Source organism: Callospermophilus lateralis, chromosome 16 (assembly GCF_048772815.1).
Source record: "Callospermophilus lateralis isolate mCalLat2 chromosome 16, mCalLat2.hap1, whole genome shotgun sequence".
NCBI lineage: Eukaryota > Metazoa > Chordata > Mammalia > Rodentia > Sciuridae > Callospermophilus > Callospermophilus lateralis.
Window position 1 is genome coordinate 32858162 of NC_135320.1, and position 144179 is coordinate 33002340.

General features: G+C 37.1%; 1 pseudogene; it reads right to left on the reverse strand.

The window, feature by feature from the left end:
- Positions 1-2671: 2671 nt before the first annotated feature.
- On the reverse strand, positions 2672-5180 carry LOC143382180 (DNA endonuclease RBBP8-like; annotated as a pseudogene).
- Positions 5181-144179: the final 138999 nt, after the last annotated feature.

The following is a 144179-nucleotide window of genomic DNA, read 5'->3' on the forward strand; positions in this document are numbered from 1 at the left end:
TTTTAGTAATCCAAGCTAGCTCATCCAGAATGGTGAATAGGGGAACGATATCATCATGCTGAGAATTTTCATATGCAATTTCCCCCAGCAATGTAATGTTTTATACCATCAACTAATAATAGCTAAACACAAACTACATGTGTGCCACTGAATGAAAACTGAGAGGAATAGTTTACTTAATGGGGCACCCTCCCACCTCACAGCCTCCTTCTTAGCTCAGTTTTGGCAACCAGCTATGTCTTAGAAATCTTGTGATATCCTTTCCACAGGTAGGTTTTCTATCCTGGTCTCCATAACTCAGCAGCCTCAATCTTTCCTTATTTCTTCTCTTATTAAGCTACATTCACTTAAAGCAAAAACAAAAACTCATTGTCTTATGTGCAAGAATTTTTAATAGATATCTTCCTTTTTGGCATGGTGATTACAAAGTTATATAGGTTTTGTGGGAACTACTCTTAATTTTTATGTTAACCCTGTTATTTTTAATATGAATATGCAGGATGTGGAGTCATTCAGCAATGCATATAGAATTTTTGTGGCCAAAGTTGATCTCATGCTCAGGTTTCTGTGTACAGACAGCAGAATAAAACCAAGTCATAATAATTCCTCTACTGATCCTTCACAAAGTGATCCTCCCTGCCTCCAAGCAAGAGGAGAAAAACCCAGCAAAAACAACAGCAAACAACTACCAACACCAGACTGATAAAGTGATAAATGCCATGACATCAAGTTTGGAAAAGAACAGCTTTAATGTGCTAATATCACCCCTGTGCTTTCAAAAAAGACTGTATCAGAGAAAGAAGGTAAGTAAGGAAAATCCAATGAATTCTTCCTTTTGTGTCCCTTTGTGAGAGAAGGATGAGTATGAAATTTGAGGGCTGGGTATGTGGCTCAAGTGGTAGTACACTCGCCTAGCATGCGCGAGGCACTGGGTTCAATACTCAACACCACATAAAGACTAATAAATAAATAAATAAATAAAGATATTGTGTCCACCTTAAAAAAAACTAAAAAATAAATATTTTTTAAAAAATTTGAGGAACAAGTAGAGGAAAAATTCTCAAGAGTAGGAGTACCTAGCTACTATCAGCAGCAGCTCATTGGAGAGGTGAACAGATTCTATATTCAATAATTTTAGGGGTCCATAATCCAAACTTAAAGATCCAAAGCAAGAGAATCCTACCAAGGGAATGAACTATACCCTCCACCAGGGGTAGGAATCAGGGTGGTGTTCAAATTGGTAAAGACATTTAACAAAATCAGGGAGAAAGCAAAACTTAATGCCATTTAATAAAAGTTACTTAAATTACAAACACTAGGTCGGTCACATTTCCCAGTTCACAAATGGTAGTTGGAAGTGAGAGAAAAAACACAAAACCAGTATGGGAGAGGCAATTAAGAATCATATAGTACCTCTATCAAATGTTTTGGAGGTCCTGAGTTGTGCTGTCCATATGAAAATAACCAGAAACAATAAATATGTACAAATATCTACAGCACACTTCTAATTTAAAAAAAGAAAAGAAAAATAAGTGGGCAATGAATTTTCTGATTTCCTTGTGTCACAACTGAGTTGTGCAAGGTAACTACTTTCTCTGCAACTCTCCGAACTTCTTCACAGGTGCTCCATTGCTATGAGTAATAGAAACAAATCAGAGATAATGTCCTGATACAGAAATTAAGACAGAGCCCTAGGTAAACACTCAGACCTTTAATGCTGTGGATGCCACATATATTACATCTACATCCACCAGTTATGTTATGATTTTTGCTTTCAACAGCCAAACACATTTTAAAGGCTTTCAACGAAGAACAGTCATCGCAGAATTCTGGGTTGACGGTTCTTTTCTTTCAGCACTTGAGAGATATTATTTGACTGTCTTTTGTCTTTATAGCTTCTGATGAGAAATCCAGAGTCGAACAAATAATTATTCCCCTGTAAAAGAAATATTACTTTTCTCTGGCTGCTTTCAAGACAATTGGCTTTCAGCAATTGGCTTATGATCTGATTGGGTATAGTTTTGTTTTTCATTTATCCTATTTGAGGTTTTCTGAATTTCTTCAATTTCTAAGCTTTTCTCTTTCACAAAATGTAGGAATTTTTCAGCCAATTATTTCTTCAAATGCTTTTTCTCTGCTCCACCCTCTTTCTCTTTGAGACACCAGTAACACAAACGTTAGACTATTTGTTGTCCCACAGATCCTCAGCATCTGTTTATTTTTTCCATATTTTCCCTCTTCTTTTCAGACTAGATAATTTCTGTGATTCTAGCTTCAAGTTTCATGACTCTTTCCTCTGCGATCTTCACTCTGATATTGAGCCTGTTCAGTTAATATTTTAAAATTTCACCTGCCGTGTATTTCAGTTCAAATATCTTTTTTTTTTTTTAAATTTTCAACACTGTAATAACCAAATAAAGTAAACAAAAAACTCTTAAGTTAGAGTGCAAAATGCACCTTATTGGTTTAAAGGTGCAAAAATAAGAAATATAAGCTCATTCATATTTTAAATAGTTGTATGGTCAGTAAATTCTATTTAGAAACATTTTTAATGGAAAAAAGCTTTATTAATCAATTTACAAAAGATCAAAAAAAATTAATGTTTAATATCAACTTTAAATAACTAAAAGGGGAAAAACTGTCCTCTATCTTTCTGTTTTCACTTCAAAATCTATGTCTTCTGCTTTTTGCCTTTTGGAGAAAACATTGCATGGTGAGGCTACCATCTTTTGGGGCAAGAGCAAAGATCAAGATCTTCCTTAATACAAGTCTGTGGGGGAAGGAAAACCAACTTCCCAGAAACTCTCTGGTGTGCTGGGTGGAGTGTAGTGAGATCCGTGTCTGGAGCAGAAATCTCACTTCTTTTCTCTTTCTTCTGCTTGCATATCTGCATAATAAGTTTCACATTCCTTACATGTCTGCCCAAGCAAATTTCTTCTCTCTTCTTTCTTCCGAACTACCTCAATACGATGAGAATTTTGGAAGCTGGGCTCTCTCTGATGGTCTTTAAAATATGGCTCCACAAATGCTTTCTGCTGGATTTTATCCTGTTTATCACCATGTGTGTTTGGTTTCTCTGTGGCAGCGGACAATTCCTCCTCCACATCTGCCATCTGGGAGACATTATCTGCCAAACAAGATTCGTATTCTTCATGTGTCATCGGATCAAACATATCTTCCAGGCTATCATCCATATTTTTTTCTCCATTTGGAATTTTTTCTCCTTTTTGCTCTTCTTTATTTTTTAAAGCATGGTGTCACTGACCAATGTACAGTCCATGTCCACTGTCTCTCCCAATTTTGACTGACTACCGTTCTCTATCTGTTATAGTAACATCCATTTTATACTGACAGAAGTCTGTTCCTGGATCTATACTCGACCGTGGATCTCTACTCCACTCTACATTTTCAAAGGACGCATCTTGATTGTTTTGCAGAGACTTTGTTTTAGCAATTCCACAGGGATTTAACTGAAGGACTCATGCAAGTTCATATGCTCCTTGGGGCTGACTGGGTTTTAATTTTTATTGGCTCATGAGAACCAGCATCCTTTATGTCATCAAAGAGAGTCTCTGTCTCCAAACTTTCACGTGGCCTTACAGGGATTTTGAAGACAGGTTTTTCTTCTTTTATTTGTAATGGTGTTTTGTTGGCTGGTGAGGATTGATTCAAGGATTGAAGGATGCAGTACTATAACTAGGGCTCCTCTGAGGAATCTTTGGGTAATATGCAGCTCCCACCCCAGGCCTTGTGGCCTGAGGAAGAGTCTTTTGGAATGGGCTTAAAAGCCTCATAAAGAGTCACTTGCTTAAATCTGTTTTTAAAGGTCTCATTTGCTGGGTTTTTCTTTTGACACTGAGTAGCTGGAAATCCATCAGACAGATCCAGAGGTGTATTCATCACGTTGCCCCCATTCATAGAAAACTGACTATCCATTGGAAAAGGAGAAGCATTTTCTTTATCAAAAAAAGACTTGTAGGCAACTTAACTTCATGCTCACTTTCTTCCTCAGTTTTTTTCCTTTTGGATATTCTGCCTTCCAAGGATCTCAGGGGCATCAAATATTTATTAGTAATATCATCTTTAATGTGATCAGTGTTATTCTGTTTACCTATGGATTCACTTATATTTTTATTTATAAGTACCTGCCTATTAGAAGATGACTGGCTAATGACCTTGTTCAGTGCAAAGATCTGGCCTAGGTTTCTCTGATCTAGAAATAGAAATGTTGCTGAAAGGGGTTATTTTCCAATGATTTTTTCCCCCAGTGTCTAAAAGACAAGCATATATTTTTGTATTCAAACATAAACTACTTTTCACATTAGAAGTAGCTCCAAATACAGGAGATGGACATTGAGTCTGAAAATCTTAAACTTATCTTTACTATTTCTTGTAGATGCCTCAAAAGGCTGTTTCTTGTGATCTGCTTCTGAACAGTGGTAGAGCTTAGCACCAAGATAGATGGCTCAGATGACTTTAAGATTCAGAGTCTTCTTGAGCACTAAATCCAAGTGTTTCAGCAACAACTGTCGCCAAATTAAAAGATGATTTATCAGTGGGATAACTGCTCATTCCACATGTGTACATGCAGTACTCCAATTTACTCTGTGCTTTTTCCATGTATGGAACATAGAGATTCTCCTTTTTGTAGCTGGTTAATAACAGAAAATAAAAAGACTGTCATTGGTGAATCTGGAATAACATTTTCCTCACATTCAAGGTCAGTTGCTTTGATGCTATTGATCATTCTTGATTTTCTGCTGCAGTTGTTCAGAACGTTTTTTATTTTCTTCTTGAAGAGTATTCTTTTCATTCATGAGTTCTGTAATAAGTTTAAGATTCTGTTGTCAAATATTTTTCAAATTCTTACTGCTATTTCTGCATATGTTCTTCAGTTACTGCACTGGATCACATAATCCTGTCCTCCATCTCAAGTAAGTACCATCTCAAGTCAGTACCCATCTTCTAAAATTTTAATGGTTTCATGAAGGACTTTCTGTTGCTCTCTCAGCAGCGGATTTTTAGTGAAGAATTCTTCTAGTCTTTGTGCTTAGTTACTTTCACTTGTAAACCTGTGCTTCTTTCTCATGACATTCCTTTAGTTTTGTCCAAAGTTCCTTAAAGTCATTAGATAGATCTGCAGAATTAGGGCATCCACAACTGCTCCCAGAGATGTTCATCTTAAGAGCATCACAGGTTCCACACTTCTGTTTGCTTAATGTTTTCTGACATTTTCTGTTACATTATATAGGTATGAAGTTGTCTTTAGACAGCTGAAATACAGCTTCTGGGACAGCATCAAGATTCTCAAAAGCCCCAGATCAGAAGTAGACACCCTCTGGGTTGTGAAGGGATGACAGCTCACTGGTCTCCATCACCCACTTCCTTCACCACACTGGACAACCAGTACCTCCCAGGGCCTGGAGAAGGGGGTGTGAAGGCTGAAGGGTGGCCGGCCTCAAAAATCTTCATTTCATTAAAACCTTCATATTTTCTATCTCTTTCATACTTTGTATTCATTTCAGGAGAATTTATCTTTTATCTCACATTTAAAGTCTTTGACAATTCAAATATTGGACTTTATTTTCATTGACGACTGTTGATAACTCTTAAGAATATTTTTTTTCTTTTTGTCTTTTCTTTCCTTTTTTGGTCAGTGCTGGGCGTTGGCGGGGGGTAGCTGTTAAATTCCTCTGGAGAATGTTGGATTTGTATTTTTTAGAAGTCAATCAACCAGCTTATGTTTAGGCCATAACCTAGGTCTAACCCCCTCAGCCAGCGGTTCCAATCAGGTTTTCTAAGCCTGTGCTCTGTGGTCCAGATGTGCCCTGCCCATGTGTTACTCAGTGGTTAGACTGAGACTCTGGTAGTTTTGATCCTAGTTCAGACTCTAAGGCCTTTGCTGTTTCTTTCCCAGGGTAGCTCAGGGATGAGCCTGGGTCTTAAGGTGGTTGATGCACAGACAGGGAAACTCTTACTCCAGAAATTTCTCTCTGGGACTTTTCCCCCACACTTTCTGACCTTTGAGAGTCTTTATCCTTAGCTCTCTGGCTAGAAAGCTGGGGTTTTTCTCAGGATTCACCTCCCAGGATCAAGATCATCATTGGCACTAAGCACTTGTGAGACAAAGGAGAAAGGAAAATGGCAGAAGCCCCTCCCCATGCTCTTCACACTACAGGAGTTCTTACCCTGCTGTGGACAGAGAGGTGGGTTTTCTCCTGGAGATTCCAGGTGCTTTTACTGCCAGTGTCACTTGGTGGTACAATTTTATGACTAGGACTGCCATCAGGTAAGGACCAGAAAAGAAAAGAGACAGAAAGGGAAAGAATGTTCTTCCCTGCCCTCCCCCCCCATACTCTCCAGCCCACAGGGACCCTGCTTCAGTCTCATCTGGTCAGCAGCAGGAGGCCTCCCCTGGAGATTTTGCCATCCACACCTGCCACTCAATCCAGAGCATCCCCCTAGGTCAATGTCAAGGATAAGGGAGGCTAAACTCACTGCCATACTGGCCATTCTTCCAGTGCTGACTTTCCTCTCGTCGGTCTGATCTTGGTAGCTTTCCAGAATGCTCATGCAGTTGCCTGATTGTTCTGTACAGAGTTGTTTGAATTAATGAGAGAGAGAGAGAGAGAGAGAGAGAGAGAGAGAGAGAGAGAGAGGCTCTAGTGGGCTTATTCCATCTTGGCTGGTGCCAGAAATGCCTCTTTGTCTTTGTGTCAAATGCCCAGCCTCTTGGATAGTGTTCATCTCTATTTCCTATTCCTAATTCTCTCTAGGAAAATATCTGGATGATCAGGGTCAGGGTGTGTGTGTGTGTGTGTTTGTGTGTGTGTGTGTGTGTGTGTGTGTGTGTGTGTGTGTGTGTGTTGTGTATTCTACATAATACAATGTTAGCAGTAGAGTAGGGGGTCTCAAATTCCCTCCTGTGTCATTTAAGTATCCAAAGGTACGTTGGTACCCATCGAACACAATTTCTATCGGGCTGGTCCCAGCCGGCATTTGGGAGCCATGTTTTTTATTGGTTCTTTTTAGTTATATATGTCAATAGGATTCATTTTGGCATAATTGTTATAGCATGGAATATAATTTGTTCTAATTCATTCATCAGTTCTTCTCCTTCCTTTCTCCTCCCCCTTCCTCCTGTTTCTTTTCCTCTACTCTACTGATCTTTCTGTTATTTACTTATAGTTTTTGTTTAAATTAGTGTCTTGTGGATGTACATTATGTTAAGATGCACTGGGTATTCCCATATATGTACAGAGGAAAGTGAGGTCAGATTAATTCCACTGTCTTTCCCTATCCCATACCTTCCTTCTCTTTATTCCTTTTGTCTACTCCACTAATCTTTCTTCTATTTTTTTTTATCCCCTGCCCCATTTTGTATTAGCTTCCATGTATCAGAGAAAACATTTGACCTTTGATATTTTGGGACTGGCTTATTTCACGTACCGTGATTGTCTCCAGTGCCATCCATTTACCAGCAAATGCCATAAATTCATTCTTCTTTATGGCTGAGTAATACTCTATTTCTTTATCAATTCTTCTGTTGACGGATACTTAGGTTGACTCCAGAGCTTAGATATTGTGAGTTGGGATGCGATAAACACTGATGTCACTGTGTCTCTGCTGATTTTAAATCCTTTGGATATATACTGAGGAGGGTGGTAACTGGGTCAAAAGGTGGTTCCATTCCTAGTTTGTTAAGGAATCTCCATCCTGCTTTCCAGAGTGGTTGCACAGATTGCAGTCCCACCAACAATATTTAAATGTACCCTTTTCCCCACGTCCTTGTCAACATTTATCATTATTTGTATTCTTGATAATTGCCATTCTGGCTGGAGTGAGATGGAATCTCAGTGTAGTTTTTAATTTGCATTTCTCTAATTGCTAGAGATGTTGAACATTTTTTTCCATTTATTTCTTGACCATTGTATTCCTTCTTTTGAGAAATGTCTGTTTAGTTCCTTTTCCTCCTTTTTGATTGGGTTATTTGTGGTTTTGGTGTTAAGTTTTTTGAGTTCTTTGTATAACCTGGATATTAATCCCCTATCTGTGGCAAAGATTTTCTCCCATTCTGCAGGCTCTCTCTTCATGCTCTTGATTGTTTGCTGTGAAGAACCTTTTTAGTTTGATACTATCCCACTTATTGATTCTTGATTTTGTTTCTTGCTCTTTAGAAGTCTTATTAAGGAAGTTAGTTCCTGAGCTGACATTTTGGAGTATTTGGCCTACATTTCTTGTAGCAGTTGCAGGATTTCTCATCTAGTTCCTAAGTATTTGATCCACTTGAGTTGACCTTTGTACAGGGTGAGAGATAGAGGTTAAGTTTCATTCTACTACATATGGGTTTCCAGTTTTCCCAGCTCCTTTGGTTGAAAAGGCTATTTTTTCTCCAATGTATGTTTTTGGCACCTTTGTCTACTATCAAATAATTGTATTTATGTGAGCTTTTCTCTGTGTCTTCTATTCTATTCCATGGTCTTTATGCCTATTTTGGTGCCAGTACCATACTGTTTTTGTTATTATAGCTCTGTAATATAATTTGAGGTCTGGTATTATGATGCTTCTTGCTTTGCTTTTCTCACTAAGGGTTGCTTTGGCTATTCGGGGCCTCTTATATTTTCAAATAAATTTCATGACTGCTTTTTCTACTTATATTAAGAACATCATTGGAATTTTAATAGGAATTGCATTAAATCTGTATAGAACTTTTAGTAGTATGGCCATTTTGACAATATTAATTCTGTCTATCCAAGAACATAAGTAGGCCATCTTCTAAGGTCTTCTTCAATTTCTTTCTTTAGCATTCTAAACTTTTCATTGTAGAGATACTTTACCATGTTTGATAGATTGATTGACAAGTTTTTTTTCTTTTTTGAGGATACTGTGAATGGGATAGTTTTTCTAATTTCTTTTTAACAAATTAATCATTGGAGTATAGAAATATGATTAGTTTATGAGTGTTTATCTTGTATCCTTCTAGTTTGCTGAATTCATTTATGAATTCTAGAAAGCTTCTGGAGGTTTGCTTTTTTTCCTCTTCTAAATATAGGATCATATTTTCAGCAGAGATAATTTGAACTCTTCTTTTCCTATTTGTATGCCTTTCATTTTCTTCTCTTGTGTAGGACTACATTTGAATAAGTGTGGTGAGAGTAGGCATCTTTGTCTTATTTCCTTTTTTAGAGAAAATATTTTCAGTTTTTCTCCATTCAGAATCATGTTGGCCTTGGGTTTAATATATATAGCCTTTACAATGTTGAGGTAAGTTCCTTCTATCCCTAGTTTTTCTAGTATTTTAACAATGAGTAGGTGCTATACTTTGTCAAATGCTTTTTCTGCATCTATTGAGATGATCGTGTGAGTTTTATCTTGAAGTCTATTTATGTGGTGAATGGCATTTATTGATTTGCATATGTTGAACCAAACTTGCATCCCTGGGATGAAACCCACTTGACCGTCGTGCACTCTTTTTAATGTGTTTCTGCACTCAGTTTGCCAATATTAAGAATTTTTGAATCAATGTACATCAAGGATATTGGTCTGAAGTTTTTTTTCATTGATGTGTCTTTGTCTGGTTTTGGCATCAGGGTGATACTGGCTTTGTTAAATGAGTTTCTGAGAGTCATATTTTGTCTATCCCCTGGAGCCCCTATCCTATCATTTCCAACTTGAATCAAAGTTCCTGTCTATATCATCCTATTTCTCTCTTCTATCTCCTCTGGGGCCTGTGAGAACCACAGATGTGGTCCAGTCTCATCTACTGTGTGCCTTCTGACACATCCTCAACTTGACTCCTGTGCTGTGCCAGCAGTGATCCTCAGGAGCTGTTACTCTGGACTTTCAACTTCTCCTCTCATATCCAGAGAGTCAAATCTCCTGGCCCACTGTACTCAGTCACCCTGACCCCCATCTGGCTGCTGTTACAAGCCAAGCTCCAACCTCTGCAAAAAAGTGGCTTGTAAGACCCTGGCATCCCACTGCCTCCCTTGTTCTCTGTCTCTCTGCTTCCTTCTTCTTCAATTTCTCAGGCCTTTTAGGAATCTTGTTCAAAATCAGCCATAGTTAAGAACACAGAAGCTGTGATAAAGGAACACACAGAATATTAAAATGCAAGGGAGGTGGGCAAAAGTCTTTAGAGCAATCAAAATATGGTAATCTGACAAATTATCATTCAAATATTGAAAAAAACACACATTTTCAAATATGGAAGAGCTCAGTGACTAGTTACAATAATCCAGGAATTTTAATTCTTGACAAATTGTTGGAATAAGTCAAAAGTTTAACTGCTTGAATGTTAATGAGAATGGAAATGTCATATGTCTTATGAATTATAATAAGAACAAAAATATCACAAATACAGGTAGGAAATAAGGAAGGAAAGTTTAGAGAACTTTTAGAGAAAAAAAGTCATTTTTAATGTTGTCATTATATAAGATTTATAGATAATGAATTAATTCAGTCTATCATCAAAATATACATGTGACTTTAATTTCTTTGTGTGTTACCATATTTTTTCTTAACCTTGGTAGGATTATTTGAGACTATATCTTGTAGCAAATAAACATTTAAGATTGATAAGTTTTTCAAACATTTCACTTCTATTTCTGCTAAATAAAAAGTTCCTGAAATTATGTGCACTGTGTAATGTCATTCTATACAATTATTTTGATTAATGAATTCCCACCCTTCCAGGTGTGTGTGTGTGTGTGACATTTTCCTAACAATATAACAAAGCTACATCCAGAATTATGTCCATTAATGTTAATGATGGTTTTTCCTAATTATCAATTTTGGCTATACTTATATAACCAAATATATATAACTGCCTGAATAATAATAATAATAATTATTATTATTAAAATATTATTATTATTATTATTATTATTATTATTTGGTAATGGATATAAACTGATTATCCAAAAATTCATTCAGTCCTCTCCTTGGGAATTTTGACAGACATAGGTTGAACTGGAAAATGTCTCATGAGTGCATTTTCTTAGTTTTCATCCAGAAGGAGCAACCATCTCTATTAGCATGAAGCTATCCAGTAAAGGTTAATTAAAAATTAAAGCGAACAGCCTCTTTATATAAAAAAATACAACCATATTTGCTAGCCTTCATCATTGCTGGTGGCTCCCTGTATTTTGCTGAACATTAAAAAACAGACACAACTATTCGGTGTGGACTTTTTAAAAAGAATGATGGAAGGAACTGTAGATGCTTATGCTCCCTTTTCTAAGATTCTAGCACCTACCAGTGCCCAGCACACTGTAGGAACTCAACCAATGCTTATTCCATTGAACTGAAATAATAAAGGTTTTCACATATTTCAAAGACTGACTGTAAAAGAGATTCTGCTTGCTCTGATTGATATCAGATGGCAGTACAAAGATCATGGGTGGAAGTCACTGGAACATAGACTTGACTCTATAGTAGAATAATATTTAGTCATTTAGAATTCAGATGGGCTGCTTCAGAAATGAAATGGCTTCCACTTCAACATGCTCAACAGAATCTGGGAATTATTTCAAGAGTAAACACAAAGCAGAGAAATGTCTCAGAGGCTGCCTCCAACCTCCTACTATTCCCACTCTGAGACTTTATGATTCTGTAAATTTGAAAAGGCAAGTGAATATTGGCATTGGGTGCCTTTAACCACTGAATTAGGGGCTTACCTTGCTCACTGCCTGCATTTCCCATGGACAAAGTGAAAGAGCTAGTTACGGTAATTGTATTATTTTCCCAGTTCTAAATTTTTCTCAACCTATAATCTGCTGTATGTGAGGAATTTCTACAATCAAGTTTTAATTCTTTTCAGCAAATATCCACTAACTGCCAACTGTGTGCTAGACACTGTGCAAAGTACTAAGATGGTAACTTTACTCTGTTTCTTCATGCTGTTTGACTTAGAGGAGCACAGAACTGATGGGTAGAGAGGGGGCCCGGCTGGCTTTAACACTGAATGTGAAAACCAGAAGTTAGTACCGTACAACATGCACAGTGTTTGTTACGGGAAGGTTCAGACATTCTGTTTGTGATGATTGACATCATCCAAGAGTTTCTGGCTGGCCTGACATTTATTTTTTCCTCAGGATGTCTTTCTAGCAGTATGTCAAATCTTAAAATTCACAGAAGGCTCCCCAACTGCCTGGATGTGAGAAGTGTCACCTTAATCTATACAATGATTTAAAACTGTCCCATAGACCTAAACTTCAAGGAAGAAGTGAACATGCATCTCTTTTAAAAGAAAATTGATAAATCAGGTGTGGTGGTGCACACCTGTAATCCCAATGAGGAGAGAGGCTGAGGCAGGAGCATCACAAATTCAAGACCAGACTCAGTAACCCTTGAGGCCCTAAGCAACTTAGTGAGACCCTGTCTCAAAATTTAAAAAATAAATAAATAAAAAGGACTGGGAATGTGACTCAGTAGTTGAGAACCTCTGGGTTCAATTCCTGGTGCCAAAATAAATAAATAAATAAATTTATGATAAATGACATAGTGACATATTTTAGCTTCCTACCTGAAATGTATAAAACATGATAGTCTTTAATTTTTAGAATTTAAATAGTCAGTGACTACATTTTTTGAGGTATTCGAGAAGCACTCTCTCAAAAGCATTTATTTTTCAGTGTAAATTTAATATAAAATTCCAATTAACTACCCCCAAATTAAGATCATAAGATTTTTTATTTACTCAAATTGAGTTTTAAGCATAAAGTTTGGATTTCCTATTACCAAATTTCTCCCACCACCTCATCTCTGTTGTTATTCACTCTGAGCACTGTTTATTGAATGCAGTCACAGGGTGGAAAGTCAACAAACCCAGATGATGCAGGTGTGGATGTGAGGAGAGCTGATAGACCCTACAGTTCCCAGTGAAAATAAACAGAAGCCATTGATTTAAGTGAACTTAAATGTTGTCTGTAACCCTGAGGTCATTATCCTTCCTCTTCCCCTTCCTTTATCTTCTACATATATGCATTTAAGTGACACATAAACATTCGGACTTAAAGATGAATTTGGGATAATTCCTCAAGGAATTTAGCAGACCTTGTTCATCATAAAAAAATCAAGATTAATAATGCCTCATTAAACAACATTTACAAGCAACATTTTGTTAAAACTTACCACCTCTGATGCAATGCTGACCTGGAGAAATGTTTTGCACTACTAATTTTTAAAAAGTACCATTGGGCAAGCATTGTTTCTGAATGAAATAAAACAAGCCTGCTTTCTGTGAGAGAATCACACATAATTTAATACAAATTGCTTTCAGTTGAAACCAAATGTTTACAATGATTTTCCATTGTTTCCTACTCTCCGGTGTCATAATTGTTCTGAAATTTCTTGTCATTTTTACCTGGTTGGCTATGAATCCTTGAGTTTACAATATTTGAGTCAAGTGTAGAAAAAATGCCTTACCCTGCATTTAAAGAAGTTTTCTAGATTTAGATTAGTCTGGATAGTAACCCCTTATGTAGCTACTTTTAATTTCCATTAATAAATGTACATTTCACTCATTGGTAGCCTATGGAGCAGTGCAGAAGGGTCATGCATTTTCTCTAGGACACCTGAGCACTTTTAATAGGCTTCAAGGGGTAGAGGAATTTCTAAGAGTCTGTGGTGCAAGATTTCCTATACTTGTTTGACCGAGTGACTTTTCTTTGCAGTCAGCTATTAATCAAACCAATGTCTTAAGTAGCAACATTTAGGGAAGATTGAACTACAAAGATACAGGGGGAAAAAACTAACAACATAAAAAAAAAAAAAAAACCGCTAATGTAACACAAATACTTCTAGGTTTTTCTCCTCCCCTAAGACTCATGTCCTCACAGTATCACATTCTTGAACAAATCCAACCCTCAAACATCTTTGGAAGATTTTTCTTTCTACCTTTTTTTTTTTTTTTTTTTTTTAAAGTTCTTTTAAAGAAAACTAGGAGAGGGTTGGAGAGTGTGGGACATAGCAAAGCTTTCTAAAAATCCAATGAACAAGTTCTCCTTTCCCAGGATTTCTATGCCTCATTGCATCATAGCTTGTCTCGCTCTAACCTGTCCTAAGCCCCATTCTCATGATCCCTCCAGATCTCTCTTCCTTTGAGCAGTTGCAAGCTCTAAAGCTGACTAGGATTCCACTGCATTTGCATCCTCTTCTCTTTCATGATTTAGCCAATCAAAAGGAACTATTTCAGGACGCAACCTCTTTTTTTTTGTTTGTTTGTTTTTTTTTTTTAGTTGTAGTTGGACACAATACCTTTATTTAATTTATTTATTTATTTGATGCTGAGGATTGAACCCAGCACCTTGCACATGCTAGGCAAGTGCTGTATTGCTGAGCCACAACCCCAGTCCCAGCCCCACTCTCTTTTAAAAACTTGGGACCCCAGAAATGCAAATAATAATCCAATAGGGGAACTTCTCCGGGGAGATTAACTAGGGTCTTTTATATTTTTATTATTCTACACTCGCCTAGGAAGGGTGAAATTGTTTTTCACCCACTCCCTCTACTCCTTCCCAGAAAGTAGCAGCCATATTTTCATGTCACAGGGCCAGTTATGTTTCAGGACTTGGTGGAGGTCTACTCTAGGAGGACTAGGTTAATTTGACTACTCAGAGACAGAATTTGTGTTTTTAGTCTACTTGGGGTGGGAGGGAATGGTCCAGGGCTGTGGGGTGTTCTGGAGGGAGCTGGAGTCCAGAGGAAGCTTGCCTCAGAAGTCTGAACACTGCTGATGCTGGCTAAGGCCATTGATTGTCCATCCAATGTTTCCTAAAAAATTGAAGAAGGAGCATTCAAGACACTACCTTCATTGCTAGAAAACTGTGATAATACACAAATTTTCTCAGAAGGTGACACATCACTGCCATCTGCTGAAACACTCTAAATAGATATGTGTATCTATGATGTTGACAGTCTGTGTGATGCTCCCATGGGTCATGCTGTTCCAACTTGTGCAACTTACTGTACACGATGGCCCTAATTCTGGCCTTGGAAGCTGGAGTGAGCATCTCTGAGCAGCATCTTGATCAGTACCTGGTCTTTTAGCAAAGATGAGATCTCAGAATTAGCAAAGAATTGAAATAGCCATGCTTCCGGAAGCTCTTCCTAAATGACAGAGGTGGCACTAATCCCCTCCTCTGGGTCACATCACTCCATTGTCATGATAACCTTTGAGGCTGATGCCACTGCTAATGCCACATGTTTGCCCATGTGAGGAGAAGCTGGCTTAAAACTACTAGCCAAAAGTGGTTAGGGGCTTCTTCTACTTCAACATCAGTTGAATCTTTAAACTTCTTCACCTATTTCTCAAAAATGAGGTTTAAAGTTTTCATTACGATGACAGTTCTTATAAAATGTGATTTTTTCTTTTTTTGTTTCTAATAAAGCTATATCTCTACAGAATGATTTACCAAATCCTGTCTTATTATTCTTATTCTTCTTCTTATTATTATTATTTTTGCTTTTGCCAAGATTTCTCCCCACTTTGATTTCTCATGAAGCTTGAAGTGCAATATTTTGGGGTACAAGCCAAAGAAAATATGCAAAGCTTCATTCTTTTCCTTCTTTAAATATCTCTAGAAAATAGTGAAGTTTAGTTGATTTTTTTTCCTAATTATATCCAAATTTTTCTCTTTTCCTATTTTGCATGTATAACTTCATTAGGGAAGCAGCATTGCAAATGGATATAGTTTAAATAAAAGTTTTCCTCTTATATAATTTAGTTATCCTCACATAATTAAGGACAAAAAAGCAGTGTTTTCTGTGTGAGCACGTGGCTTGAGCCCTGGGGCATTCTACCAACTTAGCTACACCTCCAGCTTTTAATATTTCTTATTTCGAGACAAAGCCTTGTTAAGTTACCTCGGCTGACCTCCTGCCTTGTGATCCTCCTGCCTTAGCCTCCTTTATATTATGATGCTGCTTATTAATAATCATTCCATTCAGTAGGACTCACTTCTGATTTCAGAGTATCAATTGCCTCCAAACACACTTAAAAGTTGATTTCCCCTCTTCTACCCAATTGCTTCCATACAGAATCTCTTATTCGAATGCCAGTTTTATGACAATAGAGCCAGCATTGTTTAGGGCCCTCAGTGGAGGATCCTATTTTATTTCTTCCCTTTTGCTACATTCAATCATAATCAAATCCTGCTACTTTTTCATCCCTATGCACTGATTTTTGTGTTTCATGCCCTTATTACAGCCCAGGGTGCACTTACTGCTCTCCAGCCCCTCACACACTGCATCTACTCTGGCTCTGTTCACCTGGCTCTGTCTACTATTCATTCAGCTGATGGCTTAGTCACCCTGAATCATCCAGGGTGGGCGTGCCATAAACAGAATTCAGCTGTGGGAGGGAAGCATTCTTTTAAAAATTAAAATTTAACAATTCACATACAGGTATAAATATTAAATATTGGCAGAGCTGAAACTGTGAGTGGCCTAAGCCACTGGCTTCTAAGTGTAATACCTACATTGTAGTGGGGGACTCCCTGGAAAATGGTGGGTTGACTCTGTCTGAACCTCTTATTGCTCACTCTTTGCCTACTCTCCTCTTCAGTCTCTGTTTCCACCTTTTCCCATCATTTTGTTCTCTTTCTACTTCTCTTTCACCTTTTCTCCTTCTCTTTTCCCTCCCCTCAAACAACTACATGGACTCACTCCCCCAGGGGTCTCAGCGTATGTTTGTGTAGGTTGTGCCACCACCAAGCTCCCAGGGGGTAAATATCTGTGAATTTTATCCGCAGGAGTTGAGCAGTGTACAACCTGATCAGCTGAGGACTGTGCATGTTAGCTGGCTTCCCATCCCAGCGCATGACGGTTTGCATGGACAGGTAGTGGATAATGTCAACAGAGGCAGACAGGGAGACTTGGGGGAAATGAGCAGATTCCTTGTTCCTGGTTCCTGCAACACTACACCCTGCCTACTTGCCAATGTTTATTGAATAGGTAGGTGCAAGTTACCATTTTAGGGGGTAGGATGCATCAGTGAACAAAACAAATATTCCAAAGATATGAGATGATTAAGAATAAACAACAACAAGAACAAAAATAAACATAGTGGGTGAGATCGTAAAAAAATGACACAGAAAAATAAGGTGTGTGGGGGGGTAGGGAGAGAGTATGTATGCTAGTTTGGTGGTGAGGGGTTGCCATTGAAGTGGACAGTCAAGAAAAGACTCACTGAGAAAGTGACATTTGAACCTGAGCTGAGGAACATTAAGGAGGTGAGAGAGGTGATGTGGGGATTTGGGAGATACGCACCCCAGACAGAGCAGACAGGTGCAAAGGCCTTGGGCAGGAGCAAGCCTGACACTGTTTGGTGATGCAGTCTATGGTTCCTACTGGTGACTGCAAATAATGTCTGATCAGCTCATTTAAAAAATATTGATCTATGAGACAGTGATATTCTGGTTGTTGTTACTGCTTTCTTTGAGCTGTTCCTGGTGTTTTGTTAAATGCTTCAGTGGTAAGTGAAAGTTTTTGATCATGTTGCCGAGGGGGTAATATTGAATCAAGTTCCTGAAAAGGTTCTGCTGCACAAATAGATCAACAGCAGCTTTACTTATATATTCAGTTATTTAAATAGCAAATGCTTATCAGGCTCTGGGTGTGGGACAGGAGAAATACTATGTCTCAGGGATTGTGATGAGCACTATGAAAGAATTCCACTTTGCTGTGGGGTCAGACAATAAAATGATGATGATGATGATGATGATGATGATGATGATGATGATGATATAGTAGATTGCTAATAGAACTAGGAAAAAATAAACAGGATATGTTTAGAACATAAAGTGTGGGAACTTCTTAAAATAAACAAAGAGAAGATGGTCCAAGAAGGTCACCCTGGGGAGTGACATTTAAGCCAAATCCTCAAAGCCAAGAAGGTGTGATAGTTAGCTTTGTATTACTATGACTAAATACCTAAGATAATCAACTTTAAAGAGTAAAGGTTTCAGAGGGATTGGAAATTCATGATTAGTTGACCCCATTGTTTTGGGCCTGTGGTGAGGCAGTGCATCACAGTGGGGAGCAAACTGCTCATTTCATGGTGGCTGGGAAGTAAAAGAGAGAGAAGGGGGTGGCATGTCAATTCCCTTTCAAGGATACGCCCCTGTGGCCTAACTTACAACTAGGATCTACCTCTTAAGAGTTCCACTACCTCCCAACAGTGCCACAGGTTGGTGACCAAGTCTTTAACATGTGGGTCTTTGGGGACACTTGTCCTAACCCTAACAGAAGACCGCAACTTAGCACAGAGGAGAAGAAGAACTGTTTCATACACAGAGTCTGAACTTAGCAGGGGATGCTATGGCAATGAATAGAAAGTCCCAGAACCCAGAGTTTGCTTATCAAGGGAGAAAGCATGAAGAGATGATGTTAGAAAAATAAGTGAGGTCTAGGGCAAATAAACTCAAAGAACATGGAAAAGGGCTTGGGTTTTACTCTCTGCTCAATAGAGAGCCACTGGATGGGAAACACAAGGTCTCAGTGATGTGTACCCCCAGCACCAGTGTGCAGGTGGACTTGGAGGAGGTTACTAGTTGAAGTAGAGTGCCTGCCTTGGAGGCTCTGTGTTTATCTGGGTTTTGGTTGTGCATGCCTGTAATCCTAGCCACTCAGGAAGCTGGGGCAGGAGGATCACTTTGAGGATAGCCTCAGCAACTTAGTAAGACCCTCAGCAATCTAGTGAGACCCTGTCTCAAAATAAAAAATAAAAAAGGTTGGAGATGTAGCTCAGTGGTAAAGTGCTCCTGGGTTCAATCCCTAGAACCAAAAAAAAAAAAAAAAAAAGTCAGGGGAGGCTTTGTGTTTGTCTGGGGAAGATGCTTGAGGCATCATGCAATGGAGAGGGGTATGTGGGTAGGTGCTCCTGAAAGATATAGTTTGAAGGAAGAGAAAGTAGGACCTGTGTTTGAATTAAACCTGACAGAAGGGAAGCAAAGGGAGGGGTCATTAATGACTTCCCAGGTTTCTAGGATAGAAGATGCATGGTGGTGACCATTGCTAAAATGGGTAAATCTGAGTCGGGTAGAAGGAGGCAGATTTGGGGGTCCCTTGTGATTTCTCTTGGTAGATGCCAGGCAGTAAGTATGAGCTTCATTTATGACTCTTGGGTAACAGTTTGTCATAGGAAAGGGGACCCAGAGAGAGCCAACTGATTGTGGGGCCTCTACTGGGAAGCCCCCCCCCTCACCGCACGCCTCTACTGTCCCACAGGTCAAGGTTGCAGGCAGAATGGACAGCACAAGAGACAGGAGCCTGGCCCAGGTTTGCTAAACTGTGGGGTGCAGAGGGGAAGGTCTGATTCCTGCTTTTGAGATACAATCATTCACTTTGATTAATGAGGATCTCACAGACAAGTGTCACTGCCCTGTTGTCCCTCCTGGGGAAGGCGGTGGAAGCCCCTTCTCGTTGACAAGAGAAACAATCATCAGGGGGTTTCCTTCAGCAGAACTCGTTTGTCCAAGTTTAAGGAATCTACAGATGACAAAGAGGATGTGACAGGCCACAATATTAAGTGATAGTGTCTTTTACTGTTCCCCTTGCTGAAAACTCTGCTAAATAACCCTGACTTATGATTAGTTAAGCAACCTGAAAAGTGAACACCAAACCTAAACAACTATGGATGGATAATTATACATAGTAAAGTAAATTATTATCTGATCAGCATCATTATTTGTGAAGAAATTGACTTTTAGGGGTTATAACTCATCATTGGTATTGTCAGTACATAAAGAAAAATGTGTTGATTAAAAAACATTTTAAAAATTAATTCATTCTGTTTTAACAATTGCAGGTCCCAAAGAACGGCAAAGGTACTTGGTTTCAACTATAAAATTATTATTAAATATGTTGACTTAGTAAGTCAACTATAATAATAAAGGAGATCAAGTGAACATCTACATCAAACATACATTGAGTGTATTAATAAATAGATGCTAAGATAATAAATTCTTCTTCTCTAGTATCTGAAGTGCTCAGGTCAAGCTAACTAATGCTCTGATAGTACTCCTCAGCAGTGTGTTAAGTAAAACCTGAAATTAAAGCTCTTGTTTTCCTATCATAGGAATACCTACAGCTACTTCAAAGTCAGGTAATAAGGAACCTATGGTTAATTATATGGCAAAAATGTTTGCTTTCATAAATAAAATCAAGATATTACTTAAAAATAATCCTCTAAGAGAAATGACACTGCATTTACCTAGAAAACAAAAGTTTAATTTTGCAATGACCTTTGGGAGAATACCTGACAGTATGACATCATGGAAACTTTGTGAACTTCTGATTGGTCCTCCCTAGTCCACTCCACTTAGGTGGCCACTAGGGTGTGCAGGGTTCCAAGTAGGCTGAGACAGACACTTCAGTCTGGTGGGGCTGGCAGGGACCAGAGGAAAGGGCCAAGGCTCAAAGGGACTTGCTGGGGAATGGGATTAGAAATGAGGTAAATCCTCAAAGAAGCCCCCGGCCTGACCTATGTATAACTTTGTGGGCTGCGTTTCTATCTTTAACATTTTAAATGTGATTTCTATTTCATTTTTAAGTAGGTAATTCATTCACATGATTCAAAAGGAAAAAAGGACTGACATTCACCTCTCAATATGTGTTCTTGCTTTCTTTCTTATCACAGCCAAAAAAACTACATTTCCCAGAAGACCTCTTGAAAAAATCTTGTTGGTCACATGCCTAAGGACCCTCAATGGTCTGGGGTGGGTTAGGTGGGACTTCTGGGAGCATTCTGAAAGGATGAGTCTCCTCCCCCCCCCACCACTTCTGGAAGTGGATCTGCTGTAGGGGCCACCTGAAGACACAGGTCATACCCTGAGAGTCATAGTGGAGGGCAGGATAGATCCAGAGTGGGTCTGTCAAACTGTCATTCAACCTTGGATTATCGACCTCTGGGTTTCCCTCTTGTTCTTTCCCTCTTGTTTAAGCCCTTATTATTTTGATTTTTCTGTTTAATGCTGCCAACCCTGATTTAACCTAATCTAGATTAATTGTGAAATTCCTCTCTTTTACCCAGATAACAAACCATATAATTCCCTTCAAGTCCTTATTATTTTGATTTTTTTTTATTAAATGCTGCTAACCATAATTTAAACTAATCCAGGCTAAGTGAAATATCTCCTTCTTACCCAGATAGCAAACCATGTAATTTCCTCCCCGAAAAGATTGTGCATATCTTTTGAAGACATTAAGGTAGTATTTTATATAAGTTTGTGTGTATGCTTGTGTGTGCTATCTTGAGAATATTTTTATCAATATGTGAAGAGCCTCCTCATTTGGGGGAGGGGGTGGTTGTAGAGATTTAGTTGGAGTGATGTACCATAAAGAGCAGATTTATTTGTAGATTACTTCCAATCTTTGGCTATTACAGATGCTGTCTTGTAAGTATATCTGTATGATAAATTCCCCAAAATCAGTGTCAGGCCAAAGAGAATGTACATTTTTAATATCTGTAGCTGCCATTCATAGCTATTATGCAGATTCATCTTTTAATGGCAACATGTATGAATACCTACTTTTGAATCCTCATGCTTCCTAAAGAAGGCTGAATTCATCTTCTTTCTTGACCTGGAATGGAAGAAATGGAGGAAATATGGAGAAAGAGAAGAATTGGTTAAGATACAAGTAAAAGGTTTATCTTTAAAACTGTTCATGTTGGGTGCATAGGGTCTATAGTCAAGGGGTAACTTGGAAGAGAGAGATTTTTAGAAAGTCAATTCAGTTTTCTTATGGAGAAGTGTTTTGTTTAAGGATGAGCATAAAAAAGCTTGGATGATTTACATGCTATAGAATGAATCATGGTTTATGTGATGAATCTCCCAGAGATTAGTCTATGGCATGATTGACAGGCTTGTGTTTACTAGATAACCTGCAGTGGTATGATTCTGTACTGATGTGGTTTGGAGTTTAGGAGTACATACTCTCCAAGTCCCTGAAAGAAAATGGATATCCTGAGGCAGGACTTCCTGCCTGCAGGGATCTCAAAGAAAGCCCGCATTGTACAAGATCTTGCTCACCTTGTTGTAAGACAGGTTAACTCTGGGCCAAATCCTGAACCTGAGGCACCCACCCACAAGCCATGGCCTGTCTGTACATCTCTCCCTGCTTTCGTTGCAAGTTCTTTCTCTGGGGCTTGGCATTCTTGTGTTGCCTGGAGAAGCCAGAAAAGACTCCACAGCACAGGTGAGGAAAAGCAGGCTCAATGATGATGACCATCTTATAAGTAAGAACACTTGAACATACTAGCCCTTGGGGCATCACCACCCTATGTGTAGCACTTATTATCAACATCCTCATTTTATGGGACACTGAGGGAACAGAGAGGTTAAGACAAGATCACACAGATAGTAAGAAGTTGAGCTAGGATTTGAATCTAAGCTGTCAGAATCCAAGTGAAAAACAAGGGTAAAGACAATAGAAAATGTAATCAAATCCAAAAAGTACTGAATGCACTCTGATGTCCAAACCTCCTTTTTGGGATACCCAGTTCATTCAGTGGTCTCTGTAGGAACGGGATGTGGTGTGCCACACATGGTCAGATGTGTGACAACTCCGCTAACTTAGATACCAATTTTAGTCCATGACTGTCAAAGTTTAGGATAACTTAGTTTGTAGGCCTTAGGCAACCATCTGTGCAAATATAGGTCCCTTCCTCCTACAGTTGGCTTGGCTAAAGAACGGGCTTGGATTTCTTTACCCCATTAGTTGATAAAGGCTCTCATGGGAGGGCTGGGGTTGTGGCTCAGTGGTAGAGTGCTCGCCTAACATGCATGAGACACTGGGTTCAATCCTCAGCACCACATAAATGTGAAATAAAGATATTGTGTCCACCTAAAACTTAAGAATAAATATTTAAAAAGACTCTCATATTGATTGAAGTTGTGAAACTAATGATATGTGAAGTTTTATTTCTTATTAAATAAAGACTTGAATTATTGGGAATGTTAGCAGACAGTGTACAATAACTTTAATCCTATCATGATGTTGTTATTGATGTTATACTGATGGTTTGGAGAAGTGACACATCAATGTGCTCACTTGAGTGGGGGCAAAATCCTTATCCCCATCGACAATCAGAGTGTCAACAGAGGAGTCGGGTAACAAATTATGAAGTCAAAAAGTCTGTGATCTTGTGTATTTATGTAATTACTTGTGAGTTTGTCCTCCACTTTTATCTATAATTATAATGCACCAGTAAAACAAAAATTAAAAAAGTGTTTGTGAGTTTGTTCCTTTGGGGCATTTTGTGCCAAATCATACCTATGTATGAGCCACTTAACAGGAACAGGGAGCTTCTGAATCCTACCAGTCTTCATCCACACCCTTACTCATTCCCTTGGAATAAACATATAATCTAAGGAAAAGGAATATACTTTCTTGGCAATCCCTCTATCCAGTTCAAACTTGTGGCTGCTACACCCTTCATACAGGGATATTCTGAGATGTCTTTGTATTTAGTTGATACATACCTGCCAGAAAGACCATGTGACAACCCAAAATCTATGGTCTTTGACATACAGGATGGCATGAGAATACTATTATATATAATATACATCTTATATTTGTCATTAACTTTCCAAGCACAAGGAAATTGTAAACATCATAAATACTGAAACTTAGGATGAGCATTTATCAATAGGAATATGCAAATTTTTCATAGGCAATTGTGCACCCACGTTTAAAAAGCTAGGCAAAGAGGGTTTCTACTATTCACATTTCTCATAGTCAGTTCCTGTCATTGTAGACATTTGTTACTAGTCTCCCAAAGGCTCCCATTTTCATTTCTAGAAATCACTGACAAGCAGTGAGGTGGTGATGCATGTGTACCACAAATCATTCCTGTGACTGAAGCTGTGCGGCTCGGAGGCTGATGCTTCCATTGTAAGATCACACGCCAGGATGAAATTCATTACCAAGATTAAGAGGACAGTGGAGAAGGCGATATCACATGCAGCCCAACAGATTGGGATTCCTGAGTAGAAACTTAGGCCTGTTTTGAGAAAATGTAATTGTGTGTCATTTAGATTATTTTAATATATGTTGTCTTTCTTCCTGCATCATTGCCTTCAAGACTTCATTGACATTGAGATACCTATTCTCAGGAGATTTTTTTTCTGATACAGTGATTAATAAATAGCCCAAATGATTCAGGCCTTGAGGATATATATATATATATATATATATATATATATATATATGATTATATAATAGTGTATATATGTAATAGTATTATATATATGTGTGTGTATATATATATATATAATCAATGAGGGATTAAGTAGGAAAAGCCTTCAAAAGCTTATAGGAAAACTGACGAGGTTGGGATTTCACAGAGGATACAGATTTCTGGAAGAATGAGAAGGGGACTAATTGAGTCCCATAAACTGTTTGATGATGCACTTAATTTAAAGACAAGAGACTTGTGACTGAAGGAAGGAGAGGAAATGGAGACAAACATAGATGCCAACAAAGGAAAATGAATTGTCGTTTCAAGATTCCCAAGAAGGGGGAATCCAACTTTGTGATAACATTAATGGCTTCTGACTGTTTAAGTACCCTCGAGTGAGTGCTTGGAGCCAGCGGTCCATTTGTTTTGAGGCTGTGATGTTTTCCTTTATCTTTAAGAGTGCAATAGAAGCTTTGATGTAATAAGGTCAAATTCAACCACTTTTGCCCAGACTCTGTGCAAAAAATACTGGGTTTGAGTTTCCAGGGAACAGAAGAAGTCATTTCGGCCAAGCTTTTACCACCCAGAAGTCCTTTTAAAAGACTTTCAGAAGCATCCCGAATTTGCACATTACCTCCTTGACCTTGCAAGCAGGGGTCAGAGCTGGAGCACGTGGTTTCAATTGTCTGATAAGATGCATCGCTTCACTTCTGGCCTGGCTAGAGGTTAAACCAGCTGGTTTCTATCTCTTCTTCTCTAATCATTAGACATTAGGCAAGCCATGAAAATGTTATCATAGCATTTTATTAAAGTCGCTACCAAGTTGCAGGGTGAATGGGGAAAAAGTAGAGGCAAAGCAAACAAAACAAGAGCACTCTAACACAAATCTAGATTTCTAAATAAATTTAAAACACTCATGATTCCTGGTTGTGAGGAAAACTGTTTTAAAAAAATCAATAACAAGCTTGTCTCTTGAAACAGTCAAGCTTTCTTTTGTCAGAAAAATGGAAATTATAAAATTCCTGCTAATTTTCTTTGGGTATCGGTTGTTAAAATGTTTACACTTAACAGTAGTGTTTATGGACTGTCCCAGAATTACATTATCCCCATTTCCTAAGCAATAATTTCTCATTTCTCTACATGATTTCCTATTTTTAAAAATTTGAGTTAATATGATTTAATGTCACTTTAAAAATTATCATATTGAGCTTATAGTTGAATTGGATGTATTTTAATAGAAACAAAAGCAAAGAAACAAACAAGATATCCCAAATTGTGACTGTGGACCTAATACATTATGTAATTTTAGTAATGACATTGACCTATAAGTCACTTTTGTAGACCTATTGAATATATCACTTTCCAATCAGTGTTCTGGGCTATATGAAAAGTAACCCTAAGCACTTGGAAAATATATTTGCTAGTATCTAAGACTCAAATGCTTAAGAACATAATGGAATCTGATGCTTTTATAAGGTAATAGCTACCGTATTAGGGCTCTTTCAATTGTATGTAATGGAAAATTCAACTCAAACTGGCTTAAGGTGGAAGTAAAATACATGGACTCATGTAATTGAAAAATACTGGGGTGAACTTAAGTACATCTGAGTCCAAGAGCTAAACAATGTCGTCAGGTGCCCCACTCCCGCTGCCACTCCATGCCCAAGAGCACACACTTCATAGTTCTCTCTCATGGACTGCATATTATCTGGAAGTCAGCTTTCTTCTAATGGCGACAGATGGCTGCCACCAACAGCTACCTCATAGCCTATCCACTCATCGACCCAGCAGAAAAATTATTTTCAACAGGGCCAACAAAAGCCCTGCTGTTAAATCCGGTTGGTTCCAATTGACCCATGTGTCTACCTTCAAACTGCTCCCTGGGGTCAGGGGTGCATGGTAATTTATTTGAATCTTGTCTAAGCCACACGCCAACCCAAGGGTATAGCTCCACACAAATCACATGGGCCAGGAATAGGGGATGGGCATTTTGAAGGGGGAAATCATGGAGCTGTCATTAGAAGGGAACAGGCAAAAATCACAGATGTCTGCTACACTATTTCACTCAACCAGACCATTTTTTTTTTTTTGGACCTTGTTTTTCCAGGAAATTGGATTTCTGCTTTAAAGTTAAGATTGATCATTGAACCAACTAGGAAAGGAAATCCTGGTCTTGCTTATTCACATGAGATGCCAATGAACTCCTGAAGAATTTATTAATAAAAACTGTACAGTGACATTAATGAGTGACATAGACCAAATTTTGTTTCCTAACACTATACTTGTGTCAGCATGTTAGCTTATTCAAATGCTTAACTGCACATTACTTTACAACCTTGCTAAAATGTGGAATGTTTCATCATTTTTTAAAAATCTCTATGTTACATTTATCACATGCAACATTTTTGCCTATTCTTTTTAGCCATGGTAGTTTGGAGGTTAAGGTAGGAATTAGTAATTCTCGATTAAATCCTTTTGCTCTCTTACTCATCATAATTATTACAATAAAGTGTATTTAAAAATATATAATATGTTTACTGTGGAATTAAAAATAAAAAAGGTATGTAGCCATGGATTTTTGGCAAGAAGTGAGATCAATATAGTTGACACTCTTGTAGTTCTTCAGGGACAACAGAGTTCCAAAAATGTTCACAGTTCATCTAACTTTAGTTAATCATTTGATATGTGTGGGATATGATATCAGTGTGGAATGTTTAACCCTTGAGCAATTAGGAAAAAAAAAAGAATAAAAGAATATAAAGGACAGAATAATTAAGCATGGCAGTTAAGAGGTCAAATCTTCAGGAGTGGCCACTCTGCTGGATTTTGTGTTGGGTGTTGGAGAAAAAAAAAAAAAGAGCTCAAAAGATTAGCCTGTGATACATAATTCAAAGGGCAACAAAAAAATAACAATAACAACAAAAATGTGTTTAATCATAAAGTGACCTTCCGGTGCAAATACACCCGGATGCTACCATGTCCTATCTGGGTAATCTCAGAAAAATTACTTGACACTTTAAAGTATAAGTTTACTGATTTTCAAAATTCAGACAGAATGCCTTCTTCGTAGGGTCAATGGAAGCATTAAATGAAATAATGAATACAAAAATAGCAAATATTTTTGAAACACTTAATCTGGGCCAGGCAGGTTTTTGAGTTCTTTACATTATGGGTTGAACATCCCTAATCTGAAAGTTTAAAATCCTGAATGCTCCAAAATCTGAAATTGAGTAATTGAAAAATACTGGGGTGAAGTTAAGTACAGCTGAATCCAAAAGCTAAACAGTGTCATCAGGTGTCCCCCTCCCGCTGCCATCCCAAGTGGAAAATTCCACACCTAACCTCATGTGATGGATCACAGTCAGAACTCTAATGCACTGGAAATGTGCATAAGATGCATATAAAACATAATCAAATATTGAGTTAAGATGTGGGTCCCCTCCTCCGACTATCTCATAATATATATGCAAATATTCCAAAATTTGGAAAAAAAATCCCCAAATCAAAATACTTTGGGTTCCAGCTATTTTGGAAAAGGTATGCTCCATCGGTACCAGCTCATAGAATTGTCCCATAACCTCATGAGGTAGGTACTATTTTTTTTTTCTCTAACTCCATTAAAACAATGTAGGAAAATCAAGACTCAGAGAAGTTAATGACCTTACTTAAGGTGACCAACTCTGATTTGAACTTGGTCTGGTAATGAAGCCTTGCTCTTTTCAGTAGACACAGAAGTGTGCCTCCAGATGACTCCTTAAGGAAAGTCTTGTTGTCTAGCTGCACTGGCTGCAGGGAGTGGAGCCCTTCTAGCTCATAACTTGGTGAATGTCTCCCTTAGGGGCTGAGGGAGCCATTAACCTGGATCATGCCTTGGGGAAGCCCAGATCTGGCGACTAAACAGTGTGCAATTATGACGCCTCACTGTTTCCACCTGACCCAGGACACTGTGACCAGGCATGTTCTACGGAGCACTCTCTACTAGACTGACCAAGGCATAGTCAGGTCTGCACTACCATCAGATTTCACCTCTGCTCGATTCTGCCTTCTTCCTCTTTTCACAAGTGAGAATGCCTCATCCAATTGCCCAGCTGCTTTACATTGCCCCACAATTCACTGATGCTCTGTTCAAGTTAAAATACTTGTCTTCTGTATTTCATTTTGGATAGTTTTTATTGCTAAGTCTTCAAGTTCATTGATCTTTTCTTCTGCAATGTCTAATCAATATATTTCCCATCTTGTAACATTATCATTTTCATGTCTAGAAGTTAGATTTGGATGTTTAAAATTTTGTTTCATGTCCTTAGTTATCTTTTGAATACATTTTTGAATACACCGAATATAGTTACAGTACCTCTTTTAATATACTGGTTTGCTAATTTTAGCTTTTGTATCTATTCTGGTTTGGTTTAGATTAATTTTACACCCCTCCCCATCATAGGTCTTATTTTACTGCTTGTTTGTAAATCTGATACTTTTATTTGATAACATCATGGGTTTTACCTTGTTGGGTGCTGGGTATTTTACATGTCTATAAATATTCTTGAGCTTTGTTCTTTGAAGTCCATGCATTATGAGGTTTTTCTGCCTACTAGAAGCAGTCACTATTCTTTGCCCCCTTTTTTTAGTTTTTATTTGTTCTTTTTAGCTGTACATAACAGTCGAATATAATTTGCTATATTTATACAAGCATAGAATATATCTTATTCTAATTTGGATCCCAGTCTTGTGGATTTACAAGATGTTGAGATTCACTGTGCTGTATGCATATATGAATATAGGAAAGTTAAGTCAGATTCATTCCACTGTCTTTCTTTTTCCAATTCTCCCTTCCTTCCCTTCATTGCCCTTTGTCCAATCCACTGAACTTCTATCCTCCGTTCTTCCACCTTCTGGGTTAGCATCCATATATTAGAAATAACATTCTATCTTTGGTTTGGGGGGATTGGCTTATTTCTCTTAGCATTGTAGTCTCCATATCCATCCATTTACTAGCGAATGTCATAAAAGTCATTCTTATTTGTGCTGAGAAATATTCCATTGTGTATATATACTATGATTTATTTATCCATTCATTTGTTGATGAGCATCTAGGTTAGTTCCATAGCTATTTGTCTATTGTGCTGCTATAAATATTGATGTGGTTGTGCACTGTTGTATGCTGATTTTAACTCCTTTGGCTATATACCAGGGAATGGGATAAGTAGGTTAAGTGGTGGTTCCAGAGCTTCCACAGCCTGTTAAATGCTTGGGAACCAAGGACTCAGACCCATTGGTAATGACTGGGGATCCCTATGAGCAAACTGCCTATCCTAAAGGCAAGACTTGCCACAGAGGTTGGTGAAGAGGTGGGTGATGTGCACAGGTTTCAGCTTTGTTTAGAATTGCTGAGAGGGCTACAGTTCACTGTTTTTAAACTCTTGAGTTTCCCAGAAAATAAAGTCAAGTTTAACTCTGCAATGCTGTTCCCAGGTGGAATAAATTTACTACATGAAGAAATGTATCTGAGTAGTATCAGCTTTGAACTATAGTTAACTCTGTGATTCTGTAGAAAAATCCTTCAGGGTCAATGAACCATCCCTGTCTGCTGCTGGATCCTTAACAGGACTTGACCTTCGAAGCAGGGAAATACCCACCCAAGGTCATACACATTTTCAGGGGGTGGCCCACAGCCAATGACAGGCAGATGTGAGGATACATTTACTGGCCCCTTGCCTCCAGGGGGAACAACTCTAAGGAATCATCTTGTCAGGGGCTCAGCTGAACTGGAGAGAGGAGGGAAGCTTTCAGGTGATAGGGTAACTAATTAAAGCAGCAAGCAGCAAGTTAGATGTTCAGCCTATAGTCATTTACTACAATGGTATATATAAGAGAATTTAAAAATACATTTCTTGCTGTCCTTTTGCTCAGGCTCTTCCCCTCCATACTTGGGTTTTGGGACCCATATAAATGTGTATTACCACTTTTTGTGATGATATTGGTTGTAAGTTCCTACATCCTGGGACTCCAAAAAGTATAAACCCATGTTCCAGGGCTGCTGTAACAATAATCACTAACTGCGGCTTCAACCAGCAATGTGTTTTCTCAGTTCTGGACATTAGACATCCTAGGTCAAGCTGTTTATAAAGTTGGTTGCACCTGGGAGCTGTGAGGGAGTATCTGTTCACTTCTGGCTTATGGTGATTTGATGAGAATATTTGGCATTTCTTGGCTTGTAGAAGCATCACCCAATTTCTGTCTTCACCTTCACCTATGAAGTTCTCCCTGTATGCATGTCAGCACCCAAATAGCTTCTTCTAATAAGGATATCAGTGATATTGGATCAGGGCCCATCCTACCCCCAAATAACTTCATCTTAACTAATTATGTCTGCAATGACCTATTTCCAAGGCAGGCCACATTTTAAGGTATAGTGGCTGGGACTTCAACATATGGACTTTGGTTGGACTCCATTTAACTAGTAATCCCCTGTATTCTTGGAAGTCCTTACTGTAAGGAAGCTGCACTCCATTTCACTGGTGCCACACTCTCCAACTCTGCCATACTGTGTCTCTTGGACCATAAAGGAACTAGCCTGCTGTCCCACATGGTCTCAAATCCCTCTGAGAACCATACCTTTAGCTTCTACGGCTACTTCTTACTTGTTCAGGATCTGGTGCCATCTGGCAGTCTTGCGGGGACAAGCCCCAGGTTTTCTTTAGTCTTTCTCTCTCCCTGGTACCTGTGCACAAAAACATCCTTTTGTGTTCTTTTTCCCCTCTCCTATTACAAATGTTGCTGCAATAAATAGCCTTGTGATTGTAGCTGTGTGAGAAACATATACCTCTCATATTTGAGGGGAACCCTTAGGAAAGCTCTTCACAAGTTTTGGAGTCAGATTTTTATATGTGGGAGGAGAGGTGCCTTTGGATACAATCATGTGCTGAGATTTATCTCAAAGCATGAGTACAGCAGAGCTATGCATTCAAGGCTGCCTCCCACCCTGCCCTGCCCCATACTCATGCCAATCAGCTTCTGGTTGGTAATGCTGCCCCAAATCATTACTATCTTGCTCAACTCAATCACAGGCTAGGTCAAGATGGAATCTCAGAGTTGCAATTACTTTTGTAGTTTTAAAAAAACCCTTTGACATAATCTGTATTATTTGATCTTGAGACAACCTTTTGGTGGATAGGCAGAGAAAAAGAGCACCATGGGGCTGAGCTTTTGGTACCTTGTACTAAGCTTCAGAGAGTTAAGAGCTTGATTCTGAAATTCTGTACCTTACAATGTCCATGCTCAATGCAGCTAAATCTCTCTGCATCTGACCTACTTATTTTAGTCAGTTTTTTCTTCACTGTGATCAAAAGACCCAACAAATACAATATGGAGGAGGAAAAGTTTATTTTGGCACATGGCTTCAGAGATCTCCATCCATAGACGGCTGACTTCATTGCTCTGGGCACAAGGTGAGTCAGGACATCGTGGCAGAAGGGCATGGAGAAGAAACTAGTACAGAATATGGCAATCGGGAAGCAGAGAGAGCTGTGCTCACCAGGGACAAAACGTAAACCCCAAAGGTGTACCTCCAGTGACCTACTTCTTCCAGCCATGCCCTATAGCTATTGCCCAGTTAATCCATGTCAGTGATTAGGTTATTGCTGCACCGATTTGGTTAAGGCTCTCAAAACCCAATCATTTCACCTTTGAACTTTCTTGCATTGTTCCACACATGAACTTTTGTGGCAAGACTCATATCTAAACTATAATACTATTGTATGAAGAATGAGTAGAGTGCATGAGTGTACTTTTCGTTGGTGAGTAATAATCTTAGAGAGTCACTGAATGACTCTAAGAATTCAAAAGAAAAGCCATGGGGCTATCTAGTATGTCTAACCCTGTTAGCCCCACTTAAACTTTTTATTTGTTGGGAAGGTTTCTGAGATTTGCTTTTATGTTATATCTTATTGTTTTTATTTATTAGTTCGTTCTCCTCGATGTACATAATATTGGAATTCACTTTGACATAATTATATAAGCATGGAATATGATTTGCTCCAATTCAGTCCCCAGTAATTCCACTTTCCCTTCCCTCCTCCCTCCTGCTGTTCCCTTTCCTCTACTCTAGTGATCCTCTATTTATTCATCATTCTTTTTCTTTACATTGGTATATTGTGGTTATACATAAAAGCGAAATTCACTGTGGCACGTTCCTATGTACATAGGGAAGTTAGATCCGATTCATTCCACGGTATTTCCCTTTTTCTCTCTCTCCTCCCTTCCTCTCAATCCCTTTCCTCTACTCCACTGATATCTCTTCTATTTTTATGGGATTTCGCTTCCCTCTCCCTCCCATCCTTCCTTCATTCCTTCCTTCATTCCTTCCCTTCCATTCTGTTCTATTCCCTCCCCTCCCCTTCCCTTTTCTTTCTCATCCTTTCTCTTTCTCTTTCTTATTTTGGTGTAGCTTCTGAATTTACTAGAGAAAGGATTCAACCCTTGACTTTCTGGGTCTGCATTATATCACTTAGCGTGATGTCCTCCAGTTTCGTCCAGTTACTGGAAAATGCCACAATTTTCATGCTTCTTTGTGGCTGAGTAAAATTCCATTGTGTATTGAAAGGCATCTAGCCAAGTTCCATAACTTGGCTATTGTGAATTGCATGTTCATGTGGCTGCGTCCCTAAAGAATGCTGATTTTACTTCTTTTGGATATATACCAAGGAGTGGGATAGCTGGGTCATATGGTAGTTCCATTCCTAGTTTTTTAAGGAATCTCCATACTGCTTTCCAGAGTGGTTGTATAAATTGGAAGTCCACCCACAATGTATGAGTATGTTTTCCCCCACATCTTCACCAATATTTATTATTATCTGTATTCTTGATAATTGCCATTCTGACTGGAGTGAGATGAAATCTCAGTGTAGTTTTTATTTGCATTTCACTAATAGCTAGCGATGTTGAACATTTTTCCATATATTTATTTGCCATTTGTACTTCTTTTGAGAAGGGTTTGTTTAGTTCTTTTGCCCACTTACTAATTGGGTTATTTGGGGGTTTTTTGGTGTTAAATTTTTTGATTCTTCATATAGTCTGATTATTAATCATCCATCTGAGAAGCAGGTGGCAAAGATCTTCTCCAATTCTGTAGGCTCTATATTCATGCTCTATTGCTGGGCAAAAGCTTTTTAATTTGATGCAATTTCACTTATTGATTCCTGTTTTTATTTCTTGAGCTTTAGGAGTCTTGTTAAGGAAGTTGATGCTTGTGCCAATATGTTGCAGTGTTGTGTATACATTTTCTTCTAGCAGTTGTAGAGTATCTGGTCTAATTCCCAGGGTTTTGTTTTTTTTTTAATCTACTTTGAATTGATTTTTGTGCAGGATAAAAGATATGGATCAAGTTTCATTCTTCTATATATGGATTATAGTTTCCCCAGCACAATTTGTTTAAAAGGCTATCTTTTCTCCAATGTAAGTTTTGGCACCTTCTTTGAGTATCAGATGACTCTCCATATGGCCTTGTCTCTGTGTCTTCTGTTCTATTACATTGGTCTTCCTGTCTGTTTTGGTGCCAGTACCATGCTGGGTCCCCTCCCCCCATTTTTAGAGAAAATTCTTTTAGTTTTTCTTAATTTAGAATGAAGTTGACCTTGAGTTTGTCCTATATAGTCTTTACAAGATTGTGGCAAGTTCCTTCTATTTCTAGTTTCTTGTCGCGACCCCTTGCCCGCAAGGAAGACGCAACTCAGGAATCTTCTTTCAGCAGTTTATTCAGGCCCCTGATATTTCTTCTAATTCCTCTCTCGTCGGATGCCCCTCCCAGCCTTAATAAAGCATCCCAAGCCCCAATGCGAAGCTGCCACGTGGAACTTTCTCACAGGGTGCTGAGAAACCATGCACCAACTCTCCCAAACAAGGAGTTGTTTGTTACAGACCACAGTGGAGCCAGCGCCATCTTGCAATGGCGACCATAATCTGCAGAAACGGCTCACCACAGTTTCTCTAGTATTTTAAATATGAATGGGCACTGAACTTTGCCAAATGCCTTTTCTGCATCTATTGAGATAATCATATAATTATTGTCCTTAACTCTATTTATGTGATGTATTACATTTATTGATTTGTCCATGTTGAACCTAACTTGCATCTCTGGGATGAAGCCCACCTGATTCATATGCTTCTGGGAAGAAAGTGAATTCAGTTTTTGATGAATTAAATATTCTATAGATGTCTTTTAAGTCCATTTTATTAAGAGTATTTTTTAAGAGTCTTTTCTTAATTTATATCTTAATGACCTATCTAATGGTAAGAGAATTATATTGAAATCACCCAATATTGTCATATTGTGGTCTATGTAATTATTTACACTGAGAAGTATTTGTTTTATATATGTAGATGCACCATTTTTAGGGCATAAATATTTACAATCATTACTTTTTGTTGGATGATTCTCTGAACAAATATGAAGTGACCCTTTTGTGTCTTTTGATTGTCTTGAAGTCTATTTTTTCTGATATGAGAGTAACTATCCCTACTTGCTTTCAGTTTTCATTTTCGTGATATATCTTTTCTCACTCTTTCACCTTTAGTCTGTGGATGTCTTTGTAGGGCGAGGTCTTATTAAAAGAAAAAAAATATGTTTGGGTCTTGTTTTTAATCCTATTTGCCAATCTAGGTCTTTTGATTGATCAGATTAGAATATTTGCATTCACTGTTATTATAGAGAGATGATTTGTATTTCCTGCCATTTAAATTTATTTCTAAGGCTTAATTCAGACTTGATTAACTTTAATTGACTATTCTTTTAAGTCAATTCATTCCCACACTGGTTTTCATATTTATCTTTTTTTTCTTCTGCATTAAATATTTCATTGAGTATGTTTTGTAATGTAGATTTAGTGGTTATGAATTCTTTCTGTTTCTGCTTATCATGGAAGGTTTTATTTCACTTCAATTCTGAAGGATAATTTTACTGGATATATCTCCGTAGGCACCAATTTTCTTTCAGGGTTTAGAATATATTATTCCAAGTTATCCTGGCTTTTAGTTTTGAAACTGATCAGTTGAAATATGAATTTCAATTTATCAGTTGAAATATAAATTTCCTCTATATGGGACATGCTGCTTTTCTCCTGTGGTTTTTAAAATTCTATCCTTATTCTGTGTTAGGCATTTTTATTATAATGTATCTTGGAGAGAATTTTTTTTGATCTCACCTATTTGGAGTTCTATGTGCCTCTTGTAATTAGATTGCCACCTTTTTCCTAAGTTTGAAAAGTTTTCTAATATTATTTCATTGAAGAAGTTGTACATTTTTTAGTTTGTATTTTGGAGCCTTTTTCTACCCCAGTGATTCTTAAATTTGGTATCTTAATGTTACCCAGATTTTTAAAAAATATTCTGGTCATGATCTCTTAACATTTTTTTTCCATTTTTGTTGACTTTATTTTTTTAAATTTTTTAATTTGTTTTAATTAGTTATACATGACAGTAAAATGAACTTCAATACATCATTTTGTTGACTTTATTTTGAAGATTATATACTTTGTCTTCACTGCCTAAAAATCTATCTTCAAAGTGGTCTAATTAATTGGTTATTGCTTTCCATTGATTTCTTAATTTGATTTATTCATTCTTTCATTTCCAAAATTTCCATATGGTTCTTTTTTAGAATCTCTCTTTATTGAAATGATATTTCACTTCCTGTATTTTATATCTAAGTTCATTTCTTACATCTTCTCTTTGCTCATTGATCATTTTAACTATAACCTTTCTAAGTTCTTTATTCTACATTTCCATCACTGTTGTGTCCATGGGGTTAGTTGTTGAAGTGTCATGAAATGTTTGGGGTCATTTGTTTCCTTTCTTTTTCATAATTCTTGTATGTCTAGCCATCTATTTAGATGGCCATTGCTTCTTCTTTTATGCAAGGGACAATTCAGTGAGCCTCTTTTTCCTAAGAGCATCAATCTGAGTAAATATCCAGGTATTGATACTTTCACTCAATGTGTGTCCTCTGCTATTCCCAGTATCTGCACAACTTTGAGAGAAGTCATTGGATCCTACTTACTACCAGCACTTGAGAGCAAAGCCATATTCTATTTGACCTTAGAAAAAGATAGAAAACTTGTTGATACTGTTCTCACAGTTCCTCAAATCTAGTTATAAACTTAAATAGTGATGTTCTAAAATAGATCGAAAAGTTGGTTATCCATGTAATAAAATTGTTGTAACATTTTATAGGGGAGGAGATAAAAATTGGATAAAAGAAGAGGAAAAAATATCAGATAGAAAAGAATAATACACACCCAGGCAAAAAGAAGAAAAAGATGGATGGGGGGGGATTTGAGACAATGGCAGGTAATGTAAGCAGGAGAAGATGAAGTAAGAGGACCAAGTGTAAACCTGAGCTAGGAAAACAAAAACATAGACTAAGGTTTTTAAACCATTAAAAGAAGTACAATCAAATGGCTTGAGGGTACAATATCATATACTAGGATAACAACTATCAAATCAAAATCAAGAGTGATATATATATATTTTTTTTCTCAAAATTTATATTAGAGATATTTATAGTATTCCATGCCAAAGTAAAGAAAATTCTTACTGAGTCTTGGTTTGGATTTCATTGGTATTTGGGACCTTTAGAAGATGTGTATCACTTTTTAACTTCAGATTCCCCCAGAGGTGCTAGGGCACAGGAGCTACAGACCTCCTATCAGCTGGTTTTAGTTTGTCAGCCCAGAGGTCTGAGGCTGACTGATTGGGAGGTGTTTCTATTGTGTAGGAACTCAGGATGCAGTGCTCTGGGCTGTAGCTCTGATTTTTGTATGTTAGTGCACACCCATTCCCCTCCACAAGGTCCTCTTCAAAATAGTATAGTCTGTAAGCATGGGACCTGTAGTTGTGGGTTCTCTGAGGGTGGTGTGCAGTGCAGAATTGTTCCCCCCCACCCAACCAACAAAGATCACCAGGGAAATTGTTCTTGCTACCAGGAAAGACATTCAGCCCATTCATCTGGGTTTTAGCTCCCTCTACCTGAGATTGTGTCATGGGCAATTTTCCTCCATGGACTGAGGAAAAATAGGCATCTCCATGCATGTCTAAACTCCTGCTGGCTGCAGCCACAAATTATGGGCACCATTGACTTCTGCCACTAAGGAGTGAGACTGCTTTACCACCTGGTTCTGCACTCTCAATTCCCACCACTGTGAATCAGGCATCTGCCCTGTCTCTACCTGGGCTCCCATGAGGCTGTGTGGAGTGCAAGGTTAGGCAAGCACTTCCCAGTTCAGGTATTCCTCACCCCATTTCCCCTGCCCTCTTGAGGGGGAGGACATGTTAGCAACTTTCTGTTAGCAAGGATCCCTCTACAAGTTTCTTCCAGCTGGATTACTGAGACCTCCCACTACAAGGGTATTCCCTCTAGTTATATCTGTTATATCTGAAGGTAAGGAGATGCTGTGTTGATTTAATTTCTTTTAGTGAGACTGGCCAGAGGTCTCTACAAAATGACTGTTATGCCCTGCACAACTTTTTCTTCATAATTTGGCTTAAACTGATTGATCTCCGTTCATTGATCTCCATTAAATTGATCTCCATTAATTTAATCTACTGTGCTTTCCAGCTGCTGTTAAGGAAGTGACCTTATGTACTTTTCCCCTTTCTCTCTCTCTCTTGCCCCTTTCTGCACCCCACCCGAGTCTGGGTTCAGTTTTAAGAAACTGTGATCTTATTTTCTGTTCCAGTAACTCCAAATCTCAGACTGTCAAATATTCCGTCTTAGAGCATTTAGACTGTCACCTGCCTCTCTGTTCACCACCTCTGTTCTGTGCTGTGGAGAGGTTGGGGATTGCTACCTAGCTTCACTCCACCATCTTCTCATCCAGAGACTAAGACTTATTTTTTTCCAGCTTTTAATCAAACCCTAACATGTTTTTTTTTTAATCATCTTCATGGTCTTTGAACTCTGTGTGTATGAAAGAGTGCAGCTATGTTTATTTCTGCAGTTAAGTTCTGATTTTCTAATGGAGTCATTCTCCTCATTTCTTTAAAATCTCTGACAAGATACAGATTAAACCATTAACAGGCTTCTGGGAGGAGGATGTGGTATAGCAAGTCTGGACAGGGTCAGTGAGAGAGACATTGTTTGCTTAATCTCTCTCTCTCTCTTATGTTTTAATGTTAGTACATTTGTGTACTTGTTAAAATAAGCCAGCAAACACAAGTGTGATCTTGAGGTTGGCAAAAGTAAAATTCCAATGCTAGTTCCAACTCTTATCAGTATGTAACTAGGACTAGTTACTTGACCTAATTCTAGGTTTCTTTATCTGTGAAAATGGACATAATACTTCTAGAAATGGATTAGGATTTTTCTGAGGCCTGAAACATTCAAACTTTTGGAAGACTTTCTTACAACAAAGAATATGGAATATGAATATAAAATTAGGCATGAAAGTAAATTTTCTTTTACAAAGAGGAAATAAACAAATCATAAATTGAAAAATAATGACTGTTATGTTAGTATTTTATTGCTGTGACCAAAAATCCTGACAAGACAGCTAAGAGAAGAAAAAGTTTATTTGGGCTCATGGTTTCAGAAGTCTTAGTCCATGGTCAGCCGATTCCATTGCTGTGGGCCCAAGGAGAGGCAATGCGTCATGGCGGAAGTGCATTACAGAGGAAAGCTGTTCACCTCATGACCAGCAAGAAGCATAGAAAAGTGCAAGATTCCAGGGACAAAATATGAACCCCAAAGATACGCTACTTTCTCCAACCACACACTGTCTGCCTACAATCATTCTTTCAAATTATTAATCCATCAAATGAGTGAATCCATTCATTGGGTTACTACTCTCATAAACTAATCATTTCACCTCTGAATGTTCCAGCATCAACACACAAGCTTTTGTGAGACAACTCATATTCAAACTGTAACAACTGCAAATACCACAAGCCACAAGACTCCTGTGAGTATGTGAACACACTGCTAGGATAGCTTCTAGGGCCTCAGCAAAGACCAGTGGAAGAGGAGGATTTAGGACTTCAGCTTCCTCAGCTCCATGGTAGCAACTCCCATGTTCACTTCATTTGTGACTAAGAGGATTCAAGGAAATGAAGTTAGTGTGTGCTTGGCACACATCTATTCATAGGTGCAAATCTCCAACCCTTTTCATGTCCCCCAAGAACTCCTCAGGCAAAGGAGGTCTTTAGGACATGCAGATGTCCCATTGCTCATCCCACACATTCCTAGTTTTTCCTCAATGTCAGTTTGAAATCATAATGGTAAAAACATTACAGAGGATTAAATTAAATTAAATATGTAGAAGTGCCTCACTTAGTGCCTGGTTCCTATTGACTTAATATATAATTGTTAAATTGGATTATGGCTGGCTGACACCTCTGGGTAAGGGGAACTTTAAGTTACTTGTGAAATAAGATACATGCACAGTAGTAGAAATAGGAACATGGATCTAAGAAAGTGCTTATTATCCTAGGAAGAGAAGACCTCTATTAGTGCCTTTAGAGAAATCTTGCTACCCGATTTGAAAGAATACATTCATTTAAAACAAGCCTTCACTTGAATTGCTTACTGTGTGAATCCAGTTTCATTGCTGATACTTTGCCATGCGTGTTGTCCTGTGTTGATTCCTACCTCAAATGACATATTCCCATTAAGTCAAGAGGGTCAGGTAAAATGAGCATGGAATTCCAATTAGGAATTTTGTGAATGGTCTTGTGTGAATGTGTTGTATATGTTGCTATTCAATTTATGTAGTTTTAACTTTATATGTATAAAATAGATCAGTTTAGAATCATCTTTATTTGCATATGTATTTGTTTTTCTTTTCTATTGAACTTTTATCTTATTTTGCTTTTTTACACTTTCTCTCCTTTCCTTATCTTTTATGGAAAAGTAGTAATATGATTGCTTTATTTTTTGAAGGAACTCAGATTACACAAAACATCTGTGAGAATTAAAACAAAAAAGAGAGACATTTACTGGTAAATGCATAAGGAACCCATGAATCTTGACTGGAGAATGAGCAATCAAAGCAGTCAGATAGAATTTTGACTCAAAGTCCAAAATCCCAAACAGACCTATATCTTAATCCCTCTTATTTCTAAAAGTGGAGCTCCCAAGAAAGCAGACAATCTGTACAAAATCTGCTTTATCCTCCTTTAAGACAGCTTTTCAACCAAGTCATTGGAATCAATAACTATAGCCAGACAAAGAGAAGCAAAAATATTTGGTAAAAATCAGACACTTTGGCTCTATATTGAGAAAAACATCAAAATGCTTACATAGAAAATTCTTGAATCAAATTGAGTTATTAAATATCTGAACTTAACTAATTAAATTAACTCAATTAATTCAGCTACATTAAATGTCTTTAACCGCAAATTCAGTTCATTAATGGTAAATTGTAAATAATATTACATGTTAAGCAATAATAAATAATCTAAATAGTAAGAAAATCTTCTCATTATGTAGACAAACTAGTGGAATAGTGTCTTAGCTTTTCTGCATTGTTATGATAGCAGGAAAAAAATAATATTTTAATATAGGAAAGTCTTACTGATAAAGATTGAAGAAAAACCTGGTTTTCTGTATCAGAATGAGTAGACTTAACACACAAAAAAACAGAGTCATCTTTGTAGACCACTTAAGAAAAACTGAATAATTGAAATCATGTATACTTTTAGGTATACAAGTAAATGCAAAAGCATTTTAATCATACTGAGTATCTGGCACTAGATAGTACTGTAATTCTGCTTTGTGGATGACTTGTGCCTGGCCTAAGCTAACATTTTTCCCTGGTATTAGTGATTGAACCCAGGGTCTCATATATACTAGGCACTCTACCACTGAGTTACACTTCCAACCTTTTTATGTTTTAAATTGAGATAGGGTCTCACTAAGTTTCCCAGGTTGGTTCTGAACTTGCAATCCTCTTGTCTCAGCCTCTTGAGTAGCTGGAATTATGAGTGTGTACCATTGTGTCCAGCCCAGGTTAACAATTTTTAGGGGCTGTGTAATAAAGCATCTTAGAATAAGATCAGAAAGCTCAGTTGTTCACCATTGCAACATAATTGAGTGGTTGGTTAGTTAAAGTGCCTATTCACCCTACTGAAGTTATAAAAATCAATCTTGTCATTTAATAATAAAAATGACTACCATTTACAATGTTTTCACCACGCATCAAGCACTGCTGGTGCTGGAGTAATGCTACCTATTACATGTATAATCAGCACTGCTTGTGAGTATTACAAGGTCCATTAGGTAAGTGGTAGCAGAGACAGGGTCTTTCAGTCTGCTGAATCCCAAAGCTTGTTCTTTTCTCTAACACTTGTGAATATATGCTATTGAATAAAAGTTAACACAGACATCTATCAGAACATTTGTGGTAGTGAATTAAAGAATTAAAGATTTCAACCTATTAATTGCAATTCAGTGACTTGGGATTAGAAAAATAAAGCCATTTACCCAATTTTCCTCAATTAGCATGCACATGGGTGCTCAAGGAATTCTTGTGACATTCATTCTCTACTCGTGTGCTGCAATCATAGCTCTTCTTGGTCTAAATAGCATTTAACTTTCAAGAAGGCAGCAGTTCACACTGTGAGCCTAGAATTCCATTGCTAGGCTCAGAGGAGCACTCTGAGGCTTGTACCAAGAAGTGACAGGAATTCAGAAAGATCTGACTCCTTAATTCTAAGTAAATTTTATTGAATATTTGTTTCATTGATGCACAGTATTGCCTAGTCCAGAAGATGACCTCACTTTGCATTTCTGCCCAAAACTCCACAGAGAATTTATATCCTAGAGGTTCCCATTGGTGTTGAAATGCATAAGCTTCTGCTGTGAAGTGATATTTGAAAAATGATTCTGACCTTCAGGTTCCATTTACTCTCAGATTTGTGATGTTATGAAACCTGACAATGAGTAATGTTTTACTTCTTCCTCTTCCTTTTCCCCTTCTCCCTCTCCATCTCCCTCTCTCTCCTCCTTTTCTTCCTTTCTCTTCTTTTTTGCAGTACTGGACATGGAACCCAGGGCCTCCTGCATGCAAGGTAAGCATTCTCCACTGAGACATATTCCCAGCCCTCTGACTGTTTTTTTTTTTGGGGGGGTTACTTCTTTCAGGCCCAAGAGGCAATCATTGAGACACAGGGAAACTAGAGATGAACAGACATTGTTCTTTCTCTCTACCAAAAAGTGGCATTCGATAGCCCATGTATTTCATGGTTATCCAGGAACTGAGCAAGCTGGAACAAACTAAGAATTTCTGTTTTGAATGTTGACATGAGTTTTGTCTTGTTATGTTTACAAGGGACAAGTATAACCCCTGTAGTTTGCCTTGATTAAAGGGTGATTGTGTTAGTCAGCTTTCTGTCGCTGTGACAGAATACCTGAGTGAAATCACTTAAAATGAGGAATTGTTTATTTTGCTTGATGGTTACAAAGATGTCAATCTGTGGTTTCTTAGCCCCATGACTTTGGGGCCAGGGGCAAGCAGTACATCACAGCAGAAATGTGGTGGAACAAAACTGCTAACCTCATGGTGACTGAGAAACTAAGAGAGAGAGGAGGAGGGACCAGGGTTCTTCCAATATCAAGGGCACACCCAAAATGACCTAACTTTGTCCCACTAGGCCCCACCTCATAAAGATTCTCTCACCTCCTAATAGTGCCACAGGCTGAAAACCAAGTCTTTTAACACATGACCTGCTGAGGGACATTTAAGATCTAAATCATTATAGTGATGTCTTCTCTGGCAAATTTTTGTTAGTTGTAACAATATATTCACCTTAGGAAAGATAAAAAAGGAAGAATCCAGTGGAAAATGTGTAATTATTATAGATAATTACCACAAAATTACATATGGAAAAAAAATGAGAAAAGTTCAAATAAAGAAATTCTGAAAATGCAAAAACAAAGAAAATTTACAAAAGAATAATAATAAATCAAAAAGAGAGGAAAAAAGTACAAGAAAAGTATGATCCACAGGGCTGATGAAAGTTTCAGGAAACAGAACTCATTCTTCATTGATGCAAATGAAATTTGGGAGGATCTTTATATCTTTACACATTTCAAATTTTCATTAGAATTTCTTCTCTTGTTCATAAACATGAATTATTTAGAAGTAGGTGCTTTATTTCCCCTATGTACTTCTCTGTTAAAGACTACCACATGCACTTTTTATCAGAGACATTCCTAAAATGTAATGACACAGAAAGAACCTAACCTAAGGAAAGATTCTAGAGCCATATTGACTGATTGAAAAGTAGAGAGTCATTGGACAGACAAATCATAATTTACCAAAATATGTAACAATCCTAATTTTTTTCACATTCTTTTCCCTCTGCCCTATCTTTTAGTTTGTCTCTTAAAAACAAACAACATGTAGCTGAATTTTTGAAAACTTCCAAACTGACTCTGGATTCTGGTTTTTGTTTAGTTCTTGGGATTGAACTTGGTGGGGCAGGACAGTTACTACTGAGCTACATGCTCAGCCCCATTTATTTTTTTTTTTAATTTTGAGAAAGGGTCTTTCTAAGTTGCTGAGGCTGACCTTAAATTTGCCATCTTCCTGCTTCAGCCTTCCAAGCCACTGGAATGGCAGGCATGTGCCACACCATTCCCAGCTCTATTGTCTTTTATCAAACAAAAATAATTATCTTCATTCACAGGAATCACAAATAGAGTTGGATTTATTTGTACTATCTTATTTGTTCTTTATTATATTCCTGCTTTTTTGTTTTTTTTTCTTTCTTTAGTTTGTCTTTATTTCCTTCCCTCTGTTGGATTATTGGAGTATTCATGATTCCCTTTTATTTCTCACCATTTGATTTCAAAGTTATACATACTATTTTTATTATAGCAGATAGAAATTATCTTTCTACCGTCAATACTTACTGAGATTAACTTTTCTTTCTCACTTCTAGTACTTGGATTTGGGTTCATTTCTCTCCCTGCTAAGTGCATTCTTTAGAAGTTATTTATTTCTTTTAGGGACTATGTATAATGACCTGTAATGTCTGAAATATAAATTCATCATACATAATTTCACTCAAGACTGACCGATTACTATCCATAATTACTATGCTTTTTTTTCTTTATTTGCTTTCTCTAGCAGACTTTAACATTTTCTCCTTATCCTCAATGTTCTGCATTTTCAGTACAGTGTGTCTGGCAGTGATTTATTCTTTATCCTATTTTATAATCAGTGTACCCTATCAATGTAAGGGCTTCTGTCTTCTTTTGGAAAATTCTTAGCTATTAATAACCTTGAATGTTATGTTAATCTCATTCTGTCCATTCTCTGTATGTTTCATGATTTCTTCAATTCTCTCTTTATAAATTTTCTCTTTAACCCTGTCAAGTATACTTACATAGGCTTGAACTGGGACCTAGGGATGGATAGCAGGTTGATGAATTGGTCCTCAAGTGTATGCATGGAAATTAAAGTCTCCATTAGATATTTCCTGTGGAAAGCCTCAATTTATTTATGGGTGTTCTGCAGGAGTGAGATAGGTTTTCATTACTACTTGTGATATAACAGAAGTTCACCACGGATTACAGATAAGGCTCCAATATCTCCTATAAAAAATAAACCTGTGGTGGACTCCTTGGTCAGTTGCTATGGTATAGTGAGGAAAGTAGACTAAGTTTACATAATTCACATAAACTGACATGGGTGGGAGGCTGGTTATTGGCTTGTTCACTTCTGTCAACTCAAAAATCTCTGAGATATTCATCTTTCAGTTTCCAGTACCACCAAGTACCAAGTATATTCAGGACACACTCCATGTAGTGTTATAGTGTGGACCTGAAATGTCCCCCAAGGGTTCACATGTTGGAGGCTTGGTCCACTGTTGGGGGGTGGTGGAAACATTAGGAGGAGGGGCCTATTTGGAGGATGTGGGGTCACTGGGGTGTGTCCTTGAAGGGTGTATATTGTGCCTAGCCTCCCCCCCCCACCCCTTCTCTTGGAGGCTGGGGTGAGAAACTTTGTTCCACCACACCCTCCCTGCCTTAATGTTCTACCTCACCAGAAGTTCACAGCAATGGGGCCAACTGACTCTTGACTGGCACCTCTGAAACTGTGAGTCAAGGTGAATCTTTCCCCTTTCAAGTGGTTCTTCTCAGGCATTTTATCACAGTAAAAGAAAGCTGACAAACACAGGTGTTTCCCATTCATATCTTTCCCTCATTACTAGTTACTTATTATTTTGGTCCCTAATGCACTGTATGTATTCTCCAAATCTAGTTAGAGTTTTGAAATCTATTTAAGTACTGACTTCTATTTAGGATTTCAGAAATATGAAAGAATCAAGTAAGTGGTGGTAATAGAAATACGGACAATGGTATACGGACTTTCATGCAGGAGAATTAAACATTAAAATATACCCAAACTTTATGTTTGGACTTACATGGCTGTTGGTAGAGTGCTCTGTGATATAAATGAATTTAAGAGTCTGCTACTCTGAATAACACTCTGTGGATGATGGTGGTATATTGGTGACTATAAAATTGAAGGGATTTCAACTGAGACTTCTAGATCTTGGAGAATGATTGCAAACTGTGGCTAAGTACTCAGTGCAGGTCAAAGAACATATTAATAATAGGCTGACAAATAATTTTAAAAAGAGACTCAGTGAGGGGATGAAGCATGCCCTTAAGGTAAATTTGTCTACCATCACCAGGTTGTGGTTATGTCAATGTGAAGAGATAGGTAAGAGACATAATCAAGGATATTATGTTTCAGGGATATTTGTGGTTGAAAGGAAATGCAACAATCTTTGAGGATGCTGAACTTGGTCTCAGGTAGTTGTATAACAAACAGGGTATTGTTACTATGACAGATCCATTGGAGGTCACTGAGCCCTTACCCAGTTTCTCAAATGAGCCATAGTAAACTAGGATGGTCCCTCTGTACTCAGGCACACAGGCAATTCCCCATAGAATGTACATTAACACTTTCAGCAATCTGAATGGAATACATATTCTCTTTGTATAGCTTAGATGAGTTCGACTCATCCATTTGGATTCATTTGAAGTGTACTTTCCCAAAGAAGCAGGCTCTGACACCCATCTCCCCTTGCTACCTGGATCTCAAGTATCCTCTGCTTTGCTACCTTTGAATACTTATTATCCTTATAATCATTTGTTCAGTTTATAACTTTGTACTAGAGACTGTAAGCCCCAGGAAGGCAAAGACAATGCTCATCTACTACTGAGAACGAAGCTTAGAATATGATTGTAGTTGACAAAAAGAATGAATGAATGAATGGCCATGTCAGGGCATCCCTGCAATCCCCCAAACTTGGAAAGATTTTTATTTGTTGTCTTTAAAGACACATCTCAGTAGCTTATAATGTTCAAGCCAAGGATCTTTCAGTGAAATATACAGGCAACATAAAGACTTTTAGTTTTCTGGCTACTGGTAAGAAGTGTATATTTGCTTGTTTGATGATATAAGATAGCAAACTTAAAACACTCTTAAATAATGACCTAAACAGACACTTTAAAAATAAGAGTATGAATGCCAATAAGCAAATAAAAAATATTCAACATGATTATTTACAGGGAAATTCAAATCAAAGCCATATGAGAATACTATATACTTACTAGAATGGATGGATTAAAAAAAAACTAACAGTACCAAATATTGGTAAAGGGGAGTAGTTAGAACTCTTAAACTTTGCTGGTGGAAGTGAAGAAAATGATACAGGTACTTTGGAAAATAGTTAAGCAGTTTTTAGTAAAGATAACCCTATACCTATTGTATGAATCAAAATTCCACTAATAGGCATTTACCTAAGAGAAGTGAAAACAGATGTTCACAAAAGGACTTAATCATGAATGTTCATAGCAGCTTCATTAATAATAGTAAAAAACTGGAGACGGCCCAGGCATCAATCAGTAGCTGCATGCATCAACAATAATGGTATATCCACGCAACAGAATACAAATTAGCAAAACAACAACAAAACTCAAAACCCAAATTACTGATACAAACATAGGTGAATCTCAAAAATGTTATGTTGAACAAAAGAAACACAAATGAATACATTCTGTCTGACTTCATTTATTGCATTCTAGTTGGGCTGAACATAAGCCAAATAGGCCTGATAGAGACCTTGGTTCCTATCTCAGTGCATCTGCACAGGAAAACCTCATTTTTTTTTTTTGGTAGTATATTTCCAACCAAGGTCCATTGGACCAGTGGGAAGTGAGAAGCCTCTGAGACTCAGGGGTGGTGTGTTTATGGGTAAGCAGCCCAGGAGAATTTTACGGATTGACAGAAGTGTTCTATATCTTGACTCAGATGATGGTTGCATGGGTGGATAACTTGTCAAAATTCACCAAAATGTCAACTTAAAATCTGTGCATTTTATTCTTTATAAACCAGGCTTACTAAAATTAAAAAATAATAATTTATAAATTAAAAATGCAGAAATCTACCCCCTACCTTCCAGATCTTTGCTCACACAACAAACTAGTGATGTAAACCTTTCAACCCTAAATTTTGGGAACCTTCAAATCTATAAGGTGTTCTTCAAAGCGAATAGTTCCCATATTATACAGTTCCAGTTGACCTCTGTTGGCACTACCCTACCAGTACAGTATGTATCCAGGTGTAGATGAACTGAATTCAGGACAAAGATCTCAGCCAGGCCAACTTGGGCTGTGATCTACCCAACTAGAATAAAACTACTAGAATGCCACAGTGGCCTTGAGGAACCAAAGCTTTCCTGCCTCCCTTTCAGGGAAAATGTTACTTGACTATAGTAGCAAAAAAAAAAAAAAAAAATCATGAACACTACTAATATATGGAAATCATAGAATCTATACACTGAGCAAAGGACCCAGTATCTGAATTAAGTCTTGTGTAAAGGGTAAAGAACAAGAAAGGATTTAGAAAGAAAGGTTAGCAATAAGAAGTTGGAAAAAAAAAGAGATAAGAAGTTTGGAATCCTGAGACTGAAACTGCCTGGCTCCCAGTGATAGGGTATTTTAAATCTTCCCTGTAGAGGAGCTCGTGAATGAGGACAGACAGCTCAGGATGCTTTGGACTGCCTTGAACAGTGGCCGGAAGTCATTTTGACAGAATGTTTTCTTTTTTAACCTATGATTGCATCATCCAGATGTAGCCACCGTCTGTGTTTTGTGCACACTTCAAAGTAATAGTTTAAAGAGGAAGAATTATAAACGCTAGAAATCTGGAATCTCTCTTTGAAAAATAAGTTAAAAGTAATTTAAATTAAAATACACTGATTAAAATAGCCCTGTTTCAGATTTTGAGGCATGCCAATTCTTACTGATAATTATCTCTCAGTTATTTAATACAAACCACCCCTACATCAAGAGAACGAGGCAAAAAGTTTTGTGATAAAACTCAGGAACTATTCACAAACAGCCCCAAACAGCTTCACAGATAGGCTCCTGAAGATATTTAATAAGTCTGTAATAATCAGGACATGATCCTCAAGAAATGAGAATAAGAAACAGCTGCTTTGTAGCAAATCCCAACTACAGTAGGGATTAATTCTAAACTCATGTCACATTTAGTCAGTTTTCATTTGGGACAACAAGGAAAATCTTTGCCAGGCTCAGGCCAATTATGTATTTGTCAAAACAGATGAAACATAAAATGTTAATTTTGTTTTTCTCTCAGATAAATATTTCTGTGGAACATGGAATCCTTTAATGTCGGAATAACCCATGAAGAAAGATGGCTAACAGTTCTTCCTGTGCCGGCCTTTCCCGGTCTCCCTCACTGTTTCAAATCTGATCTTAATTCACTTTGAGAATTCCTCAGTGGTGATGAATCTTTCTGCCATCCCTCCTTCATTCATCTCCACAATGCATTCACTCTTCATAAGGACTCATAATGCCACCCATGGTACTTTTACTCATGAGTATGACTGTCTCTGAAAATAAAGCAAATTGTGATTAAAAACTCAAAACTTTAGTGTTCCAAGTATCTAAACTTGAATCCCATTTGCACTATTTATAAGCTATGTGATTTTTCCAAGTTTTCATTCTTATTTATGAATTAGTCATTTCATCTCCAAAATGGGCATAATCATAGTAGTTTAGTTACACTGTAGTAAGGAGATTATTCATGACAAGCACAAGCATGTGGCCAGTAATACATAAATGGTAGCTATGATGATGGTGGTGGTAGCAAATGTTCTGGAAGAGCTTCCACATGTTAATTGCTGATGAATCACCCAGGCAGGATTCTGCTTTCATGGATTCTGCTTTAATAGGCCTGGTGATGAGCCCAGGACTCTTCCTGTCCATCAAGCTCCTATGGGTTGCTGGTGCTGCTGGTGCACAAAAAAAATCTTTTGAATAGCAAGGGTCTCCATCCCATTCTGGGGGCAAGACAGGGCAACCTGGTTGGTTCACTGATTTGTTGTCAGTTATGTGCTACTTTGCCTTCCTATCTTTCACTATGTGATTTAATGAGTTTATCTCTTTCTAAAAGACCAAAATGGTCAAGATAGATGTACAGTTTTTAAATTACCTGGTTGTTTGGTCTATACTATGTCCCAAATTTTGGCTGTTATGGAGAGCAAGTAGATGATTGTTAATTTTTGAAATTTTAAATCACATACTGTTATGGTTTGGATTTAAATTCTACATTTATGGTTTAAATTCTACATTTAGTAGAATTATCTCAGTGAAGCTTTCAGTCCTGATGCCAGCTGCTATGTAGGGATAGTAACTCCTGTCTGGCTGGTGTTCCTGGAAGATTTGGGCCACAGTGGATAAACTGTTAGGGACACAAAAGCATCGACAATGCATTATCTCTGTAGAAACACCACCTGAGTTTTGGAGTTTGGGGTGGTCAGGCAAAGAGCTGCAGATCCTATTATATGTTCTCAGTAACTTGCATTGTGATTTCCATCAGGGAAGGCATCCTTTCTTTTTTGAAGTTGGTAGTTGATAAGTAGAATAAATTTACATAAACTGAAGGAACATTTTCACTTCTACTTTAATAGACAATATAGGTTAGTCAATGTAAAGAGTTTGGAAATCTAGAATCAGATCAGGATTTAAATTTCAGCTTAATTTCTATCAGCTATGAGAATTTGTATAAGTTCTTATATATACATGATTTTTTAAAAAAAGTTTTATAATGGAACCACTTTAAAAATGCCTACTGAATGATATTAAAAATCTTAAAATTTTCATGTACTTTTAAGTGTGTTTCAGCAATTATTAGCTCACAGCAAATCTCGTTTCATCTTTACTTTGACTATTCTCCATTCCCTACATTATCTCAGGTATCATATGAGTTTGTCAATAAGTAGCTCAGTATATATTTCTAAAATACAAGTACCTTAAAAGAAGAAAAAAAAACTTGGATGCCTTGCCTGGAATGTTTAAAATTCTTTAATATTATTAAGATCTAATAAATGTTCAAATTTCTAATCACCTCATAATTTTGTTTTATGTTTGCTTGAATGAGGACCTGATTGCTTTAATTATTTCAGGAATCTTGTAATTTGTCTTTCCCCCCATTACATTTTTCCCTTTTAATTTATTTTTTGAAGAAACTGAATTGGTTATTGTGTAGAGTTTCCCATCAACTGACTTCTGTTTAGTGGAGAACTATAGGGTCAGTTAGCATGTCTCTTTGTACAATTAAGTGGTAAATTTCTATTTGGATCCAGAAGTTTAATAAGATCCAAGCTCAATTTTTGAAGAAGAACATAGGTAGTGTTATAGTTCTTCCATCAATGATCACATTTTTTTATTTTCTCTCTTTGGTGATATAATAGCCATTGATGATCATTGTAGGTTCACTAATTCACTAGGAGTTGCAAAAATGTGATTATTTTGAATCTATAATTACTTCTTCAATTATTAGCTAACAAAACTATATAAAGAAAAACTTCTCCTCATCTGCTATTGGGTTATTCAAAGGTGTAATTTTCACAGAAAAGATGAGTATTCAAAATAGTGAATTGATAATATGAGCATCATTCAATAATGGCAAATAAGTTTATCTTTATAAACTTACGTATTTAAATGCACTTGTTTTAATCTGATTATGATGATGTCCTTATTTATTTATCTGCATCCAATTCTGGCCAGTGGGTGACTCTTTGAGTTGATTCTTGCATGTTTGTATATGATTTTCGTCATGTTTTGTAGTGTCATTGCAATGTAGTGTAATGAATTGATCAAGATTCATCATTACATTTCTTAGTAAGAACTAGAAATAATTGAACCCCCTCCAAGGTGTCTTAGTTCCTATTAAGAGCAAACTATATTTGGAGGTTTATATCTGGGCACTGAGAGTACTCATTGCTACTAGGTTGGTTATTATTTCTAGATGTTTTTTATTAAAAAAAAAAACTAGGAAAAAACTTAAAAATAGAATTCATCAGCTGGGCACTGTTGCACAGACCTGTAAGAGGCTTGGAAAACTGAGGCAGGAGAATTGTGTGTTCAAAGCCAACCTCAGCAAAAAAAGTGAGGCGCTAAACAATTCAGTGAGACCCTGTCTCAAAATAAAATACAAAATAGGGCTATGGGGCTGGGGATGTGGCTCAAGTGGTAGCGCGCTCGCCTGGCATGCGTGCGGCCCGGGTTCAATCCTCAGCACCACATACAAACAAAGATGTTGTGTCCGCCAAATACTAAAAAATAAATATTAAAAAATTCTCTCTCTCTCACTCTCTCTTTAAAAAAAAAATAGGGCTATGGATATGGCTCAGGGGTCAAGTGCCCCTGAGTTCAATCCCCAATACCTCCTCCGACCCCCCAAAAAAGAATTCATCATAAATTTAGATACTTCCAAATAAAATTGAGGACTATAGGATTTTTTTTAAGGTCTTTGATCTTAAATCAAAATCTCCTTTTGCTCATGCTGAGAATGCGAGTTCTAGCAATACAGAGTGATAGAACATCAAATAATTTTATTTTCTTTTCTCACAATGTACCTGCAATAATCTCATAATAATAATAATAAAACATTTGCCTCAATCATATGATTTTAATAAAAATAAATAAGTTTTTTCAAGTATTTGTTGTTGTTATTTAATTAATAAAACTAAATAATGAAAATTATTTTCAATAAAAATATTTTTCTTGTTTTGGGATATACTGTATTAGATATTACAGTCCAATTAATATGTTTTAAGTCACTTGGCATCTCTGCATGGTTTTGTTACCAACTTATTTGGTTAATTTTTATTTTTATGATTGTGTTTTTACTTTCATTTTTATGGTTATATAGAATAGTTACATGGCCTACACCAAATCTGTAAAACAAGTCTAGTTTCTCTCTCTGACTCCTACATCCTTTTTCTTTCTTCCCCCCAATATGCAATTATTCTTTCCATTTTACATTTTATTTCCTATATTAGTTTTTAATTTCTGCCATAAAAGATTATCACAACTAGTGGCTTTAAGGAAACACAAATTCATTATCTATTCAGTTCTTAAGGTTAGAAGTCTGACACAAACTACAACCATTGTCTGCAGGGCTGTGCCTTTCTGGAGACTCTTGGGGGAAACCAATGCTGGCCTTTTGTATCTTTTAGAGGCCACAAGTTTGCTTACTCCCAATGACCTAAAGACCTCTCACTAGGCTCCACCTCTTACAGGTTAACCTCTACCACCTTCCATTGGTGCCTCCCTGGGTATTAACCCTTTAACACATTTAAAGGGACATTTAAGATCCCAGCTATAAGAGACAGTGACTGCAAAATTCCATCATCTGAAAGAGGCATCTTAACTTCAGGGATGTAAAATGTGAAAATATATGTGCATCTTAAAGTTGATATTACTCCATTCTTTAGGTATGCACAATTCCGACTCTGCAGAGTACCTTTCACCCCACTTGCCCCTGCCCTTCCCCATGCCTGGTATTATAGCCACACCAGACCTCCAAAAGAGCTCTGCATATAGTTTTTTTTTTGCCTCTGTGCATTTTCATGTGTAGCGTCCACTCTGTGATAGTTCCCTGTCTTTCCTCCCAGTGGCTGTAACTGCAATTCTTACTCATCTCTCAAGGAAGAGCTCACATATTTCTTTACAGGACTAAGAAAACATCCTTTATCTCCCAACATAGTTCCCTTCCAGCTCTCTGTTGAATCATGCTCATGTTTCTTCCTGTGCCAATGCAGAGGACTGGGACTCCTTTTTTCTTTATTTATTTCTATATTTCTTTTTTCTTTTCCTGTTTTACTGGATTTCCTTGACAGCAGAAGTTGTGGCTTTACATTTTGATTCCCCTGTACAGTGTCAATATATATGAGGCATAAAAAGAAATTACTTAGATGATTGGATAATTTCTTAGACATCAGCCTTCTAATAAGGGCATAGTTTTCTCTGTAGAACTGATTGCTGAGGGCAGTATGTACAGATGACCAGTCCTGGGTAACAAAAGGGAGAAGAACCAAGAAAGGCTAAAATATATCTACAAATAAATATTTCCAGTTGCTCAATTTATATATGAGCCAACAAAGCATTTTCCTAGTTCTGATTGTAGCAAAATCGCTTTTAATAGCCAAGCAATTACCATTTTGGCCATACTTAGTGGCTGGGGTTAGGAAAAAGAATGAGCTTATGGTGTGCAGTGAAATCTTATCAGTAAAGATTGTCTGTTAAGTACAGCATGTTTATAATTCTGATTTTTGTGCATAGTTGAATATCATCTTTGTTAATCTCATTAGGCTTTTTCTTGACCACTCACTTTCTGTGAAACAACTCTAAATGAGCTCTATATCTCCACATCCCAAAACAATGATCTTCTTTCAGATATAAGTTATGTCTCAGTGTTCCTTTGCTGATGAAAATGTCATATCAAATAAGCTTTTAAACAACATAAATGTGAATGATCCCAAGTTTGTAATAAATATCACATATTCTGAAGACCAACCAACACACCAGTATTTATTTAAAATGTCCTTTAGCTGTTATATCCTTGTATAAAGGATCCAAATTGTTCTTATCTGCTGCAAAGTCTGGGTATTGCTTTTAAATAGAAATTGGAAAGTACAGAGCTCATCCGATATAGTTATTTGGGTGAGGTAAAGTGAGTATAGAAGAATCTACACTTCTGAGCTCTTCTGTTGTATATACTAAGTATATGACAAGTTTAAGGAGATCCAAAGTGGAAAATATTTTTAATATTTTGCTATTTAAATAAAAGTTTAAAAGCCCAAGTTTAGTTTGAGAGAATAACACTATATATATATATATATATATATATATATAGTCCATATATAAGTATAAAGTCTCTCTTTCTATATATATATAATGTACATATATCACAAAAAAGCATATATATTGTAACACCCCCTTATATTTAGAATGCAGAAAAAAAATTGAGGAAACAATGTTTTGAGTATCGTTGGTAACTTGTGTGTGCCAAAGATGAGTTAATACATATTATACAATCATTTTCTTTTTATGACTTCTTAAATCAGGTGGCTAATTTTATAGATAATTAAATTGCCTGTGTCCATTGAATAAATGAAATGCAATAGCACCTCATTTGTCTCCAATTCTGATGTGGGCTTAATTGAGTTGAATTTGAGAAGCTGATTTAAAATATATGAAGGAGACCCTCATTGTTATACAAAATCACATATAAGAGGATGTGAGGGGAAAGGGAAAAAAAAACAAGAGAGAGAAATGAATTACAGTAGATGGGGTAGAGAGAGAAGATGGGAGGGGAGGGGGGATAGGAAGGGGATAGGAAAGGCAGCAGAATACAACAGACACTAGTATGGCAGTATGTATAAACGTGGATGTGTAACCAATGTGATCCTGCAATCTGTACACGTGGTAAAAATGGGAGTTCATAACCCACTTGAATCAAATGTATGAAATATGATATGTCAAGAGCATTGTAATGTCTTGAGCAACCAATAAAAAAATAAAATATATGAAGGGACACATAGAAGCTAAAGATAAAAAAAGGAATTAAAAAGGGAATCTTGAAAATAGAAGAAAGATCAGTGGAGATGAGAGAGTGGACCAAGGGGAAGGAAAGGGGATGGATGGACTGGAGAATGACACTAACAAAATCATACTAGGCACATGTATGAATATATCGTAAGGCACTTCATTTTTATATACAACTCTATGTTGTCTTAATCAACTTTTTTCACTGCTGTGACTAAATGACTCGGCCAGCACAACCAATAGAGGAGGAAAAGTTTATTTGGGCAGGGAGTTGGGGTGGGGGGGGTGGGGAGGACTGGCGGTGGTGGTCACAGTTTCAGAGGTCTTAGTCCATAAAAGGCTGGCTCTGTTCCTTAGGGCTCGAGGTGACCCTGAACATTATGGTGGGGACAGGGTGGCAGAGGGAACCAGCTCACCTGGTGATCAGGAAGCAGACACAGAGAGACTCTACTCTCCAGATACAAAATATATATCCCATAGCCACACCCCACCTGCCTCCAGTTACCACTCAGTTAATCCCATAAAGGATTGATTCACTGATGAGGTTAAGGCTACAGCCCAATCATTTCTCCTCCAAACCTTCTTGCATTGTCTCAAATGTGAACTTTTGGGGGACACTTCACATCAAAACCATAATGAATGTATCAATTAAAAAAATAAAAATATCAATACACAGAAGATCAGTAGAGTAGAGGAAGGGGATTAAGGGGAGGGAGAAAAGGAGGGAAGGGAGTAGTACTTGAGATTGAAATGGAAAAAAACTATTTTGTATATTTATGAATATGTAAAAATCCTATTATGTATAATTATAATGCATTAAAAATAAAATAGAAACAATGATAAAATATATGAAGGCAGTAAGAGACATGTGCTGCCATTTATTAATGTTTAAATTGCTTGTTCCCATTTCACAAAAAAAAGTCAGTTAACACAAGGTTGTTTATATTCAGCATCTGTCTAGAGAACCTGTGTATAAATCTCTCTCTTTCTCTCTTTTATTTTTATTTTTATTATTTATTTATTTATTTTTGGTATTGGGGATTAAACCCAGGGAAGCTTTACCTCTGAGCTACATCCCCAGTCCTTGTTGAGACACAGTCTCATTAAGTTGCTGAGGTCCTCATTAAGTTGCTAAGGCTGGCCTTGAACTTTCAATCCTCCAGCCTTGGCTTCCTGAGTTGCTGGAATTACAGGGTGTGAGTCACTATGCCTGGTCTCTAAATGTCTCTTACACTGAAGACAATCTCTGATAGTAGGCAATTTAAAAATGCAATTAATAACTAGTAACTATGCAAAAAAGAATTAACAATATGGTATAGTAAAACTATTAAAAATTAGGTGTATCTGCATAATTTGTTGAGCAAGTGAAAAAGAGAATAATACATAATTCAGTGAGAAAAAAAAATCTCATTAAGGGAATAATGGAGAGAAGAACTTCAGTATGTCATTGTCATTACCATTATTCTCTTGTCATAAATATATGACAAAAATATACAAAAGAATGGAAAAGGAATGTAAAAAATATGTATTCTATTATTTAACATGTGCTATAATGTAAGACATTACAGAGGGTTAATATCGGTTACGGTCCATGTGACAAGTGACAAGTGACATGGAAGGCTCCCATCCTTGGTTGAAACCTGAAACAGAAGTACACTGTTGCGCTGTGGTGCATCAGCATTGCCACTTGGGTCATCAAATTTTGGAGACCTTGTGTTGGAGTTTCAGTAGTTGAAAAGATGCAGTGGGAAATGTTGTTTCTTTCTTTGGGAAAGAAAATGGCAAAGATGCATGCAAATCTCAACAAACATTAATTATGTAATACAATAAAAACGATATTTAATATGTGGATTAAAAACTGAGAGGCGGGGCTGGGGATGTGGCTCAAGCGGTAGCGCGCTCGCCTGGCATGCGTGCAGCCCAGGTTCGACCCTCAGCACCACATACAAACAAAGATGTTGTGTCTGCCGAGAACTAAAAAATAAATATGAAAAAATTCTCTCTCTCTCTTCAAAAAAAAAAAAAACTGAGAGGGATCCAAAAAACTTGTTTAATAACATTATGTTAAAATGAGGATGATCAGAGTTAACTCATTCTAAAATCCTTGTATTACTTGGTAGAAAGATAAATGTTTTGATTAATTTTATATTTCTATATTTCTGTTTGTATTTTAAGAATAGCCATTGAAAAGGTTATAATGACTGAAACCTGCATACTATTATGAAGAAATATGTAATGAAAAAATTTTAAACTCAATCTATATATAATATATATGTATATTATATATATATATTCAATATATAAATTCAAATATACAATATAATATTTGCATGTTATAAAACTATGGAAAAAAGCAAGAGAATAATAAACAGGTTTCATGATAGTTTTTCCTTGGGAGGGACAAAGTTGAATGCTGGCATGGAAGAGAACAGAAAAGCTTTAAGTGGGGAGCAATGTTCTTTTTCTTAAATTGGGTAATAGATCCTTAGATATCTGTCTGTCTGTGTTTCAATATATACAGATAGGCGGAAATGGCATTCATTGTGCTTTGAAATATCTCAGAATAAACTTTAAAAGAGAAGAAAAAAAATCAGAGAAGATTCAGAGACAAATAACCATGTCGGAATTATTAGATTATATAAATCTCATTTTATGAGAAAACCATTAATAATTATATTGGAGGAAAAAAAAACTCCAGACTATTTTCAGTCCTAGACAAGAAGTTATTAACCTTGACAAAGTTTCATTTGTAGATTTGCTGTTTTTGATCTTAGTTTGTCTTCCAGCGTTTTTTTCTATGTACTATTGAGAATGTATTCTACAAATCTAATCGCATCATCACTTTAAGGCACCTTATAACATTTTATCGTCTGTACAAAGAGCATTTGAAATATTCTTCATTATTCTTTCAAATCCATCCAGTGGCATTTATTCCATTCTTCATTCTGGAGCTCTCCTGGCCTCTTCTGCCCAGTGAGGCTGCAGCTGTGTAGAACTGAGACCTAATCACACCAGGCAACTCTTGCTTCCCTTAAATGCCACCCTTTCCCTTACAGAGAAGCAGAAGGGTCTCCTAAGCACACCATGTTTTGTTTTTATCTTCTGTATCTATTTCTGTTCACTGCCTGCCTGGACTCACCCTCTTCTAGAACAAACACAGGTCCTTGCCCTAGTTTGGGATTCTCATGGCCATTTGACAGGATAACTCTGTCTAGACAAGGACTACTTTGCAAAAATCTCAAAAACTACTTTTGTCTACACTTTGCAGAAAAACCTACTTTTTCTGATGATGGATTTTGACAGTACACACCTCCTGGCATAACAATTAGAGTGGGACTCTCAGGGCAGCCACCTCTCTTTTATGGGTCTGATCTCTCTAAACATCAGTTTCCTAATGTAACATGGACCAGCAGTAGCACCTATTATGTACAAAGCTGGTGAGGGTTTAAAAAGATAATACAGTTTGTGTCCTCAATAAATTTAAGTTATTCACATTACTGATCTGTTGGAGCAGTGTTCTAAACTTAAAAAAATATTAAATTTCATGAAGCCAAGTAATTCTAATGAACTCCAAGTTGCTATTCATATTATTGTTAAAATTTTTACTTCTTTTAGATGTGTATATTATATTGTATATTGTAGTACACATGTGTGTTCATGTGAAAATTTATATTCTCTGAACTGGACATAATGAATATATTTGTGTTCTTGAGTGTAATAACATTTTTTCTTCTTTAGACTCTACTGTATTTTTGACATTTTCTTCTTGCAAAAAAAATTTTTACTTACACATAATATCTGTATTCAGTATTTCTCAAATTGATACAAAAATAGGAGGCATAAACACTATTTCTTCAGCTATTGCACACCTATACATAAAAATGTTTATAAATTAAATTCAAATTCAAAGAATCAATTAAATTCAAATTGTTAATATTAATATAATGTCATTTTGTTGAAAATGGGCCAGGATGCTGCATTTTTTTAAAGTTTGGCACACCTTAATTACTGTGTATGCTATGTGATATTTCAATTCATTATTTAAAATCTATCTGTCTAAACCATATGTCTAAACACTTCATTAACATATGTAGTTTCCCTCTTTTCTCAGTCTGAAGTTTAGTTTTAATATAACAGATGCTGATACTATTTTATAAGAAAAGGCAAACACCAGCATAGACATTGGTACAAATGCCCAGTGAAAGGGTCCTTCAAGGGAGCCAGAGTATGTATTTAGTTTTTAGATAATCATCTAAATAAATGAAAACACAAATCATCTAAATAAGTGAAAACACAGAATTAAAGTATTTTCCAGAAAACATTCTAAATCTTACAGATGAACTACAGAGATCTCAGTCAAGAGAACTTCAATATTTCTTTGTTGAAATCGGATAATTATTTCTTAACATCAGGGAGTGCTGTGTAAGACAATAGTTAAGCAATTTTCCTGATAAATTCCATGAGATCTACCAAGTGGAAAGATTTGCTTTCTCTTCTATACCTTTTTCCTGGAGCCAAAAGATATTTCCTTCCCGGGACACTAATGGCCCTTCATGGCATACACATTAATCTAAGAATTCAGAAACTTTGACTTGGAAGTCTGGATGCCAACAGTGGTGGGTGTAAAATGAAGTAATTTATGTGTCATAGCTAATTAAGATTATAGTATTTCAAGGCATTTAAAATTCAAGTTCAAAGAAATTTTAGTGCTTTGGTCTGATAGGTGGTGTCAAGGAGCCCTTGAGAGAGCTTCCTGCCTACAGCAACAGGCATGCAGTATCTCATTTACCATGTCCTATAATTAAATAAAGCAAAACTTCACTCAGGCTTCCTTTGAGTACCAACTTTTTCAAAGAAAATGTGGTCATTATTTGTTGCAATTTTATCAGAAAGAAGAAAGCTTTTGTGGGATTTATTTTATGATCTTTTCATTAGGAAATAGCTTTGATTGATTTAAACTATTTTTTCTGATGTAGAAAAAGTATAAAATTATGAGTAGAAAGGAAGAAAAGACAATTGTACAGAAAAACAGTGCAGATTTATCTACTAGAACTAAAAACATTGATTTTTATATCCAACAACAGGATTTTTTTTTCCCTCCTAAATGATGGATTCTGATTCTTGTCCAGTCCTACTGTGAAGTGGTATGTCTACCACAACAATCTGTTTGCCTGTACACCAAGAGTTAGCTATGGGACAACTTATAGCTGCAACATACAAAATAGTAGCTAGGCAGAGTGGCACATGCCTGTAAAACCAGTGGCTCTGTAGGCTGAGGTAGGCAGATCAGGAGTTCAAAGCCAGCCTCAGGAAAAGCAAGACACTAAGGCACTAAGCAACTCACTGAGACCCTATCTCTAAATAAAATACAAAAAATAGGACTGGGGATGTGGGGATGTGGCTCAGTGGTCGAGTGCCCCTGAGTTCAAATTCTGGTACAAAAAATATATATATGATATATATATATAAAATATACACACATACATACACTTATATATACATATGTATATATGTATATATATTTATACACACACACATATATACAAGAAATAGTAAAAAAAAACCCTGGAAACAATAAAATGTCCATTCACCGTATAATAAGGAAATAAATGTGGTATATTCATATAATGGAAAATCACACAACATTGAAAATGAACAAATTACAACTATACATTAGGACATGAGTGAATTCCTCAAATAATGAGGGAAAGACACTAGACACCAAAAATACATTCGGTGTGATTTAATTTACATTAGATTAAAAATAGGCAGACTAATCCATCATGCTAGAATTCTGTCTTGTGGTTATTTTGGGGGAAAGAGAACTGATTGATCGGGCATGAGGGGGCTTTAAAGTAGTGGCAGGGCTTGATTTCTGGGCCAATTCTTACTGAGTATTCATAGCTGAGTTCCTTAAACACTTGAAATTTCATTTGTGAAATGGGATTATGTTTACCTCAAGAGGTCATTGTAAAGATTTAATAACAACGTATGAGATTGGTGATGCACACTGTACCTGATATATGTTAAATTCTCCAACAGCTGTAATTGTCACTGCTACTGTTATTATTATCAGTATGCAGCTGAGCATTCAATATGTTTTGAAATTTTATATTGTTAAACATGTTCAAATATATATATTTTGGAGGGGGAGCTAGCAGAAATCAAACCCAGGGGGTCTTAACCACTGAGCCACATTCCCAGCCTTTTTATTTTTTTATTTTGAAGTAGAGTTGCTAAGTTGCTTAGGGCCTTCCTAAATTGCTGAGGCTGGCTTTGGTCTTGTGATCATCCCGCCTCAGCCTTCCAAACTGCTGAGATTAGACATGTGCTACCATGCCCACCCAGTCCCTATGATAGAGACCTACAAAGGAAAGATCTTTCTTTTCTTAATATGGGAATTATTATGCTTCTCCTAAACAAAAAGTGTTGATTATTGTCTAATTTTAATTGTACACATATTGTGAATCCTATAAATATATATACTGGCTTCCTATTTTTCTATCAAATATCTTAAAAGAAAATCTGTGTGCTTACTTTATCAAATGTGTAGAATCTTATAGCATGCATTTTCTGCATAAATTCCATTTTCCATATTCAGTTGTTTATATTTTGCCTTTTATTTCATTTTCATGTAAGTTACCTTAGATCATTTTTGAAGCAAGAAGAAGAGGGTCTAAATAAGTAAACAAATGAAAACAAATGACACCATATTGAATTTAGTTATGGAAATATTTGCCAAAGACAGTGGTACTTCATAGTTGACACTTCATCTTAAGTGAATACGTGAGTGATTTGGCACCTGGGATGTCCTCACAAAGGAGTGAAAACAGTGCAAGGTTTTGGAAAAAATCAAAGCCTATAGCATTATTCATGAATAGTAAACTGGACTGAAATGCACTGAAAATGAATTGAGCCAAATCAATATGGCCCTGTGGCCAACAGAACCTTCTATATACTGAGCATGGAAGTGCAGGCAGTAGATGATTTTTGATTGTGATGGAGGGCCAGGATGATAGCAGTAAAAACACAGAAGAGGCAAATCCAATTGGAAGAATTAATAATCCTGGTAACATATGATACAGCAAGTGAAAAAAACTAAGAAATAAGACTGATTTTTTGCTTAGATCAAGAGTGGGAATTTGAAGAAGAGCAAGCTAAAGAAGCAATATTCCAACAACTCATAAATACTTTTAGAGGTCCAGGAAGTTAATTAATGGCTTTATTGTAAATTATTTACAAAACATAAACCTGTGAACTCTGATGATTTAAGCTTTGCATTTCATACACTAGGTCAGTGTTATATAAATTTTTTTTCTTTGGGGTTGGGTATAAGCACAGACCACTTCAGAATGACCAATGGATAAAGCAGAGTGGGGAAAAATTCCCTGTGGCTACAGCATTTTAAAAACAAAACAAAATATAAAAGCACAGTTTGAATTTAAAAATCAGTAAAACCACTGCTAAAATTATCTACATTTAATATTTTTATTAATTTATTTACCCCCAATTATTTATTAGTATCAAGTGCATGCAAGGCCCGGTGGTAGACAGAATAGAGATGAGTTTTTGGACAATTATTCTTATATTTTGGGAGAACAACCCTAAATAAATATCTATTTCTATAAAATTACCCATATTTCTAGTAAGCTTACTGATATAATGACTTCCTTTTTCTACTATGCTACAAAAAAAGTGTTATCTACAAAATACAAATTGCTCTCTCTGTGTGATTAGTTCTATAGATTTAAAATCACATTGCCACTTACAAAGCAGCATTACTAAAATAATGAATACTTCTTTCTTATTGATTTCTCTGGAAACTGTCTTCCTTATTTCATTCACACTTCATCTGTAATTGGGAAAGGGAAACTACTAAATTGATAAATTCTACAAGAGGGGAATATATCTTGATACGAAGTGTTATTACTGTTGACAGTCCAATAAGAGAGACACAATGGAAGAATTTATGGGAGTTCTTGAAATTGGCTGAAGCAATTTTCAACACGCTGTATTTCATTCTTGGGAAAACCAAAGTCATATTTCTTACACATTTTTTTTTTTTTTTAGAAGTCAACATCTAACAGGCAATGGAGACTTCTCCAAAAGCTGTCTGACATTATCCAATTTCATCAACTTTTAAAAACTCAGGTATTTGAGTATTGGGACTTCTAATTGGGATGTCTAGCCATTTAATAATTCTAAGAAGTTTATTTTACAGGGTATGTGCCTGGAAATAACTTTCCATAGTTGCTTAAATGCCTTACTTTTAGAACTGCCTGTGGGGAGCACTGGTAGTTACACCTGACTCGGGCACCGTGGATTTACTGGTCAGATAGGGAAACCTTAAGTTGCGTGACCTTGACATAGCTACTCACCTGCTCTGGTTTTCATTTCTCCACCTTTCATTTGATTTTTTTCCTTTTGTTTTTTCCTCTATGAGGCATGTTTCTCAGGAAAAACTGGGGGGTCACTTTCCTCAGTATCTACTCATTCCTAACACCTTTTCCATGTTCTGTTTTCATTTCCTTCATTTTTAATTTGTTTTAAACACCTGTATTGATAAGTGCTTTCACTCCATGGTTCTGAGGCTCCTGGATCAGAGCACAACTTGAAGCAGAGATTTGGGAGATGTATTTTTAAATATATTATCATTATTTTAAAGGTGAAGAAGTCAGCTTTAGGTGAATTTCCTAGAGTTGAACAGAGTTCCATGCCAGAACTGATATATAAATATGATGGCTCATGAACAATGAGTCCTGGCTTCTTAATTTCTGAGTTCTATATGTTTTTCCATCATGGACCTTTACATTTATTTTCTTCTATATAGCAGTAGTGTATCCCATGTGTATTCATGGTCAAATTTGGTCAAGAGTACTCTGTAAATTGAGAAAATGACCCTAATGTTATGAACACAAAATAAAATTATTATTCTTCATAGCTTAATAAATGATCTTGGCATGCCATTAAATTTTAAATTATTTTAGTAATATTTGTATGTTTTACTTCACTTTTGAAAACATGAGAATATTTGTTCCTCAAAAATATTTGTCAGAAGAAAACTTCTCTTACAATGTTTAAATTATAGCAAGAAATGTTATTTGAAATAAATTATTGCTTTTTTGCTCATGCGTGGTGTCTTTCTGTTGTTATTCTTACAAATGCTCCAAACACCAACCCTAAAGCATGCACATTGTCCAGTATGCCGTCAACACATATGCAATGGATGCGCTTTATTAGTCTTCAAGAGGTAAAAGAAGTAGTCAAATGACCAGTTTAGAAAGCAAGGTTGCCCTTCAATTTTGGGGAGAATTTTTGTTCATACCATTTTCATACTTGAAGAGCTTCGATGAGGGCATGCAATTCATAGAATAAAACTTATATCTGGCTCTTACCTTTCCAAAATAGTTTCCTGCTCCATTACCTCTGTCAATCCTCACTCTAACCCACAGGTGACAAACTCACAGGCCAGTGGGCTTGTTAGGTAACATACATGAGTGAAGAAATCCCGGGAAATAAACCTGTGCTTGTTGTTTGAGTGATAGCTAAGAAGACCTTGGATAAGGTCTTCTGCAAGTGTCTAAGGGGAGTATATCACTCAGCTGCACCTGATGGTTGCCCCACAGAAAGAAGGGTTCAGTGTTGCTAAGGGTCCAATGTTCCCTGCTTTTCTTTAAGAAAAGGCATAAAAATAGCTATTTAATTTTGAAACATCCCGATTTCTTTCCAAAGCTTAGCATTCTGTTGGCCATGTTGGTGAGCTATTTTCTGTTTGCTGGTCGCTGGTGGCCTCTCCAAAGTCACACTTGAGCAACACTGACCACTTGCAGTGTTCTTCAAATATAGCATATTGTCACAGTTCCAGCTCTGACTCATGTTTTTCTCTGCCTGAATGCCCTTCTCCACTCCCCTACTTGATAACATCCTCCTCACCCATTCTTAAACACCAGCTTGAAGACTATGTTGGAAAAGTCTTTCCCTGCCTCACCTGGTCTCCAACAGGTTGGCAGAACCATGCTGTTCCAGTGCTTTACTTAACATTGCTTGCATGATATGGAGGAGCCATGATGAAACATATTTAGGTGTGACTGATAACCCTTCTCCCTCACTGTAAGCCACCGTGTCATTTCTCATCGAGTCCTCCATGCTTTTTGCAGTGAGCAGCATCAAGAATGGCCAATACTTGCTGAGATAGAATGAAAAGTTCTTACAAACTTCTTTACTTGTATCTTCATTAGTATTTATTCTAAAAAAACTCCTCTGATGATGTGAAGTGCTAAATTTCATAATTATGCCTGTTCGGAGACCTTATTTTCAGAACCAGTGTGGCTGCTTACTGTGGTGTGAATGCCCAGGTGAATCTGTTGTCAGGAACCACTTTAACATTGATCACCTCCTGCAGGTTACATCTAAGGATGAGTAAGTAACTCACATACATTAGGAAATTTTGTCATCCAGACAGAGCATCATCTGAGGTCTCTGACACCCTAGCCACCTTCTGTATTCAGAAATTTCCATGCATACCATATTTTGAAATAAATTTAGATGGCATGTGAATTAACTAGGGCTTTCACAACAAGGTAACACAGTCTGGGTGCCTTAAAACCACAAAAATTCACATTCTCATAACTTGGGATCTTGGACCAGAAGTCCAAGATCAAGGAATCAATAAGATTGGTTTCTCCTGAAACTTCTTTGGCTTGCAAATGGCTGTCTTCTCCCTGTGTTATTACATAGTCTTCCTTTTGTACCTGTTAATATCCTAATCTCTTCTTATGATGACACCAATTCTAGTGAATTAGGGCATACCCAAATCATGTCATTTTAACTTAATTATTTCTTTAAAGATCCTATCTATAAAATCAGCCACATTCTAAGATACTGGGAATTAGGACTTCAACAAATAAAATTTAGTAGGGGGTGTTGGGGGACTCAATTCAGCACATAGCAAATGGGAAGGTCAAATTCTAGAACTTTCCCATTTCCCCTCTACTCCACCTCATATCCTAGCAATGTCTGTGGGGACTAAGAAAGAAGGTGAGGAGATCTGTTCCATTTCTCTTTACTGGACTGGTCACATGTAAAAATTTGCATGGAAAATTGTTCTGCTCCTTCCAAGCCATGTCTGCCTCCATGGGGCTGGCCTACAGAGCTCATGGAATGAAACTTGACTTACCCTAGTTTTATATCACAAAACGCTTTTCCAACAGTTCTTTTTGATATGGTTCTGTCAGCATCTGTGCTCTAGAATCTGCACTGGTTTTATATAGGATGATTCTTCTAGTGAGATAGAAGATTCTGTTGTCAAAATTGTTTTTCTAAAATAAGTTAACAGATAAATTTCTAAGCAACTTCCTCTGAAAGTTATATAATTAACATACTACTTACTAAGATTCAAATTTGGCATTGCTACTATCTAAAACAGTTTTCCTTTATGTTCTTAAAAACATCAAATGCTTAACTATATTGGTAATACTGATAATAAAACCTTGTTTAACTAACTTGAACCTCCCCCAAAAATTTAGGTACATCTTTAATCACAGACAAGAATGTTAATTTCTGCTCTCAGTAATCTATATGACTAAAGAAAAAAATATTTTTAATTGACAGGCAGGGGTTTGAACCCATGAGTGCTCTACCAATGAACTCTTTCCCCAACCCTTTTTATTATTTTTTTTTAATTTTGAAACAGGGTCTTACAAAGTTGTCCAAGCTGGCCTTGTGATCATCCTGCCTGTACTCCCCAACTAACTATACAGGTATGTGCCATTGCACCTGGCAAAATATATATATTTTTTTATTTACTGTAATCATCTATTTTTTTTTTTTTGCAATGATTTAGTAAGATATTGGTACGGTTTGTTGCCATGGGTCTCTAAGTTATCACTATTATTGGTTATTGAATACCAATGAAGTGTTACATTGGAGAACAATCAATGTAATCTATCCTTTAAGACACATGCAAATGTAGCATGATCCCTCCAGGTGAAATGTATACCCTCACCTGCCTGGAAATCTCTCAGAAACACACCAAAACCTGGGGAGTGCTTAAATTTGGATGGCAGAAATTTAAATAATTTTAGTTTCCCTTTTTTTGTGTTTTTCTATATTTTTTCAAGGAATAAAACATTCTGTATTTATAACCAGAAAAAAAAAACACCCAGGAAAATTTGTGTTTAAAAGGGAACAAAAATATACAAGTGATCGGTCTAACATTAGTGGCCAAATCAAATAAACTATTTAGCATATTATTCTATGGTTTATTCATTTTTTTTAAAGTGGCAAAACTTTATATGACCTTAAAATGGTTGGATTAAATTCTACTGAGAGAGAGAGACTAAGGACTATTTAAGCATGAACCTACATATATGAGGCAATCACGGGGAAAGAAAATGCACCCACAACAAAGCCCCACAGATTTTCATGGTTTACACAAGGCAACTGTGCTCTGGTTCAAAGAGAATTGTTTCAGGGCATGCTTTATGATTTCTTGTCACCACATTATACTTACCAGATTTATAGGCAGAAGTCCCAGTTTTCTCATTTGTAGGACATGGATGAGATTTACCTCTTCCTCCTTATTTGTTAAAACTGTACCAGGTCTTAGAGAACAAAAATAGACAATACAAATGGAAGATTCTACAAACTATTACATAGAGTTAGAAAAGATTTACTCTTTATAGGACTAACATAAGTTGAGAAAAAGAATCTGAGAATGATAGAAATATTCAATCATTTATTCTTTTTTTCCCTGTCTTTCTTTTTTTTTTTGGTTTTTTTTTTTTTTGGTTTTTTGTTTTGGTGGGGGGTAGTGACAGTGGGGGAATACTGGGAATTGAATCCGGAGGCATTCTACCACCTAGCTACATCACCAGCTCTTTTTATTTTTTATTTTGAACCAGGGTCTTGGTAAGTCATCAAAAAGGTCCTCAAACTTTTGATCCTTCTGCCCCAGCCATCCAATTTGCTGGGATCACAGGCATGCACCACCCTGCGGGGCCTCAACAAATATTTTTAAAGATGGACTGCCTGTGAGTGTGATTGGAATATAAGATCCCTGCCTCTTTGAGGCATACAGTCTAGTGGAAAAGAAAAAGGAAGGGAGGGAGGGAGGGAGGAAAGGAGGAGTGATGGAGGAGGAAGGGAGGAGGGAGGGAGGGAGGGAGGGAGAGAGAGAGAGAGAGAGAGGGAGAGAGAGAGAAAGGGCAAAATAATTACCCAATTGATGCAAAGAATAGCGTAATCACATAATTATTTTACAATTAGTTACAGAAATAATAGTGCTTAGTACTATGAAGTAAAGATCATGTGAACATAAGCATTATTCATTGAAGTTCTCATGTAAGTGATTTTATCTTGCCCCTTTAAATACAGAGATTGAACAATTCCATTAGGAATTCAAATAGTACAAATGAACATTCTTTTGGATATTCTAACACTACACAGCTGGCTCCTAGGAGGAGAACCAATAACTAACTGGCTATAAAATAGCATTTTTTCGTGTTAGGGATATTTTCAGATTTAACTCATCTTCAATCACAAACTTACACGTAATCATTTTACTCTCAGTTTCTGCAGCATCTTTGACCTTGTTGGAAATGTCAGAAAATTGCCGGACCTTTATGCAGCCCCTACAGAGCCATTATAAGCCCATTTTGTGAAAGTAACAAGTAGAAGGATGGGTGGAAAAAAAAGAAAAACAAATTTTGTCACTGGTGAAATATGCCCAGATCCAACCTTCACTAACCCCATTGTGTAAAACATTCAGAATATTATTAAGAGAAAGCTTACAAGTGTAAATATACTTATTCTCAATGAAATCAACACCATCCGACTGATTTGTAACTACTCCCTTAATGCTGCTATAAACTTTATTGCAGTGAAAACACTGGTTCTACAGATTGCTTTCCTCTTCCTCAGGATGTGTCTGACCTTTGTGGCATTGCCACTATAAATCTCATGGCCCAACAACCCCTTGTCTGCAAGTGATTTCAAGCACTATCATAAAAATGAAACAGACAGACTTAATTTGAGTTCCAGACTTGAGGAAACTCAACTAAAATATTAGCATAATTTCACTGAGGATGGAGGAAATTGTTAAAATATGTGTATTAGAGGGTCTGCAATTCGATCCATCTTTATTCTGGCTCTTGGGTGCCACCCAGTGATTGGTTTAGCTGCAGATTTCTGAAGGGGTCTGTGGTTCACAGGCAGTCGCAGGAGAGTGGGTAGGGGCAAGGATATTAAGACAGTAAGAAGCCTTGGTACTAAATTAACTTTTAGGAATTAAAAAAAAAATCTTTTTAATTTTTGTTCCATCCACAAAAATCTGACCACTGATGATGTGTTCCTTTTAGGCATCCAGACATTGACGATGATCCTGTCTGTGAATTAGCAAAATCAGCTCTTTAGAACACAGGTTGCATCTCCAGCCACACAGAACAGAGTGGCCAAGGAAATCCCCAGTACAACTCAGGCTCCCTGTTCTAGTTCCTAATCCTTTCTTTCTACTCCTTTTCCTGCTACCCAGTTTCTTTCCCCAAGTCTAAGATAGAGCTTGAAAACCTCTGTTTTAATCTCAAAGGCAGGAGCCTGACTCAGCTGGGTTGTTATTTTTTTTAAAGAGAGAGAGAGAGAGAGAGAGAGAGAGAGAGAGAGAGAGAGAGAATTTTTAATATTTATTTTTTAGTTTTGGGCGGACACAGCATCTTTGTATGTGGTGCTGAGGATCGAACCCGGGCTGCACGCATGCCAGGCAAGCGCACCACCGCTTGAGCCACATCCCCAGCCCTGCGCTGTTATTTTAATTTCAAACCTACTAGACTGTTTTTTTTCACCCCTGTAGTTCATGGGGTTGAAAATGAGAACAAATGCATCTCTTAATCTCACATGCCACAAAAATCAACAGCCATCAAGCACTGGTTGTTTTGTTTTTAAAAACTAGATTTTCTCTTTCTCTTAATAATTGATGTGACACATTTAATAACATTATATTGAAGATTTGTGCCATTTTGGGGAGATGAAGGTATTGTTTCCTCTAGAAAATTATAATGGTTTGTGTGTGTGTGTGTGTGTGTGTGTGTGTATAACATCATCTGCTTATTTTATCCTTTATCTCATCTTGCCTGCACTAACTTCTCTTTTTTCTTTTCTTTTTTTTTTCCAGTACTGGGGACTGAACCCAGGGGTGTTGTACCACTGAGCTACACTCCCAACCCCATTCTACTTTTATTTTGAGACAGGGTTTCACTATGTTGCCCAGGCTGGCCTTGAACTTGCCATTTTCCAGCCTCAGCTTTATGAGTCCCTGGGGTTGCACGGGTACGACTCTGCACTAAGTTCTTACAGGTCCACTCAAGCCATGCTGCAGGTAGGGTAGATCTGATACAGAGGATGAAAGGGAACTGAGTTCTTCAAGCCATGGGCTTTGCTGCCTGCTCAACTGCTGTCAAGGTGGTTTCTGAAAGAGAAAGAATGACAGGACCAATGATTCGAAGGAAAAAAAAGAAAGATGTGTTTCCAAAAAAGAAGGGAGGTGGCTGGCTGTGAGTGAGGTGATGGCGGGGAGGAGCAGGACGTGGAATGGGAAAGAGAACCTACCTGAGTCTCTCAGGGAGGCAGGCTCCACCACACATGTACCTCAGGATCCCTTTTCCTCCTTGCCACGGCCACTCTAGGCACCTGTGTTCTGTCACTGAGACTTGGATGCACACCTCAGCTAAATAAAGCAAAAGGGTTTTTGTTGGTGAGGTTAGTGATGGTGGCAGTCCTCCCCGAGGCTGACCTGAAGCACTTGGGGACAGCAAACTCATCTACAGAAACAGGAACCACTAAGGTGCCCATTAATGGTAGATGCTAGGAAAATTGGGGGCAGATACAAGGAAATTCACCTCTGAATGAATCTTTAGGTACAGCTCACAGGACTTGGAGTGGTCTGTCATTTAATCCAGGTGACTTAAAGGGGCCAGGCGTTCTCTCTGCCATTACCCAGTCCCATGTGCCATTTCCTCCTTGTGGTTTTTTTAATCTTCATGAGGAAAGAGGGGAGAGAAAGGAATCAGACGCTCTGGTCCTATCAGTTAATGTTCCCTTTTCACAATTGGACTGTTTTTCCAAAAATAAGCAAACAGATTAACAATTAGGCCCTTATATTGGCCCTTGAAAGAACCCCTGGAGACCCCTCCTGGTTCTTTCTGCTCACTGCAATATCATAATAAGGAGGAGGATTAGATGCTTTGGGTTTGATGAGCTCATACCCCTGTTAGTCAACTTCAATCATTCATTGGTTATTTACATATTCCAGGCATGGGGCCTCTGTCATTTAAAGTTTACAATCTTTAACTATATATTATTATTATATTCTTTTTCGTAGTTGTATAAATTGGGTCATAACAAGGTAAATACTTGCTTAAGGTCATATTGTTGGTAACCATCAGCTAGGATTCATCATCTGGCAATTTGACCCTAGAGCCTTTGAACAGATTATTTGATACAATACATGAAATAACATATATTATAAACTTTAAAATACTGTAAATAAAAATGATTCCATCTCAAAATGGAATAAGCAAACTAACCTAGTCTCAATATGGGTTAAATAAAATATTGAGTAAACCAATTTCCATTTTTTAACACTGTTGTTTTTGGAAATGCATCCTGACTTTGTATGAAATTACAAATATGACTTGGAAACACAACCAGATTGTAAATTGGGTATTAAGTATATGTATATAATTTACTGGGAAAACCTACCAAAATTTTTACTTACCACAAAATCTGATATTTTAAATCTGTAATTTTTGAGTTACATTCCAGCCCTGTTTATTTATATAAACATTCATGAAGGTTAATTCTTTTACCTCATAACTGCTGGCAGCCAAGTCTTGCTTAAATAGAAGCTTTGGATTCATCCAGTGCTGAAATGAGTACTTCATTGAAGCCCCAGGTTTCTACATTTTAACACATGAAAGAAATATCCTTCATCAGAGAGATTTTTAACCTAGGCATTAGCAAGGTTCTGCTTCTCCAAAGAAATGTTCAGTGAAGATTTTATTTTACAAAGACTTCCTCTTGATGTACCCACTAGAAGAAACTATCCCCTAAAATCATTTTCAAATAACAAATACATTTCATGTGGAATACATTTTTTTCTTTCTTTTTTCTTTTTTTGGTAACTGAGGATTGAACCCAGAGGTGCTTTTCCACTGAGCCACATCCCTAGCCCTTTTAAAACTTTTTATATATTTGAGATAGGGTCTCGAAAATTTGTTTAGGGTCTTGCTTAATTGCTGAAGTTGGCCTTGAACTTGCAATCCTTCTGCCTCAGCCTCCCGATTCACTGGGATTACAGGTATGTACCCACATTGTTTTCCATTATGTAACTGGAAATCCAAAATAACATGTTTGATTACAGCACAGTTATTATTTGTTCTTAAAAATAATTGATCACAATGTCTATTTGCTGGTTGACCATTGGAAACAATGGTTGTTCTAGAATGAGATAGGTGATTCAACTATCATTGTATTAATGCATCAGTGGTTTTTCCTGTTTGTTGTAAAAGGAAAGTGTATTTCAGTCCACTAAATTGTTTTATGAAATTGTTGTACAGATTTTCAAAAGGAGGTGCTAGATAAAGCTTTATTTTATACCATTTAAATAAAAAATTTACTATGACAAAGGGTCATTCTAATTTCTTTGTGTTGCATTACAACAGTGTCTGTGATGGAGAATGACATACACCAGGTTGGTGCCGAATTGCTTGAATTACCAGCCGCACTGCTCCACCTGTAACCATAGACCAACATGGTGGTGCCTGAATGCTTATCTGCATTCTGGGAACAGACCCCTCTCTTGTAAGTGGAGGAGATCAAGAACTGGCTCCCTCTGGAGATGATAAAAGATTTCAAGGGCCCAAATGGACAGGACAACCCAGGAAATATACATTCAATTATGAGCAAGGTGACAACTTCAGAATCAAAAAGAACTTGTTTTGTGTCCTAGGTCAGCGTCTTTTCATGGTATTGAGGAAGACATTTGGCATCCTGATGCCTGCCCACATATCACCATATCAAAGAAGCCTTCCCTTTCCTCCCTTCCCTGTCCCCCTAATTTTTAATCCTTTCTCCTGCTCCATTTCTGAGTACTCATCATGACTGGGTATGTTATTAGTCTATTTGTTTCTTAGTAGTTTCCATCAGCTAAAAGGTAAGTTCTGTGAGAATAAATTCTTGTCTATGGTCACATAATAAATATTCATTAAGTAACCAGTGAATGAATGATATTTTGCAAGTCTTAATTATTTTCCTTTGTAAAATTTTGTTTTTCAAAATAAATGAACTATATCCCTTATACATAACCAGTATTTTGTGCCCATTTTGTGCCTGTATAAATGAATGCCCAAGGTTGGGTAAATAGGTCTAACAGTTTTGAAGGCTGGAAAATTGAGGGGCCTATTCTTGGGAGGGTCTTTGTGCTATGCCATCCTACAGTGAAAAGTGGAAGGGCAGAGAGTGCGTGTGTGCAAGAGACCGGGGAGGAGACTGAGCCCAGTCTTCAATCAGGACCCATTCCCTTGATAAGGAGTTCATTCTGGTGATAATGACATTCATGAGTGAAAGCCTTCATGGGCTCATCACCTCTTAAATCTCCCAATGAAACAGCGTCGGGGATTAAGTTTTCTAATCATGAACTTTGGGGGACACATTTAAACCACAGCAGTCCTTTATGCATTTTTCATACTGATTAGGGAAGAGCAGCTTTGCTTCTGAGCAGCTCTCATTCTTATGTTCCCTAATATACATCATTAAGAACATCAAAACCACAATTGACTTCTTTCATGTCACATGGACGGCTGGGAAAGTCTGTTAGACTAAGTAATTTATTCACTCAACATTTATTCAGCACATATAGGGGCTACTCTCATGCTTTGTAAAGATTCCTTTTATCTCTGAGCACTAAAACTTTTATTTTATTTTTTCCTAAGGTAAACCGTTCCTGAGGACAGACCACTGTCTCAATATTGAGTCCAGGTTGAAAGACTGCAGTGGACTTCTCCATGAGTGACTGTATTTTCCATGGCTTCTTGTTGGCATGAAAATTGTGCTATTTTGTCTTTCCCTGACTCGGGGTAAAACTCACTTTTCTCTTGAGCTTTTTCATCTAGACAATTATCTTCCTAAAGGAAAATTGCAGCAAAGAATTTGATTTCAATTATAGTGGCAGAAGTCCTTGTTCTCGCCCCATAGCTCTTATCCAATTTCTTGTTTGTAACAGAAAAAGGGAAAATTAGTAAAGAAAGCAGTCACTAAAATATGTTCTTGTTTCAAACACTCAAGCAGGCATAAATCTGGATTGAGTTAGCCAAGATACCTACTGACATGTATCTTAGCCAGTTTTTTTCTCATACGCATAGAGCTACAGTATCAATCTCTTATTGTAATAACTGTCCTCACAGTATCCTATAGCTAGTAGCACTATTGACTAATTAGTTACTTCAAAAAGATGAGTCATGATGGTCACAACCTGGCAAGCTTCTATCCATAAATCCCTAAAATCCAGCTGATGCTTGTCAGAGACAATGCACCTGGAATCTGTGTAGTGTGAATAACTCTGGCCCCCGAATTCACTTTAGTATCTTTTGTCTCTGATGAAAGGAGAAGCTCTGTGAACCACTTTAGCTGATTTATTGCAAATTCATTCTGCAAAACTCATATGGGGTTTTTGGCCAAGCTTTCTTAATTCACTTTCAGGGAAAAGAATGTGCCTTTGACAAAGTAATGGTTCTTTCAATCTTTGCTTTTATACTAAGAAATTCCAGCTATCAGGATAGTGCAATGGTCATCTTCAGCCAATGCAGTTTATATGCAAATGGACTCTTTTGTGACCAGACTAACTCATGCTTATCATTTTAGGATACTTTAACCTCTCTGGTAGTTTTTTTGTTGTTGTTGTTATTTTGTTTTGGTTTGGTTGTCTTTTTCTTTTTTTGTATTTTTTACTAAAGTTAATCTCCATAGAAGATGTAAGCTACAGAAACTTAGAATCTTGAATAATTGTGTGACTTGGTTTGCTATAAGAGACAGGCCAGAGTTTATATTAATATTAAACTGTCCAATGATAGTGATATATCATGATATTGGATATTCCATGGCAGATTGATTCAGCACATTTGTTGATACTGTTCTTTATAGCTGCAGGAGGTTATTAGACAGAAGCCCTTAGTCAAAGATACAGAATAGAGTTTTGGAGAGTCCAAATACAATTATTGATCACAACGAATTACTATGAAAGGAGAATAATTTCATAGTAATTGCAGAACTATCTGCTCTTGTCAAAAATAGTTTTGTCAACTTATGTTTGGGTCTGTGATTCTAATCTGCTATTTTTTCTTGAATAAAGAGTAATACATATTTTTCTGAAATTATGTAGGAAAAAAAATCTCCAGTTCAGAAGTACAAGGGCCTCTTAGATTTACTTGGTAATACCAAAATATGCCACAGGTTCTACACGTGAGACCTTTGATGTCAGCGTCCACAAACATTGTTTTACAGTAGAACATTATTGTAGAAGAGAACCCCAAATTTAAACATATTGTAAAGATGAAACATGAGCTTTCGAAGAAATTCTGAGCTTGCTTTCCTCTTGCCATGCTCCTGACATAGAGTCTACCATATCCCTCTCTCTGTCACTGGGGATCTCAGCAGGGAAGGCTGAGAAGAACTGCTTTATGCCAAAGGACCCAGGACAAGAAACTCTAGTGTGTTCAAAGACAGAGGAGTGAAGGACCACTGCATAGTTTAGAGCATATCCTTAGACTGGCAAGTCCATCGTCATCAAATGCCTTTCCCCCTCACGCAACACTGGGGTCCTACAATGGCTACCTTTTTGTGGAAAAAAAAAAATGTAGTCAAAATCAAAAAGTACCAGAAAGACTAGAAGAGCTTAATTTGCTTTTGTAGAAGTTACATCACAGTTTGTCCCCTCCTTCCCTAACCTGAATGAAGCAAATACCAACTTAATAGTGTCTCTACTGGAGTTCTGATTCTGCAGTTTTACTTTTTCCAATGATATGTCAAAGCCATGTGGGACTCCCTAAAATAATTCTGCGAGTTTGTGTGCAGTTAATACCATAACATATTCGGCCAGTTGTCCTGTTGAGCCCTTGAATCCATCAGAGCCCTCAGCCTTCTCTTCTTCTATGCTCAGGGGTTGGAAAGTTTTTCCACAGCAGGCCAATGGTAAGTATTTCAGGCATTGCAAGGCATGAGGTTTCTGCCACATCTATTTAACTTTATGTTATAGCAGGAAAACAGCAACAGATAATATTTAAACAAATGGGCATGGCTGTGTTCCAATAAAATTCTATCAACAAAAAAATGTGAGGGGCAGGTGAGAGAGAGGACATATTTTTTGTTCATCCCTGCTCTATGTTTTTGTTTAGAAGGTCTCACCATCATCCATTCCACTCCATGGTACTCAAAGTTCTCCCTCTCCATTCCTAGCCCAGACAATCATTAAGTCTGTTTTTTTTTTTTTTTTTTCAGACTTCATTATTAGTTTCTCAGGGCTATGGTAACAAATTACAATGGGCTTGATAGCGTCAAACAATGAATATGTATTCCCTTACCAGTGGCTAGAAGTTCCAGGGACTAGAAGTTCAAAGTCAAAGTGTGGGCAGGGCCGTGCTCTCTGTGAACGCTGTCAGGGTGGAGTCTTTCTTGCTTCTATTGGTTGCTGGCAGTCCTTGGTTTGTAGCTGCAGCACTCCGCTCTCCGCCTCCATTGTCACATGGTCTCCCACAGGTCACTGACCCTGTATTCAAATTCCCTTCATCTTATAAGGACTACAGTTGTATTGGACTTAGAGTCCAACCTACTCCAATATGACCTCATCTTAACTTTGTTAAACCTGCAGAGACTGTTTCTAAATACTGTCATCTAGAACATGAATTTGGATGGACTCTCCCTATTTTGCTAATCTGTCCTTTACTTTCCATATCAGGTACCACCACCTCAATTCAGATTTTTATCATCGCTCATCTCTCATCTGATTATTCCAATAGTCCAATATTACTTCCATCAATATCTAGAGTGACCTTCTTAAAATGCAAAATTTACTGTCTCTCTTTTTAAAAAAATCCTCCCTGTCCTCCTTCATCTCAGCAGGGGTTCTTCACCTTTGGGCATTGCACAAGGTGGATGAGTTCACTGATTGGCGTGCCCAGAATCAGGATGCACAGGCTGTCAAATTCCATTCCTTTTCCTCCACTTAGTTAATTGTATCTGCTTTGATTTACATACTAATGTAAGTTGTTTATGTTATTACTGTTGGCATGTTACTTTGAAATCACCACTGATGACACCAAACAGTGCTTTCCACCTTTATGGCTAGAAATCAATGGCATTCTGGGATGAACTCCTCTATGATGGATGTTACCAGCACCTTCTTTTGCCTTTGGTCCTCCAGCAACCAACACCTGGGCTGCATCTCATTATTGTTTCACTCATACAATTCTTGCCTTTCCTTTTTCAAGAAGAAAAAAGCAATGGACTTTGCCTCCAAGGAACTTGAAGATCACATGTTCTTACCTTATCCTTGTGTATTTGAAGGAGTTCCATGAGTGTAGCTAGCCAAATCTGACAGGTATAAGAATACTTTTGGAACTAACATGAGAGGACATTGAAATCAGGTCTATTCCAGCACATCAAAATCAGGTCTGCCCCATGGGGAATACAAAAACTATCCTAAAAGGTTTATTTTTAAAAATCTGTGTTTTCCAAATTTTCTATAATGAGAAGATACTATCCTAAAGGAAAGAATTCTGACTCCTGGTGGCCGTTCTGTTTATGCCAGGACAATTTCCCTCCAAGCCAAATCTCATCACTTGCTCCTTACTCTCTTCTGGGTAAAGTTCTTATTTTTTAATTTTTTAATTTGTTTTAATTAGTAATACATGACAGTAGAATGCACTTTGATACACCATATATAATGGAGTATAATTTCTCATTCTTCTGGTTGTACATGATGTAGAATCATACGGGTCGTATAGCTATATATGTTCATAGGGTAATAATGTCTGATTCATTCTACTATCCTTCTTACCCCATACCTCCTCCCCTCTCTTCACTCCCCTGTACCCAATATAAAGTAACTCTATTCTTCCCTAGCCCATCCTCCATTGTGAATTAGCATCCACATATCAGAGAAAAGATTTGGCTTTTGTTTTTTTTTTGGGATTGGCTTGTTTCACTTAGTATGACATTCTCCAGCTCCATCAATTTACCAGCAAATGCCATAATCTTATTCTTCTTTAAAGATGAATAATATTCCACTATATATATATATATATATATATATATATATATATATATATATATATATATATCTCACATTTTTAAATCCATTTATCTGTTAAAGGACACCTAGGTTGATTCCATAGTTTAGCTATTGTGAATTGAGCTGCTATAAACTGTAATGTGGCTTCATTACTATAATATGCTGATTTTAAGTCCTTTGCATATAAACCAAGAAGTGGGATAGCTAGGTAAGTGGTGAGTCAATTCCAAGTTTTCTGAGGAATTTCCATACCATTTTCCATAATGGTTGCCTCAATTTGCATTTCCACCAACAATGTATGAGTGTTCCTTTTCCCCCACATCCCTGCCAACATTTATTGTTGTTTGTATTCTTGATAATAGCCATTCTGTCTAGGGTGAGATGAAATCTTAGAGTAGTTTTGATTTGCATTTCTCTAATTGATAGATATGTTGAATATTTTTTCATATATTTGTGGATAAATTGTAGTTCTTCTTCTGTAAAGTATCTGTTCAGTTCCTTAGCCCATTTATTGATTGGCTATTCATTTTATGGTGTTAAGTTTTTTGAGTTCTTTTTATATCCTAGAGATTAATGCTCTATCTGAGGTACATGTGGTAACGATATTCTCCCATTCTGTAGGCTCTCTCTTTGCGATATTGATTATTTCCTTTGCTGAGAAGAAGCTTTTTAGTTTGATATCATCCCATTTACTGATTCTTGATTTTGCTTCTTGCACTTTAGGAGTCTTGTTAAAGAAGTCAGATCCCAAGCCAACATTGTGTAGATTTGGGCCTTCTTCTTCTTCTAGTAGAAGATCCACTTAGAGTTGAGTTTCATGCAGGAAGAAAGATAGGGGTTTAATTTCATTTCGTTACATGTGGATTTCCAATGTTCCCAGCACCATTTAGTGAAGAGGCTCTCTTTTCTCCAGGGAATTATTTTGGTGCCTTTGTCTAGTATGAGATAATTGTATTTATGTGGATTTGTCTTTGTGTCTTCTATTTTGAACCATTGGTCTACATGTCTGTTATGGTGCCAATACCATGCCTTTTTTGTTACTATGGCTCTGTAGTATAGATTAAGGTCTGGTATTGTGATGCCTCCTTAAAGGCCTTATTTTTAATGTGTCCAACAAGGACCTTCATGTCTTGCTTCTTTCAACCTGTTGGCCATAATAGAGCTGGCCTAGGACTTGGCCCTCGAATGTTCCTCAGAAACTATTAGTTGAGTGAATGAATAAATGAATGAATGGAATTTTTATAATTTAAAATTCTTTTTAATTACAAATGCTTGTTTCAACAAACAAGTTCCCTTTACACAGATGAGGACAGCACAGCATAGAGAAAGTAAATAGTTTGCCCCAAATCACACAAGTGCACCAAAGGTATTCTTAGTATAAATGTGTTCCACAGAAGTATATCACATCTTTTTTTTTTATCATTTTAAGTCTTTTAACTGAGCTACCCTCCTGCAATCAACTTCATACCTTCAAAAGCCATTGGCCTGTTGGTCAGTTTATATAATATTGAGAACATCTAAAGGACCCATAAGATACATTTTGTACTTTTAACAATTGAATACACTGAAAGTAATCTTTTTTGTTCATGTTCTTATTTTTGTTGTAAAACCGTTGAAAGTTAAGTGACTGTGTTAGTCAGCTTTTCATAGCTGCGACCAAAGTACCTGACAAGAACAACTTAGAGGAGGGAAAATTTATTTTGACTCATGCTCTTAGAGGTCCAGTCTGTGGTCAGCCAGGTCCATTGCTCTGTCCCCCAAATGAGGCAGAACTTCATGGTAGAAGGGCATGATGGAAAAATGCTCTTTCTCTCATGGCACCCCAAAAGCAGGGATTGGGGGGCAAGGAAGATGAACATTTCCAGGATACACCCGCAGTGACTCTCCTCCTCTAGTCAAGGTCTACCTGTCTATAGTTATCACGGTTCAGACTATTCAAACGAGGCTTTCCTGCTTAGGATACATATCTCACAATCCAATCATTTCACCTCTAACATTCCTACATCAACACAGGAGCTTTTGGGGGGATACCTTATATCCAAACCATAAGAAAGACCATCTCTTCCATCACTTCTTCATAATGTTGAAAAATCATATCTAAGTTACATGCTGTCCAAAGTTTCTGAAATATGGTATGCAAAAAAAGTAAGTTTTCTTTTTTAGTATGTTCTTAGCACCTCCTTGATAATGATTTCTCATTTAATGTTATGAAGTTCATTAAAAATATTTGTGTCTGTCTTTCTAGTTGTGATTAATGCTCTCTAGAAAGAAACATTAAGAAACAATTAGAAGGAGGGAGGAGGAGACAGAAAAGGAGGAATAAGAGCAGAAAGAGAAAGGAGAAAGAGTAGATAATGATAATGATGATAAAACGATAAGTGTCTAACAACCTGTTGAATTAAAGGAAAAAAAGCTATAGATTAGCAACTAAGTTATACTGTACATGCAGTCAAAAGAAACTGAATCCAAGATAACGTAACTTCTTATTACTACTTAATGCTAAAACAACAGAAAAATATGAAAATAAGCATTTTTTCCCAATGTTAGAGGAAAGTGAAGGGAATAGTTTGGTAAAACTCATTTTATTTTTTTTATTTTGATAGGGTAGAAGACAGACACATGAGCATCATCATTCTGTTGTCTTGATATGGCAATCAAACCACTTTGTTTCTGTAGACATGAGCTTATGGCCCCTTTGCCAAGTTTGCATTGACAGATCACTGCTGGGAGTACTGTAGGGGAGGCTTGTTCTTGTGGGTGGATGAAAAAAGGAATGTCAGAGACCAAACTCCCTGAGCTTTCCTCCTTACTTCCTGGCTTTGCTGTTCTCAAAATTTCCCTACATCCTCATCCAACTTCTCCCCCACTTCCACTTCTTTTCTCCTATTCCGTTCTAATCCTTCTACTTAATCCCTTGTTCCCATCCTGAAACACTGCTGAATCAATTACCTGGCCCCTACTCGTCCCCACTGACGTTGTTAAGATTTCTCTCCTCACTAGTGCCTTCCATGCAGCCTGCCAACATGCTATTGTTTTCCCATCCAAACCCAGCTTTGTCTTGATCCTGCCATTCCCATAAACTACCCTGTGTTTCCCCTGTTTCTCCTTCAGGACATTGCCAAACTTCTGGAAATACAATTGTCCACGTTTAAAGACCAAGGGTTTGATCTTCACAATTTCTTGAAATAGGGCTCAGACCATGGATTTGATCTTCACAATTTCTTGAAACCTCTCTCTCCAAAACTCACGTTGGTTTATGGGACTCTCACTTATTCTCTTGTTTTCTAAGTTTCCCATCATTTTCTCTACTTCTAACTGCCATCCCCAAGGATATGTCTTGGCCTCTCCACTTCAGCTCTTCCTCCTCATTATTATGGTAATCTCATCCAGTCTCCACTACTATGCAGGCAGGCAAATGCAAAATCTTTATTATTACTTTTTTTTTAAACCTGTGTTTGTCTAACTCTGAACACACATTTCCGTGTGCTCCTGGATATCTTTAATTTTCTAATTTGGTCTTAAATTCATTCATTAATTTATTTATTTAATCTTTTTTTTCAATACACATTTATTAAGTGCCTACTATGTTAGCTAAGATGAAGGTTAGCTCTTATCTAAATGCAATGACTTTACTAATGTAAAAGTTTATGTTTCTTCTTATTTGATTAGATGGCAGACTATCTCTTCTCCACAGAGACATTCAGGGATCCAAGGGCCCCTCCAATATATTTCTCTGATCTCCCCAGTGTGTCTACCTCTGTGTTCACAGAGATAGATTATTTTTTTGACAGAATGTGAAAGAGAGAGAGAGAAAATGGAAAGGTACATGCTCAAAGTTTTAAGCCCACCCCAAGAGTGGTCTACATCACCCTAGCTCATGTGTCATCACCCTGTCTTAATCCTGTCACCACACCATGTGGAAGCATGAGGCTTTAGCTGCCTGCCCTAGTATGTGGCTACACTCTATTGCCACAGAAGGAGGGGAGAACATATTTGTGGGGGTGGGCAGCTAGTGGTCTGTCATTTTTTACCAAGACAAGGCATTATGCCAAGCATTGAAATTCATTAAGTTTGAAATATTTTTCCTATTTCCTTCCAAATCTGGCTTTTGTTCAGTGTTCAATTCTTCCATGGATGGCACTTACATCCTTCCAGCCCACTATTTTAAAAGCATCTGAGATGTCATTATGCTTAATCAACCTTTCTTAACTCTTACCCTCACAATTTTTCAAAGTATTGAGTAATCTTCCTCTATTCTATTTCAAGTTTAGCACCACCTTTTTCTACCATCGCAAACACTTTCAAAGGATTAGTGTTTGTTGCCATGTTAAAGGAGGAGAGTCCCCTTTAACTGATCTCCTGTGCCCAATCTTTCTCTGCTCTTATTCATCCATCAGTAGAAGTTTCTGGAACATGTCCAGCCCTTGAAAAAGGCTTGAAGTGTGGACTCCTCTGGATGGCATTTGAAGTTAATGAGAAGAGCTCGTGTCCTTGTCTGGGACTGGTAGGACTGCCTTCAATCATCTTCCTCACCCAATTCCCTACCACCCATTCTGACATACTCTTGATTGAGTCATGGTAGGTATTCCACGTTTTCCTCCTCTTCACATATATTTTTCTCTGGTTGCAATTCCTTTCTAGATCCACAAATGTTAGCAATATATAAGGCATGGTTTAAATTCTACTCTTTCCAAAAAGCTGTCTTTATTTCTTTTAGAACAAAATTCTCTCTTCCTCCTCTGATCTTGTATAAAACTTTATTTTTACCTCACGGGTGGCATTTAGCTCTTTGATTCCATATGTTATTACTTATGAGTACCTGTCTGATCTTCCATAGCAAGCTGCTTAATTTTGTGACCAAGATTAAATTTTCTGTATATGTTTATGTTTAAGAACAACTTGTGACTCATAGTGGATGTTCAACCGAACAAATTAATAATAAGTATTTGAAGAAAACATTAAAGGAAATTCAGAATAAGGTAACTACTGAACAGTAAGTCTTTTAGGAGAACACATAATTTCACTAGGGGATTGAAAAACTAATTATTACACATCAATAGAGCAAATTTTCACTCAAAATATTAATAAGTCCTGGCCATTCATTTAGGAAGATATATTTGGGATAACAGCAATGGGTACCTTGGGCTTGTAACTTTAGTAATATTGACACAGGTTTAAAAGAATTATCATGAAAATGCAAGTATTTTCTTCATCAAGATGTATGTCTCTGAGATTATCTAAAATGCTTTTGAGATCCAAGGCTTTTGAACTATCATAGGGCTTTTTTTTTTGTTTGTTTGCATTACATTTTCCAATGAAGCCTACAAATATTGAAATCATTTTCATTCTAATTATTCTGTGGTATTTCCATAGTCAAGACTCTGAAAACTCCTACTAGAAAGACTCTTTTCATTGGATTTTCCAATTGAATTTTATAGCCTGGAGATATTGCAATTCTTAAGATAATTTTCCCCCAATGTCCAACATTTTTCCAAGCCAGAACTCCAACTCTTTTGAAATTTATGTATCTAAAGCATTGGTAAAATAAAACTAGCATTTTACTTCTGACAATTCTACATTTGCCTTCTGGAATTAAAGCAACATTTTAAAGTGGCAGGATCTCATAAATGTTTCATGGGAAATAAGAAAAACATGCTATAAAAATCACCAAACCGTGAGATAAGAAGGAAGAGGAAGGAGTGGGTGATCAATGAGGCCCTCTGGGACAATTGTGGAATAAGTCCTTCTGAGTTTTGGGCCAGATTTTCACAACTCATAGCAACTTTCTGGCCATAGGTCAGATAATTTTGGAAATTGCGTTAACCCTTTCAGGAACTATACCACCTTTATGTACATGGCTCAATTCAGTCATTTCTATATAATCCACATTTCATTCTGGAGCTCCACAGATGTCCATTAGAAGGGACTCCTTAGTAAATGTTACTCTACCCTCTGCAAGCCTCCGTGTCATTCTCTATTAAAATGTTCTTAATAGAGACTTCAACTATTTTAGTGATGGTGAGCCTTTACCTCATCTTTGTGTGTGTGTTTGAAATATTGGGTTTTAAATTTAGTATGCAGCTAAAACATACACAAGGTTTGTAAGAATCTAAGATGATAATGAATATAGACCACCCAGTTCAACACATCACATAGCTTAATAATGGATCACTATTATTGCTTAAAATGATGATATTGCAAGTGACAATTACTGTACTTCTTTAGCAGTATAATCATGTACAGAGAAATATATTGGGGATTGGAATCTTGGGAGGGAGGCTAGAGACAAAAAACAATAAGACCCTTGATAGAATGAATAGACATGAAACTGTTAAGGAAAATTCAACACAATACATGATCAAGGTCAAAATGAAGAATGAAAACTATAAAATCCAAAGAAGTTCAGTGAAACATGTGTTCAAATAATTAGTCTATGTGTGTGTATGTGCATGTATATATGTGTGTGTATAACAACCTCTAAATAGAGCCACACAGGACTTTAAGAAAGCAGAAACTTTGACATTTCAGCCTGGAATAACAGCGTCTCCCGAGTTTGTTATTTAAGATGAATTCTTTCAGGGCCCATTTTTGGAAATGCAGGGAACTGTTTGTGACAAATCTTTCCCCTTCTGCCTACAAATGCCACCCATGTACCATAACTGTGACATATATGGTAAAGCATAAAGTGTGCTGAAACCACTGAATTGATGAGTTAACAAAACACACATGAGCATCAGGAAATTAATAAGATGATGGGCCCTGGTTAGCATGAGGCACAATAGCCTTTGCTCTGCGTGGTTTTCCTGGCATGTTTATTAGACTCCTGGGCAAGGAAATGCCTCTACCCGGAGATTTAGATATTAGAATTGATACTCCCAAGCTAGAGCACGCTTTTGTAATAAAAGCAGTCTTTGTGCATAGAAAATAAAAACTGCAAGCTTTGTACACTTGTAAACCACCAATGGATTACAAGTTCTTCATATTTTACTCTCAGATTGAAAATGGAAAAAAAAGGCATTTGAACCTGATATATTTTAGTCTGTTAAAAAAAAAAAAAAAAAAAAAAAGACGGGATTCTGTCAGCCTAATCTCATTACACGTGTAGCCATTACAGTCAAAATGAGTTTCCTCTGAGTAAGTTTGGGTGAGTTTCAAACCAATTCTCAGAGGAAAAGAGTCATTATGCTAAAGTAGTACGGTACTAAATAGAGCTTCCTATTATATGGGGGTATTCAATTCATGTTTGCTTAAGCCGTAGGGTGGTGAGATGAATAATCCAGGTTTTGTTCAACACAAAATTGAACTAAATGAAAGAGGGAAAGACAAAACACTGGAAATGCATAAATGTTAATACCTTGTTTTATTTAATAAGGAGAAAGAAATAGCTTTGGAAAATTAGGTTCATAGTAGTTCCTTCTTGCTTCTCATTTATATCCTACTGGTCTCTTTATCATACACACTACTCATATTCAGAATCATTTGCCCGTTGGCCTATTCATTCTCTTTGAACCCCTCACTTCCATCTTCTTCTTTATTCTTGAATGTAAAACTGGGCCCTATCAGAGTATCAGCTACTTGATGACAGAACATGGTCTGGTCTGTGCTGTGTCTTCAGAGATGAGGAAGGTGTCTTGATCACATGGTGGGAATGCAACAAAAGCTTCTCAAATACTGATTTGTTTTCTGAAGCACCCTCTGCTAGGGACTACCCTTGAACTAAGTTACAAAAGATGAAACTCTTGTACCTTTTAATAGATCAGAGCAGTAATGGCTGCACATTTTAAAAGATCAGGCTGACAGAACCTAGATTCTAAAGCAAATGTTTAGAAAAAACCAAGACACTACTTATGGCAATGTTGCAAGAGTCAACTGGTTTAGGGTGAGTAAAGGATAATCCTTGATTTGAAAGTCATTTGCTCTGTGTGTGTGTGTGTGTGTGTGTGTGTGTTCCTAGGGATTGAACCCTGAGCCTTGTGCATGCAGATCAAGCACTCTACCAACTGAGCTATATCACCAGCTCAGCATTTACTCTGTTTGCCAGTTTTTCTCAACAGTCAATTAATTAGTGAGAGTTTAGTTTATTGGTTTTAGTATTACCGTAAACTTGAATTTAAACGTATTTGATGTGTCAATCCACTGCTGTTATTTTTCTTGTTGATGCTCAATTGTGACTCCCTTGGCTAAAAAGAGCTTTTTCAAATTGGTGACTTGGTTCTCTTGACAAAACTCTGGATAGCTTATTTTCTTTGTTGTTATGACATGATGTAGTAGCCTCATTTTGTCCATTTTCTGCCCTAGACCCGGACTCAGCTATGTCCTTAAGGAATATTAGTTCTTTAAAGCAGGAAATAATTTTTGGATGTCACAATTGGTGCAACAGGGACACTTCTTGGCTTTTTTGGTGGATAGAGGAAGAAATGTGAGTGAGTATGTGTGTGTGTGTGTGTTAAATCATTAAGTGATACTGACACTTCCAATTCAAATTTGGGGATATATTTTTCTTAACTTCACTTATATCTGTACTTACTTTCTTTCACAAACATCTTGGTTCCCAGAGATGCCAATAAAAAATTATTCCCTTGCCATTTTGTAAGCCCTTAAAACAGTCTCAGAATAATGATATCAACAATCCAATTACTGCAAATATTGAGACTTAGATTTCTTTAGATTTTTGAAACATATATAATTTATTTTATAATAATATAAAATATTTGCATGCTTCTAAAATCAAGCATATAAAGCAAATTATTTTCTTTTCTCAATAAATAATAATCATATACATACATTTTCACCTGGCCTTTCTTTCTTTCTTTCTTTTTGAATACTGGGGATTGAAACCAGGGGCAGTCTCTGAGCCACATCCCCAGTCCATGTTTATTTTTTTTAAATTTTGAGACAGGTTCTCACTCAGTTGCTCAAGGCCTTACTAAGTTGCTAGGTTGGCGGCTTTGAACTTATGATTCTCCTAACTCAGCTGACTTTATAGGTGTGTTATACACACCCAACTCACTTTTTTGTTGTTGTTGTTTGTTTTGTAACTTAAAATAATACATATTGGTCACTCAGTATGTCTATGAAGATTTTTCTTATTCTTTTAATAGTTCTATTTCATCCCTCACTTAAAGATATTTAGATAGTTTTTGTGTTCTTCCCCTCAATTACAAAGATTGCTGCCGTCAATAGCCCCATGCATATATCTTTTTGTCTTTTTGCCTCTGTATCTATAGCATGGATTTCTGCAATGAGATTACTTGGTTAAAGAATAAATGTTTATGAAATTTTCTTAAAGGTTTCTGAATAGTTCTCTGACATCTTATCTTCCCACCAAACATATGAGAATGCCTATTTCCCTACACCATTTTCAACAGAGTATTGTCAAACTTTTAAATTTTTTGCTAATCTATTAGATGAGAAATAGTATCTGAAGGGAAAGCGAGGAATGAGAGATCAGTAAGGGAGAAACAAAAGACAGAGACCAGACAGAGATACCCAGGAGAGCTTATTTGTCAGAGATGACAAAAAAAGGTCATGTCTCTATAGGAGAGAGAGACAAAAACAGGCTTGAGTTCTGGGACTTTTATGGGACAGGCTCAGGAATCCTAGCCAGGTGGGTCCTAATGCAGTGGTTAGGGGTTGAGTTCGGAAGAAGGAGTGGTGAGCCTTTCTCAGAAATACCCTTGCCCTTGAATGGGAAAGCATAAATGGCCGCTGTCACTTAAGATGGCCCTCCAGATGCTAAGCAAGGACCTTATTGTATCTATGCATAATCTTAATTCCCCTTTTTCTTCTCATGATCAATTTCGAGCATCTTTTCATTTGGTTAAATCCCAGTTACGTTTCTTTTCTGTGAATTCACTGTTTATATCTGTAGGATTGCTTTGGTCTCTTTTCAGAAGCTGCTTATATACTAATGACATTAATCTTTTTTCTTGCAAATAAAATGCAAATATATTTCCAGTTTGTGACTTTTCTTTTATACTATATGGTCTTTTAGCCATGCAATTTTTTTAAGGTGGAATTTTTTTTTATTGGTTGTTCAAAACATTACAAAGCTCTTGACATATCATATTTCATACATTAGATTCAAGTGGGTTATGAACTCCCATTTTTACCCCAAATACAGGTTGCAGAATCACATTGGTTACACATCCACATTTTTACATAATGCCCTATTAGTAACTGTTGTATTCTGCTACCTTTCCTATCCTCTACTATCCCCCCTCCCCTCCCCTCCCATCTTCTCTCTCTACCCCATCTACTGTAATTCATTTCTCTCCTTGTTTATTTTCCCATTTCCCTCACAACCTCTTATATGTAATTTTGTATAGCAATGAGGGTCTCCCTCCATTTCCATGCAATTTCCCTTTTCTCTCCCTTTCCCTCCCACCTCATGTCTCTGTTTAATGTTAATCTTTTCTTCCTGCTCTTCCTCCCTGCTGTGTTCTTAGTTGCTCTCATTAGATCAAAGAAGACATTTGGCATTTGTTTTTTAGGGATTGGCTAGCTTCACTAAGCATAATGTGCTCTAGTGCCATTCATTTCCCTGAAAATTCCATGATTTTGTCATTTTTTAGTGCTGCGTAATACTCCATGCTGTATAAATGCCACATTTTTTTTTTATCCATTCATCTATTGAAGGGCATCTGGGTTGGTTCCACAGTCTAGCTATTGTGAATTGTGCTGCTATGAACATCGATGTGGCAGTATCCCTGTAGTACGCTCTTTTAAGGTCTTCAGGGAATAGTCCGAGAAGGGCAATAGCTGGGTCAAATGGTGGTTCCATTCCCAGCTTTCCCAGGAATCTCCATACTGCTTTCCAAATTGGCCGCACCAATTTGCAGTCCCACCAGCAATGTACAAGAGTACCTTTTCCCCACATCCTCGCCAGCGCTTGTTGTTGTTTGACTTCATAATGGCTGCCAATCTTACTGGAGTGAGATGGTATCTTAGGGTGGTTTTGATTTGCATTTCTCTGACTGCTAGAGATGGTCAGCATTTTTTCATGTACTTGTTGATTGATTGTATGTCCTCCTCTAAGAAGTGTCTGTTCAGGTCCTTGGCCCATTTGTTGATTGGGTTATTTGTTATATTGTTGTCTAATTTTTTGAATTCTTTGTATACTCTGGATATTAGGGCTCTATCTGAAGTGTGAGGTGTAAAAATTTGTTCCCATGATGTAGGCTCCTTATTTACCTCTCTTATTGTTTCTCTTGCTGAGAAAAAAACTTTTTAGTTTAAGTAAGTCCCATTTGTTGATTCTTGTTATTAACTCTTGTGCTCCAAGGTGGAACTTATTGATCCTTTTACTTTCCCATACCTGAGCCTTAGAGGAATTATTCATACATTCTTCTGCTACCTTTATGTTACTTTCTTTTCATTTTTAAAAATATCTAATTTGTGGTCCATTTCCACCTCTTTATTTTAGAGTGAAGATACTGTTTTTCCAAATTGAAATTTCCTCTATTCTGATATGTTCCTCATGCCTTCGTAGAATCAGATATCTAAATATACTTACAGATACATCATTAATTACTTCCATCTATCTGGAATGAAAGTAACTATTTTCAGTGCCTAAAGCAAAAGTAAGGGAAATTTAGGGAAGAGGTTTTTGAGGGAAAAATAATTTTGTTTCTTTCTTAATATCATCTAGGCAGGTTTCCCAGAAATTTAAATCTATATCTGCATTAAGTAAAAGTGGCCATAGGCCCATACTTGCGTTCTCCATTGCAGGAGATGCAACCACCTGGAAGCTAGGGAAGAAAGGGTTCAGAATCTTTGGGTTGGACTCAACCCATCTTCTATCCCATTGATTGAAATGTATGTGTTTCCTTTCCAGAAGGCAATGGAATGTCGCACCTCTCAGTTGCTTGATGAAAGAGCCTAAGATATTTCTGCCCGTGATTTTTAAAAAAATTTTGTTGTATTTATTTATTTATTTTACACAATACCTTTATTTTGTTTATTTAATTTTTTTTTTTTAATGTGGTGCTGGGGATCAAACCCAGTGCCTCATTCATGCAAAGCAAACACTCTACCATTGAGCCACAACCCCAGTCCCTGTCTTATTTTTAATTTATATTTTTAAATATTTATTTTTTAGAGTTAAGTGGACACAATATCTTTATTTTTTGTGGTGCTGAGAATCAAACCCAGTACCTCATACATGCTAGGCAAGCACTCTGCCACTGAGCTACAACTCAGCCCCTGCCTCTGATTCTTACTCTGGGATTCTGAGAAGGTAGCCAGAGTCTGGCCAGGAAAATAGACACCACTTTAGACTGGAAGAACTAACACCGGGGATTGGAGGTGCCTATAATTTGGAAGGCTTGAGGAGTAAAGATCAGGAGAACTACTTCCAAGGATCCCAACCTAGGGCTGGGAAGAGACCCTGAAGTTCAAGGACCTTTGGGAAGCTCCTACCCCCAATCAATCTCACATTGAACCTGAGGTTGCCTTGGTGCTGCCAACAAGGGGCTGGAGTATAGGCACTTCCTCTTTTCTTCTAATGTTCAACTTTGCAATAAGCACTTCTCAGTGGCCCATCTAAACCAGAGCTGTAGCGAGAAGGGGATTCTGGGAAATAAAATGTACAGATGGCTTCAACTAGGCAGTAGTAGAGGCAAACACTAACTAGCCCTTGTGTGGCTTTTAGGGAACACATTTTTCCCCTAGTTTGAATTCATTCCATTTTATCTTAACTCTTTGGATGCAAAAAAAAAAAAAAAAATGGGATGTGGAGCCAACTAATAATAATAAAATAATAGGATTTAGCAAGCATTTATTATGCACCAGGCACTATGTTAAAGTCTTTGTACATGTAGGAATGAAGGACAAGGAAGGAGGTTCTCACGTTTACAGCATTCTTTACCTGAGTTCCAACAATTATTACACTGCATAGGAAAGGATATGTCTTACTAGGCCAGTATTCACTAATGAACTGATACATAATCATACTGCACTAAAACAGTTTTCCTCCCAACTTCTTTCTTTAGCCATAATTTAAATATCTTTGTGGAGCACTGTATTGCAGATTGTAGAATGTCACGAATATCTAGTAATAAAATAGCCAATATATTTAAAATAGTTGAGAACACTCTACTTTGTAAATATTAGTGCCCACTAAAATGAACCTGGCTCAAAAAAATATACAAAGAAAAAAATTAGAGTAGGAAATGTAAACAATCAGATTGGAAGTCTTATTGTACTATAAAGTTAAAATTAATAAATAATAATAATAATAGAGATCACTGAATGATATCAAAAGGATTCAGATGATTATGAAAAGAGGGTGCCATTGGCAAAATGGGATAATTTGAAGATTAATGATAACAACTTTGATTAATTAAAATGTTTGAATTAATATTCACAATGATAAAAGAGGGAAAATCTTTATTGGTGAATGCTAGGAAATAAACTCATTATTCTGTAAACTGACTAATAAAAGAAAAAAATTAACACTTAATCTGCCTTTCTTCCCATATGAGCAGTACTTCCATATAACCAAGTAGTTCATAAGAATACAAATAACTAACTCATAATTAAACTGGATTACTATTGCTTCATTGCATTGCAAATAAAATTAAGTAATTGATTTATGATATTTATTATGGCTCTGAAATACCTTCTAAAAATATTTCACATTGCCCTTACCCATGCTGTTTTAACTAAATAGTACTAGATATTCATTAATTGTCTCTCCTTTTAGAATATGGTACTCTGAAACGTCTGTGGTCTTAGATTTGGGTCCTACATGCCAATTATGGGGTAAAGGGGAAAAAATCCCACTCAGTATATTTTAAGATATATTGCATACACATACGTACATATGGCTTAGAAATATTTTACAATTTCCTATCTTCTTCAAAATTGATTTTGATGGAAATTTGTAACCTGATTTCACTGACCAAAGAACATTGGTACGAAAGGTAGCTTATATCTTCTAGGTACAGACACTGACAATTCTGTTAAGCCTGAGAATAGATCAATATTTTTATATAGGATGAGCTTGTCTATATATGGAGTGGGTCTTCTTGAGGAAAGTTAGAAGATATTGAAATTTCACTTATAGAATTCTATGTTGAGAAAACATCAATTGTCATAGACGGAAGGATCCTCTGGAAATTACAGGGCATGGGAACCATAAGGATTGTAAAGCTTTTAAATGTCCTCGTTGCTACTGTTATAGCCCTAGATAGGGAGAAAAGGCTCTCTGGGCCACGGTATGTCTGGGAGGAAAATGATGTTCTATTCTAATGGATAATTAAACAGGCTTTAATAAAGGATTTATTTATAAGATATGGAAAGTCAACTGGCATGGCTGGAAGCCATTGAAAGAAGAGTAGGAAAGTTTTACCTGGGTGCAGAGAATTATGGCTAGAGCTGTAGAAGAGAATGCCCAGACAGGCGATGTGACCTGCAGTGGATAAATTCAGTCACTGCCAACCTGGGCCTAACAAGAATTGACATGTTTCATTTCCTCTCCTCTGTCCTCTTGCTGGCACTTCTAACTGGATGAACTGGACAACTGGAAGTACTCACTGAAGTAGACCTTAAAAGTCAATGTCTACAGATGGCAGCAGATCAGTAGAGGGGAGAAGGGAACAGCATGTCCCAGGAGCACATAGAGAAAAATTGCCAGAGACATCACCACTCCTTTTCCAGAGAAATGTTGTTAATTGATGGTCTTATCTCCATTTATTTATTTATTTATGTGCCATGGATTGAAATTGGGGGCACTTGACCACTGAGCCACATCCCCAGCCTCTACTTCTTATGCCATATTGAATCTCTGACTTTTACTCATCTGCAATCAGGACAACGTTTCATAATATTATGGTTCTTGGCAGAAATTTTCACAATTCTGCACATATCCACCTATTCCTCATAAATATTCCGGAAAAGAAAACAGAAAATAGGTCACTCATCATTGAGTTGAGCCCAATCCTGATCTCTGTTTATTATTCAATCTCCTTATTTCAGTCTGAACCCCTGTGCCATTTCCCTTCTCTTTGGCCAAGGCACACATCACCAATTGAGCTTGGCTCTCTTTCCTGATGAGCTGAGATGCAACCACAGAATATTTCCTAACCTAGTGCTTGAGTGACCCAATCAATCAAGTGGAGTTGAATGACATCAGCAATATCATTAATTGGAAGCCTTCCTTGAGCTTTCTAAGCACTGAGGTCTCACCACTTCCCTTATACTCTGAGTTCCTTTTCTGTTGTCAAGTGTAGGTTCAGCGTTTCACCCCTGCTCACCATTTCTCACTATTAACTGCACTTTCACTGCCAGGGCCTGGAGCTTCCATCCTCTCCCAGGACGGACGTTACTTCCTCCCCGGGATCTGCAATAACAGAAAACCTCGTATTTGTAGGATGCTTTACAATGCACAAAACACTCACACATAGAGTTAGGAACTTCCTTCTGATCAAAGGCAGCCTTTGCGATGTCATTAAAGGATCTTGGATTTTTGGTTTTCCAAGTCTTTTCTTGGATTTCAGAGTGTCATTATCTTTCTATGGATTTGAGTCACCTTCTTTAAAAACTATCTTTCTACCCACAAAATCCTTCTTTTTTTCTCTCACATATTTTTCTTCAATTACATAGGTAATTTTGGCTTTAGAGAGTTGGTCAAAGGAAGTAAGCCTTTAGAAAAATAAATGTGTAAAACAAACCTCCGATTTAGGGATTGAACTGCAAACACTTTTCTTCCTCCACGATGACGTTCAGCAACTGAACTTACATAAGCCAAAGTACATGTGTGCATTTGCTAGCAATTTAGCTATGATTTCAGAAACACAGTCGTTGCTTTAAGATGCCTTTTTTTTTTTCCTTAAGAAGTGCTCTTTTTGAGGTGACTAATGTTCTAATCCCTTCTTTTTTCCTGAAAGGGGAAACAGTTTGACATATTTCAGCTGGTCCTTAGAGGAAGCTGCAGAAGAAATTTACTACATTTCCTGTGTTTTTTTTTTTCTTTTAATAGGCATCTTAAAAAAAAAAAAAAAGTCTTTTTACCTTTTTAAAGCCCACTTCACTGATGTCTTTCCTCTTGGACATAATTCCTCCAGGTGTTCAGGCAGAGCTTATAAAGCTTTCTACCATGATAAGTCTTTCTTTAGACAGCAAGTCCTTCTGAACTTTTTAAAAGAATGAGACCTCACCAGGCAAATTTATCACAAGGTTCCTTTTCCTCCAAGTCTAACCCATTGATCCTCACATCAATTCATAGTTGGCCACTGGCGTGTAAGACAATGGTCATAAACAATGGAAAGTGTTTCCTAGGTGTCCGGAGCTCTTCAGGAGAAAGAGGAAATAACCAAGTGGTTTCATGGCAGCCTATAAAGTCGTCAGACGCATTGTGATGCCATTATTAATCTTGAGCTGTGAGTCTAGCTTCTCTTTACTGTTTTTTTTTTTTCCTCTTTCCCCAGATATTTTTCTTCCCTTACCCAATACCCTTAAAGCCAATGCCTGTGGTACAGACCCTACATTGGAAAATAGAAAAAGGAACACAAGAGTTAAAATCAAGAGTTTCCTTTGGTCTCTTTTAATATTCCTTCCGTTTTCCAAGGAGTTTCCAGATCATGATTAACTGAGGGTCTGTAGCTTTAACATCCTTACCACCTTGTCTCTTCTATAATTCAGGGCTACTAACACCCCAGGGAGTGTCTTTAAAACAGGAAGTTGCTCAAGCAAATTATTATCTTTAGGAGGACAGATCTATGGCCCAATCATTGCAAAGGCCAATTGCCTGTTCTTCAGGGAGGGAAGCAGAAAGAGGCCCCTGTCAGGAGCAGAGGAACTAAACAAGGCTTCCATCTCTCTCCACTCTCTCTTACTCCTCAGAGGAGCCACTGGCTGAACTGAAAAGAGTCACCGAGGGCAAGGTTTTCAGAAGTCAACAGAGACAATTGAGTTTGCTTATATTTCTCAGTAAAGCAGTAAATGGTTACAAACACCCTTCATTTTCCTTCCAAGGCCTCACCTTGCCCATGATTCAGTGAGGAGCCTCCCAAAGCCTTCCCATTTGAAATTCATTCATTCATTTTAATTTATTTTGCTTCATTTGTTACAGAGAGCTCCACCTCTTGTGTGTCCGTTCAAAGGCTCCCAAGATCCAAGAGGGTCGGGGAGGCAGCCAGAGAGCCAGGTAAGGAATTCAAACACTTTGATTAAATGTATCCCATCCTTTGCTACCTTTATTTACTGTTTTGATTGAAAACATTCCTGAATCTTATTTCCTAGAGCCCAGGACAAAAATGGGATTGAGAGGGAGCTCCATTGACCAGCATGTGAAAAGTCTCTGTACTCAAGTCCAAATGGATCTCAAATTCAGTGTTAAAATCTCTTCCGGAGTCAAACTGAAACATTGAGAAAGTAAACAATAAAGCAATTCTGTAATAAATGTCTATGTTGACCTTCTGACATAGGATGAACATAGTTCTCATAATCTGCTCAGAACAGGAAGGTCCTGTATAGTAACTGATGTGGGTTAGGATTCCTGGAGGCAGAGGGGTGTCCTAGCTGACATTTCTGCATGGTGACCACGACAAGGCATGGCACACAGTGGGCATTCAAGAAGTGCTTGTTGAGTAAGTATATGAATAATAAAACTGAGTTAATATTAGATTCTCAATAAGTTCAGGCAAACTGTCATGGGAAAGAGAAATAGAAGGTAACCATTCAAAACATCCCTTCATTCAATTGAGTTTCTCAGGATGAGTGGACAGGGGATCCAGAGTAAAAGAGACTGAGCTTATAGATCCTTCCAAGTTCCTTCCATGTACAATTTTTGAGGTTTAAAAAATAAAAAGCTTTCTTTCAAAACAAAGTATCACACTATGAAAACACTACATGTTTGATGTAGAAGCCTTTTTAACATCAGTAAAAAAAGAAAAAAAAATCTTTCATTATTTCAAAAACAGGAAAGTGGTTTCAAATTTCTTTGAACATTTTAGAATTTAAAGGTATTTCCCATGCATGAATAAAATCAGATTTTCATCAAAAGGCTTTTGAGCAAAACTCCACACTTTTCTCCATAAAACAAAACAAATATTTTTCAGAGTAATATTCTCTTACACAAAAGATTTTTTTACAAATCATTACAGTGTTCTGTGTGAGGGAAATAAAATTCAAAATTATTCAGTAAAATATTTTTCTTTCATTTTTTATTGCTACTATGAACAAGAAAGCATTAAAGAGGATGAATGACTATAGATGAAAGTTAGCCTGCCAAACATAAAGAAAAAAAATTCTTTTAATGTTTTGGTCACGAACTCTGACAATGATAAATCACTTTTCAACAGCTGCAGACAGCTGTTAAAGTTTGGAGCCTAAAGCGCTTAATTGGGGAAGTGTGTTAAAAGTTAAAGGGCCAGTGTCCTTTAGGTTGTGTGACAAACATTTTCAGCAGATTCACAAGAATGCATTCTAAGGTTTGAGAAAGAGAATGCTAATTACCACATTGTTAGACTGAAAACTTTAGATGGACAAATATAAATTACAGGTAGATATAAATAGACAACAATACAGATATAAAGAAATAGAGACATAGATCTGAAACAAGAGGCAAGGTAGGTTGCAAGAGGGTTTTCAAAATCATATTTAGTGATGAGTCTAGGGGCTTCTTTCCGCCAGATATTTGACATGGAAATTCCTAATTGCTTCCATAGCACATTATTGCAATTAGTAAAGTTGCCCAAGTTTAATTTACTTAGTGATGAGTCTCAACCCTATTCAAATCAATAGAACAAGAAATTTAAAATTTTTAAAAATTAATTTGTGTGTGTGTTGTGTGTGGTGTTTGTTCTGCTAATGTTTGGGCAGTGAGACATTGCTAGTTAATTTAGGGATTTCTCTATGTTAAATTTTTCTTCATTAGCAGATTGCAAACCAGTTTTTAGTTTTTTTCTTTTTTCAAGATTAACAATTGCCAAATAATGTTCTTCAGAAGCAGCCTTTGCTGATTGAGGGTGATAGTTTTTTTCCAAAACATGTTCTTTGGTGAATGTAGCTATCTATGGATATGTTTATATTCTGCTATTCTCTGCAAGAACCGATTTGATGGTTTTATTTTATCTTCGCCATAGGTACCAAGAGTGTGAGGTTAAACATCATATATCTGTTTGAAGAGGGCATTTCCCCTTGAGTAACTGTCGCTAGGTCATTTCTCCTCTGTAAAACTCCTGACACTCAGGAAAGGGAGTAGTTCTGTTTCACACTCCGTAGCAAAGGTGATCTCTGGGAATTGTTTGCTGAGCAATCTGCTGTTACACAATACATCATTTTTATTGGAAATAAGGCAGATGTCACCAACAGCAGAGTTTGTCCAAGGTTGGCTCTGAAATTTCCTTTAAGACATTGTGCTCCCAATCAGGCAGAAAATTGCCGTCAGCTATGGCAGATTGAAAGATCACGTTGCAGCATCCAAGGACGGTTTATGACTTTTCCAGCTAGACACAGAGTGGGTGGTGGAGAGTGGCCTCGTGTAAGCCTATTTGTTCCAGCTATGATGCATCTGGAAACATTGTTCCTGTTTGCCAGTGTATAAAATGTGGGGAGAAACATGCCATAAAAATATGTTGTAGGAAGTTCGTCTTTTGTAAAGTAGTGGGTTAATGTCAGGGATAGAAAAATAAGAGCATCTACCCACAAGTCAGTAAGAGGTCTCTGTAGAAAACTTTCCATTGGAAGCAATCCTATCTTTTGCTTTTAAATAACCTAGGATGAAAGATTTTAAGCTGAAGCTCTTTATAGCTAATTTTAATTAGAGAGACAGGTTTGCACATTTAGTTTGTAAGAATCCTTTAGGTCATTCTTCACATACTGGATAATGACCATGGTTTTGTGACTTATATTACAGAACTTTACAAAGGCTAGCCAGATTCAGAAAAAATCAAGGGTCAACTGTTTTCTCTCATATGAGGAAGGTAGAGCAAAGTCTGGGGGGAAAGGGACGGGGGCATTGAATATCATAAATGTGGAGGGAAGATCAATGGAACCCAGGAAGGAGCATACTGGGAGGGAGGGAGGACAAAGGGGATCACTGGGGACTGAAATGAAGTAAGTAAAATTCCATGCATGAATGATTTTGTCAAAAGGAACCCAACTAGTATGCATAACTATAATGTATTTCTGAAAGCACAAAAAAAGATGAATATTATAAAAAATAAGGTTCATCCACATTCAAATATGAGACAGTATTGTACTAATACTCTGCACTGAAATTTAAACGATGGTGTCCTTTTGACGTGGAAGGGTTTTTTAAATCCCACTCATCACATAACAAAAAGCAGCGGAGAAGGATGATAAAATTCGTGTATTCCTCACAAGGGTGGTAAGAAGGCTCCTGTTCTCTTCTGGGTCCTGCCTTACATTCCCTTGCTGCCTCATTATTCACGACGGGATCATGACGATATATTTTTGTGAAGTTAACACTAACTATTGTGGAGAGGTTAACCCTAATACTTCAGTGTCTCAATAAAATGAGTGTGTGTTTCCCCTCACATTCCAGTCCATTGTGGGTATTCCTGGTTGGCCAGTTCTGCTCAAGTGATCATTTCAAGGGGCAGCATTTATCAGTTCTGTGGCTCTACCATTTGGCTACCAAAGTAGCCTTAGGGCATGATATCCATTAAGGAAGAAAGAAAAGAGAGTGTTTGGGGTACACATCCCATTTTTCAATACCATTGTTATCAATCACACCATCACAGTTTCTGGTTTTGGTTTTGTACTAGGGTTTGAACCCAGAAGCACTTTACCACTAAGCTACATCCCCAGGCCTTTGTTTAATTTTTAAATTTTTTTTAAGATAGGTACTTGCCAAGTTACTGAGGCTGGCCTCACACTTGCCATCCTCTTGTCTCAGCCTCCTGAGTCACCTGGGATTACAGGTGTGTGCCACTGCACCCAGCTCAATCACAGAGTTTGATCTTCATGCAAAGAATTCTGAGCAATGTACTACTGGTTGGGCAGACGCTTCCCAGTAACTCCATATCTCCAATGCAAGCAAGAAGTTTCAGTAGACTGCTATTATGGTTTAGATATGTGGTGTCCCCCAAAAGCTCATGTGTGAGATAATGTAAGAACCTTCAGAGGTAAATAGATTATGAGAGTTGTAACCTAATCAGTGGATTAGCCACTGATATGGATTAACAGGGCAGTAACTGTAGGTAGGTGGGATGACTGGAAGAAGTAGATCACTTGGTTGTGACTTTGGGGCTAGTGATTTCTCCCTGGTGTTAGAAGCGCTCTCTCTGCCATGTTCTGAACTGCTTTCCTACACCACACCCTTCTACTAAGGTGTTCTGCCTCACCTTAGGCCTAAAGCCATGGAGTTAGCTGACCATGGACTGAACCTCTGAAACTGTTAGCCAAAATAAACTTTTCCTCCTCTACGTTGTCCTTATCTTTCTTGTCACAGGAAAGTCAAAGTTGACTAAAGCAGGTACAAAGACCTCATGTAACTCTCCTGTATTTTCTCTTTCTCTGCACCCAATACTTGTTTACCTGTTTTAGGGCTCATGAACTGGGGCAAGACTTTGAGCAAAAAAATATAATAATAAAAACAATGAATACTATAAATTTTATTTTGTGCAAATCTTATTTTCTGCAAATACTATAAATCTTATTTTGCTAGAAGTCTCCAAGAAAAAAAAAGAAAAAAAAAAAAAAAAAAAAACCTCATTGACTGCTTTTGCTTTTAGGGTTGTTAACTTGTTAAGGACATAAGAATTTAAGAACTGGAAATCAATTAATATAAAAGTATGGCTCCATTCCCCCAGTACTCTCCCAATCACCAACCAGACTGAAAATTCAGGGTATTAGGCACATAATTTTTCTTAGTATTCAAAATATCCTGGAATATGATGATCATTTTTTATCCAAAGTGCATGTATGAAGACACAAATTGGTGTGAATATACTTTGTATACAACCAGAAATATAAAAAACTTGTGCTCTATATGTGTAATAAGAATTGTAATGCATTCTGCTGTCGTATATAAATAAAAAATAGAAATAAATAATGTAGAAAAAGTGAAAAAAATAAATACTCTGAAATTTAAAAAATCTAGCACATAGTATATGATAAATAAATCTTTGAATGTTTGCCTATATGTGTACATGGGAGAGGGAATAATTTTGGGAGGAGTAAGCACAAATAAACTTAGCCTTTTCTCCTGCTGGAGATTGTTTCTAAGAATAAAAAAAATACTAATTAAAATGTTTCTTACTACAATTTTGTGAAAAAATGAGAGGTATATAAAACCCTAAATTTAAAAATTAATTTTAAAATGGTACATAAATGGTGGAATTGGAGCTTCCAAGAAAAAGTAGAAAATTCAGTGAATAGAAGCAGTTTAATGATACAGATTACTTATGTTTATCAAGTTAAAAATGTATACCAAAACTTTCTTTTTTTTTTTTTTTTGAGGGGGTTGGGTATCAGGGATTGAACTCAGGAGCACTCAACCTCTGAGCCACTTCCCCAGCTCTTTTTTGTATTTTATTTAGAGACAGGGTCTCACTGAATTGCTTAAGGCTTCCCTATTGCCGAGGCTGGCCTTTGTTATGGGCCAGGTTGTATAGGCAATGACCAAACAGACTCCATTTTATCCTGAGACTCCATATCATGTAAGAAATGCTTCTCCCATGAGAAAGCCCCGCCTCCGTACCCATTAATAGTTACCTAGCACAACATACTTGGCATCACAAAATAGCAATTCTTATACAATGTAAAATTGTTCTCTTTGGTTTCCATTTTTCTTGGGCAATGTACCTTGTCAGAGATTGACTATCTAGATATTAGTAACCATTCTCTAACTTGTACTCAACTAGGGTCATTCTGACCCACTTCCCTTCTGCTTGCTTGCTGCTATGCCAACCTGGAAAGTCCTGTGGGAAATACCAATGAACCCATTGCATTGTCTCGCGAAAGCTTCTGTACCTGCTTGCTTGCAGCCAGTCAACCCAGGTGTGGTTTTTGCATTAAAATATCCTAAAATGCTCAGGCTTGGGGCTATTCCTTGCAGAGATAGTTATGGGTCCTGTGGGGAGCAGTTGCCAGACAGCTGGCTAAATACTCTTCAACTTGGAGAAAACTGGGACTTGGTGTGTTTTCTGAATGACCTTCCCCTCAAAACTTTGAACTTGTGATTCTCCTGCCTCAGCCCACCAAGCCAGTGGGATTATAGGAGTACAACACTGCACCCCGCTAGAAGACTTTTACAAAGGTGTTTTTAAGTGCTAAACCTGAGAAATAGCAGTAACTGGGCTGGTGTGGGAAGCTGTTCTCGCAGGTGATTTGAGTTACCTCCCTGGCTGGGTGTGAGGCGTTTAGACACACTGTTTCAGAGCCTTCCCCACCTTGCCCCAGGTGCGAGGGCTTGTCCGTGTGGGAGTGTGCCTGACCACTGACCTGAAGGCCAATCGCTGACCCTGACTTTGGAATGCTGCCCGCCTCGACCTTCATTGGATGGAATTTTTTGTTCCCCAATAAAAGCTCATTCCCTAGTTCCCTAGTGTGTTGTGTTTCTCTCTTCCTCTCTCTCTCTCTCTCTCTCTCTCTCTCTCTCTCTCTCTCTCTCTCTCTCTCTCTCTCTCTCTCTCTCTCTCTCTCTCTCTCTCGCTGTCCTCTTGTGTAAACCTTGATACCATGTCAGGTGGCTGGAGGCAGGAGCTAGGAAAAGCCGTCTCTGAGCTGGGCAAAAAAGGTAACTGAGAGTCATGTGTCTTTAATTTGAACTCACTAGTTAATTTTTATGTTTCGAACTTCTATTATGAAGCTAGCGTGCTGGTGGCGTGGCTGAGGCTGAAGTTGTAGCTCAGTAGTAAAGAGCTTGCCTAGCATGAGCGAGGCCCTGGGTTTGATTCTCAGCACCACACAAAAACAAATAAATAAAATAAATGTTAGGTTCTTTAAGAGAGAGAGAGAGAGAGAAAGCAATAACTATAACACTTAGCACATATGAAAATGCAAAAAAAAAAATTAAATAAAACTGATTTCCACAGCATAAAAGCAAACAATTCAACAAACTGATATGCAAACATATATCCCCAGAAGTAAAAAGTTGAGATTGATCCTCAAGAGTGAATCTAAAGAGAGAGCCGAGAAAAAGTAAAGGAAGTGGAAAGTCATGCTCATAGAGGAAAAAGAAATGTTGAATACTAACATTTCTACTTATTTATATTTTAAAAGTGAAATCGTTTCTGTAAAATCAAACAGAGGGCAAATAATGCTTTTTAAATAAATAGAAAACCACACTGTGTCAGAAATAATTTGATAAAACCGAAGTTAAAAATAATTGACCAATGTCTTTGCAAAAGACATCACTAATGATAGGGAAGAACCAGAATTGTACATAGTTTGAAACAAAGGGTAAAACCTTTACCACTCATCACTGAGGAAGTAAGAAAAGGAATCAAAATGAAACCCATTCACACTCACAGACATTAGTTCTGTAATAACCAGGAACAAGTTTTTTTCCAGGCTGTGCACATAGCTGCCTATGACAAAATGAAAACCAGCACATGGCCAAGAGAAGAATTTCGCAGCTACTGTACTCACCACGTTCATTAGGAAGCCCAGAAAGATATCTGTGACTACTCAAGCTGTTTCATACTTTCAAAGCACTGCTTTTTGAGAAAATGGGTAGCAATAAGTCAGTATCAATCTAAGAAACATCACAAAGAATTTGAAGAAAAGGTTGGTCCTGGAATATCATTTCCACCAGACCATTTATGCTGCTTTCTTGGGGAACCACAAACTACTTCCACAATTTGAGACTCCCATGTCCCAAATGCTTGAGATCAGGAGTGTTTCGAATTTCAGATTTTGAAAATATTTGGAAATATTTTCTTGCATAGAATCTCTTGAGCATGAAATTCATTTATGTTCTATATGTACTTTATGTGCATAGCCTGAAGGTAATTTTATACAATCTTTTTAGGGTGCCTGCATTTTGGCTGTGACCCATCACAAGGGGTCAGGTGAGGAATTTTTGACTGGTGGCATTAAATAGGTGCTCGAAAATTTCCAGATGTTGGAGCCTTTAGAATTTCAGATGTTCGGATTAGAGATGCTCAACCTGAACTTCACTTCATACCTGCCCTTCTCCTAGCCCTCATCTTGAACTGTAATTTAAGTCATTGTTGGGCATGATGATGTTTTTCCTGTTTTCACCACTAAACTAAAAGCTCAATAAGTTGGGCCTCCTCTCTGGATTATTACTGAATTTCCAGTACAAATAGTCTTTGGCATTTAATAGACTCTCAATAAAAGTTGCTTAAGGAGTGGAGTGATCTGAGAGCTGGAACAATGTTCTTTCCTCCATTCTTGGCCACTCCTCATCTCTTAGGTTCTGGCTTTCTTTGGGAATCTTCCTTGTTTCCCCAGATTAGCCAAATCTACCAGTTACATATTCCCTTAGCCCTGTGTTCTTTCACTAATTTTGATCAAGTTGCAATTTTACATTTACTGGTTTAACATGTCTTTCCCTCAATAGTCTATAAACTTTATGAGAGTAAGTCATTTTATTTTTAGTACCTAGCATAGTGATCAGAATATAATTGTTTCTTAAGTCATGAAGTTAGTCAAATTAATCAGTACATAATTGGTTCAAACAGTTGGCTGAAGGAACAAGTAAATGAATATATAAATTAATGAAGAGGAAAGATATTCATTAAGTTTGTCACTAAAAGAATTCTGACTCTGGGAAGAGTCTATATACATATAATTAGAGAATAAAAATCTAAAGTGATGTTTCAAAATTGCTATGGCAATGCAAAAATTTATGACGAAATAATAAGATTAAGATGTTAAGTACACAATGAAATGATGAGAATACACACACACATACACACACACATACACACACACACACACACACACACACACACACACACACACCAGATATCTTTTTCCTAGACATAAGTGAAGTCAGGGTGACCAGAGATGGATGATAACTAAAAGCCCAATACTGAGATTCCAAAATTATATTGGAGGAATAATCCAAGCACTCTTAAGTCAAGAAAACTTGGAGTAGATTTGGAGAAAATATGTGAGAAGAATGAATGAGGGTTTGAAAATGAAGCTTCAAGCAATGTTCAAAGGACTAGTGTCACTGAACTTACTGCCACATCGATGTTCATAGCAGCACAATTCACAATAGCTAGACTGTGGAACCAACCCCGATGCCCCTCAATAGATGAATGGATAAAAAAAATGTGGCATTTATACACAATGGAGTACTACGCAGCACTAAGAAATGACAAAATCATGGAATTTGCAGGGAAATGGATGGCACTAGAGCAGATTATGCTAAGTGAAGCTAGCCAATCCCTAAAAAACAAATGCCAAATGTCTTCTTTGATATAATGAGAGCAACCAAGAACAGAGCAGGGAGGAAGAGCAGGAGGAAAAGATTAACATTAAGCAGAGTCATGAAGTGGGAGGGAAAGGGAGAGAAAAGGGAAATTGCTTGGAAATGGAAGGAGACCCTCATTGTTATACAAAATTACATATAAGAGTTTGTGAGGGGAATGGGAAAAAAATAAGGAGAGAAATGAATTACAGTAGATGGGGTAGAGAGAGAAGATGGGAGGGGAGGGGAGGGGGGATAGTAGAGGATAGGAAAGGTAGCAGAATACAACAGTTACTATTATGGTATTATGTAAAAATGTGGATGTGTAACCGATGTGATTCTGCAATCTTTGTAATGTTTTGAATAACCAATTAAAAAATAAATAAAAAAAAAGAAAGAAACTCTATTATGTGAATTCAAAAAAAAAAAAAAAAAAGAATAGGAGAAAATAAGTAGCTTCTTTCATGTGAAATCATTTACACTTAGATTTTAGAGAGCTATTTCCAAGTCTCCTATTGTCCAATAATAATGAACAAAATATAGTATGTGGGACTTACATAAGAAGTAAGGATATGTGTTTGAGGTTGATATTTTCAAACCTTGGGCTCACTTATTTTCCCCTAAAAAACCATGAAGTCAGATCTATTCTCATTGATATGACATGATGTAGGGGAAGTAATGAGAATGAGTTTAGGACAAAGGTTTTGTTCTTTCTGGTGCCCTCCACCTTCATACTGAATAATGACTAAGATTGGGTAATCTGAGTGCTTTTAAATGGAAATCTTTTATTCCTTCATTATAAACTTGTTTTGCATTCACCCACATGATCTGCCAATCTCAAACATCTTCAGAGACTTATAAATAAAGGAGAAATCATAGTATATTTATCCAGAATATCAATGGCAATGCAGGATCCTCAGTTCATACAACATCAAATTGGGATTTTTTTCCCAAGAATTTGGGGTGAGGGTTTTAAATTGAGAGTTTGAGAAAAAATTTATATTATTAAACCAGAAACAGACTGCAATTGATAACAAACTTGTGAAAAGGATAGCTTTCAAGTTGACTATGCTGATTTAACCTATCTCAGATTGAGTGTTTGAGTACTGAGAAAGCTACAAGTTTTTGTCCTGAAATTTCCTTATCTCATTGGTGACCGCACTGATGAAGAAATACAGAATTGCTATGTGACACACTATTTCACTTTATTTATTTATTCAGCATTAATTGACATCAACTGAGCACCTAACATTGCGTGTGTATAGCGTTAGGCTTTGTAGTGCACAAGAAGTTCCAAATAAGAAACCTTCCCTGTGAGGTTTGTAAACTAAATTTCTTTGGTTCAGTGTAACAGAATCAAGATTTAACAAAATTTTATCTACATTTATTCTATCCTACTGTAATAAAACTTACTCATGTATTGATTCATTCAACCAATATATATTATCATAGGAAATGTGACTTGGTTTTAGAAGAAAAAAAAATAAGTACACACCAACAACAAATATTGGGCGACAAATATTCTCAGTGACTGAAGCAAATATTTACTATGGGTCAGGTATATTCTTTTGACACTCATTGCCAACCCACTACCCACTTTGTTTTCCTAATATATGTTAGAAACCCAAATGCCAAATTCTTAATTTTGCAGCCTCCCTTGCAGTCAGGTGTGGCCATGTGACACAGTGCTCGCCAACAAGATGCAAGACATAGTCTGCCAACGGAACTGACTATACCTTCCAGATAAAAATAAGATATTATCTTTTGTTGTCCTTTCCTTATCTTCCTGTTTGGGATGAAAAAATGATATCTGGCAATGCAGTTGCCATTTTTGTTGACATTTGTTACATGCAACCAAGTGCATTCCTAACAGACACAACAGTAAATCACTCCAGAAGACACCAAGAACTACAGTGGTCCAAGGAGAAAAAGGGGTAACAAGCAAATTTTTCATGGGGTATCTTACTCCATTAGCACTGCTATAACAAAATATTTGAGTCTGAGTAATTTACAATGATAGAAGTTCATTTTCTTACTGTTCTGGAAGCTGGCACATCAAGGCGTAGGAAGGGTCAGTGTCTGGTGAGGCCTTCTTCCTCACTGATGTCATGGTACTTCATCCTCACATGATGGAAGGTGGAAAGGAAAGAAGAAGAGAGAGGAAATGCTCAGAAGGCATTTTTCTGATGCATTAAACCATCCACGAGGTCAGAGCCCTCGTGACTGAATCACTTCCCAAGGGCATCACCCCTTCCTACTGCCACATTTGAAGGTTAAGTTTAACATATAAATTTTGGGCAGGACATAACATTCAAACCATAGCATGGGGGAAGAGGCATTTGTTTACATAACTTGAAGACTCATCTCATGCACTAGGCTGTAAGCTCTTTGAGAGAGGCAAATGCTTCTTATTTCCCTTTGAATACTTAGGCCAAATGTTCAGTATATAGAAGGGCACTTATAAATATTTATTAAATAAAAGTTTACATTATTTCATTTATCTTAAATATAACAAGAACTAACCAAAAAATATTGTGCCCTCTAGTTCAATTCTCCAAATCAGTATAACCATATATTTTTGATCCCACAATTTTGTTAGCACAGCACAGATATATGTGTTCATGCATGTGCATGTTTGTGCATATGTGTACATATATACATAAATGGTTATGTTAGCATACATGCTATAAAACATACCAAAAAACTATAAGAGAACAAGATAAAAATAAATATAACAGACATCATGATGCTCCCCACACCTCAGTGGATCAAGGTGAACATGGCATTTGAGAACATGCCTTTGTGAAGCTCTGTCTGGGAACTATTATAATAGTTTAGAGTATCACCAAAATATTTTAAGGTCAAAAAATAATTCCTAAAATCACATAAACCATGTCAATATCTCAAATCAAAATGAAATTATTGTACAACATTTTATCCTAAGTTTTCCAAGTTTCATAGATATAGGGATTAGTACACCCTGGCTCAAAATAAACTAATAGGTAATTAGGAATCCAATCAATTGGTCCTACCTCCATTTGCTCTGAAATGAAATGAAATGTACCCAACCAAACATTTACTGATCTCCACTGTGCTGCGGATAGCATGCTGGAACATAAAGATCACCTGTCCCAATCTTCAGGAACTCACTGTTCCTTGGGAAAAAAAGAGGCAAGTGAGTAAATTAAGTCACCAGAGTCAATGATGAGAACTTGTCCTGGTATAGAGAGCCATGAGTGAAGCATTCCAGCTAAACTTTAGAGAGGTCAGCACTGCGAGCTGACTGTGAAGTTATTAACATGGGGTCTGCCTCTTTACTCACTAATTACTGTCAAGTAAAATACCATTTGTACTTCATTAACTAAACGATGTCTTCTCAAATTGACTTTTATTATCAATAAAATTTCGAATTTTTCTTTTAACTGGGAATCTGTGCCTTTAATGGAGTTGGAATAACCATTGAAAACCCGTCTTGGAAACATCCAGCTGATTTTTTGGCATCCTGCTTTGCACAGCTCAGGTCAACCTTAGAGTCAAGGTAAACTTATTTTCAAAAGCAGATCAATGGCTCTTATTGTAAGGGGGTCTTATTCAAGGGTGCATTTACGGCCCCCAAGGATAGCGTTAAAATAGTATTCTGCTTTAGTCATTATTAAAAATAATATTTTATTCAGGTGATTTATAAATGAAGAGTTTATAATGGTATAATTCTCCTTTTTTAGAAAAAATAACCTATAAATGCATTAAAATAATAAAGTTTTTTATTTTATATTCCACTAGAGGAACAGGTGATGAGAGAAACCTAGAAGAAAGTTCATTCTTCCTCTGATTTTAGTTGTTGAGCCCTCCCCTGGTTGTCCCTAAGGTGTTTCCTGCACATGCCATCCCTGATTTCAGTTCCTGGAAGCACAAGGCTCTTTGCTTCAAGCCCTTCAACTTCCATCCTCACATCCCACCCTTCAACCAACCCCAGGGCCTTCTCATTCAACACCTCCCTGAGCACATGAGGTGGTTATTTTTTTTTTCTGTCTAAAATTGTCTAGACAGATATTAGGAGGCAGGCAGAATTCCAGATTGCTTTTTTTTTGTATGATAATTGAGGCTGTATTAGCTTACGAACAGCAGTTCTTACTAAAGAGTTTAAAATTTGCTAATGTAAATCTATTTATTTTGATAAAACTAGGTTCAGTTGTCTATTATATAATTGTACATGAACATTATGAATATTGGCTTAGCAGAATAATCTATTTGGCCCATGACAAATGTCTTGCTGTTTAAATCTGTTCTTGGACAGAAGTATACTGCATGCTTCCGTTACCAAGGATTTGGTTGACAATAGGAAGCCTCATTATTATATTTATATTTTTGTGAAATGAATGCCTTGTTTTCACATTTCTGACAGAGATGTCCAGTTTCTACAAGAATGTTATAGGAATTTTCATTCACAAAGTGAGGAAAAAGAGTTTTTTGAATTATCAGTGCATGTCAAAGATGACCTTGAATAGTCTAGAAATCTGAATCTTCTCTTAGGGATGGTAGCTGGATAGTGAAGAAATGCATTCTAGGATTAAAAGTGGTTATTTTCTATGTGTGTGTTTATGTGTTAGTGTGTGTTAGGTCATGTGTAGCTGCTGTGGATATCAGTGTGTGTTCGTTTTTAATTGATATATGTGTTTAGTGTGTATGTTGGCATATGTATGAATATGTGTATTAGTCTGTTGGTTTCAGTGTGTGTTGCTGTCTGTGTTAGCATATGTGTACTAATGTGGATACTGATATGTGAATTAGTGTGTGTTGGTGTATGTTTTAGTGTGTGTTGGTGGGTCTATGCATTAGTGCATATTAGTGTATGTGTTGCTAGGTGCTTTAGTATGTGTTGGTGTATTAGCTTCAGTGTTGTGTATGTGCCTGTGTGTTAGTGTATTTGTGTGTCAGTGTGTGTGTCAGTGTGTGTGTTAGTGTGTGTGTGTGTGTGTGTTGCAAACACAGGGGTAAGGATGAACTGACAAGTAAGAACAGGAACCTTGATGATCATATTAACAAAGTAAGGCTCTGTTCTGTTTATTTTACCCTTGTGAAAACATTGGCTGGACCTATTCACTCTAAAGGACTGGAGCAAAGAAGTTGGGAAGAGAGCAATAATTTGAGAGAGAGCAAGAAATACAGTGTGGAGAGAGAGCAAAACCTAGACAGGAAAGAAAGAGAGAAAAAGAAGCTGGGGAAGGAGGGAGGGCGACATCATCACCTTGACCCATGGGTGTCTGGTTCCCCTACGGGAACTATTACCAAAGAGTGCATGAGGAAAAATGATTTAAAGGTCAAGTTCAACAGCCTGGGCTGAAATCCATCTCACCTTGGATGCTGCTTTGCTATTTTTTTGAGGAACGTTAATGATCAACCTGATGAAGGACAGTGCATAGACCAAGACCCCTGAAAGCTTCTGAACTATGTGGTGACTCGCCAGAGTTGACAACCCCCTCCTGTCACCTCAGCATCAGCCCCAGAAAAAAATAGGGAAAGCTGCCCCCAGGATAATTACGTGTGGCAAGAGTAGGGGCAGGGGTGGTCTGGAGCAATAGAAGAAAGAGAAACACAATTTCCCCATATATTGAATGCCTTTGTAGCTATTCAGTAGCTTGTCCTACCTGTTTTCACACTGAGATTGAACTAAAGATTTTTAAATATGGTACATACCATCAAAGAGTTTTAAATATGGTACATACCATATAAGATACAATCAAAGATTTTAGTCATGGACAATCTCTCTTCAAGAACCTCAACTAGAAAAACCAAAATAATCACATTAAAGATTTTTAAAACAGATCCAAAAAAAAAAAAAAAAAGGAACATGTTTGTTGGGGGTGAATCTTCATTGAAAACATGGAAGGATGGGTTAGACTACTAAAGTTACAAGTAGGGTAATTAACAAGAACAGCAAGAAGCAGTGTTTGCGAGAACTAAAACAAAATATAAAACTCACCAGAGGGTGATGTGCCTTCAGACCCTCGCAGTCCTCACACTCTGCCCCCACGTCCATCATTCCCCTCTCAGCGGTCACTAACCTGGTTATTTGTCTGTTTCCACACTACTGCATCACAAAACATCATGCCCACTTGCCTGGAAAAGATAATATCTCACACATATGGGGCCTGCCTTTGATCTCTGTGGTCGAGCGAGAGGTCAGAGGCCTGCCTTCTCCAGGCCCTTACTTCAAATGATTCCTTTCATTTACTGAGGACCCAAATGTTAGAAGGAAAGGAAGGAAAAATAAAAGCTGTGATTTAAATAGCAATTTATGTGTTTGGCCTATTTCGGGTTGGTTTTTATCCTCTTTGGGTCACATCTACTCTACTCCTCATTCCTCACTGTTCCCCTCTCCTCTTCCCCAACCATTTGTTTGTTTTGTGGCCTTCAGACAAATTGGCACTCCAAGAGATCTTCTCTCCAGAACTGTCATGCGCCATTTTGTCTTTCTTACAGAGTAGCGTTCAGAGACTTACTCCACCATCTCTTACTGGCAGAAGGCACAAATATATAGCAAGCGCTTATAAATTTTACATTTTAAACTGTGCATAGAAATGGCTTTCTTAAATTCATATAACTCATTGAGAGAAAGTTCTATTTGTGCACAAATTGAGAAGGGAGGTTGATGAGCGAGCAAGTGGGACCCAGAATAGAAATGGAACTAAGACATGGAAAACACTTTATAATATTTCTCTTTCATGAATTGATTCAATTTAAAAAGGTATAGATTTTCATATAAGATACAATCAATAATTTTGCAAGTTCGTTAATGGTAGGTCATTGCAATGTTGTACCTCACTGTACAATAATAACACAGAATATTCACACTGATTGAAGATGTCCCATGTGCCAGGCACTGGGGATGGAGCTTAGTCTATGTGTATCCAAGTTCATCCTCACAACGAACCTATGAGACAGATGTCCTTACTCCTCTTTAAAAAATGGAAAGCATTAACCCAGTTAATCAGAGTCACACACACAAAAATGTAAACCTGGTTTGATTCTCATGGAACTGATGTTTCACTTGGGTGAGATTGACTAGAATGGGTTAGTTAAATGTGAAGAATTTGAAAATACTATCCTCTTTATACAGAAGGACTGAAAACTCAGCTTCATGTTATTATGCTAATATCCTGGCCACTCTTTAATTTCTCTAATAATAATGGATGAAGCCTCCCTGAGGGCTCTGGATTGAGAGAAGTGGAATCCCAACACTGATCTTAGCCATGTGTCCTGGGCAAGTTAAACAACCCTGGATTCCAGTTTCTACCTACCTCACAAGGCCATCATGAAGATGAAATGAAATGACACATGTGAAAACTGTAGTCTTGTGCTTTCTGTGTGCCAAAACATTTTTGTGTTCTCTATATATCCATATTTTAACATATGTGTTCCTCATATCTCTATTCTGACAAGTATATTCCATACATCCATCTTATATCTCTAGCTATCTCTGTATGTACAGTCATGATTAGTGATGGGGATACATTCTGTGTCATTAGACAATTTTACCATGGTGTGAACACCAACAGAATGCCCTTACACAAACCTGTGTGATGTTTTCAACGTTTAAACATTAAGCAAACATTTGACACAGCCTCTTGATATAATCAAGGGAGATAGTAAACACATGATATATAAGGCAGCTGCCGGAGTAAGAGCATACGGCTTTACAGCAAACTGTTTTCATAAGTAGGAAGAGTAACTCTAGAATGGTGATAAAAGTATGATATAATAAAAACATCAACCAGTAACATTTATTAACATTATCAAGTATTAGGTACTGTTCACAATTGTCTGTGCAGTAGGTTTTTTTTACACCAGCATCACCACGAACATGAGCAACGTGTTGGGCTGTGAAGCCAGGGAAGCTATGAGGTCACAAGACCGTGGGAGATTTTCAGCTCCATTCTAATCTTATAGGACTGCCTCTCTGTATGCAGTTTGTGGTTGACAGAAATATCATTATGTGATGCATGAGCAACTTGGAAACTATGGCGCCCCTCCAGGGGACAGCATTGTTGAATACAGGCTATCGTGCATGGGGACACAGCAGCCAGGTATCACAATAATAATAATCAAAACCTCTGAAGGTATGGGGGAAGGTTGAATTGTCAAGAAGGTATGGGGGAAGGTTGAATTGTTGACCATTAGGGAGTGGCTGGCTTTTGGAGACTTTGAAAAGAACAGAGGAAAACTCCTGTACACATTGTGTTGTCTATCTGTAAAAACCAAACCCAACGAAAATATGAAAGTCAGTTAATACCATCTGAGATGTTTTATGGATGCAGCAGGAAGCCAAAGATTCTGTCCTAGGAATGTTGACTGAAACATGGGAAGTCTGTTGTGAACAAAATTATGCTCAATTTTCTGTCATTAAAAAATGGTAGGGGATATGTCAGTTAAGACCCTGGATTCAGGCATCCTCAGTTCAAATACCCTTATTGACTGTGGAACTTTGAGCAATTTAATTAAACTCTTAGTATCTCTATTTTCCCAATTGATTCCTAGGTAAAGAACAGGGTGAGGATTAAATTAGCTGATGTGAATGAAGCACTTATAGTCCTGCCTGGACAAAACCAACCCTTCCTCAATAGATGATCACTGCCCAGAGACCAGGTGCTAGGCTGGTCCTCTGAGTAGATTTGACTCAATGCCTAGAAAGCCTGCATAGGCTATTTTCCAAAGCTTTCTCTCATGGTTCTCAGAGTCTACTCTAAACTTTATTAACAAGAAAAGATACAGAATTGGGAAGAGGGCTGCATGAGCTTTCAAGAGTTTTCTAGTGTCTGATTGACTTGTTACTGGGTTCTTAGACACACCACTCCTAGCACCAACCAGGGTCCCTTTAGCTTCCTGTGCTCAGACCAGAGTCTCCTGAGTAAAAGACGCATCATCCAGGAAGAGGCTAAATGCGGAGCAGAAATGACTCTAGGGAATCCTGTCTGACTGAAGCTGCAGGAAGATCACAGATGTTCCAAAAACAGGAATTGAAATCGGAAAAGCTAATGGGTAGTGAAAATGCTCTAACATTGATTGTGGTGATGGTTGTACAACTCACAACTAAACCCTGAACATTCAAAAACTGTTGGAGCACACATATTCAATGGATAAATTATGTGATGTGTGAACATATGATGTACATATTGATATGTACATCGATAAAGCTATTAAAAAACAGGAGTTTGGTTGAAAACTAATGTCTATTTTTATTAAATGTGTCCATGAAGGAAGGAAATTTAGAAGGATTTTGAGAGCTAAATTGCAACTTAAAGCTTACATAAAGGGAGAGAGTTAACAAACACATCAGTCATAAGATGATCACTGAGCAGGGAAAACAATACTATTTCATAGCAATGTATAGCTTTTACACATTTTATATAAAGCTAATGAATGTATTCCACTTAACAAACATTTGCCTATAATTTATTGGCAGATTTGTGATAGGAGAGCCTTTTTTTTTTTTAGAGGGAGGGGAATACCAGGGATTGAATTCAGGGGCACTCGACCACTGAGCCACATCTCCAACCCTATTTTGTATTTTATTTAGAGACAAGGTCTCACTGAGTTGCTTAGCACCTTGCATTTGCTAAGGCTGGCTTTGAACTCATGATCCTCCTGCATCAGCTTCCCAAGCTGCTGCCCAACCCCTATTTTGTATTTTATTTAGAGAGAGAATCTTACTGAGTTGCTTAGTGCCTCACTGTTGCTGAGGCTGGCTTTGAACTCAGGGTTCTCCTGCCTCAGCCTCCTGAGCTATTGGGATTACAGGCGTGTGCCACCGCATCCAGCTAGGAGAGCCTTTATGGGCATGGAGTTTAAGGATTAGCTTTTCTCTTTACTCTGAAAGGAGTGGCTCTCATGAAGGGGAAAATGTACTGGTTGACATATAAGAGGAACAGGCAATTACCAAATTACCCTCAGAGTCTCCTAGAGTTAGAAGAAACAGCAACAGAAATATACATATTAGGAAAAGAAGTTAGTTAATTATTCACTGGAACCAGAGATGCAGAGCTTGAGGCCAGAAGCACAGGGAAATTCCCTCCTTCTGGTTCTCCTTCCAGCCTGGTTGGGCCATCTGTATGGTTTCTCAGGTGTGCCTCCCACAGCTGGAGATGCTGCCGAAAGCGACTGGATGTGCAGCACCTGTGAAAACCCCAGCTCTGGCAGTCCTTGGAAGACAGAACACAAGCTCCTCTCCTGTGAGGAATTCCAACTTTTAGATTGCTTGGATCACACCCCATGCTGCCTCTCCTCCCTTTTCCTAAGCCAGCGAGCCATCTTTCCAGCCGTCTTTCTTATTTGTTTTTAAAGTAACCGTTTTGTGGTCTTAGCCCCCACCCTGAGTTACTCACACTCACTAATCTCCCCACTCACAAGAGTTTAAGGTCCTGAAAAACTGGGACTCTTACCCACCTGCTAGTCGTTAAAACAATTACATGGTCAGGAGCCCACGAACAAAGCAATTAATAATGTACCTGGGTCGTATTACCTCCTGGTCCCGTATGCAGGAGGATGAATTATGTCCTTGTCCCATTTAAGACCTGTGGCTCTGGAACAATGGCACACACACAAAAGAGTGGAAGAGGGGGTGGGTTTCTTTTTGACTTTTTTCTGTCTAGACACCTAATTCTTATATCCCTGCATTCGACAGTAAGTTCTCTTGCTTCAGTTAGACAGCCATCATAATTTACTTTTATAATCCTGTGCTTGCTTATATTTCTTCATTGTGCGTCAATTAATTTGAGTTCACTAATCATTTAGTACTTATTTACTGAAAACCTACCATTCTTGATATTAGGGGTACAGCTGTAAGCAACCAAATTTCCTGCCCTGTTGGAGCTGATGTTCTCTAAGTGGTCTGGCCACATCTGTGCTTTGCAAGTTGGATGGAATGTTTTAACCATGGTCACTAGAATGCATTTTAGTTTTCTTTTGGGTAATAGTACAAATTATGATACCAATTATCATTTGTGCCATGCTTCATAAGTTGTAAAGCATTCCAGCCCTGTCATTTGAGCAGATTCCTTTCAAAACAATCACATCTCTGCTAGGGCTCCCATTTTGAGGCAAGAAGTATTCTACCTTTTTTTTTTGCTGGGGGGGGGGTTCCTCAGAACATTCCCCAGATAATGCAATTTTTTAAAATTTACTTTTTTTAAAAAAATTAAGCATTTCTTACAAGAAAAGTAACAGTGTAATTAAAATGCATACAGCAGAGGATGAACATTTTTTCAGAAAACATGACAAGGTAACATTCTAGCTGGGGAAGTGGAGAGGAGGCCTAAGCCCTTTGCAAAAGAGGAAGCCAGGTGTCTGTGACTCCTGCATCCTGAGAGCTGCCCTTTTAGTCCAGTTTCCACTTGGAAGTTGATCTTATTGACCTCCCCTCCCCATTCAGGCCATTATGGCTTAGAACAGTGGCTTCTGGCAAGAAAAGGCAAACATAGAGCAAACCAGCTGCACAGGCTTTTTGAGGAGCTTGGGGTGTGGCCACCCTGCTTCTTACATAAAGCTAATGAATGTATTCCACTTAACAAACATTTGCCAAGCTCTTTTTGTGTGTGTGTGTGTGTGTGTGTGTGTGTGTGTGTGTGTGTGTGCTGGTTGCTTTGTGAGGGTTGGGTTAGGGAGAACAGACTGTAAGAAGAGGCATTTATCCTTGAAATTACAGTGTGAACTTGGGATGGTTACAAATACAAAACTGAGAATCATCACATGACATCTACAAAGGCCCTGATGGAAGGAAGCAGTCATCTCAATGGGACCTGAAGTGACCACGAATACTTAGCAACATAATTAGAGGAAGAGAAAAGCAGGGGAGGGGAGTAAAAAAAAAAATTCTGGAATCAACCAGAAAAATGACAATTGCTGATAGAGGGTCAACCAATCTCTACTGAGAAGGAATAAAACAGTATAAAAACACCCTCATATATAATTTGTTGCATATGCTTATGCTTAAGTGAACGGGAACAGTGTTCACTCAGGCAACATACCTGCATTGAGCACTAATATAATATTTTCCACCCCAGCCACTGCTAAATCGCTTGGGAAGCCACCATTCCAGACCAAATAATTCAGAATCTTGATGATGGGGGTATATAGACTGGTTTTGTTAAAGACTCCCAGGTGCTTTTAATGCACAGTTAAGGATTGAGAATCATTGACCTAATATATTGATCTCAATCATGGCTGTACAATAGAATCACCTGGAGAGCTTTAAAAATGTACTGACCTTATGTCTCAACACAGACCAATTAAATCTGACTCTAGAAGGTAGGACTGAACATCTACACTTAAAAGTCTCCTAGTGTTCAGCCAAGATGGTGAACCACTGGCCAATGCCAGGCTCCCCCTTTACATACTCCTAAGCAGCAGTGAACAAATCTGACATAATCCCCGTCTTCACAGAATTTAGGATTTAATGAGAGAGGCCAGGCACAGGCTAGGCTCAAACAAATTGTGATCTACTGTGATGAATGTGATGATGAAAACTAAGAAGCAGCAAGAATTGGAAATAATGGTGGAATAGGAAATGACAATCAAATTAATCAGAGAAGTGACATTTAACCTGAGAATTAAAGGAAGACAAAGAACTAGCTTTGGAATAGAGGAAGGGAGATGAGGAGAAGATGGAGTGAGGAATAATAGTTCTAAATAACTTGAACAGTACATGCAAAGGTCCAAGGTGAGAAGAAGTTAGACATGTTTAAGGAAGGCACAAAATGACCTGGAAAAATTAAGCATGGATCTCATCATGCATGTTGTATAAGTTATGTTAAATAACTTGCATTTCACTTTTTAAAAATATTTTCTTAGTTGTCAATGGACTTTATTTATTTATCATTTATATGCAGTACTGAGAATCAAACCCAGTGTCTCACACATGCTATAGCCAAGTGCTCTACCACTGAGCCACAGCCTGCACACATTTCATTTTAAGCTTTATAAGAATCTATTGAAAGTTTTAAACAGAGATGTCAGATGCTTCCATTTATTTTTTTAAAAGATCAGGCAAGAGATGAGACAGGCTTGGAAGAGGGAGATGCAGTGGAGATGTGAAAGGATACCACCTGTTGGTTTATAATTACATATAGGCACCCAAAATGACTTAAGACAGGGATTCCATTTTCTCTTACATACTAAGCACTTCAGATTTCCCCTCTACCTTTCTTAGAGAAGAAGAATCTCACACTTAGAACTTGGCTCATGCAGACCTACTACACCTTCACTCTGGGCAGAAAGAGGCAGATCAGTCCCCCATAGAGTCCACACACCTTTAAAGATCTTACTTCCTGCAGATCTCACTCCTTTTCTGGGAGACCCATCTAGTTCTACTGCCTACGTTCCATTACCAGGACTTCATTACTCCAATCTGCAAGGGAGACTGCAAAATGTAGCTTTTCAGCTAAGCCTTTTGCCACCCACATTGATCGCTGAATCTTGTTGTAAGTAAAAAGATGAATATTGATATTGGGTGGGCAGACATTGCTGGGGTTTAGATCTATTTGGAAGTAGAATCTATAAACCTTGATGAATGGAAATGGGGAAGAGAGGGAAAGCAAGTGATCAAGATGGGAGCCTCAGGGGATGGGAGAAGACGATGGGAAAATAGGTCCAAGAGTCAGAAGTCTGCTTGGGAACTGAGAAGTTTAAAACACCAGTAAGATATCTAAGAGACATTAAGCAAGAGGTATAATTAAAAAATAAATTTAAAAATATGAATCCAGAGAAATGGCATAGACTAAAGACATAAATTGGGAGTGATCAGTTACTCTGAAATTGAAGCTCTAGGTAGACTGAGATTGCTCAGGAAGAAGGTACATAGAAACAACGGAAAGTGGTTGAGGACAAATACCCTTAAAGCACCAATAATTAAGGGTCAGGCTGGTGAGACCCAGCAAGCAAAACTGAGAAGAGGCCAAGGATTCAGGCCAAAGCCAGGAGGGTCTATTACAGCAGCCCAGAGGAGAGAGATCAAAGGAAGGCTCCAAGTCAATTTGTGTAAAGCTTTGAGAGGCTGATAAAGTTGAGGCAAAGATGAATCTGCTAGATTTGGCAGACAGAGGTCACTGGTGACCTTGAGTAGAGCAGGTTCAGCCAATGGAGTGAGGGGAGGCCAATGGAGCTGAGTTAAAGAGTGAATGGAAAGTGAGGAAGTGCTCTGAGCATGTGAAGACCCCTCTTCAAAGAGGTTCACCGTGGGAGAGGAGCAGAATGATAGGGTCATGACTGGGGGCGGGGGAGAGTAAGAATCAGAACTGCGATTGTGCTTTTTAAGTTGAAAGCTACAAGAGAATCTTTGCACATTGAGGGAAAGTATCCAATAGGGGAGAGAATGGTGACAGGGGAGAGATGGGGAGAGTCGGGGAGCTCCCTCTTCAAGAAGGCTCACTAGGATGGAATCCAGGACAGTGGAGTGTATAGCTTGGCTTGTGGTGGAGGCATTCCTCATCTCCTACGATGCTAAATCCCACAGCGAAAGTTGCTCTAGAGTTTAGCTCTGCTGACTCTTAAGTGACGTTCGTGTTTTGTGAGAAGGTACCCTTTGGAATCTTTTTATGGACTCCAGTCTGGGCTCAGGAAAACCATCATGGGTAAATGAGGTTAGGAACACTTCTTATATAATGCAAGGCTAAAACTGTAGAACCAATCTAGATGTTCCTTAATAGATGAATGGATAAATAAATTGTGATATATATATATATATATATATATATATATATATATATATATATATATATACACACACACACACACACACACACACACACAACAGAATATTACTAAGCATTAAAAGAGAATAAAATTATGGCATTTGCAGGTAAATGGATAGAGTTGGAGAATATCATGGTAAGGGAAGTAAGCCACTCCCAAAACCAAAGGCTTAATGTTTTGTCTGATAAGTGGATGCTAATCTATAATAAGGGGTGGAGAGGATGGCTTGGGATGAGTGGAGGAACTTTGGATTGGGCAAAGGGGAGGGGAGGGAGGGGAGGGAGAATGGGGGTAGGAAAGATGGTGGGATGAGATGGACATCATTACCCTAGGTACATGTATGATTGCGAAAATGGTGTGACCCTACTTTGGGTACAACCAGAGAAGTGAAAAATTGTGCTCCATTTTTGTACAATGAATTAAAGAGCATTCTGCTGTCATGTATAACTGATTAGAACAAATTTTTTAAAATGCAAGGCTATTCTACTCAGCAAGTAAAAACACACTTTACCAGCAAAATATTTTCGAATTTTTTTTCAATATCACACACTGAATATAATATTATTTCTCTCTTTCCTTTCTCCCTTTTCACCCAACTCTTTTAAGATTTTGTTCTGGAACACATGTATATGAATGCTTAACTCAGCTGGAATTTGAGCACTGTGTTTAAAACTTAAATGTTTACTTCTAAAATTGGCACATGGCTGGGTAACCAACCATTCTGGTCTGCCAGGAATGAAAGGTTTCCTGAGATGCAAGACTTTCAGTGCTAACCTGGAAAAATCCTGAGCAAACCTGCACAGTCGGTCACTCTGAGTGTTGGCTATATATGTAAAGATTGTTTAAAGATCTTTGGCTTTGCTGGACATGGTGGGACACACCTTTAATCCCAGTGGCTCAGGAGGCTGAGGCAGGAGGATCACAAGTTCAAAACCAGCCTCAGAAACTTAGCAAGGCCCCAAGCAACCTAGCGAGACCCTGTCTCAAAATAAAATATAAAATGGACTCAAGGTTATGGCTTAGTGGTTAAGTGCCCCTGAGTTCAATCCCTGGTATCAGAAAAAAAGAAAAAAAAAGAAATAAATCACTGGACTTGAGGTAAAAAAATAGTAACATATTATTATTTCTTCCCAGTATTAAGTCAATCTTAAAATATAAATAATACTTCTGAAAACAATGAGTGCAATCCAGCATTGTGTAGTGCTTATCAACCCAGCTTTGGAGTCAGAAAAACCTGTTTAAATATATGGCACTATTGCTTTCTGGGCTTGGATAGGTTAATGGTCTCTCAAAGCTTCAGTTTCCTCTTGAATAAAAAGGCATGATAACAATAAAACTTATCTCTTGGGTTGTTCTGAAGGTCACTCAGGATAACACAGGTAAGGCTCAGTGCTTGGCGTAGAAACTCAATAACTAAAAACTATGATATCAGTTCATCCTAATAATTAGACATGGGTAATAGCATCTGATCTATGCCCAATTCCAAATAAACACCTGAATTATACTGTTTTATAACCAACACAGTGTAACTGATATTTCCATAGCAGCCTAGAGACTGAAATGTTCTTCCAGTCCATATAATTGAAGAAAAGTTAAATTGTATCACTATAATTTAGTGAAAAATGTGTGAATTCTTTTCAAAAAAAATTTAATCACAGGTAATGTAGCATATGGTTGTGAGCAGATGGCAGAGGCAGACTGCCAATATCCAAAGCCCAATCTGCTACTTACCAGCTAAAAAATAATGGGAGTATTGAATCATCTGCTCCATTTCCTCATCTTTAAAATGGGAATAATATAAATTCTTACCACACCAGATGATATGAACATGAACCAGGAAATTGAGCGCATAGTACCAAAGGGTTCCCATAATTACCCTATTGTGGTGGTAGGTAGCTAGGATGGCATTCATACAAATCCTGTTATTAAGAATATTTAATACTAATTCCACAATGAAAAATCCAACTTATCATAGTTTACGTTTAAAGTCATTAAACAATAATATTTGGAAAAATTCATAAGAAAAATGTTAATTGATTTAATAAACCAAAAAATGCCTGCTTGAATACTAAAAATGATCATTCTCTCTCCCTTCCCAGATACAATACATTAATTTCACCTTTCAAAGTACTAAAGAAGGGTTTTTGTTACCAAAAATGGGGGGATATCCTTTAGTTATAAGGTTATAAATTAGAGGTAAACATATAGTAGAGATTAAAATACTTTCAGTTTAGAGTTTTAAACTAAGACTTTTGCCAAACTAAAAGAAATGTAGGATTATTATTGAAATGTGTTTGATTCAGAAAAGTACAATAAGAACTAAAATAAATACTACCTCAATCTTCACTATCTAGACATTAAACTCTTGGTGTATGCACTGGCATTATATTCACACATACATATTTCATATTTTTTCCTAACAATGATTAATAATGCACATTATATTTCAAGTTATATTCTCTTAATAATATGCAATGATGTCACTTCATTAAATATTTTTTCCTACAATATTATCTACATATATTTATGTACCAAGATATGTTTAACCAATCACATTTCCTTGAACAATTAAGATTTATCCATTTTATTTTATACATGAGATAAGAATAACTCTATAAATAAAGTTGTAATGCCTATTTTATAACTTGAAAGAATAATTTGGTGATTTTTATTTTTATTGAAAAGAAAATATTTTAATTAATAAAATTGGTATTGGGTTAGTAAAAATAATGGCTATAAAAATAACACAAGTAAAAACTCAATGAATTTATAATTGCAATATCTTGAAGAATGAAATACATCCTAAAACTGGTTTGCTGAAATTTCTAAAGTGGTAAATTTTTAAAAATGATCCTTTTAAGTTCTGTACTGAACTGGAGATGCTTGAAGTCTTGACTTTTGGCTACAGATTCAGGGATCTACTCAAAGTTACTTCTGAATGTATCTTAACTTTACTGTGGGACTGGACACTTCAAAACTCCATGAAGTACATGCTGTCCAGCTCTCTGATCCTAGTGGTCAGCACACGGACAAGTGTTATGCCCTTGAGAATCAAGTAGTCCTCAAGTCTAAGCACACATCACAGACTTAGCTGTGATCTTTACTTTCTTCAACACAAAGCTGAGGGTAGAGAATGCAAGACAAAGAAAGTGATTTCAGATTTTTCTAGATTCCCAAGATGATAGAAATAACCAAAGTCAAAACACAAAAAAATGAAGGAAAAGAATTTACTGAGGAAAAGTGCTTTAGAATTCTTTTTTAAAAGTTATTTAAAGTGGACTAAGAAGGCACGATAACTTAATGCAAGGCGGGATTCTGGAACAACAAAAAAAAATTGTTGGACAAATTGGTGACACCTGAACAAAGTCTGTAGGCCAGTTAATAGTATCATACCAAAGTTAATTGCTTAACTTTGGTAACTGTACCATGAGTATGCAGGTTGTTATTTTTACAACTTTTCTCAGTTTAAATATATTTCAAAATAAAAATTAAAAAAAAAAATTTCTAACGACAAGCATGAAGTCAACAACTATGGCCACTTTACTCTCCTAAAATGCAAGACAATTCAGAAAGCATTTCCCAATTATTTATTTGGAGGGTGATTAAAACAAGACAGAATTACAAGCATTGAAATATCAAAGTTCGTGAAGAAAATCAGAATGTACAACACTGTATATTTCCACCTAGCTCTAGCTCAGAGTTATGATTTTTTTAAAAAAACTAAATTAATTCTGTACTATTGAAGCTTCATCTAAAAAAAATAGTGGAGGTTTGTTTAATAGTACTTATCTCTGTTTAAGCTGAACTCATTGTGGCTTAGTATCAAGGAGCCTAATAGAAATCATTTTCTTCTTTTTTTCCAAAAGCCTGAAAATAAAGTGTATAAATCTCAATGAATTTTATCATTATATTTATTTAGAAGCCACATAAACTCAAGAAAACACTTTCCACATGTGAGTTCATTTTAAAGATTGAGAAAACAAGGAGATACATCTTAATTAGAGTGTACATGAAAAATCCGAACTGACCATATAAATTATGTTAATTCATTACATGCTTGTCACCTTTCTATCACTTTTATTAATAGTGGCATTTTATTTTTAATTTTATTAAAAGGTTAAAAAGGGCAGAGTTTTGGAGTTTATCTTCTTAACATGAATCAGCACAAATATACACGTGTTACAAATAATTCTCACCTGCCAAAGTGACCTACATGTTATATTTAAGAAGCAGTGCCAGTTAATAAATAAAAGTGAAAAAAAAAATGTGGATGACAAGTATTTACAATTTTTCTCCTCAAAATATATCTTTAGGACTCAAATAATTACTTTCCATTAATATAGTACCAAAATATCTCCAGGAATTAATAGATTTTCCCTTTACATTCAATTTCCCTAAAATTTTACAACCCTACAAATGGCCATTTACATTAAAAAAAAAAAAAAAAAAAAAACTAGCGTATCTATCCTGACAATAAAGGGAACCAGAATTACCTTGGTGATATTTTTCTCATACTAACTGGCATTGAAAAAGTCAAATTGCTCAAGGTTAATCAGCCTCATCTGAAGGAGAGGAAGTTTACCCCTCATTTCCCAACAGATTCTCTTTAATTTGGAAGCAACATTGACAGGTGGCCTCAACACTCAGGGCATTACAGACCACCTTGAAGGTCTCAGAGCCAGTAGCCTTTGAAGTCAGTATAATCAACAAGTCATCTGATACCCTATCAGACAGAATGGCCCCACAGAGAAGGCCATCTCTCAGGTAGACTGAGTGTCTATCAAAGTGGGATAACTCTATGCAGTTTGCTGAGCAAATTCATACTTTAATGGAACTATAAAATGGAGAGAACATCCGCTGCAATCTGATGTTCAGAGCTCTTACTTTCTATACAAATGTTAATACAACTTTCTTTCAAGAGTAAACAATCATCTATCAGAAAAAAAAAATGGTTTTGTGGTCAGTCATAAATTGTTTGATCAAATATTTTGAATAAGAGGCCATCTCAAGTCATGTGTTATGCAAAGAAAAAATTCAAATTTATTTTTTCCACAATGTGTTAATAATATAGAGGAAGGAATTTCCATTCTTGAAAAGAGACTCATGTTTTTCTATCAGAACAAAATTAAATTTCCTGGGCATGAAGTGTTCTCAACTCTCTGAAAATCGTTGCTAAGGTTTCTATTTACCAAACCTGATTCCAGTTATATCTGTTCTTGGTTGGGTTTTGCATTCAGTTGAGCAGGTAAGTGCATATTTTACTTAACATAACTATCCCATCCTGTTTCAATGAGGAGAAATTTACAGCTGAATCGTATGTTCAGGAAAGAATCTAACACTATTTGCATGTATATCTGTGACACTTACATTGCCAATATTCAGATTCATTCAATCTAACAATTTTTATGTCTCCCCTATGTTTCACACATTGAACTAGATACCATGAAGGAAACTCTATGGATTGAAATTTGTAAGTGAATGATACTTTTCACATTCTTTATATGGCCACACTTCTCAGAAAAACACTGGTGTCTTATTTTTAGGCAATCCCAACCTTCCAGGATGTAAAATTATTTTACTAGATAAGACAGCTTCCATGCTTTGCTAGACATATTTAACCTGCCCTTTATCCACCGTGACTTTCCAGTCCCTTCTGAGGCTCAAACACAATGAAGAAAGGAGGGAGAAAAGATAGTTGTTTGAAAATGAATCAAAAGCAACTGAGAATGTTCCAGAAGAGTGGAAGACCCATCTCTCTATGGAGGCGGAGTTTGCGGACCATTTGCCTCATTATGAGTGAACATTTGCTGCCTATTGTTGCTGGTAGCACTACAGCAGAATAAGGCTATGACTCTAGTTCTAACTCTGCCACTTATGATTTGAGTAGTCTTAAATGGATCACTTAAATTTTCAAAGTCTCAGTTTCTTCATGCGCAAAATGTAAGTATATACCTACCACATTCTCAGAGGCTATCATGAAAGTAAAGGAGATAATGTAAGTAAAATGCTTTTCACATAGGTTTGATACAATGTCCTATAGCTTGTATTTGTATTTGTATATGTTCAAGTCATACTCAGAGTTACCTGGCAAAGCAGATAGTATTTTTCAAGACCCTATTCATTGTGGTTATTGTTTAGCAATTAATGATTATTCCTCTTCTCCCCTCCCACCCCATCACATCCCTAAGTTTGAGAACTCAAGAAATATCTTTAGAGAGTAAATGAATAGGTATCATTCATAATTTTCTGCCAGGGAGTAGGAGAAAATAAAAACTGCCACGAATACTAGACTCTGAAGGTTGTATGCAAAGATTTTTAATCTGCAAAACAGGAGCAAAGTTGTGGTTTAGGAAAACTAGCTGAGAGTAACAAGCTATGCACATTGACTAGAGACAGGAAAGCCCATGCCAGAGACTAAAAATAATCCAGGTGTTCACTGAAGGGAAAGGGGAAGGCCTAAGAGAGGGAAGAGGGAAACTGGATATATAGTTTGAAGAAATGAGTCCAGAAAGTAGCCTCATTTAGAATAGCACCAAGAAGCACCAACTATTTAGGGGGAAAAGTCTAACAAGATATGTCAAGGTCTGTGTACTAAAAAGTACAAAAAATACTGATGAAAGAAATAAAAGAACACTAAATTTTCACTTATTAGAAGGGACAATACTGTTAAGATATGAATTTCCCAAAATTGCTTATAGAGAGTCAGTGCATTTCCAAAAAATACTCCACAAGGACTTTTTACAGGTATCAACAAAACTAATTCAAAAACTCTTCTTGAAGAGCAAGCAAACAAACTAAAACCTTCCAAAGTTAGAATAACCAGAACAATTTTGGAAAATGTAAAACAAAGTTAGAGAACTATCTATTTTCAAGTATCATGTGTAAAGGTGCAAAAATCAAGACAAGTAGTATCAGCAAAAGACCATAGATCAATGACACAGAGAAGAAAAGCACCAAAATAGATGCACATAAATGTTCAATTTTGACAAAGTACAAAGGCAATTTCAGAAGAAAAAAACATAGACTTGTCCACAAAGGGTGCCTGGATCTCCATATGTATATAATAAGAATTTTAACCCATACCTTGTACATACATAAAAATTAATCCAAATGGATTATCAACTTAAATATGCAGACCCAAAGTGTAAAACTTCTAAATTAAACATAGAAGAAAATGTTTATGACTATGGTAAGGTGAAGATCTCACATATTTGACAACTAAAGCATAATCCACATAGGAAAAAAATTTATAAAGTAGACCTCATCAAAATTTAAAACTTCTGTGAAAAATATCATTAGTTTTTTTTTAAATTCATAGACAAGAGAATATCTGCAAATGATATATTCAACAAAAGATTTTTATCTAATATATATATAATGCTCAAACCTCAATAATAAGTAAACAACCTAATTTTTATAATGAGCAAAATATTTGAATTGACATTTCACAGAAAGCTTGGCATATAAGCACATGAAACGATATCAATCTTCCTCAGAAATGCAAATTTAAAGCATAATGAGATATCACTGCAAACCTATTAGAATAACTAAAATTGAACAAGACTAACAGGACTAATGATACCAAGTGTTAAAAGGATATGGATCAACTAGAACTCTCAGACATTGCTGGTGGGCCTGAAAAGTGTACAGCTATCTTGCAAAACAGTTTGCAGTATCTTAAAAAGTTAAACATACACTTATCATATTATCCAATAATACCATACATAAGACAGATAAAAATTTATGAATATACAAAACACTTCTACCTACATGTTACAATGTCTTTGTTATCTCTCTCTCTCTCTCTCTCTCTCTCTCTCTCACACACACACACACACACACACACACACACAAACACACATACACACTCTTAGACTTGGAAAGACCCTGAATACCCTTCGCCTGATAAACAATGGTACATCCATTCAATGGAATACTACTCAGAAATAGAAAGGAAAATATTGTTGATACATGCACATAAGTCAAGATGGATGATATGAATGTAGTATGCTACATGGAAGAAATCAGACTCAAAGGCTAAGAGTATGTAATTCCACTTATGTAACATTCTGGAAAAGGCAAAATTATAGGAACAGCAAATAGATCAGTGGTTGCCAGTAGATATGTTGGGAGAATGGGTTGATTACAAAGGATGGCAGGAGAAAATTCTGAGAGAAGATGAAACAATGCTGACTTGATTCTGGTGATCACTACACGTAACTGTATATCTAAACTGTATGTCCAAACTCAAGATCCGAACTCTTGTAAGAAGTCTGTTAAAGATAAGAAAAGACTAAGATAATTACTAGATGGGACTTCAGCTCAAGGGTTGGATTTTTCCAGATGGTCTCACACCTGGACATGTAGGCATCAGGGGCAAGAGGTTCATAAAAGAGAAGTTTGAAGATGCTGAAAGAGGAAGAGGTGGGGGTGAGGACATAACTCCTTTTAAGATGGGAAGAGACAGAAGCTAGTCTTTAAGGAAGGGCAAAGGCCCCTTGATTTAGAGGGAGAGACCAGAAAAGACAGTAGGATTAAAATAGGGGATAAAAATCACAAGGGGAGGGTCTGTGTATTCCATTCCTCCTTCTCCCTAGTGGCAAGGAGTTTTTCGACACGGTAAAATATTTTTATACAGCTCCTTCCCTCTTGTGGTAATTTCAGAATGGCTGGCGTGACTTCTTTTAGTACTTTTGATGCGCCTATCTTTGAGAAGCTTGCCCTGATTTAGCCTTGTGCGCAGGAAGGTGTTTAACTAGCGCCCCCTTGTGGGTTGTTGGGGAAAATGGGACTTTTTGAACATTTGCAAACAAAACCCTAGGTGCATGAGGTGCTCTAATAGGGGTGCAGAGGCGCTATTATATCCATCGACCTTTTCTTCTCCCCGAGGTAACCAAGGTTTAGTCAAATGTCACCTTGAATAAATACTCAGGGATAATGTGAAAGCAGAAATGTTAATAATGAGTAAAAATAATGTTTGAGTGAATTCTACTTCTAGATGTGTTCAAGTATATTTGTACCTTTCATTCTGACAAGACTTGTGCATGTATAACTTTTGGCATTGGGGAGGAGGGGGGAAAACACCATTCTTAGATTGTTCTATTCCTAAGCTGTTACTTAATGAAAGTCTTTCAGAAATCCATTTGTAAAGCTATCGACCACTGACAGGGAGGCATGGAAACCAGTTTGCAAAGATGTTTGCAAGGGGAAGCTTGGGATATGGAGGTCAAACATGAGCAAGTTCAAAGCAATTTGTCATGAAAAGGCCTAAGAATTGATGAAACTTGACATATGTCATACACTGTGTGCCAATTAAGTTAAAACCCTACAGAGACACATGTAGTACTTTAATATGGCAAAAATAACACCTGGCCCTAAGGAGAGCTACAGCAAGAATCCTCATGATTTCCATTACCTCTAATTGGAATTAAACAACAAAATCCCTGGCCTCCAGATAGGGTATTTGTTTCATAGCTGACATTTGTTTTTTTTTCTCAATTGCTATTTTAAAATTATAACTTAGGAAGAAAAATGTTTTAGGACTCTGCTTAGTTCAGTGTTCTAGCCTTGATTTCTACCACTACAGCCCAAAGCCAAGAAAAGCCCTTTCTCCATACTTTGGAGCCATATGGAAAGACAAAAATATAATCAGGTAATTAGTAAGCACTACCTTTAAAAAAAAACTGTCAGAAGACCTTTACTTTATTTATTTATATGCAGTGTTGAGAATTGAACCCAATGCCTCACACATGCTAAGGCAAGTAGTCTACCACTGAGCCACAACCCCAGCCTAGTAAGTGCTTCCCTCTAAGCCATACTGTGAACAGGAAAGTACTGTGGCAAAGCAGAGAAACATGTGACTTTCCTCACTTGAAGCATGAGAAAAAAAAAAAGGAAAAACATTAGTTCATGATTTCTATTATTAAATGGAAACAAAATGGCTTCACCTTTGACTCTGAACAATTTTGTCCATCCCATTAGAGTAGCTTCCACAGGCTGAGCAGTTCCAGACCTTGAAATGATTCACTACAGATAGAGTGAGCAGCAAGATGCACCCAAATATCTAAATACATCTAGACCATAAAGGCTGATAACCTGAAAACTGAAAAATATAACAATTTCAAAGCTACCATAATATATACTTCTTGATTTTCACTGTTTGGGGACTAGTAGACCTATTGAGAAGTACTGCTATGTGGAATCCTTCCTTGGTGGTGTGAATAGTGACAAAAAATTAAGGTAACATTGTTTATGGCTGAAAAATTATTTGGTGTCTTCCCTGAGTCTATACAATGGGAACTAAGTGTAGAAACTTTTTTAAAAAAGCAATAAATTACCCTTGCTGTTTGGCATATCCAATATCTTAAATGCACAAAACTATACACACAATAACTTCCTACTGATATCATTCCTAGGATCCACTAAAATTTACTATAGGGAAACTATAGTAAGAGATATTTCAGATAAGACTAGATGTAAGAATGAAATAATTCTTGAGAATAATGACAAAGTTGGAAAAAGAATGGAATAAATAATTTCTGGACTTAGCCATAGGGAGAAACTGCACAAGCAAATGGATTTTCCAATTTTTAAATCATGGAGAAGTCCAGCAGAGGGTTAAGGCTATAGCACCGGTAGGTAATGATGATCAACAGCACCATTCCCTCACATACCTACCATTGCTTTCTTTTTCATCGCTAGCTGATATGTTATGTGTTTTTGGTGTCTCTCCTCCCCACTTCATCACTGTATACAAGAGCTATAAGAACAGGTGTTTTATTTTGCTCCTGTTGAAGTCTCAATGCCTAAACCATGGATGGCAATGCTGTAGACAGATGCTCTAGGAAAGCACTCATAACTGGTGATAGAGAAAAATATGAGGAAAAGAGACCAGAACAAGAAAGAAAACTATAGGAAGAATCACAAGAAGTAGGTGGCTATTTGCTGACAGGTAAGGATGAAAGACACAAAAGCAAAAAATCTGGGAAGGAGTATATAGAAGGATAATGAAAACTGGAGAGAGGTGTAGTGAGTCAAAACAAGGCAGTCACATCATGAGTGGTTGAGCAAGCCCCCTACTGAAAAATGCCCCTTCTACTGGTCTTCCATAGCACCCATAAGTCTCCTTTGAATGAAGACAAAGCATTTGCTGAGTCTCAATGAAAAATAAAAACAGGATGCATAACAGAATATTGAAAAACACTAACATATTTCTTTCTCATATTGTCACCTTTCTCCTTCACTGTATTTTTTAAATGACAACATAAATGCATATATAACATGTCACAATGTCTTACCAATTATCTGGAAAAGTCACAGCAATTAAATTTGATTACAGAGATCACAATTGAGATAACATTTGTAGTACACAATGTGACATCTTTTATAGCACTTTGACTTTACTATTTTGGTTGGGTTGGCATTAACATAGCTTGTTATTTGTGAGTATTCATGCTGAGGATAGAAAAATTGACCTCGGAGGCTGATACGGTGCAGAGGAAGCAACTTGAAATATAAATGTCTCTGGTTACTGTACATACAACCTGCCACCTAATATTTCTGAGTTATAATTATTATTCAAGGGCAGGCAGCCAGAGGAAATGCATACATCAAAATTCTACAGGGCTCCATCCAGCTCAGGCTTAGGACAAATTAAACTTTTAATCAATGACTCATAAAATAGAATCAGAAGTATTGTCATTAAATATACACATGACCCAAATTAGGGATGGTGCTATAGAAAACCAGATTAAATAGCAAAGCAATCTTGTTACATTGTCAAAGAGGAAGGAGAAAGTAGGTGAACAAGACAGAGTGGACAGGATTGAAAGAGAAGCCGCAAAACACGTATGAGGAAAATATATGCTAATTTTTATTTACTACCAAAATAAATTAAAAACAAGGAAAACTTCATTTATATTATTTGAAGGAAAAGAGAATTAGATCATAGTTTGATAAGAATTGAACCGATAAAGGTGTATGGGGGAAAGAAGAGGTGGTAGAGAGTATCCCTTCAGTGAAAACTGACAGAATAAGATCTGAAGATCTCAGAGATCTGCAAAATGAACACCGATTCGCAATTTTTAAAAAGTATCGTAGGTGGGTAAACACTTCACTCAATGCTTGACATAAACTCAAGCACTTTTGTGAAATGGAGGCTGTTAGCACTAATACATAATAGGGCCATGGGGGAGATCTATGAGTTGTCTTCTTGGTTTGTTAAATTCATCCTAAGACTGAAGTCAGCCAGCCATAGAAAGCAGCTTTGCTACTCGAGCCACCAATCTGGGCTGCTGAGATCTCCTGGACTGTGGCCATCTTTTCACAATGAGGTTTTCCCAGAGTTCCTGATTGCCCCAGGTGATGGTGGCAACTTATCCAAGTTCATATGTGAGAGGGAAGACCTGGCCAGAAGGAGCACCCCATGAGGAAAGGTAGCCTTAGCCATCTGCAGAGCTAACCCTTCAGTCCAGTCACTTTGCTAGAAACACCTGAAATTAACGACCACTCTCTGCTGATAGGACAATTTTTCTGCTACTTAACCGTATCTCCACTCCAACAGCATGCCCAGCAACTCCCGCTAATCCCAGTTGTGTCCCATCTGTCATCACCAGGAAGAGATGTGCGCTCAGGGTTGGGCGGGGGAATGAGCTGGGACCCAGGTGCCTGGAACACACACAGATCACCGAAGTCCTGACTGCAACGTCAATTGGATGGTAGAGTGCTCAAAAACACTGGGCTTAAAAAAAAAAAATGATTCCTTAACGTTAGGATTATAAAAGTTTGGGAACTTGATCTGAAGAGGAAAAGAGAAATGAACTGTCTGTATGGAATGAGCAGAAGGGACTCCTGTGTGGGGTCTCCATCAAGGGGGTTCTGTGTACGAGGGCAAGCTGCTGTACTATGTGCACTTAGGAATGTTTCAAGAGCCTTGCTCTGCAGCATGATGGGTTTAAGTTAGATATGAAGACTCTACTGAGTGAATCATTTATTGAGATAATAAACTTTGCTGGACATTTTTCAGAAAAGATAGCATTTGAGAATATCTCCATTGCATTACAGTGAAGGTATGTGAAGGATGTGAATTTTGAAATTTCATCAATTGAGAACTGCCTGCGTCACATGTGGACATTGAAGAGGAAAAGATACTCTTCCAGGAAAACTCAAGTATTCATGGCTTCCAGTCAGTTGGACTTGATTCTTGTTTTCTTCATACTCCAGATTTTTTTTTTCTTATGCTCTGGAGCCATATTTAAAATAGGGTCATAATTAAAGTTGAAGGAAAATTTAATAATCAAAGGAAAGGGGCCTGGAGATGACCGAGTAGAGATAAGGGTGCATACTTCTCATATGGGCCAGTCTAGAAAGAATGAGGGTTTGGGAGTCAGACAAACCTTGCTTTGAATCCCAAATTAGTGAGTTAACTGGCTCTGCTACTGTGAATTAATTAACCTTTCTGACCAAACAATCATCCCACAGATAAAATTGGGATAATAACTTCTATCAACTTTGCCCTGATACTGATAGGATTAGAATTGCTTTGAGTAAAATTCCTATCCTATGGTGAGGACTCAAAATGTAAGTCATTGTTACTTTTATCCACTCATATTTCCTACGCAGAATTAGAGTGTATTGCGTTGTGATATTGTGTATATTGTAATGTATACATTGAAAAGGACCAAAGGGGAAATTTTTGGGTGTCTAATTACAGGGCTATAAGAAAATATACTAAAAGTCCAGCTAAAATTTGGATTTCATATAGGCAATGAATAATTTTTTAGTACATACCAAAGTAAAAAACTTACACTCAAAAAATACTTTTATATTGCATGGTACATGCTTGTCTTGTACCTTTTTGAAAAAACAAATTTATCTGAAATTTAAATTTCAGATCACATTTAGCTGGGGGATTGGCATTTTTGTTTACTGAATCTGACGTGGGGGCTCAGCAGTTCACTCAGTAGCTGCCATTCTTTGGAGTGAGATGGTATCTTAGGGTAGTTTTTATCTGCGTTTCTCTGATTGCTAGAGATGATGAGCATTTTTTCATATATTTGTTGATTGATTGTATATCCTCTTCTGAGAAGTGTCTGTTCAGGTCCTTGACCCATTTATTGACTGGATTATTTGTGGGTTTTTTTTTTTTTTTTTTTTTTTTTTTTTTTTTTTTTTTTGGTGTTCATCTTGTTGAACTCTTTACATAACCTAGGGATTAGAGTTCTGTCTAATGTGTGAGGGGTAAAAATTTGTTCCCAGGATGTGGGCTCCATGTTCACCTCATAGATATTTCTTTTGCTAAGAAAAAACTTTTTAGTTTGAATCTATCCTATTTGTTGATTCTTGGTTTTAATTTTTGTGCTATAGGCTTCTTATTAAGGAAGTTGGGGCCTAGCCCCACATGATGAAGAGTAGGACCTACTTTTTCTTCTATTAGATGAAGAGAAAAAGTCTCTGGTTCAATCCCTAGATCCTTGATCCATTTTGAGTTAACTTTTGTGCATGGTGAGAGAGAGAGATTCAATTTCATTTTGTTGCATATGGATTTCCAGTTTTCCCAGCACTATTTGATGAAGATGCTATCCTTTCTCCAGTGCATGCTTTTGGTACCTTTGTCTAATATAAGATAGTTGTAATTTTGTGGGTTAGTTTCTGTGTCCTCTATTCTGTACCATTGGTCTACCAGCCTGTTTTTGGTGCCAGTACCATGCTGTTTTTGTTACAATTGCTCTGTAGTATAGTTTAAGGTCTGGCATAGCAATATCACCTGGTTCACTCTTCCTGCTTAGAATTGCTTTAGCTATTCTGGGTCTCTTATTTTTTCAGATGAATTTCATGATTGCTTTTTCTATTTCTATGGGGAATGTCATTGATATTTTGATCAGAATTGCATTGAACCTGTATAGTGCTTTTGGTAGTATGGTCATTTTAATAATATTAATTCTGCCTCTCCATGAGCAAGGTAGATCTTTCCATCTTCTAAGATCTTCTTCTATCTCTCTCTTTAGGATTCTGTAGTTTTCATTGTATAAACCTTTCACCTCTTTTGTTAAGTTGATTCCCAAGTATTTTTTTTAGGATATTGTGAATGGGGTGGTTGTCCTCATTTCCTTTTCAGAGGATTTGTCACTGATCTACAGAAATGCCTTTGGTTTATGGGTGTTGATTTTATATCTTGCCACTTTGCTGAATTCATTTACTAGTACCAGAAGTTTCCTGATGGAATCTTTTGGGTCTTCTAGGTATAGAATCATATCATCAGAAAATAGTGCTAGTTTAAGTTCTTCTTTTCCTATAGTTATTCCTTTAATTTCATCTGTCTGATTGCTCTGGCCAATGTTTCAAGAACTATGTTGAATAAAAGTGGTGAGAGAGGGCATCCCTGTCTTGTTCCAGATTTTAGAGGGAATGCTTTCAGTTTTTATCTGTTTAGAATGATGCTAGCCTGAGGCTTAGCATAGATAGCCTTTACAATGTGGAGATAAGTTCCTGTTATCCCTAGTTTTCTAGTGTTTTGAACATAAAGGGGTGCTGTATTTTGTCAATTACTTTCTCTGTGTCTATTGAGATGATCTTATGGTTCTTATCTTTAAGTCTGTTGATGTGATGAATTACATTTATTGATTTCCATATGTTGAACCAACCTTGCATCCCTGGGATGAATCCCACTTGATCATGGTGCAGAATCTTTTTGATATATTTTTCTATTCCATTTGCCAGAATTTTATTGAGGATTTTTGCATCTATGTTCATTAGAGATATTGGTCTGAAGATTTCTTTCTTTTGGTTTTAGAATCAGGGTGATATTGGCCTCATAGAATGAATTTGGAAGTACTCCCTCTTTTTCTATTTCCTGAAATAGATTGAAGAGTATTCGTATTATTTCTTCTTTAAAGGTCTTATAAAAGTCAGCTGTATATCTGTCCAGTCCTGGGCTTTTCTTGGTTGGTTCTTTTGATGGCTTCTTCTATTTCTTCACTTGATATTGGTCTATTTAAGTTGTGTATATCTTCCTGACTCATTCTGGGCAGGTCATATGACCTCAGAAATTTATCGATGCCTTCACTATCTTCTATTTTATTAGAGTATAAGGTTTCAAAATAATTTCTAATTATCTATATTTCTGTAGTGTCTGTTGTGATATTTCCTTTTTCATAACATATGCTAGTAATTTGGGTTCTCTCTCTTCTTCTATTCATTAGCATGGCTAAGGGTCTGTCAATCTTATTTATTTTTTCAAACAGCCAACTTTTAGTTTTCTCAATTTTTTCAATTGTTTGTTTTATTTTGATTTCATCTCTGATTTTATTTCTTGCCTTCTACTGTTTTCTTTTTCTAGGGCTTTGAGATGTAGTGTGAGATCATTTACTTGTTGGCTTATTCTTCTTTTAAGGAATGCACACCATGCAATAAGTTTTCCTTTTAATATTGCTTTCATAGTGTCCCATAGATTTCAATATGTTGTGTCTGTGTTCTCATTTATCTCTAAGAATTTTTTAAATTTCCTCTTGATGTCTTATGTAACCCATTGTTCATTCAGTAGCATATTGTTCATTCTCCATGTGATGTAGGAATTTGTCTTCCTTATTTTATCGTTGCTTTCCAATTTCATTGCATTATGATCGGATAAAATGCATGGTAGTATCTCTACTCCTTTGTATTTGCTAAGAATTGCCCTGTGGCATAATATATGGTCTATTTTTAGGAAGGATCCATGTGCTACTGAGAAGAAAGTGTATCCACTTGATGTTGGTTGATATATTCTATTTATGTCAATTAAGTCTAAGTTATTAATTGTGTTATTGAGTTCTATAGTTTCTTTATTCAACTTTTGTTTGGCAGATCTGTCCATTGGTGAGAGAGGTGTGTTAAAAAATCACCTATGATTATTGTGTTGTGGTCTATTTGACTCTTGAACTTGAGAAGAGTTTGTTTGATGAACATAGCTGCACTATTGTTTGGGGCATATATTTTAATGATCGTTAAGTCTTGTTGGTGTATGGTTCCCTTGAGCAGTGTCCTTCTTTTTCCCTTTTGATTAACTTTGGCTTGAAATCTTCTTTATTTGATGTGAGTATGGACACCTCTGCTTGCTTTTGAGGTCCATGTGAGTGGTATGATTTTTCCCAACCTTTCACCTTCAGTCTGTGTATGTCTTTTCCTATCAAATGAGTCTCCTGTAGGCAGCATATTGTTGGATCTTTTTTTAAAAATCCAGTCTACTAATCTATGTCTTTTGAATGATGAGTTTAAGCCATTAACATTTAGGGTTACTATTGAGATATGGTTGTATTTCCAGCCATATTTGTTTATTTTTGTTACTTGATTTGATTTTCCTCTTTGATTAGTTTTTTCTTTACTGTCCTACCTCCCACTGTAGGTTTTCATTGTTATTTTTCATTTCCTCTTCATGAAATGTTTTACCAAGGATGTTTTGAAGTACCAGTTTTCTGCTGCAAATTCTTTTAACTTTTGTTTATCATGGAAGGTTTTTATTTCATCTTCAAACCTGAAGCTTAATTTTGCTGGATACAAAATTCTTGGTTGGAATCCATTATCTTTCAGCATTTGAAATATGTTGTTCCAGGATCTTCTAGCTTTCAGAATCTGTGTTGAAAGATCAGCCGTTAACCTAATTGGTTTACCCCATATATAATCTGCTTCCTTTCTCTTGTGGCTTTTAAAATTCTCTCATTTTTCTGTATGTTGAGCATTTTCATTATAATGTGTCTTGGTGTGGATCTTTTGTTATTTTGCATATTCGGCATCCTGTAGGCTTCTAGGATTTAGATTCCTTTTAATTCTTCATGTCTAGAAAGTTTTCTAATATTATTTCATTGATTGCTCATTCCTTTGGTTTGGACCTCTATACCTTTGTCTATCCCAATAACTCTTAAATCTGGTCTCTTTATGCTATCCCATATTTCTTGGATGTTCTGCTCATGGTTTCTTATTAGTCTCGCTGTGCTGTCTACATTCTTTTCAAGATCTTATACTTTGTCTTCATTGTCTGATGTCCTATCTTCTAAGTGGTCTACTTTGCTGGTGATACTCTCATTTGAGTTTTCAATTTGGTTTATCATTTCTTTCATTTCTAGGATTCCTGTTTTTTTTTTGTTTGTTTGTTTGTTTTTTTGTATAACCTCTATCTCCCTATAGAGTTGATCTTTTGCTTCTTGGATTTGTTTATGTAATTCATTGTCAAAGTGATCTTTCATTGTCTGCATTTGAGTCTTCTCTGAGACTCCAGAACATCTAAACCATGTATATCCTGAAATCTTTATCTGACATTCTTTCTGACGTAGATGTTACCTCTTTAATGTTGTATTGTCTTGCATTATTTGTGGTCCTTTCTTTCCTTGTCTTTTCATGTTACTCACATTCCTTTCCAGCTCTGTGAAACTGTTGTGTTATTGTTTTTCCTCTATAGATTATATTGCTCTTGTATAGTTTCGAGATCTCTCCTTTGTGGGGAAATACAATGTTAACAGTTCCCAATATTAACAATACATAATCTATGAGCAAGTTTTTGTTATTAATACATTTATAGTTCATCTCTATGTCTATGTTGGATTCAATCATTATTTAAAATATAGTCATAGTTTCATAAAAGGCATACAGTTTCTGATGGCATATAGAGAACTGAGGGTTGGATGTAGGACGTTATGTTAAGGGAGAAAGATGTGAGAGTATGGGGTTAATATATCTTAGCAACTTTGGAGAACTCTAATGCAGGGGGCTATTAGCAGGAGAATAGACAGGAGGTATTTTAGGGTAGACAAGTATGTGGGAGGACAATAAGAAGCATAGAAAAAACACCTATTTGCATTTAGTAAATTACACATGTAGAAATAGTAACACTTGGGAGGTTGAGCGAGGAAGAGAAGGAGGATGAAAAATAAAAAGAAAAAAGGGCAAAAGAGATAGAAAAAATGAAAAGAAAAAGAAAGGGATAAAAGAAAAAAGGTAAAAAGAAAAAAAAAACACTCAGAATTTTGTTTTCTTCTCTTCCAGTAGGTGGCGTTGTTCATTCCAGGTTGAGTCTCTGCCCTCAGGATGGTGGAAGCAATCCGTGAGGTGGCTTTCCCTCACCTGCCTGGTGCCTCTCCAATCCCGGTCTCTTTGGGTTGCTCCCGGCCTCTATCTCCCTCCCCTCTCCTGCCCACCAGGCCACAATTGATGGATCTCTTGTCCACAACCCTGGGTTCACTCCAGGCAGGCGGTGCCCTGGCTGCCCCACGCTCCTGATGGACTGAGCGTTATCTCTGTGTTGAGTAGTCACCAAGTCATTACAGCTGGGGAGAGGAGGAGTTAAAAAACAGCAACCTATTCTGTCATATTCCCTCTGATAGCCATGCCCACGGAAAACTGGCAAGAAATGTTTTGAGTTATCACAGCTGTGGGAAGGGGGAGTTGGAGACCAGGCACCTTCTCAGTTGCACTCTCTCTGATAGCCACACCCACCAAAAACTGGCAAGAACAGTTTTGAGTTATCACAGCTTGGAAGAGGGGGGGACTGGGAACCACACACCTGTACAGATGCCCATCCATGCTGTCAGCCACACCTGCCAAAAGTTGACGGTATAGATTTTCCAAGATGGCCACCGCCCATTTCCCTGCCAGGACATCTGGTGAGGTGGAGGGAACTGGGCTGTTCCTACAATATGTCCAGAACTCTGACCTCAGTCCAGTGTCCTGCGCTGACGTGGGTCACAGTCTGACGCGCTTCAGCCCCGAAGGGTCTCCGCTCTGCTGCCAGAAGGCCACTAGGCTCAAACTCTGCCCGTCTGTGGTGGGTTCCAGTGCCACACTGCTGGCCTATTTCCACCATCAAAGAGCGACTCTGCCTTCCCCACATTCCGCGCTGTGCTTGCATCAATTGGCTGTTTAGAATTCTGTCACATGCTCTGAGAAGCTTAAATTCATCATTGGGAGCCTCCAGAGGGGAACCATTCAACCCCTCCCTTGGAGTCACGCACAAAGCCACCAGTAAGGAGGTCTCCTCTACTCCGCCATCTTGGAATCTCTCCTGCAACCAACCATTCTAATCCATAAAAGGACACTTTTTTTTTTCATATTTTCTTATATTTTTTTCAGCCTTTAGCGGATACTGGCTAACTTTCTAACTATAATTCTTGATATGTTCAGGTGAATTAAGAAGATAACCAAAAAGTCTAGCCTGTTTTCCCGTGACTCTGATAAAATGTATAATAACTGCCACAAGATTAGAAAACTTGGAATAAAAAATCTTCCTCCCAACTTAGGGAGCGTATTTTGAGTGCCATTGTGTCTAGCATTAGGATATTATTCTTTTATCCTGGTGTCTGAACACTGAAAGCATCCAAACAATGTACTTGTCCGGAAATTTTTAAATTTTAAAGTAACTATTCAGTTTAAAATTACATACTGAAATGCTTGGAAATAAACTTCAGAGTGTTTCTGGGGAACAGACCCACTCAATGTTACACTGTGGTCTAATCAAGATGAAAATCAGAATAAGATTATCACAAATGGCCTCTCATCACAATGGACTCCAGTCAAAGTGCTCAAAATGGGGACAGGTTTGTGTCCATCAGGCTCAAAAAAGAGAAAATGAGCTCAAAATTCTTCTCCCCTGACAGACAAGTCAGTTGGTCTCAGCTGTTCTTACTTTTATTATTAATACTGTCATCCCTGTCTGTGGGGTTCTGTACCCTTGAATTCAGCCAGGTAGGGATGGCTTACTATGGCTGCATCTGTACCAAAAGTGTAGAGACCTTTTGTCTTGTTTTTATTCCCTGGGCATATGGCAAAGCAACAATTTACATAGAATTTGCATTGTGTTTGGTATCATAAGTAATCTAGAAATTATTTAAAGTAGATAAGGGGATATGTGTAAGTTCTATGAGAATATAGCCTAACTGCTGCTGCTGGAGTTAAGTGCACAATATTTTTAAAATCATGATGATAGTGGAAGTTATGGCCCTTTGTCAGTCCCTCTATTAAAAATACATATTGCTAATTTATGTATAGGAAGTCTGACAAACACTTCTGGTAACCCTCCTATTTATTCAAAGAAAAACATTCGTTTCTCTGTATATTGTTATTACCTAATTGAGTCTTAGATGATGGTCTATCTATTTGAGGCCCTCAGAATTGTGTGTGTGGGATGTGTGTGTGTGTGTGTGTGTGTGTGTGTGTGTGTGTGTTTGTGTGTGTGTGTGTATAGGGGTGCTGGGAATGGAACTCATAACTTCCAAGATGCTAGGCAAGTACTTCACCATTGAACTGGATCTCAATTCTGCACTTGGAACTTTTATATAGAGTTTGTATTCAGTTGGAAACTGAATTTGATAAGAGCATACTTCGACAATATCCCATTTTGTCTTTATCTGGGCTTTACTTGATAGCTCAGAATTGATTTCAAATTAGACTCTGAGACTTGGGCCCTAAGCTCATCCCTTAAACATCACTTGGGGGTGTTAGAAAGAAGAATTAGGAGAATTACCAAGTTGAACTCTTCCAGTAGGTACTCAAAAAAAAGGGCTTTTGTCAAACTCCAAAGGCAAAGTGAACAAATCAGTCAATAGCTCTCTTTGGAATGCTTTATGTCTTTACAGGTATCTTCTGGATTTGTTACAAAACGGAAACTTCAGTTTTCCACTTTGAATAGGAATTTTTGTGTTTAACTTAAAAAACCTGCAACCCAAGATGATATCAAAGAATATTTTTTTCCAAACCAATTACATGGTAAAATAGGATTATCATGTGTATCTCATCTATACAGAATTCATACCATCTAAATGATAGATCTGCTAATTGATTGCTTCCAAAGCACTTAGGTAGTGCTGAAGAATGCTTTTTTTTTTTTTTTTAAACTCTCAGACTCCCTCTTTAATTAGATTTTCAATATGTGGTGCTTTTTTTTTTTTTTTAAGTGCTTCTTTTTATTCTTCTCCATTACCTCATCCTTTTTCCTCCTTGTTGGACTGAGTGACAAGGGGCCTTGAATTCATGATGAAAGAAGATGTAATTGAGCCTAGTGAACTAACCACAGGAAAATCTGAGTTCCAACTCTGGCACTGTCTCCCCTTCATTATCAAACCTTAGAGTTTCATAACGGAGACAATGTATATTGTTATAATATTGCATGGAGATGTTGTAAAGATTACTGAGTAATGTTTATTTTGGCATCACTGATCCAAAGAGCTAGGCAGGGAGAAATGCTTTTCCAAATGCATTCCACTGGAGTGAGGGCGGGAGGTCTGGGAAGCACTCTCCTCCCAAATGCCAATCAAGTCAACAGCAATAAGGTGATTAGAAGTGTGACTTTTCCACTTGCAGGAAGTTGTAATTCACCTAATTTCTTTTGTCAGCAGTCTGAGGGATCTGTCTAGAGACTGGCAGGAAGGACCCGTTTTTCTTGCTGTGTTATTGACTTCATTCTGGTATTGGTTTCAAAGGCAGGTGAGAGCAGCAGAGAGTAGTCCTAGATCTGAATACCCTCACTACTTTCTCACACGGACTGGCTTTTCATGCACTCTGGAAAGTACCAGTGGATGGTGTTCAATGCAGAATCCCTTTAATCACTACGCAGCCCTATTATGCTCCCTTGGAAGAACCTTCCCAATGGTGACATCTCATCTGTGGCAGGACTTCTCAATGTTGGCACTCTAGACCTAGAGGGTAGGATAACTTTGGGGATTGGAGGCTGTCCTGTGCAATGGGATGTTTAATAGCAAGCCTGGCCTCTACCCACTAGATGTCAGTAGCATTACCTCTCCCAAGTGGTAATAATCAAAAATGTCACCAGACACTGCAAGATATGCCTTGGAAGGCCAAAGAACCACTCATCCACAAAGTCATAAAATATTGTAATTAGGAGAAACTGCTCATATCATATAGTTCTGCTTTTCCTAAGTCGTGGCTAGTTGGCTGCTCATGGTACCCTTGGTGATTTTAGGTAGGAGGCAGCATTAGATGACATTGAATCACATAGTAGTAGCTAACGTCTTTCAATTGTTTTTCAGGTGTTCTCTTTAATCAAGCAGAAATTCTCCATTTGGTACTAGAGCATTGTTAACACCTTCTAGTATTTTACATATGGAGAGGTCAAAAGAAGAGAAAACTCAGGTATGTAGCCTTCAGGAGATATTAGGTATTATTTAGTAACATTGCTTCATTTTTACAGCATTTAGTTTTAAGATTAAATAGCACTGGTTCTCCATCTGTCCTACTTATATGAGAGTTTCTTTTAATATTAATGCATTTGACAGTCATGTTGGAAAATATTTACCTACAACTCAGGGGTTCTACTCCTAGGTATTTAGCAACTGAAATTCATAATTATATTCACCAAAAGATACATGAAGATTGCTCCCAGCATTCTTATCAGTAATATTCTCAACTTGGATATTATCTGCATACACATCAACAAATACACCATATATACTCACATGATAGAATTTATTCATCAATAAGAAGGATGAACAAAATAGTGTGGGTGAATCTCACAAATAAAATATTGAGTGAAAGAAGTCAGACCAAAAAAAAAAAAAAAAAAGAAAGATGAGAGAAAAAGTAAATGCTATATAATTCTATGCTAGAAATTCAAAAGCAGGTAAACCCAACCTATTCTGTTAGAAGTCAGAAGAATGTCCTGTGGAATAAAGATAGGGAGGGGCACAAGGGGGTCTTCCAAGGTGCTGGTGAGGTTCTGCTTCTGGATCTGATAGCAAGGATATGTTCAGTTCATAAATTTCTGTCTATAAGGATAGTCATGATTTATACACACTTTTATATAAGCTACACTTCAATTATAATTGAAATAAAAAATATATAAAATGGTAAGTAAATAGAAAAATATCAAACAATATTAAATAAATAATTTAACAGGTGGTATGTCAAATTAAAAAAAAACACAATTATAAATGTGGTTCGTAAACACCTGAATTCATGGAGATCCAAGTTTTGTACAACATCGTTGTCTTAAAGATGGGCAAGAAGAAAGAAGGACAGATTTTTATGAACTGATCAGAATGATCAGCCAATGAACAGCCAATGACTCTGTGACTAAAAAAGAAGCTTCTACTCTCTGTCCACTCTACTTTCTAATGAAACAAGTCCTCTGCCAATTTCTTACCACCTGGTCTCACCCTCAGTTTCTGCCATTCTTTTAATGTCTGCCTCCACACTCAGCAACCTGCCACAGACACTCCAGCACCTTGTAGTTAACAGACCTGAAACATGGAGCTGAGGTATTTCATCATAATGGCACTTAATACCAAAGTGATTCTATGATGGTACTGGAAATTATGGAGAGAGCCCACTGATTGGACTAATACTTCTTCTCAAATGCTGCTAAATCTCTTTGCAAAGTAAGAGTAAGAATACCCTTGATCTTTGGCTGGTGATACACTGAGATGTGACTTCTAAAGTGATTTTGAGCCTACCTGGTATGATTTTTTTTTTAAAACTTCACAGACCACAATTCTGTTAAGAGCAAAGGCTTAATCATTGTCTTGTCAATGTGTTTGGGAACAATGAAAGGCTCCTGGTTTTACTTACAAGTGACAGTTACATCAGCCTGAAAGAACGGAAAAAGCTACTATAATGAGAAGTGAGACAGTAAAGAGACCTAACATTTGCAAGTTTACAA